The sequence below is a fragment of the Natator depressus genome, chromosome 5 (assembly GCF_965152275.1).
Source record: "Natator depressus isolate rNatDep1 chromosome 5, rNatDep2.hap1, whole genome shotgun sequence".
NCBI classification, from domain to species: Eukaryota; Metazoa; Chordata; order Testudines; family Cheloniidae; genus Natator; species Natator depressus.
Window position 1 is genome coordinate 21,423,426 of NC_134238.1, and position 144,179 is coordinate 21,567,604.

The following is a 144,179-nucleotide window of genomic DNA, read 5'->3' on the forward strand; positions in this document are numbered from 1 at the left end:
AGTTCCGCCAGCGACAGAAAAACGCCTTTCATTGCTGTAGGAAACTTCCACACTATGGTGCTACAGTGGCATAACTACAGCACTGTAATATCTGTAATGTAGACATGGTCTCACAGGTAGCCTGCAACTCTCCATGAATTGGGTACATACAAGGCCAATTTACAGGGGAAGAATAATGTTGCTGAAATGAGCTGCTATTTGCACTGTAAAAAACAAAAGAAATAGTATTTCAATTCACATAATAAGTACGGTAGTGCAATCTCTTACAAATGTAGAATTATGTACAAAAAAGTAACTGCATTCAAAAATAAAACAATGTAAAACTTTAGAGCCTACAAGTACACTCAGTCCTACTTCATCCAATCACTCAGACAAACAAGTTTGGTTACAATTTGCGGGAGATAATGCTGCCTGCTTCTTCTTTACAGTGTTTACAGTGCAGTTTGCACAGTATGCATCCGATGAAGTGAGCTGTAGCTCACGAAAGCTCATGCTCAAATAAATTGGTTAGTCTCTAAGGTGCCACAAGTACTCCTTTTCTTTTTGCGAATACAGACTAACACGGCTGTTACTCTGAAACCTGTCATTATGCAAGGCACTGCATTTAGCCGTATGGAGTGGAAATCTATCAACTGCATGAAAAAACTTGTACAGATACAGACAGACATCATCTTCCTTTCCAAATGCAAACAGATGGACATCATACCAAAAGGACTGAAGGTAAAAAAATCCATTACAATCTACATACCACACAGACTATGCTGACAGCTTGTGCCACACACTCTCAAAGAAACTGCGGAATCACCTGATCAACATCCTCTACAGCAAACAGGGAAAGATTAAGAATGAGCTCTCAAAAATGGATACTCTCATAAAAAACCAACCTTCCACACAAACTTCCTCGTGGCTGGATTTTACTAAAACTAGACAAGCCATTTACAACACACACTTTGCTTCTCTACAAAAGAAAAAGGACACTAAACTTTCTAAACTACTACATGCTACAAGGGGCCACAGCAATGGTTCCCTCAACCCACCCAGCAATATTGTTAACCTATCCAACTATACTCTCAGCCCAGCAGAAGCAGCTGTCCTATCTCGGGGCCTCTCCTTCTGCCCCTCCACCCCCACGAACATGATACAGTTCTGTGGTGACCTAGAATCCTATTTTCGACGTCTCCGACTCAAGGAATATTTCCAAAATACCTCTGAACAACATACTAATCCACAGAGGCCTGCCTACCAACATTACAAAAAGAAAGATTCTAGGTGGACTCCTCCTGAAGGTCGAAACAGCAGACTGGACTTCTACATAGAGTGCTTCCGCCGACGTGCACGGGCTGAAATTGTGGAAAAGCAGCATCACTTGCCCCATAACCTCAGCCGTGCAGAACACAATGCCATCCACAGCCTCAGAAACAACTCTGACATCATAATCAAAAAGGCTGACAAAGGAGGTGCTGTTGTCATCATGAATAGGTCGGAATATGAACAAGAGGCTGCTCGGCAGCTCTCCAACACCACTTTCTACAAGCCATTACCCTATGATCCCACTGAGAGTTACCAAAAGCAACTACAGCATTTGCTCAAGAAACTTCCTGAAAAAGCACAAGATCAAATCCGCACAGACACACCCCTGGAACCCCGACCTGGGATATTCTATCTACTACCCAAGATCCATAAACCTGGAAATCCTGGGCGCCCCATCATCTCAGGCATTGGCACCCTGACAGCAGGATTGTCTGGCTATGTAGACTCCCTCCTCAGGCCCTATGCTACCAGCACTCCCAGCTACCTTCGAGACACCACTGACTTCCTGAGGAAACTACAATCCATCGGTGATCTTCCTGATAACACCATCCTGGCCACTATGGATGTAGAAGCCCTCTACACCAACATTCCACACAAAGATGGACTACAAGCCGTCAAGAACACTATCCCTGATAATGTCACGGCTAACCTGGTGGCTGAACTTTGTGACTTTGTCCTTACCCATAACTATTTTACATTTGGGGACAATGTATACCTTCAGATCAGCGGCACTGCTATGGGTACCCGCATGGCCCCACAGTATGCCAACATTTTTATGGCTGATTTAGAACAACGCTTCCTCAGCTCTCGTCCCCTAACGCCCCTACTCTACTTGCGCTATATTGATGACATCTTCATCATCTGGACCCATGGAAAAGAAGCCCTTGAGGAATTCCACCATGATTTCAACAATTTCCATCCCACCATCAACCTCAGCCTGGTCCAGTCCACACAAGAGATCCACTTCCTGGACACTCCAGTGTTAATAAACAATGGTCACATAAACACCACCCTATACCGGAAACCTACTGACCGCTATTCCTACCTACATGCCTCCAGCTTTCATCCTGACCACACCACATGATCCATCGTCTACAGCCAAGCTCTGCGATACAACCGCATTTGCTCCAACCCCTCAGACAGAGACAAACACCTACAAGATCTCTATCAAGCATTCTTACAACTACAATATCCACCTGCGGAAGTGAAGAAACAGATTGATAGAGCCAGAAGAGTTCCCAGAAGTCACCTACTACAGGACAGGCCTAACAAAGAAAATAACAGAACGCCACTAGCCGTCACCTTCAGCCCCCAACTAAAACCCCTCCAACGCATTATTAAGGATCTACAACCTATCCTGAAGGATGACCCAACACTCTCACAAATCTTGGGAGACAGGCCAGTCCTTGCCTACAGACAGCCCCCCAACCTGAAGCAAATACTCACCAACAACCACATACCACACAACAGAACCACTAACCCAGGAACCTATCCTTGCAACAAAGCCCGTTGCCAACTGTGCCCACATATCTATTCAGGGGACACCATCACAGGGCCTAATAACATCAGCCACACTATCAGAGGCTCGTTCACCTGCACATCCACCAATGTGATATATGCCATCATGTGCCATGTACATTGGTCAAACTGGACAGTCTCTACGTAAAAGAATAAATGGACACAAATCAGATGTCAAGAATTATAACATTCATAAACCAGTCAGAGAACACGTCAATCTCTCTGGTCACGCAATCACAGACATGAAGGTCGCTATCTTACAACAAAAAAACTTCAAATCCAGACTCCAGCGAGAAACTGCTGAATTGGAATTCATTTGCAAATTGGATACTATTAATTTAGGCTTAAATAGAGACTGGGAGTGGCTAAGTCATTATGCAAGGTAGCCTATTTCCCCTTGTTTTTTCCTAACTCCCGCCCCCCCCCAAGACGTTCTGGTTAAACTTGGATTTATGCTGGAAATGGCCCACCTTGATTGTCATGCACATTGTGGGGAGAGTGGTCACTTTGGATGAACTATTACCAGCAGGAGAGTGAGTTTGTGTGTGTGTGGTTTTTTTTTTTGAAAAAAGGGGGGTGGGTGAGAAAACCTGTATTTGTGCTGGAAATGGCCCACCTTGATTTTCATGCACGTTGTAAGGAGAGTGGTCACTTTGGATAGGCTATTACCAGCAGGAGAGTGAGTTTGTGTGTGTATGGGAGTGGGGGGGTGAGAAAACCTGGATTTGTGCTGGAAATGACCCACCTTGATTTTCATGCACGTTGTAAGGAGAGTGGTCACTTTGGATAGGCTATTACCAGCAGGAGAGTGAGTTTGTGTGTGTGGTTTTTGGAGGGGGGTGAGGGGGTGAGAGAACCTGGATTTGTGCAGGAAATGGCCCACCTTGATTATCATACACATTGTGAAGAAAGTGGTCACTTTGGATGGGCTATTACCAGCAGGAGAGTGAGTTTGTGTGTAGGGGGGCGGAGGGTGAGAAAACCTGGATTTGTGCTGGAAATGGCCCAACTTGATGATCACTTTAGATAAGCTATTACCAGCAGGAGAGTGGGGTGGGAGGAGGTATTGTTTCATGGTCTCTGTGTATATAATGTCTTCTGCAGTTTCCACAGCATGCATCCGATGAAGTGAGCTGTAGCTCACAAAAGCTCATGCTAAAATAAATTGGTTAGTCTCTAAGGTGCCACAAGTACTCCTTTTCTTTTTGCGAATACAGACTAACACGGCTGTTACTCTGAAACTTGTTTACAATGTCACCTGAAAGTGAGAACAGGTGTTCGCATGGCACTGTTGTAGCTGGCGTTGCAAAATATTTACGTGCCAGATGCGCTAAAGATTCATATGTCCCTTCATGCTTCAAACACCATTCCAGAGGGCATGCATCCATGCTGATAACGGGTTCTGCTTGATAATTATCCAAAGCAGAGTGGACTGACGCATGTTCATTTTCATTATGTGAGTCAGATGCCACCAGCAGAAGGTTGATTTTCTTTTTTGGTGGTTGGGATTCTGTAATTTTCGGATCCGAGTATTGCTTTTTTAAGACTTCTGAGAGCATGCTCCACACCTCGTCTCTCTCAGATTTTGGAAGGCACTTCAGATTCTTAAACCTAGGGTCAAGTGCTATAGCTATGTTTAGAAATCTCACATTGGTACCTTCTTTGCGTTTTGTCAAATCTGCAGTGAAAGTGTTCTTAAAACGAACATGTGCTGGGTCATCATTCGAGACTGCTATATCATGAAATATATGGCGGAATGCAGGTAAAACAGAGCAGGAGACATACAATTCTCCCCCAAGGATTTCAGTCACAAATTTAATTAACACATTTTTTTTTTAACAAGCATCATCAGCATAGAAGCATGTCCTCTGGAATGGTGGCCAAAGCATGAAGGGGCACATGAATCTTTAGCATATCTGGCATGTAAAATACCTTGCAACACCGACTACAAAAGTGCAACATGAATGCCTGTTCTCATTTTCAGGTGACATTGTAAATAAGAAGCAGGCAGTAGTATCTCATGTAATTGTAAACAAACCTGTTTTTCTTAGCAATTGGCTGAACAAGAAGTAGGACTGAGTGGACTTGTAGGCTCTAAAGTTTTGCATTGTTCTGTTTTTGAGTGCAGTTATATAACACAAAAAATCTACATTTGTAAGTTACAGTTTCACGATAAAGAGATTGCAGTACAGTACTTGTATGAGGTGAATGGAAAAATACTATTTCTTTTATCATTTTTACAGTGCAAATATTTGTAATCAAAAATAATAATATAAAGTGAGCACTGTACACTTTGTATTAGGTGTTGTAATAGAAATCAATATATTTGAAAACGTAGGAAAACATCCAAAAATATTTAATAAATTTCAATTGGTATTCTATTATTTAACAGTGAGATTAATCACAATTAATTTTTTAAAGTTAATTGCATGGGTTAACTGCAATTAATCAACAGCCCTAGTTTATTCTTATTACTGTTTACCAAATTCATTCAAATACTTGCTCTAAAAAGTGCCAAACTCACTATGGATCAATATTGTGCCTGTATTTAATTTATTGTGCTAATCACTTATTATTTTGATTAAGATTATAAGCAAGTTAAGGTCTTGATCCTGCAAACTCACATATATGGGGGGATAATCTGTCCCAAGTGAATGAATCTGAAGAACTAGGGCCTTTGTAAACAAATCTTCTAATAAGAGCATTCTTCCATAAGATGATACTTTAATGTTAATTTGGTATCGCTTATTGCATCTATGCTGTTTTTGGCAGTCTTACGTGGAATGTTACTGTAGCATTCATGATTATCAAGTGTGTATATGACAAATTTCTATATACTTGCAAAAAATGCAGAAGTTCATGCCGAAGTATATAGAGTAAAATAGTAACACCTATTTCAAATGTAATAATGCTATTATTGTGATGTTATAATTAGTCATTCATATGTAAAGCTTCAAAGATGAATACTGTACACTTGTACAATATGCTGTCCCATTATCAGAGAAAAAGGATCAAACAATGAAATTAATGGCAGGCAGCTTTACAATGAACAAAAAGCTATTTCTACATGCAGCCTGTAGTCAGCTCATAGAACTCATGCCACAAGAGATCAGTCATACTATAGAGTAATTTTTTGAAAGAGGTGGGATAATTTTATGATCAATATTTGTAGTTAGGGAACACTGAAGTCAATATAGTCAAAAAAATTATATGTTTTGTTTAAAAAAAAAGAAGTCAAAAAGCCAAGGGGTTTATAACAGCTAAGATTCAAAACTCTGTTGAAAACTGTAAGCACCAGCTTCTATGAGCCAGTCCTTAACGTTGGATTTAAACATTCTCCTATAACGCAGAAAGTGAAACTGCCAAGAAACAAAAGTGAAACTGTTTTCATTGTCCAGTGTACACAGTGAGTGAAATGCAAATGATTTGCAATAATGTTAAAAAGCATGTGCAGATATTTTAAGTTTCCTGCTAGTGTATTAATCTACAATGATACTGATAAAAAATAACACATTTTATTTTACAATATGTAATTTCAACCGCCCACGTCCCTTTATGCGTGGCAAAATAAGTCTAATCAAATCTCATGTTTAGGGTGTAAATTAATTACGGCAGGAGTCAGAAAAAAATAACCCCTTTCTCCCACCTTACAGCAAATAATTATAATTCTTTATTCTTCCATAGCATCTTCCGTCCAGGGACGTCAAATAGCTTCACAAAGCTGTACAGTGTCCCTGTGAGGAAAGGAAATATTGTCCCCATTTTACAGGTGGTGATGAAACTGGTACAAACAAGTTTTTGCTTTGTTTGTGGTTACAGCAAGTCAGTGGAAGAGGTGAAAAAAAAACCCAGATCTGATTCCTGTCCTGTAACAACTAGAAGACCCCTCTCTGAGAGTAGAGGCTTTTTAACATAGGTAATGATAGAAGAAAACAGAAAAGATTGTAAGAGGAGGAAACATACTCCCCACCCCAATTTCCTAGTGAAGTCAGTGGGATTTTTCTGTTCTGAATGTCAAACGTCGAGTTCTCAGTTTCCAGCTGTAAAAACCTCTGTGAACATTAAGGAAAAAATCAGATCCTGCTTGTCTCACTGTTCATTTATTTTTAAAATGAGTATCTGTGTAATTGACATTTTAGCCAACACCATTTTCAGTCTTCAATTTGGAAAAACCAAAACCCATGAATCGCAGCTGGTAACCTATATATATATAAACTCTTTGTCTGGGCCTGCTCAATCTGGTTCCTAAAGAACAAGTTTTATTTATTTATTTTTTTAAAGCCCCGAAACTGCAGATCCCCCGTTAAGCCAGCAGTGCACATGAGCTCCCCTTGTCTGCGATTTAGCCATGTATGGTTGACTTTTAACTCCTTCGCCCTCTCTCTGTCTCTCCTCTGTCCCCCAAGGAGTCCCTGACTGTCAAAGGAAATGCTCCAAACACACCTATAAAAGCCCCTAACCGCCTTCCCAGCAAGGGAGAAGCTTAAAATCGGATCACACGGGAGATCTCTCCCATCTCTCGACAAGCCACAGAGGCACCCCCCCACCCCCACCTTTTCCTCCAGTCCCAGCCAGAGTGTCTCTCTCTCTCTGCCATTATGTTCAACCATCTTTTAACCAGGCCTCTCCGCAGGCTGCAGTGTCCGTGAGAGAGGCCTGAGCCCTGTCTGCCCGAGGCCCCCCGTGCAGGAGCTGCCCCCCACGGGTGCGGGTCGCTGACCCTGCAGGGCAGCAGCAGGTCTGTTTGCATGGGGGTGCGGCATGTGCATGCAGCGGGTTCGCTTTCTCCCCACGGCCTGGCTGCTGCTGCTGCTGCTCCCACACGCGCTAGGCCCCGCTGGGCTGTGGCAGAGCGGCCTGGAGAGCGGCAGCCGCGGCTCTCTCCCCGGGCCCGGCGCTCGCCGCCGCCGCGGTAGCAGCCGCCGCCGCCGCCCAGGGGGCTCCCAGGCCGCCGGGGCTGGGGGGCGGGAGGCGGGAGCGGGGAAGGAGGAAAGGGTGTCCCCTGTCTTCCACCGGCGGGACCCCTCCGTCACGGGGAGGCAGCCGGCGCCAGCGCGCAGGGCCGAGGTCACCCGAGCGCTACAGCTGCCAGGGCTTGAGGGCTGCAAAGTCCAGCACGGCAGGGGGGTGGTTAGCGGCTCCCAGCCGCGGGAGGGGTTAAGGTGAGCGCCCAGGGGAGCGCCCTCTCCTCCAGGCAAGGCCCCTGCGGCCCCCAGCACCCTCTGGGGTGGGGTCCCTGAACTGGCCCAGCCCCCACCCAGGCCTCAGCTACCCTCTGAACAGGAAGGGGCTTTAGCTTGGTGCTGGACACCATGTAGGGATTCTAGTTTGGGAACGGCCCCCCACCAGTGCGGAGGGGGATGGGGACCAGGAGTGCGGACAAGACTGTGGTTGGGAGCACCTCAGTGCAGGGAGAGGAGATGGGGACCAGGAGTGCGGAGGAGACTGTGGTTGGGAGCCCCCCAGTGCAGGGAGAGGAGATGGGGACCAGGAGTGCGGAGGAGACTGTGGTTGGGAGCCCCCCAGTGCAGGGAGAGGAGATGGGGACCAGGAGTGCGGAGGAGACTGTGGTTGGGAGCCCCCCAGTGCAGGGAGAGGAGATGGGGACCAGGAGTGCGGAGGAGACTGGTTGGGAGCCCCCCAGTGCAGGGAGAGGAGATGGGGACCAGGAGTGCGGAGGAGACTGTGGTTGGGAGCCCCCCAGTGCAGGGAGAGGAGATGGGGACCAGGAGTGGGGAGGAGACTGGTTGGGAGCCCCCCAATGCAGGGAGGAGATGGGGACCAGGAGTGCGGAGGAGACTGTGGTTGGGAGCCCCCCAGTGCAGGGAGAGGAGATGGGGACCAGGAGTGCGGAGGAGACTGGTCGGGAGCCCCCCAATGCAGGGAGAGGAGATGGGGACCAGGAGTGTGGAGGAGACTGTGGTTGGGAACCCCCCCAATGCAGGGAGAGGAGACTGTGGTTGGGAGCCCCCCAGTGCAGGGAGAGGAGATGGGGACCAGGAGTGCGGAGGAGATTGTGGTTGGGAGCCCCCCAGTGCAGGGAGAGGAGATGGGGACCAGGAATGCGGAGGAGACTGGTTGGGAGCCCCCCAATGCAGGGAGAAGTGATGGGGATCAGGAGTGCGGAGGAGATTGTGGTTGGGAGCCCCCCAGTGCAGGGAGAGGAGATGGGGACCAGGAGTGCGGAGGAGACTGGTTGGAGCCCCCCAATGCAGGGAGAGGAGATGGGGACCAGGAGTGCGGAGGAGATTGTGGTTGGCAGCCCCCCAGTGCAGGGAGAGGAGATGGGGACCAGGAGTGCGGAGGAGATTGTGGTTGGGACCCCCTAGTGCAGGGAGAGGAGATGGGGACCAGGAGTGCGGAGGAGACTGTGGTTGGGAGCCCCCCAGTGCAGGGAGAGGAGATGGGGACCAGGAGTGCGGAGGAGACTGTGGTTGGGAGCCCCCCAGTGCAGGGAGAGGAGATGGGGACCAGGAGTGCGGAGGAGACTGGTTGGGAGCCCCCCAATGCAGGGAGAGGAGATGGGGACCAGGAGTGTGGAGGAGACTGGTTGGGAGCCCCCCAATGCAGGGAGGAGATGGGGACCAGGAGTGCGGAGGAGACTGTGGTTGGGAGCCCCCCAGTGCAGGGAGAGGAGATGGGGACCAGGAGTGCGGAGGAGACTGGTTGGGAGCCCCCCAATGCAGGGAGGAGATGGGGACCAGGAGTGCGGAGGAGACTGTGGTTGGGAGCCCCCCAGTGCAGGGAGAGGAGATGGGGACCAGGAGTGCGGAGGAGACTGGTCGGGAGCCCCCCAATGCAGGGAGAGGAGATGGGGACCAGGAGTGTGGAGGAGACTGGTCGGGAGCCCCCCAATGCAGGGAGAAGTGATGGGGATCAGGAGTGCGGAGGAGATTGTGGTTGGGAGCACCCAAGTGCAGGGAGAGGAGATGGGGACCAGGAGTGCAGAGGAGATTGTGGTTGGGAGCACCTCAGTGCAAGGAGAGGAGACTGTGGTTGAGAGCCCCCCAATGCAGGGAGAGGAGATGGGGACCAGGAGTGTGGAGGAGACTGGTTGGAAGCCCCCCAATGCAGGGAGAGGAGATGGGGTCCAGGAGTGCGGAGGAAACTGGTTGGGAGCCCCCCAGTGCTAGGAGGAGATGGGGATCAGGAGTGCGGAGGAGATTGTGGTTGGGAACCCCCCAATGCAGGGAGAGGAGACTGTGGTTGAGAGCCCCCCAGTGCAGAGAGAGGAGATGGGGACCAGGAGTGCGGAGGAGACTGTGGTTGGGAGCCCCCCAATGCAGGGAGAGGAGATGGGGACCAGGAGTGTGGAGGAGACTGGTTGGAAGCCCCCCAATGCAGGGAGGAGATGGGGACCAGGAGTGCGGAGGAGACTGGTTGGGAGCCCCGCAGTGCAGGGAGAGGAGATGGGGACCAGGAGTGTGGAGGAGACTGGTTGGGAGCCCCCCAATGCAGGGAGAGGAGATGGGGACCAGGAGTGCGGAGGAGATTGTGGTTGGGAGTCCCCCAGTGCAAGGAAGAGATGGGGCCAGGAGTGCGGAGGAAACTGGTTGGGAGCCCCCCAGTGCAAGGAGATTAGGACCAGGAGTGCGGAGGAGACTGGTTGGGAGCCTGCCATTTCAGGGAGAAGATGGGGGTCAGGGATGCAGAAGGAACCATGAGTAGGAGCCCCCCAGTGAAGGGTGGGGATGGGGTGAAGGGTGTGGAGGAGACCAGGGTTAGGAGACCCCCCACTGTGGGAAGGGGTGGCTCTGAGGGATGTGGAGGAGACTGTGACCGTGGTTCCGAGCCCTCCAGTGCAGGCAAGGGATGAGGATGACCGGTGTGGAGGAGACTGAGGTTAGGAGCTGCCCCAGTGCATTGAGGAGATGGGGTGAGGGACACAGAGAAAACTGGGATTAGCAGCTGCCCCAGAGTTGGGAGGAGATGAGTGTAAGGCATGTGGAGAAGACTGTGGCTATGAACCACTTCTGTGTGGGGAGAAGGTGGCATGAGGATCAGAGACAAGACTTTTGTCAGGAGCTGCTTCTTTAAGAGGAAGGGTTGGAGGGAAGAAAGCGCCATTAGTTATACCTCTGGGGGGATTGGTTGGGGGTGGTGCAGAGAAAATCATGGTGAGGAGCCACCTCACTGAGGGCGTGGGAAAGGGCACAGAAAAGATCAGTGGTGGACAGGACAGCAATGGGGGCATAGAAGATCTTGATTTGGAGCCACCCTCAAGTGTGTGTTGAGGAAGCAAGGCCCTGGATTGGAAGATGGCAGAGGAAGCGGGGAACTTGGTTAGGAACTATCCCGGGGTCTGGGGGGGTGGGTGCAGAAAAGGCCTTGATGAGGAGCCATTCTAGACCTTTGGGGAGTTGAGTGGGTTGGGAAGACCTTGATCAGGACAGAGTCACATTTGGGGATGGGGGTTGTGGGAGATGAGAAGACTTTGGTTAGCAGCACCCACTCCCTGTGCTTTGTGAAGGTGTGGGGGAAGATCAGACCTTGGTTAACAACTCTTTTCCACCAGAGCCTAAAGAGGATTTAGAGGCAAAAGAAGCCACCACAGTGCTGTTGGGCGTGGGGAGAAGTGATTTCTTGTGGAAGTGGATTGTGGGGTGGGGAGAAAAATCATGTGTGGAGGGGAGAAAACACTTGTTAGCGTTGCCCCAAATACTGTGAAGAGATGGGAGGATGGGAAGGAGAGGACCTTGGTTAGCTGCCACCCCAGAGCTGCCGGCATGAGGGGGCAGGTATGACGTTAATCGGCAGCCACCCTGTACTGTAGGGAGTGGAGGCAGAGAGGACCTTGGTTAGCAGTCACCCCAGTGCTGCGGCCGAGTCTGCCTTGTGCAGCAAGAGAGATCCTATGAGGATTTTTATTGCAGTCTCTTTGTTAGCTACAGACACACACGCTCACAGCTTTCAGCCAGGTTGTGGGAGGTAAGTGGGGGAGGAGAGGAAGGGAACGTTTATGGGGTGGAGTTGGGGTGTAAGGATGTTTGTATGCAGTGGGGATATGATTGAAATAGGGGGACATGATTGAAATCACCCCCATATCCAAAGAAGAAAAGAGCCCCTGCAATTTTCAGGGACTTGTTGGCAACTCAGCGAGGGTTGCCATAGCTTTTTATGTAGGGTGACCAGAACCGGCTGAAACTGGTTTGAGGCAGATCAGCTCCTGAACACAATGCAGTCACTGAGCTACTACAGTGGGATAGCTTCCTCCCTTCATGGCAGCCAAAAGCAGAGGAGCTTGCAGAAAGATACCATCCCAAAACAGTATGTGAATGCACACTTTAGACACACTGCACTGGTATGTGGCTAATGTAGTCATAAAGGATTCTTTATATAAATTTACATATTTGCAGTAACTGAAATTACTTTAGCTTTTCATTCCTTTTTATGTTTAAAGAATGGGCAAGAGCTGAGATTTATGACCCTTATTCAAATATTTTTGCTTTGCAAGGGTGGGACACTGGTTAAACTAAATAAAAATGGATTGAATGATTTGTAATTGTCGTTATGCTTGTGACTGAAGAATGCTGCTTTGCATGCTGTTTTATTTACAGGGTGTTGTCTTACGGTTTTCTTCGTTATAAGATGTGAAGGGGGGTGCTGTGTCTTTCTTAAAGGCCAAAGGAAACAGTATTGTTGTAGGATTGTGCATAAAAGCATTGCAAAGATGCTGTAAGGCATACTCTTTTTTTTTTTCTTGTAGGCCTATTGATTGGGGCTGCCTTTAACCCTTTCATATTTGCAGAGGTAATGCATCTCTGACAATAACTGAGCATTGGCTAAAAAATCTTTCAAAGGTCAAGGTTCACAAGGTGAGATATGGTATTTTGAGTATGACTATAACAACAGTATGAAGCTACATGTATACAAAAACTAAATCTGACTTCTGATTGCACACCTGACACGTTAGTGAAGAAACAATGGTTTCAGTGTAGGTGAAGAAATACTATTAACCTCATCCAAGTTTAATGGGATTAAAGCTATTGTTTGTAAAGACTTACTGATACCCAGGCTAAATACAATATCTTCATTTATATATCTCATAGATGAGGATTTTTTCACTATTCAGTCATACAGAATAGGCCTCTGAGTGACAATCATAAATTGTGGACCACATGGCAGTGAACTATTCTGCATTGCAGTACAGCATTACACATTTTGAATGTTCCATCTAATTATTTATAAATTGATTGCATGGCCAACTCTAGGTAGCCTACTTATTATTTCTGAATTAACAACTTTAATGTAATACTGGTATTTTATATATGTTTTATGTATAGGTATATAATATATATAAAATATACTAAGTTGATTATGTTTCTTAAACTGTATTACACCGAGAGGATTTTGCAGCCAAGTGGAAGGATATATTTTAGAGCTTTGATAGCGTTCCAGTGGATTATTAGTGACATAAATTATAATATTGAGCAGTTATGAAATAAGAATAGGAAACCGAATGGGCAGTGCATCAGCTGCTAAGGGATGACTGCTTTTAACCAAAGCTTCACAGCAATGGATAATGGACAGGATTTTTTTGTCATCTAAAAAATAAATGTGTGCTTAGATTTGAGCTGGCATTTGCATCTTATACTGAAAGCTGGAGGCTTCAGAGAGAGGGAGAGGGGGAGAGAGAAGAAAGCAGTAATGATTATAGCAAAGGGAAGAACAAAGGCTGTTAGAGCTTACACACTGGAACACTAAACATTTTGCCTTGGGGATTCTTTTGCTAGAACTGTTACTTCCTAAAACAGGAAATCAGTAACTCTCGAATCTTATCCAGTATGATTTTCACAAAGCTAACCAGTCCTGGCTGTAAGCTGGTTTTATAAATCTACAGTCAAGAAAAATATGGAGGAAAAATATTGAAATATTCTAGTGTGAAATGAGTTTTTTTTCTTTGTGTTCAGCAGAGTAAAGTAGACAGTCTTAAAAGCCTTGAGAATTTTTGGATTGGGTAAGTTGTATGGTGGCTGTTGATAGGCAGGGTGTCTATATCAAAGAGTGACAAATATAAAGGAACCTTTTTATTTCTGACTGCAGTAGATTACATAACGTATTTGGAAATGAATTGTGATACAATGAAAGTGGCATGTTAAATGTTTAGCCAGAAAATATTTTATATAGTTTTATATGTAGGTATAATATAGTGTTTCTCAAATTTGATAGGGTAATGAATAGCTTGCATGGTGGAGTAAAATGCCTAACAAATCACTGTGCTATGATTTCTTTTAATAGTTTACATAATTTCTGAGTGCAGAGGTTCTATATTTGACTATAGACATCTGTAACAGAATTATGCTTGCAAACACGAATCCATGTTGCATAATAGGAATAGTATTTATTGCTGCTGATGATGCATGCTCTTTTCCAAGTGTCAGCTAAAATTCATATGGTTACATGGGAGCACCTTTCATTTCATTTTTTCCCACCAGTATAGTAAACTATTTTAAAACTGTAGGTACTTGAATTGAACAAAACTCAGTGTATCTGTTTTATTTGGTTTTTGGCACTAGTTCTGCGTTATCCATTTTTTATTTTTATTTTTTGCAACGGATGTCTTATTTACATTTGTGAGGAAGTTTATACTGTAACATGAGAAGCCGGAATAGATGCTCGTTTATATGGTACTTCTGGTGGCTTTGTTTTTTCCACGTAGGCCAGCCTTTTCAGTTGAAAATGCTGCTTAATGTTAGAAGTTTTGATCCTCTGTATCAGTAATCCTGAGCTCATCTTGGATTGAAGATTATCTTGGGTATTTGATCTTGAACAGAGGGATAATGATTTATCAGGTTCCAGGTCTCCTTTGAATGAAACAGCTAGGTGTCTGTTTCTTGGAAGTATGACTATAAGGTAGAACATACATATGCGTACTGATTCCTGGAACTGAATGTGAAAATATTGACCCTTATGTTTTCAGGGCCTGTTCTCTTTGCTGGTGTTGCGCAGACAGGCCTTGCCTGATTTGGAGTGCTCTCACTGAGATTCCCTGTAGCTGCTTCATGTTGCTTTTGAGCAAGAATTGCCATCCACTTTGCAGAAGAGTGTATTAGTCTGAGTGGAAGAAATAAATGGAAGAAAGAGTAATTAGAATATTATTCCTTTTTTTTCATTAGATTCAGGATATCCAGAGCTGTTAAGTTACCATTATAAATTCTTATGTTCAGGTTTCTGTAACTTACTGTTCCAGCCCATTTTACATACAAAAGATATCAGAGTAGGAGAGAGCTATTTTTGAAATAATCTTTCAAAACAGCATGCAAAAAAGAGAAGTTTTTGGGATTTAGATGGTTTTGGGGCTTGTCTTCAGTTTAAGGAGAAACTCTGGCGGCTGATAGACCCAAAACTTGATGTACCGTATTTAATCAAATTTGTTAGCAAAATGTAGGCAATTTTATGTCTGTCATCTTCCTCCACTGTTTTACTGTGGAGGTGGTCTGCTCAGCTTCAGAGGGTGGGCGGGAAAGCAGTGCTTTGTCATGGCTTAAACTAGAGCACCACTCCCCAAACTGTAGGGCAGGGGGTGCAGAGGACCGTTCGTGGGAGGGCATGGCGGGTCAAGGCTAGCCCTCATTGGGGGGCAGGGAGGGAGTGCAACCCAGCCCCGCCCCACCTCTGCTTCCTCTGCTCCCAGCCCTTTGCTGGCCCCCCAGCCTCAGCCCCCTGCAGCAGCTCCAGCCCTGTCCCCGTCCTCAGCCTTGGCCACCAGCCAGGGCTCCATTCCCAGCCCCAGCCCTGCCCCCAGCTGCAGCCCCATTCTCAGCCCCCTTACTCCTGTTCACGTCCCCCCCCCCCCCCGGGAGCCATGGCCCCGCTCCCGGCCCCAGCTCCTGGGGATGGTGGTGCAGACAGGGGTACCTTCCCCCAAAATTGGGGACCACTGGCCTAGAGAATAGAGCACTGGACCAGGAGTTAGGATGCCTGAGTTCTGTTCCTGGCTTTGCCGCAGACCTGCTGAGTCACTTTGGGCAAGTCACTTCCTGTCTCAGTTCCCCCATCTGTAAAATGGGGATAATGATACTGACTTCCTTTCTAAAGTGCTTTGAGATCTACTGGTAAATGCTGTGTATTATTATCATGTTAGTGAAAAATCTGCTCTCTTGCTGCCAACCAAAGACTGGCAATAACAAAGTTTGAAAAACCGCATTTGGTTCTTTTTGACTAGAAGAATGGGACATGGGCACACAAAGCATATACAGAAGAGAAGAACCAAATGAGGGATAGGTATTTAGAAATGTGGCACCCTTCCTAGTATACTCAGAGGAGGAGGGCTCACCAGCTGGGAAGCCAGTTGGTTAGGTTCTGTGAATATTAACCTGATCCTGAGTAAGTAATGTACAATGTACTATGTTACTGTTCTGTTGTAACTTTGCCTTAATAAACAGTACAAAAGACAATCCCAACAACAACAAAAACACAACCAAGAAGTAGGCCGTTAGGAGTGAGAACTCCAGATAAAACTCCAGAGAATTCCCCTTCTTCTCCTTTCACTTTCTTCCCCCTCTGTTTCCACCAAGAAGTTAATTCTACATTAACAGCCCACTTTGTAGACAATTGATGATTGGAGGTGGAAGAAGATTTTCAAGCTTCCAAAGAGTCATAAACCACCAGTGAGATTTTTTTAAAGTAGAAAATATCAGTGTGTGATTTGATTTTTTTTAAAAAAAAATATGGAGGCTTTGTTAGCGTAATTATAACAATTGTGAAAACAAAAACTAACCTTTCAACAAATCAGACATTAAAAAATTCCAAGATATAGTACCCATCATTTAAAAACAAAACAGCAGTTGCCAACAGTTAGCTATTATAAGCACAGGAAATTGTTGGCAAATGGCAAACTACTGAAGTTCTCTTAGAGATCCAAAACAAAACATCGTTTTGTGATAGTGGACCGTTGTTGGCTTGCCAGTGCTTGGTAGTCCATAGCTGTAAAACTCAGCTAAGGTGTATATGCAAATAGTGGTCTTGCCGTACCTTATAGTAAAGATTTCATAGCCGAACTCTGTACAAAACTTTTGTATTTTTAAGGCCCCAAACCTGAACCCATGAGCAAAGACTGATTGAAAGAGCTTTGACTCTAGGAACTACAGAAAGCTAGGGGAACATAATGCTGATTTCCAGCTCTCTGCTCAGCCTGTCTGGAGCTGCTGTTGCACCCTATGTGAAGAAAGGGATGCAGACCAATGCCTCTTGAGGCACCCAAATTAGTTGTGTGTCCCAGTGGACGCTATTATGCATAGACCTACATCCTTGGCTGTTCTCTCTGTTAAATTATAGAAATACACTATGGATATATTCTGTCTGGCATGGATACCTGTATGTGTGTGGGGTCTCCATAGCTTCACTGTCCCAACTATAGACTTCCGATGCTTTCATTCCTAAAATGTTTTCTTAAAATGGCACATTACTTGAGCTCAAGTCTTCATTATTTTTACAAAATATATCACAGTACACTATGAAGTATTATAAATAAATAAAACCAAACTACAATTGTCAAAATCAACAAAGTACATTTTGTGATGCATTGTCTTTGTTAATTGTTGGCTTACAGTACTTGCTAATTCACAAAATGTCAATAATTGACAATCAGTCTCCCAGGTATTAGTGTGGATTAGCAAGGTTCTGCTGTACTTCAGAAATAGGATAATACAGATATGAGTTAAAAAGAGAGAATATTAAATTTTTGTTAAAGCAATTTTTATCCCATCATATATATTTGATAGTTTGCTTTTAGTGTTGCCTTTAGTTTACAATGCCACACAATAATAATCTGGGAGTATAATGTAGTCAAATCTCATTCCAGGGGAAGGTTAGTGATAGAAAGATAAGAGAGGTGTCATTTGATTTGTAAACTCTACAGAAGCATAATTTCAGTGGTGTCACCCTCCGCAGCATGGCAGGAGAGATTTGCTGTCTCCCCTGGCTCTCAGCTCCATGTCTCTGGTTGGTGGAAATTTTGGTAATACAATGTCGTGAGAAGTGGGTCGAGTTTGGTATTATTCAAAAGCCATTTCTCCAGTGCAGTGGTTTTCAAGCAGGGGTCTGGGGCTCCCTAGGGGGTCACAAGCAGGTTTCAGGGGCATGGGCAGCATGTGACTCCTCTATTTGGGGAGGCTGTGGCCCCATCCCGAGGACCACTCTGCTCAGCCTCTTCCCCTGGAAGTCCTGCCCATGTTCCACCCCCAGCCCCGCTCAGCCCCCTCGCGTGCCTCTTGCGCCTGATCGCCCCCTCCCCAAGGCCTCCCCCTGCCACTCACATCTCTTTGCCCCCTCTCCCAGACATCCCCCCCGCCAGCCAGCCAGCCAGCTGAGCCAGTCGGCTGGCCACTCACGCAGGCTCCCCTCTCTCCCCCAGTCCCCCCTGCCCGCCAAAAGAGCCAGCTGGTTGCCTGTTCATTCGCCTCTTTTCCCCCTCCCCTAGGGGCTGCTCGCTGGTCGAGACAGCTGGCCAGCCACTCATGCACCTCTTTGCCCCCTTACTCAGAGCCCTCCCCCAGCCTGGCCACAGACATGCGCGTGTGTGCCTCTTTGCCCCATCTCCCCACCTGCCGGCCAGCCAGCTAGCTGGCCACTCATATGCGTGCGCCTCTTCTCTCCCCGGTGCCCTCCAGCCAGCTGTCCGCTTGTGCACTTCTTCGCCCCTGCTGGCCAGCTGAGCCAGCCATCCTCTTCACCACCTCCCGCAAGATTCCCATGCAGGTGGAGCTGAGATGGGAAGAGGACAAGTGGGACTGGGGCGTTGGGGGGGAAGCCCATGAGGGACTGCAGGCGGGGCGCCCACCCTTTCAGTGGCGGTGTGCTCCAAAGGTGGCGGGCAGGCTGTTTGGGGAGGCTTAGCCTCCCTTGGCCTTTTATATCTGCCGCCTATGTTCAAGGGTCCACCAAGCATGACTAACGTTAGACTTGCTAGGGCCCAGGGCAGACAGCCGAAGCCTGACTGAATGGGACTGCAGCCTGGGGCACCGAGCTCCACCAACAGGGATTGAAGCCAAAGCCTGAGCAATGTAGCATCACAGTGCCCCCTGTGGTGTGGGGCTCTGGGCAGTTCCCCTGCTTGCTACCCTCTAAAGCTGGTCTTGTCTTTTATATGCAGAAAAAAGGTTGATGGAAAGTGGTGAAACACTGGAATGCATTACCTAGGGAGGTGGTGGAATCTCCTTCCTTAGAAGTTTTTAAGGTCAGGCTTGACAAAGCCCTGGCTGGGATGATTTAGTTGGGGATTGGTCCTGCTTTGAGCAGGGGGTTGGACTAGATGACCTCCTGAGGTCCCTTCCAACCCTGATATTCTATGATTCTGTGTGGCACAGGTGGGCTGTGAAGTTTTTATAACATGTTGGGGAGAGTCTCAGAAAGAGGTTGAGAACCCCTGCTCTGGGGAACACAGTGGTCCCAAACATGACAAACCAAGAACAATGATGTAGTTATATATTTGAGAAAATGTTATGTTACATTTTAACACAGGGATGCATTGCTTACATAAAAAAGACACTGATGTTTGATGATCCTAGGGAAGTTAGCCTTGACATGTAGGACTGAACACATTTATTCATTAAAGTCAACTTCGGTATTGTCTCCATATAGGGCACCACTGCTAGACATGTTGTCACACTGATACTCGTCCGAGCCCCACTTGTACATCTCTGTACAAGGCAGGCTGCTGACCAAACATTAGCAGGGGTGGTGAGCATCTGGTGTTTGCACACAAACACTTGATTAGCTTAAGGATTGATTCGGAAGCACGTGGTATTTTGCACATAACTGGTGTGATCAGTCCATCCTCCAAGACACATCAATGGACAATAGGGGAGGGTAGTTTTGGATGCGCTTGATTATCCTGGAGCTATTCCATTACTTGATGATTTGCCTCCCCTTGTTGATGGCAATTTTTCTCTTTTTGTCTGCTTCTTGGAAAACATCCACCAATGTAGCTCCGCAAGTGTCATAATATTGGTCTTCAAATGGTAAACTCAGCAGATGAACATCTCCGTTGCGTTTATGACCTCATCAGTGACTGTCGTAGCCATTCCGAGCATGTTCGGAGTGAAGAGAGAATCTCTGGAGGCTGAATCAAATGCTTTCTAGTAAGATAATTCAGTCTTTCCAACAGCACTTGTAGTCATAGATTACGCACCTATGGCACCCAGTTGTCGTGGAAACCTCTTTTTCACTCAAGCACTGTACATGAGGTTCTGTGATAAAATGACAGCCTGGCTCCATTTGCTTGGTGTCATACTTGGTGGTGCTGAAGTCACTGCAGCTACTGGTGTACCACCTAAAGAAGAACTACAAGTCATGCAATATTATTTTTTTGAGGTTTGGCATCAGCTGTGGATCCCTGAAACTCATACGTACCGCAGGACAAAATGCTTTTCCATAAAAATTTAGCAGCTTCAAACAGAGTCTGCATATAACTGTTGACGTCAGCACTTTCTTCCGCTTTTCATAGCACCATGTCTTTTGTGGCTTTTAAGGATAAGCGCTGTGATTCATTTCTGTGGATAGGGTTGCTAAAAGCTATATCCATATCCCATAGTTCATCTTCAATAAGTGCTTTAAGAGCCTTTCTGCTAAGCATCTGTTCCTCTTCAATCCAGCTCAAACCACATATTTCTCTGTACTTAGCTTCTGCATCAGCTATTGCCACCACTTTTCCATCCATTAGAGACTCTGTGAGGCAATTTTTGAACTCCAGCTGAGTCGCACAGTTTGCAGTAGTAAAATCAGCAATTGTTTCTGTTGAATTTTGCCTTTTGACACATCACATTACATACATTCTTGATATCGTACTCGATGTGATGCGCACTGTCCTAGGCATGGACACCTTTTGGGTCAGTGCACTCACTTTACTTTCCATACAACATTCTCCCTAAGAGTGATTGATTCATTCAGTTTCTCACCAGTGTCACATGTTGAAACCATGTTTAATGGATGTCTTTGGGCTTTTGGTTTACTGCAAAAGAAACAGGTGTTCTTCTCAAAACACGTGCCCTGGGACGTAGAATAAGATGAGTCTCGCCCATAGCAGGCACTTTCTATGTCATCTTCAACTTTTTCCTGAAGCTCGATATATTGCCTCTCCAACCGTACCAAATTCAGTTTGTGTGCACTGCTTGTAGCATGTAAGGTGCCACCAAACAATGTGTTTAACCTGGTCTGCTGCAGTGGTATTCTCCAAAGATTCAGCTACTAGTCGGTATTCTCCAGCTCCCCATTGACTCCTAAAAATAGTCAAGGCCAAAGTAAAAACAAGAATTTTGTAATCAATTACTTTGGGATTGTAATTAATTATGTCAGATATGTTATGTAACTATGTGCATGCTATTTGTGGATGGATTCCCATAATTTATGGCTGGCTGCTGATGTCTTAACCAGTGCCTCATTACAACTCTTTTGGCATAATAAACAAAGCTGATAATCAGTACCACTGAACCATTTCTATTTTGCCCATGATGGCTGTGACCTGGCATGCCTGGGGCTGACCTCACTGAAAATGCCAAGGTCAGGGCAGGCTGCAGTAAATAGAGCAGATTCTCAATAAACTTGTGATTAACATTGCAGTTAAACTCACTAACTAGTCACAAACTGTACTCCTGATCTCCCACACGGGTTATCAAGAAGCTGAAAGAAATCACACAGTCCCCTTTATTGCATTCCAGTTCTCTGACTCCCAATCAGCACAAAGGTCCAGTACATTGAGAAGTTATTTAAAAACTTTGCTCACTATACAAAATGTTCTGACCGCAAAGGGTCAGCTGCGTTACCAGGTCAATATTAGTTCGGATCTTACCCAAAATACTACACTGCCAGCCAATCCTTTAGTGTTTAGAACTAAAGAAGAAGAAAAAGAACAAAAAGAGAGTTTTTAATCAGTAAAGCAATCAAAATACATACATAAGACTTCAAAGTCCATATATTAGGGTCTTAGCAGCATTGGTGAGTTTGCAGGCTTGAAAGTCCCTCTGGAATACATCCACAGCGTGGATGGGTCATTCAGTCCTCTGTTCAGAGCTTCAGTTTGTAGAAAAGTTACTCCAGAGGTAAGAAGCAGGAATGAAGACAAAATGGAGACGATCCAGCTGCCTTTTATAGTCCTTTGCCATGCGGCTTGTATGTCCTTTGTCCCAAACACAAGCTGCCCAGCAAATGGCATGGAAAAGCTTTAAACTTCTCTGTCCACAGGCATACCATATGCAGCAGACTGGATTAGATGAACTCTCAAAGTCCCTTCCAGTCCTACAATTCTATGTCTTACAGGATATTTATTCATAAAGAGTAACATATTTGGTATCTACAGAAAGCTTGTAACTTGTCAACATTCATAGTCATCGTGAGATGATTGTATGGGTAACATTTAAGGAATAATGTCTTTATACTGAAAGTATGTTTTATGGACTTGGAGTAGAAATTAGTCACCAGGAGATGTGTCTTGGTGGTGGCCCATACTGGCAAGGGAGAGGTGTCACCCCCTTCCATCTGGCCAGTGATCCAGTGCCAGACTCAATCGTTTAGCCTTGCAAAATACTAAGATTTTGAATAGGAAACCATCAGAGGAAACGACAAACAATCAAAATCACTTAAAGGTATAAGAGAAAAATTACAAGAAGACAGAGGTTCGCCCTGTTTGTGAATAGAAACAAAAGGCTGTTTTCAGTATAACAGGAGAAACACATTGTGAAGTGGGGGTTCTTTCATAAACATTTGGATCCTGGTTCTTGAGCAACCAGACAGCTCTGCAACACTGCCCCTTTGGGTGCACAGAATCTGGAATGTATATGCATAGCCACTGTCAAGGGCTGAACATCATAGGGGAATGATTGAAAGGGACTCAGGGATTTGGGTGTACCTATTGTTAATCTGCAAGGCGAAATTAGGGCTGGCATAGCCTAGAGGAGATGGCTTGAGAGGTTGAAAGGCAGATGGTGTCAGGGAGCTGACATCAAACTATTCCAAGAAAGACTCCCTCCAGCTAGAGAAAGGGCATAACAAGGCAATAGGTAACAAGGTGACACACACTCCTTGGTGCCCCAAGAACCACCATACCTCTTTCCCCATGAATCTAACCACGTTACACAGCAGGATGGATAAAAATCAATGATTTTTACTTTTTTTTTTTAATTTAAATCGGATTTTTTTGATAAAATACTTTTTGAGGAAAAAAAACTTATCTAAAGATAGTTTTAATTAAGATACATTATAGCTCAAGGATATCTCATCATGGAATAGGGATTATAAATTCTAATTCTATAGTATGAGACAATATATTAATGTAATGTTTAAGAAAAGTTTTGTAAATGAGTTCTAATAGTTCATGGACTAGCGACCCAATCTTATGGGGTTCCACAGGTTTCTGTATAGATTATTTAGGTTAATCTTTCTATCTACCCAATGGAACGCAGTGCTCAGTCTAGAAGATACCATCAGAGATGCTTAGTTTTGCAGTTCTCAAACTGTGGATTTGTGTCTCCAGCGGTAACATGCTTGTTAACAGCAAAAATGCTTTTAAATAAATAAATAATATATAGAGCTGAGAAATAACAGACCTCAACTCTATTGTCCCTCTGCAAATCTGTGTAGATAGAGTCAATCCCTTACCTCTCTCTAAAAGTGCAAAGTTTCAAAAAGTTCAATGAATAGAAGATTGTTGGGGGCGGAATAGATTTGGACAAGGAGAAGAAGTCAAGGTAAATGTGAGAAGCGAGGGACATGTGCTTGTTTTGTTAAAATATTATATGTTTACTGTTGAAGAAAAAAATCCAGAATATTTAACATTGTTGTTTTAGTTAAATAAAACAATTTAAATGTCTGTCTAGTGATGTTCTCCTCCTAATACAGCATGGCAAGAAAATCCTCCAAATATTAATGATTAACCTGTTGAATTGGAGATATTTATGAAGTCACTGGGAGGTGAACTATCTGCTTCAGTTACCTTTGGTAAATGAAATAACCAAACAATCATTCATTTTCTGATATTGCTGTAAAACTAATCTGAAAAGTTTTCAAAATAAATCACTGTTTAAAAATGTATAGTGTGTACCTTCTAAAAATTAAACCTATATCTATCTCTGAGTTGTGAAGAATATGTATTAAGGTTATAACAAACAACAAGAATGCACTTTTATATAGAAAACCATGATTAAATCGAGTCTTCCTGACTAGTGATTTAAATCAAATCCTCCCTGTTACAGTCTCTCAATCCTTCTTCTGGCTCCCTCTTTTCTGCTCCATGAAGTATATCTTGTCTTCACCTTCCATGCCCTACATAGCTCTGCCAATACCTACATTGTAACCCCACCTCCTTATTCAAATACCTCTTCAATCTGCATATCTTTTGCAGTTCCCACAAGAAGTGAGTCTACAATTGTTATGGTAGAGAAAACGGCTTGAGACATTCAAAATGTGCATATGCCTACACCAATTTTTTTTTTCAAATTTGTAACTCTTACCTTTATCCCCTTCCTCACCCGTTTCTCTCCTTAACAGTTGTTGTCCAAATTCATATTATGTCTAGAACTAGGCTGCTAATTATTTAGGGCAGAAACCACGTTTTTCTATTTGATCTGTAAAGCAACTCAGCACCAGTTTGAGTATTGTAAAAATAATAAATAGTAGTAGTGTGCAGAGAGCTTACCAGTGGCTAGCTTGAAGTGTTGTCAAATTGAGAAATTTCCCAGCATAGCTATGCCAAATTAGTTATTTCAGTGTAAGTATACAAGTATAAGTACCCATGTGGACATTCTACTCTGGAATAAATTCAGTTTTATCAAATGTCCCCACAAAGAGCTAGAACAATGTACCTTCAACAGAATAACTATTCCCATGTAGCTGTGTCGGGAAATTTCCCCACATAGACGTGCCCTATCTCCCAGTTAGATCATCAGTAATGGATATCAGTTCTTAACACCAGCCTAAACAAAAGCAAATATGTTACCAGTGACAGCTGATAAATAGTTCTGATGATTTGCTGTGAAAGCCAAGTACATTAAGGCAAACAAAAGCAGTACGCTAGTTTTCATGAGCTATCAGCTAGCATAACTTCTCCAGGAAATAGGAGTAACCACAACTCAAACTGTGATTCAGCGTGGTTTGAAATACTCAGAAGGCAACTAGGATATGGTAGAGGCCACTTTAACCTCAATCAGTAATGCCTCTCATCCCTGCATAACACACAAGCCCCTTCTGGCTTATCAAAAATCCCACAATTTGATACTGTGGGACAGCCAGAAGAAACAGGTTTCAGAGTAACAGCCGTGTTAGTCTGTATTCACAAAAAAAAAAGGAGTACTTGTGGCACCTTAGAGACTAACCAATTTATTTGAGCATAAGCTTTCGTGAGCTACAGCTCACTTCAGAAGAAACACTGCTTCAGAAATGCAGCTATTACAATAAGCAGGATTTTTGCTCTCTCTCCTAATAAAAGTTATTTACCCTACCCATAGTACCAATAAAGTGATGAAGTCAGTTTCCTTAATATCTTTGCTGAAGTGCTAGTGTGTCTCAGCTTCAGACGAATTTGCACCAAGCAACAGAACCTAATATAATTCAACATAATAAACAATTATTAAACTTAAAAAACAAAAAATCAAGTTTGTATGCATAAATTGCAATGAGTGGAAGAAACTTTAAAATCAGCCTCTCAATTTGCACACGTTTTTCAAAAACTTCTGTTTTTCTTTAGAAAACAGAAATCTCAGCAAGATACTTCTGGCAAAATCTTCCCAATATTAAAACTTTTAAATTAATGCTCACTGCAAAGAAAATCATGAATTACATTCATGAACTATAACTACCTAATAGTTGATTATTGCCTAAAACAGTTTAAAAATGTATCATGCCACTCAAAAAAATTTAAGGATATTCAGCTATATTTCCTGAATCACTAAAAATCAAAAACATTACCAGTTGTTTGTAAGTGTATTCTCTATGCCATTATCTAAATCACTGATGAAGATATTGGACAGAACTGGACCCAGAACTGATCCCTGCTGGACTCCACTTGATATGCCCTTTCAGTTTGACTGTGAACTAGTGATAACTACGCTCTGGGAATGGTTTTGTAACCAGTTATGCACCCACCTTATAGTAGCTCCATCTAGGTTGTATTTCCCTAGTTTGTTAATGAGAAGGTCATGTGAGACAGTATCTAAAGCCTTACTAAAGTCAAGATATACCACATCTACTGCTTTTCCCCAGTCGCAAGGCTTGTTACCCTGTCAAAGAAAGCTATTAGGTTGGCTTGGCACAATTTGTTCTTGACAAATCCATGCTGTTACTTATCACCTTATTATCTTCTAGATAGTCACAAACTGATTGCTTAATTATTTGTTGCATTATCTTTCCAGGTACTGAAGTTAAAATGACTGGTCTGTAATTCCCGGGTTGTCCTTATTCCCCTTTTTATAGATTGGCACTATATTTGCCCTTTCCCAGTCTTCTGGAATCTCTCCCGTCTTCTGTGACTTTTCGAAGATAATCGCTAATGGCTCAGATATTTCCTCAGTCAGCTCCTTGAGTATTCTAGGGTGTATTTAATCAGGCCCTGGTGACTTGAAGACATCTAAGTAATTTTTAACTTGTTCTTTACATATTTTAGCCTCTGATCCTACCTCATTTTCACTGGCATTCACTATGTTAGACATCCAATCGCTACTAACCTTTTTGGTGAAAACTAAACCAAGAGTCATTTAACGCTTCTGCTGTTTCCACATTTTCTGTTATTGCCCCCCTCCGCCCCCATTGAGTTACAGGGCTACCCTGTCATTCGTCTTCCTCTTGCTTCTAATGTATTTGTAGAATGTTTTCTTGTTCCCCTTTATGTCTTTAGCTAGTTTAATTTCGTTCTGTGCCTTGGCCTTTCTAATTTTGCCCCTACGTCCTTGTGTTATTTGTTTATATACAGCCTTTGTAATTTGACCTAGATTCCACTTTCTGAAATGTGTTTGGTCTTGTGGGTTTGTTGCGTCTGAGGTGAGAGACATTTGCAAAGAATAGGGGACCCTTTGCCAATGGTTTTTATGTCACAGGGGCTAGTTTTAGCAACTGTTTTAGATGGACAGGAAAGAGAGAAGATGACTTGAGTATGAAAGAGACTGGAGAGGAGGAAGTTGCAGTAGTTTAGATGGGAGCAGATCAGGGAATAAAGGTAATTTTAGCTGTTGGGATAGAGAGAGAAATGTTCAAAATGTGGAGGGGGAAATGCAAACTTCGTACACAGTTTGGATGAGAGGACAGAATGAAGGGCAGGAGATGAAGATCACACAGAGATTTCAAGTCTAAGTGACAGGGAGGATGGTGGTGATAATAAGGAAGGAAAATGGGGTAAGTGAAGAGGGTTTAGGAGAAAATGAGCTTTATTTTTGACCATGTTACACTTAAGTGGTTAGGAAAATATCTTGAAGGGAGGTTGCTGAGGCAGCCTAAAATTCGAAGTGGAAACACAACACAAGTCAGGAGTGGAAAAGGTAAATTTGCAAGTCATCTTCATAGAATGGTAACTGAAATTTGGTGAGCAAATAATGCTGCTCAACTATAAGGTTTAGAGGGAGAAGAAGGGGCCCTGAACCCATGTAGGTCCCACAAAGTGGAGAGGGGCGGAGGCACTGAAAAAGCAGTTGGTGGTAAGAAGAAAACTAAAGGACAGTTTTACAAAGGCTAGATAAAAGGACAGGATATCAAGGAGGGAAGAAGATGATCAGCTGTATCAACAATAGTGGAGGAATGAAGGAGAGTAGGGACTGCGCATATAGGGCCCAAGATGTAATCAAGAAGTGATTCTTAGAGACTATTCTTATTGAATAGTAATTTGAGAAACACTGAAAGAATTGGAAAAGAAAAAAGGTTGTTTAGCATAACCAGGTTCACAGAAGTTGCAATCAGTCGTGTCTGCTTGTAAATGAGAGGGCAGAACCAGACCTCTGAGCTACAAGTATAGAGCTAAACCCATCCACTGAGGAGGCTGCTAGGTTATTCTGTTTCCATACATTGGGCTGACAGATCTCCTACAAAGCACCAGGCTGTTTTATACCGATTGCTTCAGTTTTCCTCTTTACAGATCAAAACAAAACCAAAAAAACCTTTTCAGTTTCAACCTTAATTTATAGTAGCTTGGCCTCATTCCTGGAAGACTGTTTTCCCCCAATCTCCTGTCTGAGGCACTGCACTAGTACTGTCGCTCCAGCTCTAAGTGGAATCTCAGACAAATAAAAAAGCTAGGACACAACAATGCTTTTCTTGTTCCTTTCCCCTGCTCGAGTGTTTGAAAGGATAGTTTTGTTTGTTTTGCTCTTAGGACTAGAGTCCCTCCAACTCAAACCAGTCCAGCCACAGAGCTTAGGGAGGAGTGACGGAGAATCCCTTTAGTAAATTCAGAGTGCCTTCATTAACCCCTCAGTATGGAACCCCACACCAGGGAAAGAGCTACTGCTACTAAACCGCCTGAGGGTGTTTCAACATGGAATATGTGAACTTCCTCCACTTCAGATCCACAACAGCTGTGATAAATCAACATTTCAACACAGGTTCTAGGAAACCAGGGCAGTAGTGGTAAGGGCCCCCAGTCATAGATTTCCTGCTGCAGCAGCTTTCTTCCCATACCAAGAGTCAGCATGGTTTTCTGCCTTTCTATCTTAGCAGCCATGTAGGGGGGGGCCCAGAGGATCCAAAGAAATGGAGTGTTTCCAGTGGCAAACCACTGACTTCTTGCCCAAGTTCCCACTTTCCGTTTCTATAGATAGCAAGCCCCAGCGAGCTATCTTCTTTTGATGCTACACTCATACCAGAGATTTGCTTCAATGGAACTTGTGTGATGAACTGAGTTAAAATGATAAACAGGAAGAAAATAAAGAGGCAGTGAAACAGCAAGGCAGTATTTTCCCTTCAGCTCAGAAATTGACCCTTTTCATGCTGTTCTCTGGATGTAATTACTTCAGATCAGGCACTTTCAAAGAAACAATGTGAACAGTCATGAACATTTACTACATACATAGAAGCAAAGGAGATTTCCTTTTTCTCCCAGAACTTGATGCTGAAGATTAAACATTGGTAAAAGATATGAAGGCCCACAAAAGGGACTTTCTACCAAAGAGCCTATTGATAGGTGAGTGGACTCTTCCCTGAAAATAAAGAAGCAGTGAGAGGCAAAAAGGCATCCGTTAAAAAGTGGAAGTTAAATCCTAATGAGGAAAATAGAAAGGAGCATAAACCATGGCAAATGAAGTGTAAAAATATGATTAAGAACGCCAAAAAAAAAATTGAAGAACAGCTAGCCAAAGACTCAAAAAGTAATAGCAAAAAAATGTTTAAGTACATCAGAAGCAGGAAGCCTGCTAAACAACCAGTGGGGCCACTGGACGATCGAGATGATAAAGGAACAATCAAGGTTATAAGATCATTGCAGAGAAACTAAGTGAATTCTTTGCATTGGTCTTCACAGTTGAGGATGTGAGGGAGATTCCCAAACCTGAGCCATTCTTTTTAGGTGACAAATCGGAGGAACTGTCCCAGATTGAGGTGTCATTAGAGGAGGTTTTAGAACAAACTGATAAATTAACAGTAATAAGTCACCAGGACCAGATGGTATTCACCCAAGAGTTCTGAAGAAACTCAAATGTAAAATTGCAGGACTACGGACTGTCATCTGTAACCTATCATTTAAATCAGCTTCTCCCAAATAACTGGAGGATAGCTAATGTGATGCCAATTTTTCAATAGGGCTCCAGAGGTGACCCCAGCAATTCAGGCCGATAAGCCTGACTTCAGTACCAGGCAAACTGGTTGAAACTATAGCAAAGAACAAAATTGTCAGACACATAGATGAACATAATTTGTTGGGAAATAGTCAACATGGTTTTTGTAAAGGGAAATCATGCCTTACCAATCTACTAAAATTCTTTGAGGGAGGTCAACAAGCATGTGGACAAAGGGGATCCACTGGATATAGTGTATTTAGATTTTCAGAAAGCTTTTGACAAGGTCCCTCAGCAAAGACTCTTAAGAAAAGTAAGCAGTCATGGCATAAGAGAAAATTGGTTACGTGGATTGGTAACTGGTTAAAAGATAGGAAACAAAGGTTAGGAATAAATGGTTAGTTTTCAGAATGGAGAGAGTTAAATAGTGGTGTCCCCTGGGGTATGTACTGGGCCCAGTCCTTTTCAACATACTCATAAATGATCTGGAAAAATAGTGAGGTGGCAAAATTTGCAGAAGATCCAAAACTACTCAAGATAGTTAAGTCCCGGGCAGACTGCGAAGAGCTACAAAAGGATCTCTCAGAACTGGGTGACTGGGCAACAAAGTGGCAGATGAAATTCAGTGTTGATAAATGCAAAGTAATGCACAATGGAAAACATAATCCCAACTATACATATAAAATTATGGGGTCTAAATTAGCTGTTACCACTCAAGAAAGAGATCTTGGAGTTATTGTGGATAGTTCTCTGAAAACATCCACTTGATGTGCAGTAGCAGTCAACAAAGCGAACAGAATGTTGGGCATCATTAAGAAAGGGATAGATAATAAGACAGAAAATATCATATTGCCTCTCTATAAATCCATGGCATGCCCACATCTTGACTACTGTGTGCAGATGTGGTCGCCCCATCTCAAAAAAGATATATTGGACTTGGAAAAGGTTCAGAAAAAGGCAACAAAAATGATTAGGGGTATGGATTGGCTGCCATATGTTGAGAGATTAATAAGACTGGGCCTTTTCAGCTTGGAAAAGAGACAACTAAGGGGGGATATGTTAGAGGTCTATAAAATTATTACTGGTGTGAAGAAAGTAAATAAGGAAGTGTTATTTACTCCTCCTCATAACACAAGAACTAGGGGCCACCAAATGAAATTAATTGGCAGCAGGTTTAAAACAAACAAAAGGAAGTATTTTTTCACATAATGCACTTAAACTGTGGAACTCCTTGCCAAAGGTTATTGTGAAGGCATAGACTATAACAGGGTTCAAAAAAGAACTACATAAATTCATTGAGAAATAGGCCCATCAATGGCTAGTTAGCCAGGATGGGCAGGGGTGTTTTCCGTACCCTCTGTTTGCCAGAAGCTGGGAATGGTTGACAGGGGATGGATCACTTGATGATTATCTGTTCTGTTCATTCCCTCTGGGGCACCTGGCATTGCTCACTGTCGGAAGACAGGATACTGGGCTAGATGGACCTTTGGTCTGACCCAGTATGGCCGTTCTTATGTTCTTATATCCCCGGGGCCTTCAGCGTCTTCTACCTTTTTTTCCCTGAGATCCTAGAATGGGGAGATTCCGTGTGAGAGGTCTCACCACACACTGTCAGAAAAGCAAGCTTAATTCATATTATCCACTTCACTGGTGTTACTCTCTGTTATGCAGTGGTCTCTTGAAAGCATGCAGGCACTCTACTAGAAGATCAGTATCCAGGCTTAAAGAACTCCTCCATTCTTTGGAAAACTTCTGAGGGAAAATATTTGAGTGATCACTAGACAAAGTAGTGGCTGAATTTTGAGAAAGTGAGAAAATGCTTCTCATAATTCAAGTAGTATGAAAGGGACTTTAAGTCCTTTTACAAAAGCAGGAAGTCCTTTGCTGGGTAGTCAGAAAAGACAACCAGTACAAAAGAGGGAAATCAAACATGTCTAGAGGAGGTAGGACTAGGAGAGATCTCATTATGTATCACCCCCTCTGAAGTGAGAGAGTCCCTGATCTGAATACTAAATGGCCCGTCAGCACTTTGGACAGGTGGGTTCAATAAATAAACAAGAATGGATATGCTATAAAATTAAATCAGTATCTCCAAACACATGTTGTATTTATATACTGCACCCCAAAATCTGTGGAGAGCAGACATGAAGGAAGTTGCATTTCAGGGGAATAGTCCTCCATTCTAAGACTGGGCAGAAATGAGTGGTCTTGAACTTCAAACTTTTTCTCTTCTGTTAATCTGAGATACATATCAGTGTTTGCACACCACGCAGAATATATTGCAGATTTAAATATTTTAAAATATATTCAAATATTTTACGTTCTAGGTGCTTCCACTTGCTCTCTCAGGTGCACTACAAGTTTTTACCAAAGCACTTGTAGCCTTAGTGGCAGCCCTCAGGCAGAAGGGTTTTCACTTTTAGCTGTCTCCTAATTTGGGCTCCATTCATGGATAAAGTGAAGGCAGATATTCTGTGAATAATCCAGTTCTTGGGAGATCATGGTTTCCTGACAAATCAGGAAGTCACTTCATCCCTGTTGTAATGAACATTGCAAACTGCACATCAGGCCAGGGCAGAAGTAGAAGTCAGTGGTCTGGCCTGCAGGCAGATTGTTGTTGATTTTATCCTAGAACACCTACCAGAAATCATGCTTGGAGGTAGAGCTCTCCAGGATGAAGGAATCAGGAAGGGACCTTGAGATAAAAGGGAGGAATCAGGGTTCAAATGCCTGGCTGCCGTGATAGGGGCAAGATGTAATTTAAGCTGGAAAGGTATTGGTCCCAGATGCCTGAGAACAACAGTCTGCCTCAGAGAGGGAGGAGCAGGAGCAGTGCTTTTTTCCTGAGGTGAAGGGAAGCTACAAACTTTTCATCCACTCAGCAAGTGAGACTACTGGCCACTTGCATGTATGTGGGTTTTTCCCATCTGAGCTGAGTTCACAGATTGTTTGAAAGTCCAGTGAATGGGAAAGACCCATAGTAGGAAAGGGTGAGTCGGGATGTGAGATACAAAGTAAACTTTGTTTTACCTGATGTTTTTCACTAAGCATTCAGGCTCACCATTCCTTCCCACCTATACTGGGAATTGATCTACCTTCTTTTGATAGACATTTAGAACTATGCATTATGTACTCTTTTGGTGAAGTTTAAACATTTAACCTTAACCATGCCTAATGTTACAGCATACAAGTTCTTTTGAGCTATTTTTCAGCTTCAGAAGCAAACTTAACTGAGTTCTTAGTGAGGGAAGAACAAAATTCCTGTTTTGATCTGAGTCTTACACAGTATTTTATCTGAGAACTTTTAAATGGCTTTTACTTATTACGCTGTTATTGTCATATGTAAAAAGTTCAAAACGTATAATTAAAAGAAAATCATAAACTAAGCAGATTTTAACTTTGTAGTTTCTTTGACATGCATAAAAATTAAAATCTGACTTGGATACATTTACAAATACAGTGTAATTTACAGTAAATTGAGTTATGGAACACTCAAAGGTAAGGTTGATTTTTTTTCGTGATGCTGTATATGGGTGTTGTTATACACTGATTTCTGCAGCCTTTTATGTTAAATCTTTAAAAACAATGTTCTTAGTAAACTGATATTTTTCTACTGCACCTTGGATAACTAAATTCCCAAGGATATTAATAAAATGCCTTTACTCCATTGGACAGTATGTCTGCGTGGTATCTCAGAAGTACAGTATTTAGTTTTAATCCAGCTGGGCTGTACTTCTAATACATCATTCATTTTCTTTATCCTAAAATAAATCTCTATATATTGTGACAAAGTTCCTCCTCTACCTTGGTGGGGTCTTGCGCTTATTGGCGGATTTGCTCGCGTTGGAGCTTCATGGCAGCCCTCAGTTTGGCTGTTTTTGTGAACCTACAGTCCAGGTCAACTCCTCCTGTGTCTGACCAGGAGTTGGGAGGTTTGGGGGGAACGCAGGCCTGCCCTCTACTCCGGGTTCCAGCCCAGGGCCCTGTGGAATGCAGCTGTTTAGAGTGCCTCCTGGAACAGCTGTGCGACAGCTACAACTCCCTGGGCTACTTCCCCATGGCCTCCTCCCAACACCTTCTTTATCCTCACCATAGGACCTTCCTCCTGGTGTCTGATAATGCTTGTACTCCTCAGTCCTCCAACAGTCCGCGTTCTCACTCTCAGCTCCTAGCGCCTCTTGCTCCCAGCTCCTTACACGCGTGCCACAAACTGAAGTGACCTCCTTTTTAAACCCAGGTGCCCTGATTAGCCTGCCTTAATTGATTCTAGCAGCTTCTTGATTAGAACACCTGCAGCCAATTAGCCTGTCTGTCTTAATTGTCTCCAGAAGGTTCCTGATTATTCTGGAACCTTCCCTGTTACCTTACCCAGGGAAGAGGGACCTACTTAACCTGGGGCTAATATATCTGCCTTCTATTACTCTTCTGTAGCCATCCGGCCCGATCCTGTCATAATATTTTAACACTGAATTGTTATCCAAAACATTTTAAATGGTTCTCTTTGTAGAAGCAAAAAGGTCTGTGTTTGTGAAATTGTGCATAAGATATTTTGTGCCTATAGTCTTCTTACCAGTGGTTTTGATAATCTGCATCATAAAATCAAAAACAGGGGAGATGGAAAAAGAACTGCTGGATACCTAGCAGTGAAATTTTGTTGCTTATGATGTAGTCAATAGTACTTTCTTCATTTAAACCACATCTTCTGTTCCTAAAGTGGATTCTGTGTCTGGGGGTGAAAATCAGAGCAGTCACTCTTTTTAGTTTGGGGTGAGTATTACATCCTTGATTCCCTTGCCAGATTGTATCTCCAAAGCCAGAATCTTGTTGGTTCCTGACTTTTCATACTGCTTAACATTTTTACCTACCCTCTCCCCCTCCAACACTCCCCAAATCAGTTAAATGGATATTTTCTTAAATTTCTAAAAATTTTGAGGGGTTAGCTAGTAATTGGTGTCTCTCCTTACGTATTCTCTTTGAGGAACATCAGTATTGTCCTTCTGGTAAGGCAAGCTTGAATCATGGCTGACAATACATAGCACAAAGTTAAGGGGCCGAAGCAGCATGACAATTTCCTTCTAGTCATGTACTAAAAGCGAGTTCTCCATTAACATGTTGTCCCTCCCTTTGGTGGTGCCAGCCAGGGCAGACTCCATGCTAATTGGCAGTTCAGTAAAGACCTTGCAGATCAGAAATGTAACTGAGTGCCGGTCTACGAAGGGAGTTCACGGAGTTGAAGCGCACTAACAGATCCACTATACATAAGCAGAAGTAATAGCTTGCAGATATCTTTAGTTCTCAAAGTCTCAAGGATCTGCTATAGTGGATGTTTTAGTAGCTTTTTTGTCCCCTGCCTCCTTTATGGATGATGAAGAGAAGGTCTATATTTAGCATTAAGGAAAGGAAGCAGTGTAGCTGTTTGGGGCCATGGACTGTCTTTTTATTCTGTGTGTACAGCACCTTGCACAATGGGATCCTGGTCCTTGACAGGAGTTCCAAGGCACTATGATTATACTATTAATAAGTTACTCAAGGCTTCAGTTGTTCTCCTTTTGCTTCCTGCTGATGTATGGTAAATGATGATTCTAATTTATTATTTTCATCCATGGACATTTTACATATGGCTTTGTGTTCCAGAATTGTTAAACTGGCTGTGTTTGCCAAGGAAGAAGTAGATTTTTAAGGCCAGATGGGACTGTTTAACTATTCTGTTAATCTAGGCTGAACTCCTGCATGATGCTGGCCAGAGAACCTCACCCAATAATTACTATTTCAATCCAATAACTTCTGTTTGAGCTCTAGCATATCTTTAAAAAATATCCAGTCTTGATTTAAATAGGTAGGATTTGTGCTAATGAAGATTTCATTCCTCCCCTTCCCCTAATTCCTCCTCTCTAATCTCTGCAGTCCATTCTGCAATAGCTTTCTTGACCAAGCCTATACAGATATCAACTGCTGCCTCAAAGGTAGAATTGCTGCAGATGCAAATCTCCAACTCCCATCTCTGATTCTTAAAGAAACAGTCTAAGGCCAAGAAAACAGAAGACCAGATGAAAAACAAAAATGTCCTAAGTGATTTGGATGAACTTTTAAAATTGTCTATTATCATTTATAATTTAAGAGCCTATCCTTGGCTCTAGGCACTTTTAACTTTTAAATAGAACAATATGTAAAATTCACATTATCACATTCGACACAGTCAGTGCCTATGAACCTGTAATAACTCCCACATACATTGTGACTTCATTCTCTCCCTCAACTAGCTCCCTTCCCAAATGTCTGTGAGCATTTATGGACTTTTCAGCCTGGATAATCAACAATGTTGGGAGTGGAGCAAGTTCTTGAGTCTAGGATGCTTCAGGAAAAAAATTACCTGCTAGAAAGCCCCACCAATTTTTTTAAAACAAAGTGGGCTTGAGTATCTCCACTGATCTAAAATGCAGAGGTTTATTCTAGTCAGAGAAATTATCTCGGATAGGAGGTTCCCAAATTCTGTAGGGTTTTAAGTTTTTTAAAAAGTCCTTTAAAGTCCACTCTGAAATCAACACCCAGCCAGAACACATCTGGGAGCATTGATACTATGTGCTCTTAGTGAGAAACACAGCCAATAAGTGGGTTGCCACATTCTGCGCTAGCTTCAGTTTCTAGATCAGAGGTAGGTAAACTACAGCCCGTGGGCCACATCCGGCCTCCGGGACCCTCCTGCCCGGCCCCTGAGCTCCTGGCCGGGGAGGCTAGCTCCCGGCCCCTTCCCTGCTGTCCCTGCTCCCCCGCAGCCTCACCTCGCCACCGGCGCAATTCTCTGGGCAGCAGGGCTGTGAGCTCCGGGGGCAGTGCAGCTGCAGAGCTCGGCCTGACCCAGTGCTCTGTGCTGCATGGTGGCGGAGGTGGTGTGGCCGGTGCTCCAGGCAGCGCAGTAAGGGAGCAGGGGGGATTGGATAGAGGGCAGGGGAGGGTGGGGGTGTGGATATGGGTCAGGGCAGGAACAGGGGGTTGAATGGGGGCAGTCAGGAAGGAGGGGAGGGTTGGATGGGGTGGCGGGGGGCAGTTAGGTGCACGGGTCCAGGGGTGGTCAGGGGACAGGGAGAGGGGTGTGTGTGGATGCTGCAGGAGTCTCGGGGGGGCGGGGCGCACGACCCCCTCCCCTAACCAGCCCTCCATACAATTTCCAAAACCCGATGTGGCCCTTGGGCCAAAAAGTTTGCTCGCCCCTGTTCTAGATGGTCTCAAAATGTATCTCTGTGTAGAGCACAGCCTGTTAATATAGTCTTGAGGTGGCAAAGGCATGTATTGCGGTAGCAAGGTCCTCAAATGAAAGAAAGTCAGTCATCTTACCATAACAGATGGAAAATATGGCTACAGCTCCTATCTGAATAGCCAAGGATCTAGCAAGATCGTTACATTACAAATGTTCATGTAATCTTCAGGTTTTTATGGCTGTGTCTTGCATCTACCAGCGTTAGGTTTATCTGGATTGAACATCAGTCTGTTAGCTCTCCTCTAAGCCCCAATTTTATGCAAGCAGTAGGAAATGTATACAGAAAATTCTCTCTGGAACATCAATTGCTAGGAGTGAGAGACATGGTTAAGGTAGAGAAAAATTATTTTGGTGTCCATGATTGTTGGTCTTGGCCCAACTCTGCATTTCTGTTTGCAGTATTTTCATGGTAGTGTCTAAGTGTTATTCTTTCTGACTGTCATCATTTTTGTTCTGTGAACTTTTTTTGTATCTTCCTGGTAATGAGGGTCCAGTACTGAATTAATATTCGAGACATTGCTGTATCAAAGCAATATTGAGACTACTAACATTCCTGGTTTTTTACATGAAGCCTTTATGTCTATATCTGCAAGATAAGGGTGTGATTCCGTGGCTCGTGTACACATACTCACACTAGCTCTTACGAAGCTAGTACAAGTATAAATAGCAGCGTAGCTGCAGTAGGACTGGTAGCAGCAGTGGAGGCATGGTTGAGCCGTGCTGAATACATACCCACCGAGTGGGTATATACTTGGCACCGCTTAGCTGTGCCTTTGCTGTTGCTGCCAGTGCTACTGTGGCTACACTGCTATTTGTACTTGCGCTAGCTCAGTGAGAGGTAGGGTAAGTATCTGTACACGAGCAGGGAAATTACACTCCTATATTCCAAGGTAGACATAGCCTACAACATAAAGATGCATTGTCCTCTTTTGCTACCAAATCACATTGCAAAACCAGGATTATTTTGCAGTCCAGTGTTGACCCTCAGGGTACGTCTACACTGCAGTGTAAGCCCAGGGTTAGTCTATGAACCTTGGGTTTGCAAGCCCAGGCCTTGAGCATCCACACTACATATTGATTCTAGGTTTAGAATTTCTGGAGCTGGGCCTCAAACCTAGGGCTCCAGCTTCCAAAGTGCAGTACTGAATCAGACCTGAGTCAAACCACTCTATCCCAGGCTTCCTAGCACCCTCTCCACATGTGGCTGCTTTAGGCTTTGGTTTATTGCTCAGCATGGGAAAACCTGGCTGTCATAGAATCATAGAATATCAGGGTTGGAAGGGACCCCAGAAGGTCATCTAGTCCAACCCCCTGCTCGAAGCAGGACCAATTCCCAGTTAAATCATCCCAGCCAGGGCTTTGTCAAGCCTGACCTTAAAAACCTCTAAGGAAGGAGATTCTACCACCTCCCTAGGTAATGCATTCCAGTGTTTCACCACCCTCTTAGTGAAAAAGTTTTTCCTAATATCCAATCTAAACCTCCCCCATTGCAACTTGAGACCATTACTCCTCGTTCTGTCATCTGCTACCATTGAGAACAGTCTAGAGCCATCCTCTTTGGAACCCCCTTTCAGGTAGTTGAAAGCAGCTATCAAATCCCCCCTCATTCTTCTCTTCTGCAGACTAAACAATCCCAGCTCCCTCAGCCTCTCTTCATAAGTCATGTGCTCTAGACCCCTAATCATTTTTGTTGCCCTTCGCTGGACTCTCTCCAATTTATCCACATCCTTCTTGTAGTGTGGGGCCCAAAACTGGACACAGTACTCCAGATGAGGCCTCACCAGTGTCGAATAGAGGGGAACGATCACGTCCCTCGATCTGCTCGCTATGCCCCTACTTATACATCCCAAAATGCCATTGGCCTTCTTGGCAACAAGGGCACACTGTTGACTCATATCCAGCTTCTCGTCCACTGTCACCCCTAGGTCCTTTTCCGCAGAACTGCTGCCTAGCCATTCGGTCCCTAGTCTGTAGCGGTGCATTGGATTCTTCCATCCTAAGTGCAGGACCCTGCACTTATCCTTATTGAACCTCATCAGATTTCTTTTGGCCCAATCCTCCAATTTGTCTAGGTCCTTCTGTATCCTATCCCTCCCCTCCAGCGTATCTACCACTCCTCCCAGTTTAGTATCATCCGCAAATTTGCTGAGAGTGCAATCCACACCATCCTCCAGATCATTTATGAAGATATTGAACAAAACCGGCCCCAGGACCGACCCCTGGGGCACTCCACTTGACACCGGCTGCCAACTAGACATGGAGCCATTGATCACTACCCGTTGAGCCCGACAATCTAGCCAGCTTTCTACCCACCTTATAGTGCATTCATCCAGCCCATACTTCCTTAACTTGCTGACAAGAATACTGTGGGAGACCGTGCCAAAAGCTTTGCTAAAGTCAAGAAACAATACATCCACTGCTTTCCCTTCATCCACAGAACCAGTAATCTCATCATAAAAGGCGATTAGATTAGTCAGGCATGACCTTCCCTTGGTGAATCCATGCTGACTGTTCCTGATCACTTTCCTCTCATGTAAGTGCTTCAGGATTGATTCTTTGAGGACCTGCTCCATGATTTTTCCAGGGACTGAGGTGAGGCTGACTGGCCTGTAGTTCCCAGGATCCTCCTTCTTCCCTTTTTTAAAGATTGGCACTACATTAGCCTTTTTCCAGTCATCCGGGACTTCCCCCGTTCGCCACGAGTTTTCAAAGATAATGGCCAAGGGCTCTGCAATCACAGCACCATGATTGTCCACCATGAATGTACAAGAAATTCCCAACAGATCCTGCCAAGTTGTCTTTTGGGTCTGCATTCCCCGGCAACAGGGGCCAGTAACATTGGGAGGAGCCACCGTTTGAAGAACTTCTCTTGCTTACGCTTTCACTCCTGTTTCAGCAAATGGGCAGAGCATCCATTAGATGCCATTGGACGTTCTGGCAGCAGATTATGGTGGAGGAGGAGGATGACAGACATGGAAAAATGCAACTGGCTGATGCTGCTTGTGGCTCTTGGTGTAGCTGTTGATGCCTGTGTAGATAAGCATTCCTGGAGCCCAGCCACAAGCACAGATTAATGGGATCACATCATCATACAGACCTGGAATGACCAATAATGGGTCCAGAACTTCCTCATGAAGAAAGTTACATTTCTGGAGCTTTGTGAGCAGCTTGTCCTCCAGCATCACAACACATGCACGATGGCGGTCATACCAGTCAAGAAGCAGGTTTCTGTAACAGTCTGAAAGCTGGCTTGTACCTCAGACTACTACAGGTCCATCACTAACAAGTTTGGCTTTGGAAAGTTATCTATGGGTAAAGTGTTCATGGAGGTTTCAGAGCGAATCAGGTGTGTGATTTACGCAAACAGGCCAAAACAATATTCCTGAAGTAACTGGTGGTTTTGAGAGAATGGGGTTTCCAAACTGCACCAGGGCCATTGACTGGACTCGTGTGCTCATTGTTTGCCCTATTCAAGGAACACGTGAGTACATAAACTGCAGAGGGTTCTACGTTATGAACCAGGCCCTTGTGGACCACAGGCCAACTTATGGATGCCAGTGTGGGCTGCCCTGGAAAAGTTCATGATGCCAGCGTTTTCCGATGGTCAGGAGTCTACCTTAATGGACAGACTGGGATACTGTTCCCACCAAATGGCATTGTCATAAATGGAGTCACTGTTATCCTGGGGGACCCCACATATCCCCTTTTGCCTTGGCTATGAAACCATATCCTGATCTCAGAGAGACCAGCAAAGGAACATTCAGTTACATTCTTAGCAGATGCAGAATGGTGGTTAAATGTGCGTTTGGAAGACTGAAATCCCACTGGCACTGTTCACAGACACGTTTGGAAGCCTGTGTCATGAATGCTGTCCATATTATTGTGGCTTGCTGTACTCTTCAGAATACTTGTGAAGCCTTTTGAAGCCAAAGGTGAGCCATGTGCCCGTCAATGGAGCTATTACAGTAATGGATTGCTGAACTGGTACACTCAACCAGAAAGTTCACCTATCACAGCTAGGACAGGATGCATCTAGGCACACACATCAGGGATGTTCGGTGCTCACACATCATGGGCTCACGGGCTAATGGAAGAGGGAGTATAGTACGTTTATGAATGTGCTTGTACGGTCTTTACATCTTGCAATGAAATGTATGTGGGAGGTTGATTGCCGTGCATTGTAGTTATGAATATCATGACAGCTTATGAAGTGGCAAGAACTGGATTTTAGATTATGGCTTGATGTAGAGAAATTTATTGAGAAATAATGATTGCATACAACTTCCCAGTTGTGTCTTTTCATGTGATAAGCTTTTATTTGAAGTACACGTTACATGATACAATGCAGTGATGCCAATAACATTTCTTAATAAAATAAACTTTTTATTTTTTGAAGATTTATTAGAAACACACAATATTAAACCATTGCCAGACAGACCAGTTGATATTAACACACCAAAATACCAGCAGTAAATCAACAGCAAAACCTTAAACGTGAATAGTGCAAATTTTTTGGAACTGGTTCCACTATCAACTCTTACTGTTGAGTGTCCCTGGCCCCCTGTTCTCCTTTTGCCTTTCTTCCACGTGTAGTGTGCACTTGGCGCCACAGCAGGTGGGTGGAGCTGTTCACAGGGGCAGAGGTCAGCAAGTGGTTGTATGTATGCAAGGAGGAGGGGGCCAGCATGGGCTGGAGAGCTGCATGGCCCAGCCAACCATAGAAATGTCCAAAGTTCATCACAGAAACACTTCTGCTCGGACCAGTCTGTGACAGTTCTGCATCCCAGGGGCCTGCTAGAGTGGGCCCATGCTGCTGAGGTGGCAGGACCATCAGAGTTTGAAGGACCATCAGAGCCTGAAGGGTTTAAAAGCAGATATCAGACTGTGCATTATTGTTTGTGCTTCCTAGAGAGGTTCAGTGCCTCGTGAAACACCAAGCTAATACTTTTGTAAACTGAGCTTGTATAGATTCTGAGAGGAATGCCTCAGCTCCCAGAAGCTTCTTAGACAAAGTTCAGTTAATCACAGTGAAAAGACTGCGCAGACAATGGTAAGTTACAATTTACTATAATTTTGTTTTAAAATTACAGACCTGCTTGGCCTTTTGGGGATTGTTGAAGGGCTGGTGTAGCTTTCTACATAAACCTTCTCTATGCTTTCAGGCATTCCACATTCTTGAGGACATCAGCAATCCTAGAGGTCCCAGAATGGCGAAGGGGGATTTTATTCCAAGCTGCTGGTGGCAAGACAGCTGTGTATAAGACAGAGGTGTTCCTTGACAGAGGAGCATATGGATGAGTGGAGTGGGCTGATGACCTACAGAGGAGGGCCTAGGAAATATACCCTTCCCTGAAATTTGTCTGCCTATCTGGAGTCCCTACTACGGGGAAAAAATGCTGCTTCAGTGCCCAGGATTGGATCAGAATTCATGAGGGAATCAACGGGATGCTACGCAAGTGTCCACATGGATAATTGTCTCCCTACAGCTCTGTACAGCACTCGTAGGCTACTCTGAATGCATCTACTCAGGAACTACATGCAAACACACCTGATGATACGGATTCTCAGAGAACTACACAGTCATTCCCTCCTCCCCCATCTTCTTGGCACATTTCAGGACTACATACAACCTCCTGGTTGTACTCCAGACATTGATTTTTGTCACCCATGGACTACACTTAACCTCCCCCACAGCAGTCAATTTTTTGTTTACAGGTGGCTCGTTATGATGTGGCATGCCTGATTTGCACAGTGTGGTGTATTAAAAGGGAAAGCAGTATACAGTTCTTATTTTACACACCACGGCACATCTCTGTAAGCATGTGCGAGTTTCTAGTAAACATTTAGTTTTAAGTGCTTGTTTCACTGTTCTTTGCGCTTCCTTGAATTCCACGTGGTGTGTGTCTAGATGGGCTTATGCTGCTGCCTACGGCTTGCAATACATTTTGTACTGGGTTATAAATAGGAAATTCCTCCCATCCCTGTGTTAATAACAACAAACATGGAGCCAGAAACTTAACAGGCTCAGGGGCTATTTCTCCCTTTTGCATTTCTGATGCTGGTTCCATGGCAGGCAGCTCCTCCAGGGGACCATCAAAAAGCTTCTCCACATAGGGACCCAGAATGTGCTGCAGCTGCTCCGGCAGCAGAGCCTCCTTGGCGACCATTTTGCGCACAAATCACTTTGGCAGCCTCATCTGGCACTTGCCGGCTCCCCTCTGGTCCGATACTGGAGTTAGGGATTAGAAGGTTGCTGTCCTGGCTGACCAGGCTGTCTGAAGTGTTCATGTCTCAGTGCAATACCCACCACCTGGTGATCTGTGTCAAGCTCTAGTTGAATAGAAATTCAGATCAATTAAAAATGCACAACACCAGTATTTTAAGTATTTTTGTTAAATAAAACTACCTTAAATATGCTGCATACATAACAAAAAAATTATGAAAAATGTCTTTGCATTGTAAGCTAACTGATTTATTAAACAAAGGAGGTATTGTGTATAGTTAATGAATTGAACTGATTGTTTCTGGTCATCATGTCCTTCAAGATTTTAAAAAGAGTAGATCTCATCCTCTCACACCTTTTTTTTTCTTCCATAGATTGGAAGAGGAAAATAAATCCCAATTGGTTTCTTAACTTTGAATGAAATAATCATTGAATTGAACTATTTGAATAAACAAATTATTTTCTGTGCTCCTGCAGAAGAGGCTACTACTGTCAAAAGTTGATTTAGCACTTCAGCAATCTGATTCCAGGTGCTTAGCCAGTGACTTCCTCCAGTTCAGTGTTGAATGCTAATTTTTTGTATTTAATTTACACAATTTTAATATAAGAAGCTTAGGCCATAAATAGGTTGTCGGTTGCAAATTAATTTTAAATAAGTTTTTAAATTTAAAAAACATTTATTTTAAATAAAAATCCAGAATTGATTTTTTTTAAAAGCTTGATTTTTATCCACCCTGTTTTCACTCTAATTCCTGCTTTTTATTCATAGTAGCCCTAACAAGCGATTAAAAAAATTAATTGTGATTAATCGTGCGATTAAAAAATTAATCGTGTGATTAATCACACTGTTAATAATAAAATACCATTTATTTAAATATTTTTAGATGTTTTGTACATTTCCAAATATAGTGATTTCAATTATAACAGAATACAAAGTGCACAGTGCTCACTTTATATTTATTTAAATATATTTTGTTTTCATTACAAGTATGTTAAGCATATCTGGCATGTAAATACCTTGCAAGGCTGGCTACAAATGTCCCATGAGAATGCCTGTTCTCACTATCTAGTGACATTGTAAATAAGTGGGCAGCATTATCTCCCGTAAATGTAAACAAACTTGTTTGTCTTAGTGAATGGCTGAATGGGAAGTAGAGCCTACAGGTCCACTCAGTCCTAAAGTTTTGCATTGTTTTGTTTCTGAGTGCAGCTATGTAACAACAACAAAAAATACATTTGTAATGTTGTACTCACAATAAAGAGATTGCACTACAGTACTTGTAAGAGGTAAATTGAAAAATACTGTTTCTTTTATCATTTTTACAGTGCAAATATTTGTAATAAAAAGTAATATAAACGGAGCACTGTACACTTTGTATTCTGTGTTGTAACTGAAATCAATATATTTGAAAATGTAGAAAAACATCCAAAAATATTTAATACATTTCAATTGGCATTCTATTGTTTAACAATGCAATTAAAACTGCGATTAATCGCGATTAATTTTTTTTAGTTAATCGTATGAGTTAACTGTGATTAATTGACAGCTCTAATTCATAGGTATTTTTACAACCTTTTTATTATTCCCTAATTGTCCAAACTTTCTTTCTGTTAAAGACAGATGTTAAAACTGATTTCACATGCCTTGCCATTTTTAGTCGTCGTCATTGCATATGGTTGTTTTTTCTCATTAGAAGTATTCTCCCTCCTCTGCTATATTTGTGAAAACCCTTTTAATTCGTATCTCCTGTAGCTATTGGCAACTTGTTCTTCTTTCTCTGGTGCCACTGCCCTCATCACATGACATCTGTCCTACAAAGAGAATCATTTCTTCTCTCTACCCAGTTTTCTCTATTGTCACCTCTGTCATTCCCCATTCCTTTTTTTGAGGACACTGTTAATTCTGAAAATTAGAGCCATCATACCACTCTTGGCTAGAGCATCATACCACCCATCCCCAAGTTAACGATGTGTAACTTACTCTTTCTCAATACAGGACAGGAAATAGTGATCTTATCTCTTTAATGACGTCATTTCCTACCATCTCCTCAATCCAATATCTCCTGCCTCTTCCTAGCACTGAAACTACAATCCTTACTGCGGTCATCCACTGCCCCCCACTGTTCTGATCTTGGCTCCCTTACATTTCATTATTTTCCTGTTTGACCTCAGTGCAGTGTTTGACATTCTTTGTACATCCTCCTATGTTTTAAACATGATGCTGGTATCCAATATTCTTTTGTCTTTCTAATAGCTATTGGAACATGGATTATAGGTCCGCTAAAGGCTGTCCTTGAAAGTTCCAGCTATGTTCACTTCTTTGTGTACTGTTTCCAACATGGATGTCCAGAGTCTCTTCTGTCAGAGCACAAAGGATTTCTGAAATCCTATGCTGCTACTATGAAGAAAAGATTATTTACCTTCACAGTAGCACTTGCAAAGTTCATGGCAACTGAACTGATCTGAGGTGGCAGGCTAGTAAACGTAACGTGGTGATGGCTGAGCTTATTTAGTAGTGAGGAATTTCACTGTTACTCTTTTTAAAAAGAGTTTTGTCAGGGTTTGTGTACAAAACAAAAATTATTGCTTAGAGTAAATAATTGCAACATTTAACATGAAAATTCTACTTTATATTAAAACTTTCCTTTAAACCCCTTGGAAAGTCTCCAGCCTCTCTCATTTGTTTGTCTGCTGAGCAACCAATTCCACTGTCACAGATATCAGCCATTTCTTGCCATGGAATGGCTAGTTGTTGGCTCACCAAGAGTGATGTACAGTGAAAGTGCTGATGCTCCCTGGCTACCCAAACCCTTGCAGAGCCCTATTACAAGTAGACTTGCAGATGTGTTTCTCAGATGACTGTCTGCCACATGAGATCTAAATTCCTGGGCTGTACAAGGTTGTCTCCTGATTTTCATAGCACATAGGGTTTTCCATGTTAGATCAAACCAAAGATACCTCAGACCCTGTCTCCAGAAATGGCCTATGCTTGATGTTTCAGTGGAATGTAAATACCCAAGCATCAGTAAGATATCTGGACATAGGTGCAGTGTGGGTGGGCTGGTGGGTAGAAACTTCCTTCCTGATACTTGTAGCTATCAGCTGAATGGTAGAAATGTGGGTTTCCAAAAGTGGCAGGATTGGACCCTCAAGTCACTGTACAGACAAGATGGCAATTTTCCTGGTCTTTAGACTTTTATATTATATGCCTGCCTTTTGAAGGTGTCCTTCACTAGTGTATTGGGGCACCAAACCCAGCTATTAGATATGCATTATTTTGTTCCCAAACACTTGTACTTACTATAACAAGACCGTAGCCCATCTCAAGATGGATGGTCAGTTCATCTGTAAAAAATCACATCTCAACTCATCTTAAAAACTTTTAAGGGAGCCCAGTCATGTGGTGACATAAAATGAGTTACAGAAACTGAACACACATGTTTAAATGTCACAAGCAAATAATTCTGTTGCAACTCGGCCTTGATTATCTGAAATGTAGTCCTGTCCCCCACCCCCATCATCTTTTCTAACTGTGGTCTGGGGAGCCTTCTGTGTGATCCATGGAACATAATCTGTCATATTATTGAAGCCTCTGTCACTCTTCAAAGTAGTGATGATTTCTTCCAGATGTGGCCCAAGACAAGACTTGTAGGGCTGTTCTACATGGGGGACATTTTTCTAACATTCTACTCTCTGTTTCTAAAACTAGTTAAGCCAAACAGATTTTAATGGTGGCTGAAGCCTTAGTATAGATTCATTTTTAGATCCTGAACCATTTTTACTGGTGTCAAAAAGCAGATTTTGAATTAAGTGTCAAATTTAAGGTGAAGAGCAGAATTCTCAGCTTTTGCAGTTAAATAGCTCAAGAGAACTGTATAGCAGTGAGTAGCATCAGTACATCTAAAACAAGTATGGGGGCCTAAGGTCTCTGTTACAAACTTTTAAAAGTCTTGCCCTGTTTTATGTTTTTATTGCTGTACATATACCTAAGCGCTCTCTTGTGGTAAGTTTGAGAAAGATAGTGGAGGGTTGACTTCATTGGAGCTGCACTGATTTACATCACCTAAGGCTCAGACCTTTGAATCTTCCTTGTATACCAGTAATGGAAGGTATAGGCATGGGCTAGCTCAACTGGCTGATTATGTGGAGAATAAAGTACTGAGGATAAAGGCGTGAAACAACATGTTTTGGATATTTCAGTACAGATGGAAGCACCAGAGAGGCAGGAAGGCTACTGAATAGTCACAGAGCTGCATGCTGTAGTTCCTGTATGCAGAATTATTGTTTTAAAATAAGAAAAAAAAAAAAACCTATTCAAGCAGTCCTATCCCATTTTTCGCCTTCAAAAACAAACAAACAAAACAGTCCCCCAAACAAAAAGGAAAACCCCACCACCACCACCACAATAACCTGGTAAATTTGTTTTTATTTTATTTTTGTTTAATAACTTATTTATTTTACTTGTATCATGTCCTGAGTTGTGCTTTAGTAAACCTAATCTGAGCAGCTGGCTAGTGATATCTCTCCATGAGGGAATTAAGATATTTTAAATTCCACTGGAAACCAAAATCTGTGTATATGGTCTGTAGCAGATCCTGTGAATTTGTGGCCCAGCATCCTGTATTTCTCTGATTGGGTTGTCAGTGGAATAGTTGAGAACTACTGTGTCCTTCCCACAGAAACATCTTCCAGTTGGATTTTAGCCATCTGTGATGTAGTATTTTGTTCAGGGTGAACACTAACAAAGCTGGAGCCCCTGCAAAGCCATTTTATTGTTTCCCCTTGCATACAAGGCCCAGAAGTTAATAAGCCAGCTCTTTCCTCTTTCCACCTCATGCTGTGACCATGGCCTGATATGGGGTGGGGGAAGGGAAGTCTAGGTATTATGTTTAGACTAGGTATATGTATTTGTGGGAGGAGTTAAGTGAGTAGTGAGTGAAGATTTCTGGTTCATAGAAATAGAGGAATGTGTGATTTCCCCTAGTGATAAATGGATGATACTCCCTAATAGTGCCCTCGTTCAATAAGTAGCACCTTGTTCTTCACACCATGTACCCATCAAAGCGCTGACGCACAAGCAATAAACATGTCACTAGTACTTCATTCTGTCTCAGGTGGGAACCCATGCCCTGACCCCTCCTGCAGATGTGGCAGCATTGTCTGAACCATCCTTGGTCTTGTTAACTATATGTAACAGGACCGAGTACTCCCTTTTAATTGTATCCTGTCAAACAGCTGGTTTAATGGTAGCAAGCAGAGCCCTCTGCGTAGCTTGCACAGGAAGTTAGCATGCCACTAAGTTCAAGCTCCTGACCCTTTCTTATCAGGTTTTCAGGGAGTTAGGACTTGTGCGCATGGGGAAATTGACAGGCAGCTATAATGGAAAATCCCTGCATAGACTCACTGTTCTGAAATAAATATGACTTTATTCTGAAGTAACTACTCTGCTTTGGAAACAGAGTAGCTATTCCAGGCTAAAATCACTTTTATTCTGGAATCGAGTGTCTACATGGGTGAGTTATTCTAGAATAGTTAAATTATACTGGACTAGCAGTAGCAGAATAACTATTTCAGAATAGCCGTGCTGGTAATTTCTCCTGGATAGACAAGGCCTTTGCAAAGATTCTTCCCAGATGCTTATGAATTTGCACAAGGCAGATCTCCTATCTCAAGCACTAGGTATTCTAAAGGCTGTAGTTGAACTTTTGTCCATCTGAAGCTCCTAGGACAAACCCTGAGATTAGTTTTTGCTGCTTTGTTACAATCTGAGGGTCTGCTTCCTTATAGCCAAAAATGTTCCATTTTCATTAAAGAAAACTGGCTTGTCCGCCCAGTGTAGCCCAGATATCATTACTTTACAACTGAGGTCAATACAGTATTTTAGTCTAGGGTGTGTTTGTTTAAAGGCCATCTGAAAAATGTTTCTGCATTACATTCACTGGTCAGGCAAATAGTGTTGGTATACTATGTGTTTAAAAGCAGCTCCATTAACAGGATTTTAACCCTAGAGTAGAGGGGGGCAAAAGGACCTTTACAGGTACTCCTCATACTCTAACCTTGTGAAAATGTTCTGGGGGCAGTTAATTAACAATCCACCCTTTTGTAAACTCAAAGGAATTTCAATCTGCCTAGTTCTTGCAGAGAAAAAGGAAAGATTGCAGGGCAGTGTCACAGTTAACAAAGGGCAACCACCATAACAAAAGTACTTAACAGTCAATGGGACTACTCACAGTACATAAATTTAAGCATGTGTGTAAATCTTTGCAGGATCTGGGCCATAGTGGGTGACTGAAAGTAGTCTGGAAAATAGCTTACTGAGGTTAACTGTTTACTGTGAAGACAGTTCAAATGTCCAGTACTGCAAAGACCTCATGACCTTAATTGATTCAGTCACTAGATATGCTCTGTTGCTGTAGCCATGTTGGTCCCAAGGTATTAGAGGAACAAGGTGGGTGAGGTAATATCTTTTATTGGACCAGCTTCTGTTGGTGACGGAGACTAGCTTTCGAGCTACACAGAGCTCTTCCTCAGGTCTGGGAAAGGTACTCAAGAGGGTCACCAATAGTTTGATCTTGTATTTAGCTGTGACACAGTTGAGTACCATTCCCAGACCTGAAGAAGAGTGCTGTGTAGCTCAAAAGCTTGTTTCTCATTAACAGAAGTTGGTCCAGTAAAAGATACGACATCACCCATCTTGTCTCAGTCAGTAGATGTCAAATAATGGGCAACACTCCTCACTCTCTACTCCTTTGCCTATTTAATTGGAGTTGAATTTATCAACCTAAATATACTAAATTGGAATTAATCCTGATGGAACCTCTTTCATAGCTGTACTGAAAAGTGAGTATTCTGGACATTCACGTCATATAGAGGATAGTGTGATGGAACAATGCCATTTTTTAAGAGTGCATTTGATCTACAGTCTTTGGGTATGTTCAGTGGTTTGACTAACAGTGAAAAGTACAAATGTGCAAGAGATCTAGGTTTTTAAGTTCCATAATGTAGAGGTGTCTGGCTTTAAGCACAGGAGTAGGGTGCTTTTGAAAGGAAAGTGTAAATCTAAAATAAAAGGGAAAATTATAATCCCCAAAGGCTTCTTTTGTGCTGGTCTCACAGTGTAATCATTTGGCATGTTCGCTTCGACCTGGACAGCTACTGGATAATTTCTAACCTCTGAAAAGAAATTGTGATTTATAACATTTCTATACATTCATGGGTGAAATAAGTGTGGTAACACTTCGCAAAAACATTTACAAACTACGTATAGGGGCATTATTTTTATTTATATATATATATATATAGTATTAAAATATGGTTTTGATGTTTAAGGTACTGATATAAAGATTCTCTGCTCTTTTTACAGATTTGCTTCCAGACAAATACATGACCATGGGGGATATGAAGACCCCCGACTTCGACGACCTTCTTGCAGCCTTTGACATCCCAGACATGGTCGATCCTAAAGCAGCTATTGAGTCTGGACATGATGATCATGAAAACCACATAAAACAGAATGCTCATACAGATGAAGATTCTCATGTGCCATCATCATCAGATGTTGGTGTGAGCGTCATTGTGAAAAATGTACGTAATATTGAGTCTTCTGAAGGAGTGGATAAGGATGGCCACCATTCCACAGGCAATGGCTTACATAATGGTTTTCTAACAGCATCTGCTCTTGAAAGTTATGGTAAAGATGAAGGGAAGTGTCTGAAAGAGGAGGGGTCAGCTTCTGAGGCTACTCTGAAAGAGTCAGCTTTCAACCAGTTTAGCCCAATCTCAAGTGCTGAAGAATTTGATGATGATGAAAAAATAGAGGTGGATGATCCTCCAGATAAAGAAGAGATGCGTGCAAATTTCAGAGCAAATGTGTTAACAGGATCAGTTTCCCAGCAGGAATATGACAAACTAAAGATGCTTGGAGGGGAAAACTTGATTAAACCTGGAATTCCAGCTTCAAGTAATGTAGATAAAAACAAAGGTGTTAAAAGAGAAACAGAAACAAACTCTGTGAATGTAAGTGTCTATGAACCATTCAAAGCCCGAAAAATAGAGGACAAATTGATGAAAGACAATTCTGAAAAGCTGCTTGAAAACAGGGTACTTGATGGAAAACTAGGTACTGAAAAAGGTGAAACAAATCTTGCCAGCATTTCACAGTCCAAAGCAAAGTCATCAGCAAAGCTTTCTTCATGCATTGCTGCAATTGCAGCACTGAGTGCTAAAAAGGCAGCTACAGATACCAGTAACGAATTACAGTCTACTTCAAGAGAATCTTCTCCATTACCAAAAGACATGAATGAAAGTCCCCGGGCTATTGAGAAATCACCTGAATCTCAAAGTCTTATTGATGGTGCTAAAAAACCATCTATAAAACAACCCGATAGTCCCAGAAGTGTATCAAGTGAAAACAGCAGCAAAGGGTCTCCATCTTCTCCTGCAGGGTCAACGCCAGCCATTCCAAAAGTTCGCATAAAAACCATCAAGACTTCTTCTGGGGAAATCAAGAGAACAGTTACAAGGGTGTTGCCAGAAGTTGATTTGGACTCTGGTAAAAAGCCAGAGCAAACTGCTTCCATGGTAGCTTCCATGACATCTCTCCTATCCTCTCCAACTTCTGCTGCTGTTCTTTCTTCTCCTCCTAGGACACCTCTCCAGTCAGCAGTTGTCACCAATGCTGTTGCATCTGCAGAACTTGCACCAAAACAGGTCACTATTAAACCTGTGGCTACTGCTTTTCTCCCAGTTTCAGCAGTTAAAACAGCAGGATCGCAAGTGATTAATCTGAAGCTTGCTAACAATACTACGGTGAAAGCCACTGTAATATCTGCTGCTTCTGTGCAAAGTGCCAGTAGTGCCATTATTAAAGCTGCAAATGCTATACAGCAGCAGACTGTTGTGGTGCCAGCATCAAGCCTTGCCAGCGCTAAACTTGTGCCAAAGACAGTCCATCTTGCCAACCTTAATCTTCTGCCTCAAGGTGCTCAAACCACCTCTGAACTCCGCCAAGTGCTAACAAAACCTCAGCAACAAATAAAGCAGGCAATAATTTCTGCAGCAGCCTCACAGCCTTCTAAAAAAGTGTCACGTGTCCAGGTGGTATCATCTCTGCAGAGTTCTGTAGTGGAAGCATTCAATAAGGTGCTGAGTAGTGTTAATCCTGTCCCAGTTTACGTCCCAAACCTCAGTCCTCCTGCCAATGCAGGTATAACATTACCAACACGTGGTTACAAGTGTTTGGAATGTGGTGATTCGTTTGCTCTCGAAAAGAGTCTGACACAGCATTATGATAGGAGGAGTGTGCGAATTGAAGTGACATGTAACCATTGTACAAAAAATTTAGTTTTCTACAATAAATGCAGTCTTCTTTCTCATGCGCGTGGACATAAGGAAAAAGGAGTTGTAATGCAGTGCTCACATTTGATTTTAAAACCAGTCCCAGCAGATCAAATGATAGCGTCTCCTTCAAGCAATACTGCTGCATCTTCTGCTCTTCAAAGCCCAATGGGAGTTGGCACACATACTGTAACCAAGATACAGTCTGGCATAACTGGAACAGTAATATCAGCCCCAGCAAGTACACCTATCATTCCAGCTATGCCTCTAGATGAAGACCCATCAAAACTCTGTAGACATAGTCTAAAGTGTTTGGAGTGCAATGAAGTTTTCCAAGATGAGACATCTCTTGCTACACATTTCCAACAGGCTGCAGACACAAGTGGACAAGTAGAGTATCTTATGTTTAAATTCCAGTGTTTCAGCAATAAGAATAGGAGATTTGAACGTGTTTTTTGCTTTCACTTAAACATTCATACCTCATTTGAGAGAAATAATAAATGCTTGAAAAAATATTTTAAAAATAGGAAAAAAACCTGCAAGCACAAAATAGTGAATGTCATTGTTTTCAGAATTAGAGTGTACTTTGTTGGAAAAATTTGATTTGATCCAGGTCGTAAGTTTACATCTGTAAGGGTGGTGGAGGTTTTTAAAATTAAGATTTAGCGAAGTTTCCAGGGCTTTGGAGTGGAGCCCACGAAGCAGCTCCGGAGCAGTGGAGCTGCAGGTTTTTGTCTGGAGCTGGAGTGGAGCCGGAGCACAGCTCCAAAGCCCTGGAAGTTTCTGAGAACTGTGCCCTGAGATACTGAAATTGGTAATGATATTCACTGAGAATTTGTAGTGATCCTTTTTTATGCTTTGGAATTTAAATATACAATGGAATCCACTTAATTGGCACCCTCCTTAAGAGTACACGCACTTAATGGGAACGATTGTCTTATGGTTGATTGTGTCTTTGATTTGATTTCAATTTCTATTACTTATAGTGCCGTAAGTGTGCTAGGCACTTATTTGGGTGCTACAGTGACTCTAGGCAATGAATAAATGGCACACTAACTCTATTTAAATGATGTGCCTGCTGTGCAGGCCTTCTGAAAATAGGAGTGCAAAGTGGTGTTTGCTAGCATATATTTCCAGCTGTGTGCCCATTTGTTTTCTTGTTACTGCTTTCTTTCTCTCTTATGATTGCTAAAATGAGTCAAATTTATCTTAATATAGTATTTTTAAAATGTTGTGTACATTGCATAATTTACATAAACTTATTAAATAAAAGTGAAATAAACCAATGCACAGTGTAGTCTATAAGCCTCTGATAATTGAGACCATTGCTTAATTGGCATATTTGGATTTTCCCTGGGGTGTGCCAATTAAAAAGGATTCTACTGTATTTCAAAGCATGTGGCTGGCTTTCGTGTTGCAATTTCGTGTTGCAACTTCCTGTTATGTGTGAATGGAAAGCCAGTAAATACACTCAGATCGTCAGAGACAGGAGTGTGGGTATAACATTCTTCCTCTTATAGGCAATGGCAGGGATAGACTTGCTGAGCTTTTGCACTTAGTAAGAAATCCTCTGATACAGTACAGAGTACAGTACAGACACTGGTGGCTTTTACAAGGGCCTCCATATTACTTAAGACACATTGTGGGACTGTGCTGGTAGGATGTCTGTGAAGCAACACTTTGTACACATCACCTGAAGTAGCCCTGCATATAAAGGTAGATGAGTGTGGAAACACTGAATCCAGGATTGCGTGGATTATATGACACGGTAGCAGATGCTATTCCAGCTATTAGCTGGAATAATAGTTACAAAGGGCCTGCAGTGAAATCTCATGCCCTTACTGTGGCTTGATATGTGTGGATTCCCACCCTTGGAATGCTATAGAGATCCCTGCATAAAGTCTGATTATTTAGGCTTTGGGCGAAGAAGATGGAATAGTGAATTTTCACCCTTTGGTCCCACTATAATTTTGAACCAAGTGTTTAACCAGTTATTGGCATGGTTGACTCTAAATATATTTTGTGCCCATGCACAACATAATTAAAACTCCATAACTGGTCAGCTAACCCTGTCAGAGGCCTAGGCTGGCGTACAGTTGGCTTTTTTGTAACTAATCCATTACTATTATTTATATTATGGTAGTGCCTAGGAACCCCAACCAAGGCCCTATTGGGCTTGGCACTGTAAAAGCAAGTAAGAAAGAAGACATTCCCTGCCCCAGAGATCTCAGAAGCTACATATCAGACAGGACATGTGGAGTGCGGGTGGGCTGGGAGGATGAGGTAAGGATAAAATGAACAGAGTTGAGCAGAAAAGCATGAAAAAAATGTTGGTCCATCATGCCGGGTTTTTGTTGGTGGTTTTTGCCAGGGTGGGCAAAGCAACCTAATCATGTTTGTATAATCGGCGTGGCTTGTGCTGTTTCCTCCCAGTTGTCCCTAAACTAGGATGTTCTTGCCTAGTGTGCTGCTATTCTGTGCTGTGTGCATGTCTTTTGGACACATTTTCCTCTGCTGAGGCCTATGGGACAGCTGCCCAGATTTCCCCAGAATGTATTAATATAAACATGAGTAGGCAGAATCAGAGGTGCGGAAATTCAAATACAGTTGTGAAGACAGAAAAGCTGCTCGGGGACACAAACTAGACTGTATTGCATATAACCTGTGAACAACTTGGCTGTCTCTAACTGGTAACAAAACCTCTAAAAGTTTAAGTGTTGACAAGGCCTTAGTGTCTGGCCATGTGATATTCTGTTTTCAAAGAAAAAAAATCCAAGCATTTTAGCTACATCAGTCTCCATTATTTCAGTAAGCCACTGCAAGGGCAGAAAGTTTTAATTTTAATTCTTTTTTTTTTAAAGGACACTGATAATAAATAGGTTTTAAATATTATAAATCTCTGTTGTTTGCAAAATCCTCTTTAAAAAAAAAAGAATTATTTTTCCTATTTATTGTGGTCTTTTTCCTTTGTCAGACATGGTTTCAACCTCTGTGACCACTTTTTTATATGTGTGCATTATTACATTCAGTAGTATTACAACTGAGATGGAATGCCCAACATGAAAGCAGCTTAAATGAACACTACCACTTCAGTAACAACAGTATATCACATTTTTCTAACAAGATATGTTTTTGTGCTCTATCATCAATCAGTGTAAGCATTGTTGTGGGAATAGTGTTTGTTGCAGAAGGACATTGTCTAGGTATTTATTAATAATTTTTGAATTTTTCTCTCTGATTATAATATCTCTTTAGAAACTTGAAAGAGAAATATTATTTCTTTATTGACTTTTGATCTTCCTTTTACCTAGCACTGGCTTGTTATTGTAAAGTTGCTCAAGAATGTGGGTTGCTAGACTGATTTGTTTCTTGGGGCAGTGGGGGGTGGAGAGGAGGTCAGAAAAGGTGGATTGATTTGGGGGGAGCCGGGAAGAACATGTGGAATTATTTGGATTTTGCAAACAAATAGAAAGCACAGTAACTCCTATTTGGGGGTTACCAATCTTCACAGTGTCCTTTTAACTGTTCTTGCAGTGCAGTTAGCACAAATGTTGTGTTTTGGTTTAGTCTAGATAACAATTCTTTCTTTTTAAAAATATTTCTCGGAAACAGGTTAGAAGGTTTCTTTTAAAAACTATCCAAAAAAATCCACCGGTCTAACGGTTTGAACATGGAGGTCCTTCTCCACATATTATAGGAACTCTTTCTTATTATTTTGTGAAGGATCCACCCAAACCACCACGGAAACGGACTATGTGTCTAATACTGTAGATGAATATGTGAATAAGGGCTTATCTACATGGCAGTCTAGCACTACGTCAGTTTGAAGTAGGTACCGTTTAGAGCATGCCAGCAGGGCCTATGTGGAGCATTTAGAGTGCTTCACAAATTACACCCGCTTAGAGTTATTTGCCACAGTGTGTAGACAAGCCCTAACTTTACTCATGTAAGTAGTCCCATTGAATTCAATGGGCCCACTCATGTGTAAGTGCAGGATTGAGTCAGTGGGCTATATGGAGAAGACAGTGAACCTGAAGTAATAAAATGTTCAGGTAAGATAGGCTTAGAGGTATAACTGCATAGTGCTCATGGAAGCTGTGTAGCCAATACCCCTAAATATGACTTAACTGGTCTTGTGGGTTTTTATTTCTCCTCACTACCATTTTCCCCCAAGCCTCTTCCTCCTTACTCCTAGATCCGAATGCTTGTAATGCTTGTCACACTAAGAAAAACATGATTTGCTCTTATGTGGGTTGGAATGATAGATGTGGAAATTCAGGCTCACCTTAAGCCCAACGTAAAGTGTTAAGCAGAAGTGTTGGCTTGTAGAATTCCCGGGTAGTGTCTTCTTGTAAGCAGCTACAATTACACATATTTTCTACGCTTGTTAAAGTAGTAAACTGCCTACTTTGACAACTAGTATTGCTGGAGTTTTGTGACATTCTGGAGTGTTAGTGTTGTAGACTAATTATGCAAACTGCTTGCTGGCACTTCTGAAATTGAGGAATACTTAGTGGGATTGGTAATGGTGTATGGCTTTTCTGTGGCGTAACATCCGGGTTTTCTTTTGTAGTGCTGCAAACAAAGATACTTTGGAAGGAATATGAAAAATCCATATATTTCTATTATTGGAATAAGAAGTTTTGTTTTGCCATTTTCTTATGTAATCAAAGAATACTCCAGATTCTCCACTATTGTATTACTGCTTGTTAATACGTAGATGGCAAAAGATAAATTGTGGCAGTGGTACTGAAGCTCATTAAATGTGGTAAGAACATTTTAAATAGAGTTATGGTTAGTCAGGCTTTTTCCCTTAAGCCTGTGATGAACACAAAATTAAAACCCCACGTTAGTTCTATTAGTAATGGAAGTCATAATTCAGTGTTTCAGGAATTATTACTGGGACAATTAAGAACAAATATTTGGCTTTTTAAAGTGTGTGTGTGTATGTGTGTAAAATGAGGACATTTTGTGGCACATGCTTAGAACAAGGCCATGTTCCAACATATAGGGCCATCAGGATTATAAAGTAAAGTTTAAGAGTGAGCTGCATAAAATTAAACTCCCTAATTCAGTGTAGAGTTCAAGATACTTCATATTAACATTCTTCTTTAAAATAAAACTATATATAATTTTTTTCTGGGTTTGCATAGGTCCTCAAAAGCATTTAGACTGAGATCCTGCATTATGAAAGGAATAAAAATGAACCTTGTCTCTTGTCAGGTTTCTAAAATTAGAGAGTAGTACAAAATAGCATCTTTAAAAAAGAATTCCTTTACAGGTGAAATACTGGCCTCATTGAAGTCAAAGGCAAAATTCCCATTAGCGTCAATGAAACCAGGATTTCATCTTATATATTTAGGGTCTGATCCTGCAATCCTACTCAGATAAGCAATCCTTATTGGAACATGCCTGTGACCCTGGTGGAGAATCACCATAATATTAATAAAAAGTATATTCCATGTTAGAATAAGCATAACATTCTCAAACTGTTAAATTGTTTGAGGGATTACTTTGGTTCATGGTATTTACTAATATTCTTTTAAAAAACAAATAAACCCTTTAATGTTATCTTTCACAGTAACTATTAAGGGCCTGTTCTTGTAGTTAGTATCAAAACTCTGACTTAAGTGGGAGCAGGTTTAGGCCCTAACTTTACATGGGTGCATAGACTCAATTGCCAATAATGATGAGTCAGCACCACATTGAAGCTACTTATAACTAGGGCCCTACCAAATTCAGGGTCCATTTTGGTCAATTTCACGGTCATAGGATTTTAAAAATTGTAAATTTCATGATTTCATGTATTTAAATCTGAAATTTCACAGTGTTTTAATTGTAGGGGTCCTGACCCAAAAAGAAGTTGTTGGAGGGTCACAAGGTTATTGTAGAGGGGGTTGCGGTACGGCCACCGTTACTTCTGCGCTGCTGCTGGCAGCGGCCCTGTCTCCAGAGCTGGGTGGCCGGAGAGCGGCATCTGCGGCCCAGGAGCCCAGCTCTGAAGGCAGCGCCACCGCCAGCAGCAGCACAGAAGTAAAGATGGCCTGGTGTGGTATTGCCACCCTTCCTTCAGAGCTGGGCCCTCGGTCAGCAGCCGCCACTTTCCAGCCACCCACCTCTGAAGGCAACAGCGCAGCGTGGTATGATATGGCCACCCTTACTTCTGTGCTGCTGCTGGCATGGCACTGCCTTCAGAGTTGGGCACCCTGCCAACAACTGCCACTCTCTGGCCGCCCAGCTCTGAAGGCAGCGCAGAAGTAAGTGTGGCAACACCTCAACCCCCCTAAAATAACCTTGCAACCCCCCACAACCCCCTTTTGGGTCAGGAACCCCAGTTTAGAAACGCTGGTCTTCCCCCGTGAAATCTGTACACAAAAGACCCTGATGTGTTTTTCATGGCTGTGAATTTGGTAAGGTCCTACTTATAACATTCTACTACTGTGCTTACAATTGCAAGTTTGATTCTGCTGTTATGACTATAATTGCAACATACCGTGAGGGAGCAGCTTTGGACTTTACTATGAAACACAAAATTATTCAAAGGAAAATGGTCCAGAATTAGAGGAGATGGTCATTTTCATATTATGCCTACCATTTGCGGGGGACAGACTCTTTTACAGCAAGAATAAACACACTGTGTTGTATTATTTCATAATTACAATTTTGTTTAATCAGTAGTTCAATAAGTCTGTTTGTAATACAAATTGATAGAGGATTTTTTGTTTTGCGTTTTAGTTCATTACTTTAAGGGTAAAGTTTTCAAAAGTCTTATTTTCAAAAGTGCCTACATCACTTAGGAGACTCGATTTTATTTTCAGAAGTGCCTAAGTCCCTCAAGAGTATAAGTCCCACTGAAAGTCAAGGGGCACTTTTGACAATTTGACCCTAAAATCCATTAGAGTAGAAATTGAACATTTTAAAAGTTGTACTTTCTCACGGACGATGACCTCCTTACTCTAATTTTTTTTTGTGAAGAAAAAATAGAAATACCAAAAAGCACCAGAAGCCCTGTACATTAGCTATCCATTATTTATGTATATTATAGCTTGGTTTAAAGTATAGGACCTAAGAGATTTGCTGGTTTTGGTTTTTAGTTTAATTTCAGGCTTCAGCTTGGGGCTTGTAGCTTTCTGCCTTGGGTCAATCACTTATTATTAATTACTTTTTATTATTTTATTATAACCAGCTTGTTATTAAAAAACAAACAAACAAAGTATTAAAAAGAAGAATTAGGGATCCTGTTCTGCAAAGACTTAACATCCAGTACTTAATTTTAAGCATGTGAATAGTTCAGTTGAAGTCATTGGAACTATTCGTGTGCTTAAAGTCAAGCACAGAGCATAAATCTGTCCAGGATTGTAGCCTAGCTATTTAGAGATGCTTTTTTGCATTTATGTAACTAAAACCTATATGGGCCAGATTTACAGGTTCCCTTCAGCCTCTTTGTGCCTCTTCAGTGATGGAAAGGAGCTGTAAACCCAATTTAAATCTGTGTTTACATCCGATTTACATCATTTGCATTCCATCACTGGAATGGCACAAAGCAGCCAAAAAGTGCTCGTGATTCTGACTTGACAAGTGATCATCATGTACTAAAGGATTTTAGTTAATTAGTTAGTTTGAAAACCAAAAATAATTGCTTGAGATTGGGAAAGTGGCTACTGCACTTACAGAGACTCCTTTTCAAAAAAAAGCTTTAGAAATGTTTTACATAAATTTAATTCTTATTTACATGTGCAATATTTACAATGCATACACAATACTCTGGTCTTGTGGGTAAATATATTTAAAACCACCTTTTTAAAAAAAAATTAACCTCCCCCCATTAAGTGGTACTCTGAATGTTACAATTAAAAAACAACATAAGCAAGGAGATCTAAAAGTAAAGATAACACACCATATTTAAGTTTATTTTGGTGGCGTAGATTTTTCTGTGGTGCTCTGAGTTAAGAGCATAAATATAGTTCACATGGACCTTTAGGCTCCTTCACAGTGCCAGAGTGGTGTGTAAAGGGGACTTTATATCAGCCCCAGAATGTCCAATTTAGAGGCCTCTGTTTTACAAAGGGATCCAGGACTAGGGCCTACATCTGAATTTGCCTGCTCTTATTGGTTTATATCACAACCATAACACAGGGGTTTTTTAAAAATGTGCTGTAATGTTTGACAGAAGAAAGCATATCGTTGAACCAAACCATTTGTTTTATCTATTTTGGTTTATCATTTAGAAGACTTGCAATATCTGCCAGATGCTGCTTCCTAACCAGTGCAGTTTTGCATCACACCAGAGAATTCATCAGCATAAATCTCCATATACGTGTCCTGAATGTGGAGCAATCTGCAGATCGGTCCATTTCCAGACCCACGTCACTAAGAACTGCCTACATTACACACGAAGAGTTGGTTTTCGGTCAGTATGATTACACACGTGTAACTAAAATATGTTGTCAGTTTATATATAATATATATATGTAATGGGTTTCTTTTATGTTTTTCAAACTTAAACTGAAATAGTTTCTCTTTATTGTGACAGTTGCTTGCAAGATGCTGCTTTATTATTTTAAAGTTGTCATGGCTACAGTACTATTTGTATTACACATTTTGGGATAAAAATTCTTGCTGGGTGTCAGCTATGAATTTGGGCTTGTGCTTATGTATGGTACTCAATTAGAATACTACTAATTTCATGCAGACATGAGATGTCATATTAAGGCATACAGTTTCTAAGCTAATGAATTCAGACGTTTTACTAATTTAGTTTCTTTAAAAAAAGACGTAAGCTGACTTTTAGGTAGTCTTGGTAAAATAATGATAATCTTTTCTGTATTTACTGCTAGACTGTATCTTTAAAGCACTGATGGGTGTACTCCACCTGTCTATCAGATACAGAAGGCAACTTTATTGAAGTCTTTCTCCCTCTCTTGTTCTCACTCTTTTTCCCCAGTTGGGGAAGTCCAGGTTCCCACTGCTGGATTTACCATTACATTATACTTTAAACCAGTTCACATTGTCCATCAGAGAGTGCAACAGTCTGCTACTTTGGCTCTTTGTTGAGTCTTTAATTCTGTTTCAGAGTGGTAGCCGTGTTAGTCTGTATCAGCAAAAAGAACAAGGAGTACTTGTTTCTAAGGTGCCACAAGTACTTCTCGTTCTTTTTAATTCCTGTGTTTCCCCTACATTTTCTGCTGGGAAGCAACTGTCAGTGGAGTAACAAGAATTGGAGGAGTATCAAGGAAACCTCTAGCCTTGCACTGAGCAGCCTTGAAACTCTGTCAGTCCCTAGATTTCCACCAACACTCAGAGCAGCACCAAGCCAACAGCTCACAATAGCCTCTCTTTTCCCAACTCCTACAGCAGGCCTCTGCATAGCACTTCAATATAGTCTTGCAGTCAGTCTTAACTGGCTTCCTAAAGATAGAGTGGTGTGATTTAGAATCCCACCAGCCGATAGTATATCTTCCCCTCAAGGAAACACAGTTCAATTATCAGGATGGCTGAAAAGTTTTCTGTTAAGGTTACTCTGAGGGGAGGATGAAGTCCTTTTACTGCATCTAGGCAGATGTTGTGGCAGGATCTTTCTGGTTTTGGTGACCTGGGTAGGTCAGGCCAAAGATTCAACTCTCATCTGCCCCAAAGTCTCTTTGGATTATTCTCTCTCTCCTTCTTCCCCGTCTCCTGAATAATCAGGAGGTGTTCGGAAGAAGGGGAAGGTTTTTGACGTGTCTTCCATCCCCAGCCCATTCCCTTCCTATACCTCAGTCACCTGTGGGACTCAGATGCAACGTCTTCCTCAGAGACACCTGGCCTCTACCCATATGGTCGTTGCAACCAGAAGACCCCCTCATAGTCAAAATCTACTTTCCACAATGAATCAGGACAATGGTGCTAGATTATCCAGGATTTCTCTTCAAAACCCTATGAGAAACTGTGTGAACCCCTCACCATAATCTGCGTCAAAGTTCCTTTTCTCCTCTCCATCCAATGATCCTAAAACAAAAAAATCTAAGACAATCAAGAATCCATCTTCTTCCTCATTAGAACCCTCAGAATCAACACCAAACTTGCTCTTGAGGAAGGATGTATTTCCTCCTGCCTTTCCAAACAGTGTCCAATAATTTAAGGAAGCTGTTTGATGCCAGTGATCTAGACTAGCTGAGTGAGCTAATTAAATTGAGGAAATTCAGCTCACTTGACTCAAGCTGGATTCTCTCAAACTGAGGGGAAAAAAGCTGCTGCAACAGTGAGTCCAGGAGGGGGGACCTGGACCTGAGGGGGACCCAGATCTTCAGCAGAGCTACTTCTGTATTCAGGCAGACATGCAGACTATAGTCAGAGGTGGATGCTTATAGTTGTGGATTAATTTTATTTATAAGGAAAAAAACTCATGGAAAGAAAAAAAAACCCTCTTGAATGTGATATCACTAGCACATTAGAAGTAGAACTAATATGGAGTTAAATGTAAAAAGATGATGATACTTAAAACTTAGTGTTGTGGAGAGTTGTGTGTCTGTAGTTAAGGGAAGGTCGTTTTCATTTATAAGTTTCGTTTAAGCCCCTCCCATCTTTAACAGATTTAAGCCAAATCACCTGAAATTTCACATATATGCTGTTATGCTGAAGTAGAGGTTTTTTAGAAATTTGGAGGTATCTCAGAGACAATGTGTTTGTGAGATAAGAGGGCTCAAAAATTGTGCTTTCACTTTTCAAAAAGTTTCCTAATTCTTTTGGCTTGCCATATCTGAAAAATGGCATATGTTTCCTATATCATCATGCTATCTCTCTTCCATAAGATCACCGTATCTCTAAAAGGATATAACAGACATAGAAGGAGTTCAGAGATGGGTAACGAAAATAATTAGAGGCATGGAAAATCTTCTATAAGAAGAGAGATTTAAAAGGTAGGAACTGTTTAGTTTAGAGAAGATACGAACAGGTAGATACATGATAGATACAAAATAATAAATGATATAGTGAAGGTAAATTGAGTGAATTTACCCTTTCTCTCTTAATATGAAAAGAAAGGGACGGTTAATGAAATTGGAAGCGAATTTAAAACCAATAGAAGGATTTTTTTAAATGCAATGCATAATTGGCCTGTGGAACTCATTGCCAACAGATTAGTGGGTGTCAAAAGGATTGGACATTTATATGGCTAACGAGAAGTTCCATAATTGTATTAGATAGAAATAAAGTTTGGAAGGGATATAAACCTTCATTCTTCAAGTGAACTTCCAAAAGATTGGGGTTAGTAAGAAACTTTCCCTATAAGCAAGTTATTCCATAATTGTCCACTACAGGGTATTTTTGGAACTTCTTGGAAGCAGCTAATACTGGAGAGAGGACACTGAACTAAATGGGCCACTGACTTGATCTAGTATGGAAATTCCTGTGTTCTTATATTAACTCAATTTATGTTACTTGCTTTGCTGTAGATTGAATTGTGGGAAGGTGTCAGAGACACTAAGACTTCAAAGGCATATTTTAGAAAAATATTTTCAGAATTCCAACCTGATGTTTAGAAAAGATTATAAAGCTCCTGCGTAGTCACCCTGAATTTAAGTTTACTCTTCTCTGTCCAAATATTGATTTGACTATGTACAGAGAAAAATCACTCAGTTAAGAAAACATTTTCATTAAAATTAAACCTGAATAAATATAGTAAAGTTGTTATTCTTGTTGTATTTCATTTTTGGTAGCTTCTAGATTGCAATATGGTTCTTCATACAATCTGCTACTCCTGATAAAAATGTGTTTTCTAGGACCCATAGGGTCTAAAAAGTTCTTATTTATAATCAGCAGATGGAATAGATTCCATTGGCCATTCTGTCTATTGTTGGCATAACGCTATTATCAAATCTTGTCCTCTGGCTTTAGATCTTGCAAATTAATTATTGTTATCTTTTTTTCTTTTTTAGGTCTATAACCACTTTGTTTCTGTTGGATCTTAATGTGTGATTTGTACTTTCCAGTATTACTGTAGCCGTGTCGGTCCCAGGATAGTAGAGAGACAAGGTGGCTGAGGTAATATCTTTTATTGGAACAATTGTCTCTCTCACCAACAGAAGTTGGTCCAGTAAAAGCTATTACCTCACCCACCTTGTCTCTCTGATTTGTACTTTGTTAACCAATCAAATCATATTATTGTATCAGATTGAATACATAATCCTCCCTCCTCCACCTGCCTAAAACCCAGTTTTGATTCCACTTATTTTAGTACACTTTTGTGTTATGTTAGATTGACTCTTTTCCTCTTCTCTTACAGCTGTGTACATTGCAATGTTGTGTACTCTGATGTGGCTGCACTCAAGTCTCACATTCAAGGTTCCCACTGTGAAGTCTTCTACAAGTGTCCTATCTGTCCCATGGCATTTAAATCTGCACCCAGCACACATTCCCATGCCTATACACAACACCCTGGTATCAAGATAGGAGAACCAAAGTAAGCAATATTAATCTTTTGCTCTTACTCTAATGCTATATTTTAATAACCAGTACAATTACATTCTGTATTGTATTTATAATGTTAAAAGTCACATACTGCATAACCAGCAATTTATCATACTATTGATAATGTGTGGAGTACGTCACATTTTCTAGTCATTTATTTGGTAAAGATAAGATTTCCATGAACATAACAATAAGATTTTTTTAACCATAGCACAGAAAACTTGATACACTGCAGCCAAGAAACTACCTGTATTCAGTCTTGCTCAGTGGTTTTTTTCATTGTTAAACTAAATGATTTTAAATCAGCTGCATTTTTTATCATGAACTAGAGTAACAGTAGTGACAGTCGAAACGATTAACGTATTTGCTGTTTTTGAAGTGTGTTGAGACATTTATAATTCTAACAGAGTACTGTTTCCGTCTAATGTTCTATTTGCAGGCATAAACCTACAATCTGGGGAAAACATGGTGGTCACTGACATTTATTTCACAACATAACACAAGAACTAGGGATCACCAAATTAAATTAATAGGCAGCAGGCTTAAAACAAATAAAAGGAAGCATTTCTTCATGCAACGCACAGTCAACCTGTGGAACTCCTTGCCAGAGGATGTTGTGAAGGCCAAGACCATAACAGGGTTCAAAAAAGAGCTAGATAAATTCATGGAGGATAGGTCCATCAATGGCTATTAGCAAGGATGGGCAGGAATGGTGTCCTTAGCCTCTGTTTGCCAGAAGCTGGGAATGAGCAACAAGGGATGGATCAGTTGATGATTACCTGTTCTGTCCATTTCCTCTGAGGCACCTGGCGCTGGCCACTGTCAGAAGACAGGATACTGGGCTAGATGGACCTTTGGTCTGACCCAGTAGGGCCATTCTTATATTCTTATACTATTATTCATTAATTAGTAAAATAATTGCAGGTTTATGCTGTGATATAATAAAGGTATTTTCATAACTTTTTACAGTACAATAATATTATTGATAAATTGACATAACAATCATCAGTATCTGACTTGATTCTGATGTAAAACTTAGAATACAATGTACAGGTGAATCAGCAAGTATTTTGCTTACAGTGCTAAGTCATCCATATTACAATTGCTTTGCAGGACAAAAGTGTAATATTATGGTTTTGTGGAAATGGTCTCTAATTTAGGATGCAAACACCACAAGCCTTAAACAAATTAGAAACTAGTATAACATCTCTCTGATTATGTTAAATTTGGTCCACACTTTCTCGACTGTCAACCATGTCGACCAGCATTCAGAGGTACCAAAGAAATTGGAGTAATTTTTTACATACATCTAGTCCCCCAGTTCTTCTCTCCCAAGCTCCTCTATATAGCTCTGCCTTTCAAACTGAACAGAAAAAGCCCTTGCTTTCCACACCTTCTAGAATGCACTCTAGTTAATATAGCTTTTCCATTTAGTGTAGCTTAATAATCATTAATATTCCTCAGCACTGTTATTGCACTTTTCTCCTTCATAATGCTTGCCTGACAAACCAGAAAAGATAAGGATAGTGTTTGGTAAATGCTTAACGTATTGCAGAGCAGTTGATTCCAGAGAGCTTGTTTCTTTCAGTCACTTTTGCTCGCCGGGCTGTCAATAGTCACTTTTGGCAGTCTCAGAAATACTAGGTAGTCTCAGTTCATTGGTCTCATGCTGTTCTGTCAGGGAAGAATTGTCTATGGCCTAAAGTTCTCCCAGGTAGGCCATTTCATGACAAGATGTGTTTTTTCTCCAGGAGATGTTGTCCCCCATCAGTCTTTTCTACCTGGCTTGTCTTCACTACTAGCCACAACCTTTGGGAGTGCTGAGCTAGGCTTGCACCTTCACAAGACCCACATGTCATCAAGAAAAAGAGAATTCCAACTGCAGTTAAGTGAGAGAGGCCCACCATTAAACATTCTCCAACCTTGCCTGCCAAGGTCAAGGCAGATGCACCTTGGTCTGTCTCTGCACGTGCCTTTTTTGATGCATAACAACTCCTCTGTTAAATGGGGAAGCATTATTTCCAGTTTACTACAGAGGGGCTTAGAGAGAGATTAAGTGATTTACCCAAGGTCTGTGGGAGAGTTAGGATTTGAGCCTCAGGATCCTGTTTTTAGAAATATGAGAGTAAGCTCCAGCTGAACTCAGTGGAATCTACGTACCTCCTAACTCCCAACCCAGTGCCTTTGCCACAAAGCTGTCATTCCTCTCCCTGCTTTCTCCATTGTTAGGTACAGGTAGGGTATTAAAATATTCAAGAATTCTGCTCTATCTTACCGCTCTGAAACACAGAGAGCATGACTCTATATTTCAATATCTTGCATGCTCAAAAAAACCTCAAGGCAGCAGAGTAAAAGAACAGTGCAGCATCCATCGTTATGTTTAATTTTAAGCCTTTTAAACTTGACACTGTCCTGTTTAATATTCCAAAGTATATTTTTATTCTTCAGATTGTTCAAACCCATATTGAAGCAGAATTTAAACTAATGTGTGGGCTCTGACCCTGAATTCCCATGTTTCCGTTGCTGCGAATTATGTTCCTTTTTAGCAAGATGGCATCTCTGACAGTAGGCTCAGAAATGCCAACATTTAATTCAGAAACTTTTAGATTGCTGTGCTGAACAGTAAGGAAACAGTTTTTAGTTATGTGATGATTTTCTTTTTTTTTTTTTTTAGTAGTAGTAAAAGCCAGTGTGACAGAGTGCTAAGCAAGAACAGCTGATCCAGCACTCTGGTCATAGCAGCTCCAATCAAATAATGCAGAATGGGGCTGGTTAAACAGAGCTGTGCCTAATTTGTGGTGGAGGAAAGCTGGAAGGCTAATTAAGGTATTAGGCACAGGAAGGAAGTAGAGGGGAGAAAGCAGGTAACAGGGAGAAGAGAGAGATTTCCCTTCCCTGCTTGGTATAGCAGTTGTGGGCTCCATAGGACTGTTGAAGCAGAGCTGTATATCGTATGAAGGTATTGGGAATCCACATTGTAAATAAACTACACAAGATGTTTGACTAGCACAAGGGTCTCTGAGCAGTTTGTAAGCTGGAGCAGAGGCTGGAGCCAGAGGGCCCTCTCACAGCCAGCAAAAAAACCCCTAAGATCAAAAATTACAAATGACTGTTTCACATTGAAAGAGTTCAAAAGATTTATTGAATTAATCCTGACCGTATTGAGCTGTATCAGGTCATGTTCACAGGTTAATTCTTTTGAGCTGGCTCCCCTATTTGTGGATATGAAATGTCATGCTTCTTCTGAGTATGAACTGGTGTATCATTAGAGCCATATGCAGAAGGAAGAACATGCATTTTTGTGGAATACATTTGTGGAGCCCTGTACAGATACAAAATTTGTATCTGCATTCGATATCCAATCTGCAAACATCGTTCGTGGCTATAAAGTGGGTCTCCACAGATTTGCAAAGCTCTAGATATAAAATTTGGATCCGTGTCTATCCGTGATCCGTAAACATGGTTCGCGGATATAAAGCAGGTATCCGCGGATTTGCAGGGCTCTATACATTTTTGTATTATAGCAAATTATTTTAAGAATTAACAGTTGGATTTTCATAAAGTGCTAAGCTTTTTCCCCTCTAAACGGACCCTTCACAAACACCTGCAGATGATATATTATCACTAAGGCTATGTTTTAATCACGGGTATTTTTAGTAAAAGTCATGGATGGGTCATGGGCAGTAAACAAAAATTCACGGCCTGTGACCTGTCCATGACTTGTACTATACACCCCTGACTAACTCTTGGGGGGAGGGGTCGGCCCAGGCCTGCCGCGGGTGCTGGAGGGGGGCAGCCCGGGGGCACGCAGCCTGGGAGCCCCGCTGGTGCTGGGGTGGGGGGGGGAACTGGCAAGGCTGGCAGGCTCCCTACCTGGCTCCGCACCTCCCCGGTAGTGGCGACATCCCCTTCCCTCAGTTCCTAGGTGGAAGGGCAGCCAACCGGCTCTGCCACTCCCGTTGGTTGGGAACTGTGGCCTGCAATTCCTCTGGGAGTTGTGTGTGCTCAGCGCCGCAGAAAATAAGGTGTGATGGATGGACTGGGTCAGGAAGGATTTATAGATCTGTCCTGAAGACAAGGGCTGGAGCCACCCCTGAAACACCTATCCAGGAATGAATGAAGGACCCTCCTCTGGCTGAAGGGGAAAACAGGCTTCAGGCCTGGGCTCTCCTGACACAGGGTTTTTGTGTGTCAGAGGGAAAGTCTGATAGGCAAGGGCCTGTCCAAACTGAACTAGGAACACTGGGAGCAGCCCAGCTGGACAGAAGGCTTGAAGTGGACTTACAGTTAGTTGCCTTATTGCTCCTCCGTTTGTTACAAAAGTGAAACCCTAGGATGGAGGTGAGTTTAGAACCTACGCAGGGATGTGCACCATGTTTGCAGCTGTGGCAGTCACCTGCTTATACAGTCTGTTTTGTTTGCAGGAACTAATGGAGATAGAGCATTAAGTAAGACACTGTATGCCCTTGGCATTTAGTGGAATTGCATGATTTATAATTGTATTACTAATGTCTGTTTATCAGAACAGATGCAGCAAATAAGATATGATTTCACTTCTTAAATTAATTTTAACCTGTTTTATGAAAAACCACATTAGGTAGAATGGCTTTCAATAGGTACAAATGAGATTATTTTAATATGGGGAGAAGGAAGGCTTTTTCAATTTTAATTCTCCACACACACACACCAGTCTCATCAGGGATAGCTTAATTTATTTTATGGGCTAAAGAAGCTCCTCTGTGACTTTTTCTTTCTAGCTAGTATGAGCTCTTAGGAGTAGCAATAAGATTTTTTTTTATTGGTAATCTCCTTTTAAAGCTTGGAGAAATTAATATGTATGGAACCAATTTATTAATAACATTAGACTGTTGGTACACAATATAGGACATTATTGCACAATTATCATGTATATAGACTTATAAATTATTGGAAGGAGAAATGCCATATCCTAGTAGAGACACCTTTAAAATTACTAATTGTCTTTTAATGTGATGTTCAGGTATCTACCTATAGATTCCATGTTTATGTGTTCTAAGGAAAATTTTAAAATTTCTATTGGCCAGATTTTCACAGATTGAAGTAAGTGCATTTCCCACATACAGTTGTTGGTGCATAATATTTGTGAGGAAATATTTAGCATGTGCATGCATATTGACTGACCTCAACTAGACTACTCATGAGCTTTAACTAAGGCATGTGTTTCAGTATTTTGTTGAATTGGGGCTACAGTAATTTAAGTCATGATCGAGCATAGCCCTTAAACACATGCTTTAGTACTTTGTTTGATCAGGGCCTTAGCTAACACATTTGGTATTGACTCACATTATTTGTTTGATTCACAAATGTATGTGCTCAGTTGCATATACCTAACTTTGAAAATGCGGCTGAAAGAAATATTTTGTAATGAATTGGATCCATGTGTCTACCATGATACAGCATACCATACAGAATATCTGTATCAATTTAAATTAGTAGAGTTTATTCTGAAAATAGATGACTTGGGAATTTGGACTCCTATCAAGAAGATTTTGAACTTCTGCGAAAGCGGAGCAACTTTAACTTAACTTAAATGTTTATTTAAAATGTGAATATTAAGAATCTGATATTTTTAAAGAGGTGTAATAGTCTCTCTCAGTAGCAGATTTATTTTCTCCTATCAATATTAGCTGGTTTTGGTAATGAGCACTGTGTTGCTCCATTACACATGAAGTGATTACTCAAGGATTAATTTACTTTAAATACAATGAAAAGATCAGAAAGCAAAGCAAATTAAAAAGTACTAACATAATATGCCACCATTTGACAATATATATAATCCTGTTGTCACAAATGTATAGATTAGGGGCCTGAAACAGACTTCCACTCAAGTCACTGGCTACGGAACTGTACCCTAGATCAGTGGTTCTCAAAGCCGGTCCGCCGCTTGGTCAGGGAAAGCCCCTGGCGGGCCGGACCGGTTTGTTTACCTGCCGCGTCCGCAGGTTCGGCCGATCGCGGCTCCCACTGGCCGCGGTTCGCTGCTCCAGGCCAATGGGGGCTGTGGGAAGCGGCGCCGGCCAAGGGAGTTAGTGATGGGTATCAGGAGTCAGGATTCTAATGTTCCGTCTAGTGTACTGCCATGGGTGACAATCATTTGGAGGGTCAGTGCCGTGGTGTATAACCTTGTTCAAGTCTCTTAACCTTCCTGTGCCTCAGTTTCCAAACCTGGTTATAATTATTAATTAGCTTTGTAAAACCACTTCATCAGAGATGGGTCACATCACAAAATATGGATATCTGATACATGCCATCTATTATTGATGGAAATACACATCTTCTTTACAAAATGTATGAATAAATGAAAATTACAAATGCTCTTGCTAGTGAGTTGCTCTTTATATTCTCACATTAAAATGAAGAATGCTGTGAATAAAATATTAAACTGCTTTTCGCTGTTGCATTTCTGCTGAGCGAGGCCATCACCGGGAATGTGCACCCCCTATAAAGTATAGAGCTACACAGTAGCTCCCAGTGTGCCAAACGGTGGAGGGTGAACACACTGCCATGTGAATCCTTGGGTTCTCCCCATTCCCTATGGATGCATTATGGGCACAGGTGCTACTGCATCCTGAAGACTTAAGTGATGCACATGGAACATGTCCAAAATAGCTCTGTGGCCGGGGAAAGATTCCTTTGCTCTGCATCTCTCCAGCATTCTGCTGAGGTGCTCTGACTGGGCACTGAGTTGAGATTTCACTTTAACAGAGTTAGCTCTTCCAGTAGTTTAGGGACAAAATACAACCAGTACCAGTAAGATTCAACTGAATATTTATTAACATTGGAAAATTATTATTAACATTTTAAAAGTAAATTTTAGAAGCGCTGATGATGAAAAAATGTCAGGGGACTCTAGATACTTACACTTTTCTGTAAAGTGGCTACTACTGCCACTGTCAGTGGATACTAGATTAGTTGGACCACTGGTCTGATTAAATATGGCAATTCCTATGCTTGTTTGTTATTTTTCCCTTTCAAATGCCATTTTCTTTCTATTCTTTTTCTAAAGAAAAATTACAACAGTTCTGAAGAAATAAAGGGTATTACATGGGCTTTATAAACAGATATATGAAAAAGAGGATAAATTTTGGACCTACTAATCTTGACAGTGTTTTTTTATTTAAAAATTAAAATAATTTCTTATAGAGCCAAACATGTAAAACAAACAAACAAAAAATCATGAAAAGAAAACCAGTGCATAACATTCCATGTTGTTTGAAGAATCATTGGCAAAATGCAACCAGCCTCAAACCATTATTATGTAGTATTAGTTCTTTCACTTAGACCAGAGGGTTACCCTCTCAGTGAACTGACTTGATCTCTCCATTTCATTAGCACATCCTAGTTTCATTCTGGTTTATTAATTATTGGTAGGGAGCTTGACAGAGTCAGAATTCTGCTGAAATGATACCCATTTCAAGATCAATTCATAATTTTTCCTTCATTTTAGGAAGCATTTTTATGCTGTCATTTTAACTCACTTTCAGAGACTGCTGTTACAGTGTCCTTTACTAATTCAGCCTGTTTTGGTCCTTATTAATTACTATCTTAGATTCTTCACCATTCTTTTTATAAAGTCTGGATGAATTTATGCATTACTTAATCATCAGCTGACTCATCATAACGTGCTTTTGTTGCTAGTTAACATTTTTATGAGAATATTGTAATACAGGAAGGAAGTTGATTCACTTGCTATTAAAATTACACAATTGGCTTTTCCTGTTTCCAGCAGTCCTGCATCAGCAGTGCTAGAAGCTGTGCTTTGGTCATTTCTGTACAATGCTTTGAAATAGGTAGCCGATGAAAAATTTTAAATTGCCAAATAGAAAGGCTGCCTTCCAGTGAAATTTCAGCTTCAGCGAGACACTGGGGGGATTGGACTAATAGTTTAAGAAGTTGAGAAGACTCATCTAAGCCAAAAGTGAACCCTACTTTAAACATGTTAACATTTTTGATCAAATCAGTAACCCCTTCAAATTTGTGCCTTTGAATTCCAAAGTCAGGTAGATCAACAGCCCTTTTGTTTTAAGTGTGAATTAGAGATCTAAAGATATATACATTGGGAAAATCTTGTCAGAAGCATTTACTGGTTTTATATATAACGGTTATAAATAGGTGTAAATGTGCCGTTGGTTTTGGATTTTAATACTGTTTTTCTTGAGTGCTGCTTTACTTTCCATTTTGAGGATTATTCTTGAATTAGTTGTATCATTTTCATTTTTGATTTTCCACAACAGACCTATATGTTCATGTATACATACATTTGGTCTCACCTGTGATGAGAAGAAATTTAACAGTGATTCCTGCTGATAAATGATCAGGATGGCTGACTTTTATTTACTGAACTTCTTCTGTTTTTAGAATAATATATAAATGTTCCATGTGTGACACTGTGTTTACCCTGCAACCCTTGCTGTATCGCCACTTTGATCAACACATTGAAAACCAGAAGGTGTCTGTTTTCAAGTGTCCGGACTGTTCTCTTTTATATGCACAGAAGCAACTTATGATGGATCATATCAAGGTGTGTGGGCATCTCCTTTCATTTGAATTCTTGTACAGCATTTGTCACGTTTAAAGCATTATACATAATCATCTCAGAAAAGCACAAAATTATGAGAAAACTACAGAAAGTAATAGGTGGTAGTTATTCCTAAAGAGTAATTTGCAGTTAATATCTCTACGCAGTTAAAATATAGAGTCTATATGTTCTAGTCACAACTAGATTTCTCTGTGTGAATGTTAGTATTTTATATATTGCCTGTGAGTGTGTGTACTGCATGCAAGATGATATATTATAAAAATACTGGTTACAGTGAGATTTATGGACCCAATCCTGCTAAGTGTTGGCATCTCCTACAGTGTGAGCTAAGTATCATCAGCTCTTGTTGAAGTCCATTGGGAGTTGATGGTGCTCAGCTCATTACAGAATCAAGCTTTCTGTATTCAGAACTCACTGATAAGAGAAGCATTGTGCTACTTGTATGGATGCAGAAATATATATACCTTTAGAAGGTAAAATAAAACAGAATATCTCATAACTGTATTTTCATAATAAGATGATTTATTGGAGAACTCTGGCTATTATCCTTCCAACCTGTGTTATTAAGAGACAATAACTCCCCCCCCACACACACACCCGGCTGCAACTTGTTAGCCATTTAGTTTAAATATATTGCTTTACCTTATTTTTAAAGTACTGGAGGCCTTAGCGACTCTTAGATTCCTTAAACCACAAGGGTGTGATTCATCATTGCCCTGTACCTTGTGTCATCGTTTATGCCATTGTAAAGTGGTGTGAACCAGAACAGTGGCATTTGACATCCACTTTGCATTTCCTTTACACTAACATAAATGACTTAACAAGGTGCAGGGCAATGGAGAATCAGACTCATAGTCTTTGCTGAAATCAGCACGGTGAATGTCAGCCTGAGCTATGGCACTTACTACCTGGGAAGTGGCTGAGATTTGCGCTGAAGGCGAGAACAGCAATTCTGAGAAACCAACTCTTTTAAAAATACACAATATACCCTGAAGTTCTTTCTCGTCTACACCCAAGTAGGGGAGGAGACTAGAAATTATTTTTTCTTTAAATTCCTGTTTTTTCTGCTGAGAATATGGTGCCATAAGCAACTGGATCCCAGTGTGACAATTGTATTCCAGAAGAACTGTTTTCAAATATTGTACCAGACAGGGCCTTGTGGTGCATGGTTACCTGCTGACCATTGCATGCACTCTCATCATCTGTCTTCGAGTTATGTATCTGCTCTTAATTCAGGGTGACTTTATCCTATAGTTGAAAATGAGGGAAAATAGCATGTTTGTCAAATGTATGGGATGACAAAAGATGTTCTGAGAAGTGAGGACAAGGTATTTTCAGTGTTCTTAACCTCTGTTAGCTCTCATTGTAAGACCTGTGACACATTTTCTGTGAGAATTTATTTCATAATCTTGTTGCATTTTGCCAGATACTTTAATTATTATTATTCTGCAGTGATGTTTGTTAAGCGAGCCCTTTACTTGCCTTCTTATCTAACTTTTGCATCATTTTTTTGCTCAACCATCAAGCAAGGGGATATACTTCCTGTAGCAACTCACTGAAAGCATCCCCTTTGTGATGTGTACAGCTTCTTCAGTTCTATACAGGAATAAATAGTGGCATATACACACATATGCATATATAGTTATATATGTATTGTTGCTATAATATATATGTATTGTTTCAGTATTTGAAAACAATTGATTTTAAAGCAAAGGTGGAGTTGACAGCTACACCTATAGTTAAGATTGCTTAACTCTTTCCATTATAAGGCCCTGTTTTTAGTTGCTTATCACTTTGCTATGTTTTTACTGTTTGGGCTGAAATTTGTATGCCTCCGGCTGATTTTTAATTTAATTGAAAACGATTTAGCCATTCTTGAGAACAACATTGGGGAATAATATGTTGTTTTGTTCACATAAAAAATTCTTACAGCCATTTCATTGAGGGTGGGGTTCTCTGGAAAAAATAAGGTGTGATCATGTAATTAAAGACTATATCATAATGGATACAAACAAGAAGGCTGAATTAAGGTTGCCTGGGCAGCCTTTTAAGTGCTTGACTTTGCAATTTTAATGTTCTTTTAATGTAATTTTTTTTTGGTACATAAAGAATATGGTATGTAAAGAATAAAACGTTTGACAGCTAACATTGTCTTAAGTTAAAAATGTGCAGAATACTTCAAAATGAGCAACCATTTTTACACCTTTCCTCCACACCCCAGAAATTCTTTTTTTTCATTACCTTTCATAGAGTTTTTGTCAACCTGTAGTGGGAATAGATTTCATTATATTAGCTAGTACTTTATTTAGACATGCTAAAAAGAGTTAACCTTTCTTCTTTTTGGATGTCAAATGGGTGAAGTGAAAGCACCGTATCTTTTTAGTCACAGTTTTTTAATGAAACGTTTTGGTTTTGAAAGTAAATGGTATTAATTTCTGTAGAGACCACTTAAACAGAAAGACAGTTCTGTTCCACAGCACAGCTGAGTATGACATTTGCGAAGTACCTGGCAAACAGTCCATGGGAATCATCTGATTATCCTACAAAGAAGAGCCTGATACTGAGATAGTTTGACTTTGCTAAAGTATCAGATTTATATCCAGTATCAGTTTCCTCTGGTTCAACAACGTATTGAATGGTTTTGGCTGCTGGGACTACTTGTTCAGCCCAGCTATAAGATAGGATGATTATATTTGGAGTGGCTGGACATGCAGACCAGCAAGGCAAAGGTAATGGACAGCGTAAGAGACCATGAGAACACTGGCAACTGGAAGGCAAGGCTTTCATATGTGAAGGTAATCTCCTGATTGGCAAATTCACGGTTCAAAGGGATTATTAACTGGGTTATCTAATCTTTCAAAAGCCGTCTTTACTTATATCTTTTTCCCAATATTGCTGTCCAAACTCTGTCAATGCAAACACGTTTTGAATTGTTTACAGGAAACAATAAGCTAGGCTATATATCAGGTGGTCCACATTAGGGAAGACTGACCCACTTTACTGTGCAAGTAAAATGAAAATTAGAGTTAATCAGGATAAAGAAGGCCTTTTTAGAAAGCTCCCCCCCCCCCAAAAAAAGCAAGCTAAACCTCTCACTCACACAGCTTCACTTAATGTAACTGTATGCAGCCATTGAACATAACTACACTTTGTCTATGGATTTTTATGTTGCTTGTTTGTATTACAACCTTGTTTTTATTTAAACATTGTTTTGAGTGTCCTTATATTACAAGTGATCTAATAAATAGATTTCTATCATGAGGGGTAGAATGAGGTAAAGCCTTTAGTCAGATCATTTTTTACATTTTAGCCACACCAACAGCAAACTTGTGTAACATTTTTATTTTTTATATTTTAGTCTATGCATGGAACATTGAAAAGTGTTGAGGGGCCACCAAACTTGGGTATAAATTTGCTCCTGAGCACTAAACCCACAACTCAAAACTCAGCCAGTCACAACAAAGAGGATTCAAAATCCATCAACGGAACAGAAAAGCTGGAGAAGAAATCTCCCTCTCCTGTAAAGAAAGCAGAGCCCAAAAAAGTAACCAACCCTGGCTGGACGTGCTGGGAATGCGATCGACTCTTCACTCAGAGAGATGTGTACATATCCCACATGAGGAAAGAGCATGGAAAGGTAAATTACTGTAGCTTCCAAATTAAATGAATTAATGCTAAAATAGCAACAATTACTTTTTTTCAAATTCAATAGACCTATATAAGTAGAGGGATAATGTTTCGGATTATTTCATTTTTGTGCTCCATTTTTTTTCTTCCCTGTTCTCATATCCAGTTCCTTTTATGTTGCTTAGCTTTTTAAATTTCTACTGAAAGACTCTTATCGCCCTCAGTTAATTGTAGGGTTATTTAGTCAATACCAAAGGTTGTTCAAGAACAGATGGAATAACTGAAAAAAGTTCCTATGAAATTTTTCTGAGTCAGCTAAACTAATTTCTGATTCTCTTTCCATTCCCCTCACAATTCTTTAACAGTTTGGTTCCAGAGGACATAATTTTTTTTGTTTTTGTTTGGCCAGATGAGTGTGGTTGTTATAAATTACAGACTTACGTTACATGTTGCATTCCTCATGCATCTTTGACTGCCTCTTCTAGATCTAATAACCTTTAGAGCTAGTGAAAAAAACAGGAAAAAATCCACCAAAAACCCCCCATTTTTCTTCTTCGAGTAGCGTCCCTATGGGTGCTCCTCTTCAGGTGCCCATGCACCTCTTGAGCCTTTGATCAGAGATTTTCCGTTAGCAGTGTCCATTTGGCCTGAACATTCTCCGAATGCTTCCTCATGCCAGACACCGAGAATATACAGGGATGCGTGGTTGAACCCCTGTCAGTTATTTCTCAGCCACCTTGGCCTGAGATAGAGCCTCAGAGGGTCCGCCTTGAACACGCCTCTGTTATCTTGTATGCAGTTTTTTCCTGTCGTTGTTTGTTTAGTTAGTACAGGTTAGTTATTAGTGATAGTTTTAGTTAGAGATATGTAATGGAAGGATTATTTTGTTCCTCTCCTTCCCCTCGGGGAGCCTTATTCTCCAGGCAGGGCATGCCTGGCTCACCAAGTTTTATACTCCGCAGAGAGGCTCTACCTGTTAGCGACAGCCACTCTAAGTGTGTCCATTGCTTGGGTGAGTGCCATATCTCCCAGAAGTGAAGCTTCTGCCTGGCTCTCAAATCCAGGTTAAGGAAGGAAAGGGAGATTAAACTCAGACTGTTGAGGATGGAACGCTCCCTTTGACAGCTTTTGAATCAGACTAGAAAAACCTCCGGTACATCTGTCTCTGGACAGATCCAGCTCTCCTTCAATCTCCGCAAACACTTCCCCTTGGAAAAGGGAAGATTTTGGAGGCTTCAGCTAAGGTTTCTAAAAAGAGGAGTGCAGACTCTCATCTTAAAAAGCCAGCTCCAAAAAAGCCCAGGTCTCCTTCGACATCTACGGTCTCCAAAGCCTCAACCTCTTGGCTTAGTACTGTTGAGTTGAAGAACTCCTCCTCCAGTACTGGTGGAGCTGGAAAGTCCCAGAGCTTGAAGGAGAGACATGGCTCCGACAGGGCCACAGCACAAGGAGAGCATGCATAAGCATTCCGAATTGACACCATTGGGCTCAGCCCTCCATCAGTACCTACCCATTCAGCACCCTCAGAACCAAGCAAGCAATGGCTCCAAACACCATTGATGCCTACGTTGTTAGGGCCCTCCTCCACCATAAGCTTTGGCTACTGCATCCTCAGTACCGTGTCGGTACCATTCCCCTACTTGGTACCACAAGAGTTCAGAGTCCCCGCTTTCTACAATCCTAAATTAATCTCTAAATCTAGTGCTTTATGTAATCCCATTATGGAAATGTAACTAATACTAAGTGTAAACAAAGCAGTTTTTTAAATAGAAAATCTTGCAAAGTGGTACTAACTGTTTTTTCCAGGGGCAGTAAAAAACATGATTTACCTGGTAAAAACTACTTCTGGTAAAAACCATGCCATTCCTGCCACCCCAACCTGAGACCTCAACCTGGTACTCAGTTACCTTATGAGACCTCCATTTGAACCAATGGCAACCTGTTCACTGCTCCATTTATCTGTGAAGGAAGCCTTTTTAATAGCCATCATGTCAGCCTGTAGGATCAGAGAGATTGGAGCCTTGATGGCAGATCACCCCTTTATGGTGTTCAAGCATAAAGTATATTTATGTCCACACCCTAAATTTTTACCTAAGGATACTGTTGGAATTCCACCTTAACTAATCATAGAATCATAGAATATCAGGGTTGGAAGGGACCTCAGGAGATCATCTAGTCCAACCCCCTGCTCAAAGCAGGACCAGTCCCCAACTAAATCATCCCAGCCAGGGCTTTGTCAAGCCTGACCTTAAAAATATCTAAGGAAGGAGATTCCACCACCTCCCTAGGTAACGCATGCCAGTGTTTCACCACCCTCCTAGTGAAAAAGTTTTTCCTAATATCCAACCTAAACCTCCCCCACTGCAACTTGAGACCATTACTCCTTGTTCTGTCATCAGCTACCACTGAGAACAGTCTAGATCCATCCTCTTTGGAACCCCCTTTCAGGTAGTTGAAAGCAGCTATCAAATCCCCCCTCATTCTTCATTCTTCTCCTCCACAGACTAAACAATCCCAGTTCCCTCAGCCTCTCCTCATAAGTCATGTGTTCCAGTCCCCTAATCATTTTTGTTCCCCTCCGCTGGACTCTTTCCAATTTTTCCACCATCCTTCTTATAGTGTGGGTCCCAAAACTGGACACAGTACTCCAGATGAGGCCTCACCAATGTCGAATAGAGGGGAACGATCACATCCCTCGATCTGCTGGCAATGCCCCTACTTATACATCCCAAAATGCCATTGGCCTTCTTGGCAACAAGGGCACACTGTTGACTCATATCCAGCTTCTCGTCCACTGTAACCCCTAGGTCCTTTTCTGCAGAACTGCTGCCGAGCCATTTGGTCCCTAGTCCGTAGCGATGCATGGGATTCTTCCATCCTAAGTGCAGGACTCTGCACTTGTCCTTGTTGAACCTCATCAGATTTCTTTTGGCCCAATCCTCCAATTTGTCTACGTCCCTCTGTATCCTATCCCTACCCTTCAGCGTATCTACCTCTCCTCCCAGTTTAGTGTCATCTGCAAACTTGCTGAGGGTGCAATCCACTCCATCCTCCAGATCATTTATGAAGATATTGAACAAAACCGGCCCCAGGACTGACCCTTGGGGCACTCCACTTGATACCGGCTGCCAACTAGACATGGAGCCATTGATCACTACCCTTTGAGCCCGACAATCTAACCAACTTTCTATCCACCTTATAGACCATTCATCCAGCCCATACTTCTTTAACTTGCTGGCAAGAATACTGTGGGAGACCGTGTCAAAAGCTTTGCTAAAGTCAAGGAACAACATGTCCACTGCTTTCCCCTCATCCACTGAGCCAGTTATCTCGTCATAGAAGGCAATTAGATTAGTCAGGCATGACTTGCCCTTGGTGAATCCATGCTGACTGTTCCTGATCACTTTCCTCTCCTCTAAGTGCTTCAGAATTGATTCCTTGAGGACCTGCTCCATAATCCGTTCATCTACCAGTGTTTATTCCAAAACTGCATAACTCTTTGCAGATGACCTGTTCTCATGTCTTGGATGTTAGGAGGGGGTTGGGTTTGTATTTAGATAGGACCAAACAATTTAGAAATGTCACCTAGATTGTTCATCTCCTTCACAGATAGTCTCTGTGCACAGATCATGGATCTATCAAGATGGATATCTGGGTGTATTATCACTAGTTTTGGTACTGCGGACATTCAACCCCTGCAAAGGGTGATAACGCATTCTACCAGATCACAAGCAACATCCACAACATTACTTAAGAATGTGTCAGTATCTGAGGTATGAGGGCTGCAACATGGGCTTCATTATATACATTTTCTAAACATTACATTTTGATCCATGCCGCTAGATCCGATGTGGCACTTGGTAATGAAGTACTGTCTTCAGTTCTGGACTCAATTCCAAAACTTCCTCTTCCCTCTGGGAGTACTGCTCGGAAGTCACCTGAAGTGAACACCCATAGGGGCACTACTTAAGGAAAAACAGATTACTCATCTTGTGCGGTAACTACCGTTTTTCAAGATGTTTCCTCCTTGGGTGCTCCACTACCCGCCCTCCTTCCCCTTTGCTTTGGACTGTTCTCTATGGAACGTGTGGGTGGAGAAGGAACTGGGGGCAGTTTGCCTGCACGTCCCTATATAGCCTTGGTGTCCAACACAATGAGATATAGGGAGCATGCGCGGGCTGAACAGACACAGTTAATGGAAAATCTCTGATCAAGGGCTCGAGAGATGCATACACACATGAAGTGGATCATCCATAAGGACATACTTTTCGAAGATCCACAATTACTGCACAAGTGCACAATCTCTTCTTCTTCTTCAAAGTTACCAACATTTTCTGACTTGTTCTACTGACATTTCAAACACTGGAACAGCTTGTAACAGACATTTACAAAAGAAACAAAATATGCTAGAGAAATGTTTCTTTTCTCCCTAGTTGTGGAAATTCCTGAAAATTATAATGGCCTGCAGTGCAGGTGGACATTACTCTATGTTGCACTAGTCTCAGGTTCATATCTCATGACCAAAGAGGGCTAGATATAGGACCTTTTTGTGGAAATATATATATATATGGAATTTTCTATCTGTATATTTGGAAAAGGAAAGAATTCTAGCTTCCCAACAAGACATGTCCCTTCCTTCTAAGTCTAGCATTCCTAAGATATAAAATCATGACATTATTATGTATAGAAAACTACTTTAGGTAGTTTTTACAGATTTCTAAAATCTGTAGGACTTGTTGAAAAATTCCAAAATTCAAAATTTTAATGACTTTTTTTTTCCAAAATGTCAGCACAGAAAAAAGACTAAATTTTTGTGGAACAATGAAAATGAATTTCCCATTTTTCAAAAATGTATTTGTTGTTTTTCTCTCCCAGGGAGGCCTGTATAGTTGGATTCATGGTACTAATGAAGCCTGGCTTTACAGGTGGAGGGTATGAAAAATAGTACCAATAAAAACAATTAAATTCTCCAAAAAAAGCTTTTTTTCCTCTGAAATAGGCTGAGTAAAGAGAATACATGGGGGTGTAATGTGGTGTAACGTTTTGGATGGCCTCTATAACACGCTTATGGCTTCATCATGAGAAGCAGTCATCCATAGCTCTTGCCAAACTTTAAAGCATACCACCAGGCATTTATATATTGTAAAAATGTGGTTTCAGACTGTCTTCAGCTCATGTCCCTCCAGATGTCTTTTCTTTTAGAAACATGTACAAGGGATTTATACCTGAAGAAGCATGGTACTTAAGAAACATAAGAACGACCATACTGGGTCTGACCAATGGTCCATCTAGCCTAGTATCCTGTCTTCCAACAGTGGCCAGTGCCAGCTGCTTCAGGTGGAAAAAACAGAACAGGGCAATTATGGAGTGCTTAACTGTAAGCTTGTGAGTAGTCCCATAAGCTTCAGTGGGGCTCCTTACATGCTTACATGGTTTCATTTTTTTTTCAACTGGCCTAAGGAGTCACTATTTTAACGATTAAATATAAAATGGAGGTTGGGGTCAGAGAGGACTGTGTCTGTAAAAACTTCTAATTTAGGATTAACCCCATTTGATATATTTTCCCCATTATCTGTGAGAGGTCCTGCAGCCATTCCTAAGCAGTGTAACCATTAAGGAGGATGTGCACACCAACTAACAATCTGGCATTCAAAACTATAGAGATGAAATAACTGTCCCTAAAATCGTCTTCAGTTCCTCTTAATTCTGTCAGCACAAACAATCTGGAAACATTCCCTTTTGTCTTCAGCCTGTTGTATGGTTAGGTTGGGCAAATCTGGAGAGGTGCTCTGCATTCAAGACATGTACCTCCTGTGATATTGAAATGCCTGAGATCAACATATGGGCTTAAGAGTTGTTTAAAAATTGGCATTTATGTAGGGGCTATTTGGCTTCAAGGGATAGGAATGAATGGAGCCAGAAATTGAATGTCATCCTCCTGGAAAAGTCCTTGCTGCTCATTCCTTTGAATCTGTTGGCTAGGAATAGATGGATTCACCTCTGGAGTCTCATTCCCAAGCATTGATCCAAGAACTCGGCTCAGAAGTCCCAAATGGAATACTGGGAGACTCTGATTTACCTGGCCAGTGCCCATGAAAAAAAGAGGAAGGAGATGAAGTTTGAGTCACTTTGGAGGAAAGGTGTGTTCTCTATCAGAAAAGGAAGAAATGATCCTAGATATCAGATATTTCTTCTTCTAGGCACCAGGCAGACTCTGGATCAGACTATGTCTCTTTGCCATCCTCTCACTTGAACCTGAATGGCAAGTATAAGCCATCCTCAAATCAAAGCACTTCAGCTCAGTGTCTGAGTGATCTGGATTTCCTTCTATGGGCCCAGCGCTCCTAGCTAGGGTCCATCCCAGTTCTTGCAGATCTGTTGCATATTCAGACCCAAAGAGTCCTTGGATCTGACAGTCTCCTAGTTGGGAGGGGATAGTTTGAGTGAACCAGGAGCCTGGTTCTAATTAACTCAGTTGAAGGATCATCTAAGTCAAAGTGATCTACGTTAGATCAGTCAGCTTTCTTTTGTCTTTTTCTTTCAATCCTCTGTTCCAGGTCTTTATCGAAGTGGCCTAAGGAGTCACTGTTTTGAAGCAGAAAGATATAGTTCAGGGTTTAGAAAATCCACTTGCCTGGAAGCAAGAAAGCTTTAACTGGTGACTGTGGGGGACTGACTTATCAATTTCTGAAGTGTTTAAGCTGTCAATACGATTAAATTATGGCTGCGACGATAAACTTCTAATTGTAAACCTTCTAGTCTCCTGAGTGTGCAATGAGTGTGCAGTGTCTTTGCTGCAAGCTCAAGGTGATAGACCTGCTGTTTAAGGGACTGACTTGCTGAGTTCTTGGATTGGTGATATGCTAAATCAGTTATAGGGGACATTAACAATGGCTTGTTCTTTGAGCTTTTGCAGCTGGGAAGAAGTGCTCTTCAGATACTAGAGACCTTCTGGCCATTCTCGTTAGGAGTACCATCCCTAGAGATGATTCCATTAATCTTTCTCTTTTAGAGAAACTCAACACAATAGAGGGCTTCTATGCTGGCACCTGCAGCTGCGTCTATTTCAAGCAAGTACAATTTTGAAAAAAATCTCCTGAGAGCTCAGAATGAATGACATAAATTGTTCTGCTTCTTTCCTTCCTTTTTGGGATTGTTTTTCCCACCTCCTTCCACATGGTCATCTATAATATAAAACCATTAGATCCTCGAAATTATGAAGAAGGCTTATGTCCTGCAATGGAATGCCATGCTATACCCCATCTTTCTGCATGCCTTTTCAGCGATCTTTCCTATGAGTCAAAGTTGTGAGATGAAATCACCATCCTTCACATTTGGCAAAGCAGTGCTTCAGTCTATTTTCAATTAGGTATCCCTCACCCTTCCTCCTGCAGTTGTCTGCTCCTTGCTAATCTATCAGAGTGAAGATCTGAAGAGGCAATTTGGCAATGGAGAAAGGGTTATTTAATAGTAACTGGAGTTATCCGAAAACATTGCCTATGTAAATTCAAACTGATCCTCCCTTTTTCCCCCTCCATCTTTGGTGGCAGAGAAGAACTGAAAAGAGGGCAAGGGCATCTCTTTTTTTCACTACAATTTACAATGCTGGTAGGCGTGTGCATGCCTCTTAATGGTCACACAGTTTAGAAACTGTTCTGGGACCAGTGACTCCTACAGTGTTGTCTTAGAGAGGCAGTGTCCTCGAAGAATAAAAGATCTGGGTAAGTAACCTTACTTTGTTATTTTTAAAAGATTGAGAATATATACTGCCTTTGATTACCTTGCTAGTTAATATTTTCTTCTTTTTCCCTTCTTTAAAGCAAATGAAGAAACATCCTTGTCGACAATGTGACAAATCTTTCAGTTCATCCCATAGTCTATGTCGCCACAATCGTATCAAACACAAAGGCATTAGGAAAGTTTATACCTGCTCGTAAGTTCTACTTTTAATGTTCTTTAAGATCAATGGAGACAAAGGTAAAGAGAAAAGTAGAGGCTGTTGTCAGTTTATCTGCACTTCTTGTTTATGCAAAACCAAACATCTAATTAATTCAGTTAGATCAGTTAATTTATTATATGAATGCATGGATCAACTCTGAATTTGAATGACAACCAGAGTATCTGGGCTGTCCCACTTATGTATAATATAGCACAGTGGTTCTCAACCAGAGGTCTTCCAGTGGGTACATCAACTCATCTAGATATTTGCCTAGTTTTACCACAGGCTACATAAAAACCACTAGCGAAGTCAGGTACAAACTAAAATTTCATACAGACAATGACTTGTTTATACTGCTCTATATACTGTACACAGAAATGTAGGTACAATATTTATATTCCAATAATTATATGGTAAAAATGAGAAAGTCAGCAATTTTTCAGTAATAGTGTGCTGTGACACTTTTGTATTTTTTATGTCTGATTTTATAAGCAAGTAGTTTTTAAGTGAGGTGAAACTTGGGACATGCAAGACATATCAGACTTCTGAAAGGGGTACAGTAGTCTGGAAAGGTTGAGAACCACTGATCTAGCATATTGCTTTATGGACTTAAAATAATGAGCATAGTAATGGGTATGTCACCTCTTTGGTTATTGGGCAGTATCTAAACCCATTTCAGGCTGATTTCAACTGATCTGTTAAGTAGTATCCAGTTGCATTAATCACTCATTATGTGATCTGGTTGGCCACTGTTCCATTTGTTCCATTCATCATCTGATGAGCATCAAGAGCTCCTATTTTGACTTGCATCGCCTTTAAAAGAAAACATACACCTCTGGAGCGATCAATCCAGCGGGGGTCAATTTATCGCATCTAGTGAAGTTGCGATAAATCGACCGCCGAGCGCTCTCCCATCAACTCCAGTACTTCACCAGAGCAAGAAGCGTAGGCGGAGTCGATGGGGGAGCGTCAGCAGTCGACCTATCACAGTGAAGACACTGCGGTAAGTAGCTCTAAGTACGTCGACTTCAGCTATGCTATTTTCATAGCTGAAGTTCCGTAACTTAGACTGACTTCACTTACTCCCCCTCCCTCCCCAGTGTAGACCAGGCCTAAGTGTGTATGTTCATTTTAATGTCAGAATCATCTCTTTGTATCATAAAAAATATTGTCCTTTTTGAATTAGCAATGTAATTATCCTAGAAAATGTTAGTTCCCGAAAAGCGATATATTTTGAAAGAGAATATTGGCGTATATCTCTTTCTCCTGTTCTCTTCTGGGAACACCCCTTCCAGGAACCATCGAAAACACCCCCATCCCCAAACGAAACATCAGTTGGGGTATGTTATATAATATCCAAGGTCACCTGGGAGGCTTTCAAGCCTCACAACCACCTCCAGCTGAGGGTGCAAGCCAGATGGGGAGATAAGACTGCTCTCTTGACCAACCTCGATGCATGCCAAGTGAAGTGGAACGGGAGCTAAGAAGGGATGCTTGGTTCAAAGTGGGAGGTGAATCAGGCCCAGAGACTTAGAAGAATCCAGGGGTGAGGTCAGACTGAGAAGTTTCTGCAGTGCCTAGCTCAATAGGTCTATAAATAAGACTCCTAGGCACTAGCAAAACAAATAATAATAATAATGATATTTGGAATCCAAATTCAGACTGTAGGGGAGATGTTTGCTGCCCAGGTGAAGCTTGGATTGGGGAGGGGAGATGTAGAATGGATGTGTCTAATTTTACCCATCGGTGATGTGGACAAAAGAGTAGAGGGGGAAGGAGCTCAGATACTTCAGTTTTCACTTTGTTTCCCAGTATGTCAGCTTCTAGGATGTTACATCCAAGATATCCACAGCAAGAGAGAGAGAGGTTAATTTGCTCAAATATTTTTAACTAATAGTGTATTTGGTAATTTTGTTTACTTTTTAATTCTTTTGTATACAAACTTTGTTAGAAAAATATTGGTGTTTTCTTTAACAAATTGCACTGGTGCCTGGATATAATGCACTAGTGAAGTTGCGACAAGTTAAAGTAGTATGGGCTGGATGAATGGACTATAAGGTGGATAGAAGGCTGGCTAGATTGTCGGGCTCAACGGGTAGTGATCAATGGCTCCATGTCTACTTGGCAGCCGGTATCAAGTGGAGTGCCCCAAGGGTCGGTCCTGGGGCCGGTTTTGTTCAATATCTTCATAAATGATCTGGAGGATGGTGTGGATTGCACCCTCAGCAAGTTTGCAGATGACACTAAACTGGGAGGAGAGGTAGATACGCTGGAGGGTAGGGATAGGATACAGAGGGACCTAGACAAATTAGAGGATTGGGCCAAAAGAAATCTGATGAGGTTCAACAAGGACAAGTGCAGAGTCCTGCACTTAGGACGGAAGAATCCCATGCATCACTACAGACTAGGGACCGAATGGCTCGGCAGCAGTTCTGCAGAAAAGGACCTAGGGGTTACAGTGGACGAGAAGCTGGATATGAGTCAACAGTGTGCCCTTGTTGCCAAGAAGGCCAATGGCATTTTGGGATGTATAAGTAGGGGCATTGCCAGCAGATCGAGGGACGTGATCGTTCCCCTCTATTCGACACTGGTGAGGCCTCATCTGGAGTACTGTGTCCAGTTTTGGGCCCCACACTACAAGAAGGATGTGGAAAAATTGGAAAGAGTCCAGCGGAGGGGAACAAAAATGATTGGGGGACTGGAACACATGAGTTATGAGGAGAGGCTGAGGGAACTGGGGTGTTTAGTCTACGGAAGAGAAGAATGAGGGGGGATTTGATAGCTGCTTTCAACTACCTGAAACTACCTAGAGGATGGCTCTAGACTGTTCTCAGTGGTAGCAGATGACAGAACAAGGAATAATGGTCTCAAGTTGCAGTGGGGGAGATTTAGGTTGGATATTAGGAAAAACTTTTTCACTAGGAGGGTGGTGAAACACTGGAATGCGTTACCTAGGGAGGTGGTGGAATCTCCTTCCTTAAAAGTTTTTAAGGTCAGGCTTGACAAAGCCCTGGCTGGGATGATTTAATTGGGGATCGCTCCTGCTTTGAGCAGGGGGTTGGACTAGATGACCTCCTGAGATCCCTTCCAACCCTGATATTCTATGATTCTATGACTACTTCATATCTGTCTTTTTTTTTTAAAGATTGTTTATAAAAAAGGTAAACATTTGACCATATGTATGTCTGCTTTGCACTTATACAGGCACTGCCCGGATTCAAGACGCACTTTTACTAAACGGCTGATGTTAGAAAAACATATTCAGTTGATGCATGGCATTAAAGACCCTGATGTGAAAGAAATGACAGAATCAACCAATATAGAAGAAAGTGAAGTAAAAGAAGACACAAAGGTAAACACTTTAGGAGAACCTCTTTCAACAGTGAATTTTTTGGTCCCTTCTTGTTTGTGTGAAGTTAGACCTTTTTATATATGCATAGATTTTAGCGCCAGAAGGGACCGTGATGATTGTCTAATCTGATCTCCTATAAAACATAGGCCTGCATCAGGTCGATAGCTTATGGTTGAACTAAGACATGTTTATTAGAAAGACATCTAGTCTTGACTTAAAGACTTCAAGTGAGAGAGAATTCAGCCTATGTCTTGATGAGTTGTTTCCATAGCACCTCTTTAAAGGAGCTCTGTTGGAAGCTTTGCAAACCAAAATCCTTTATCAACCAAACAGCTACAGCTTAGATAGAAGCTATGTTTGTTGGCAAACTGGCACCACCAAACTCATTTCACATAGGACGCTGAACAACCATCACATAGTAATAATACCAATTTAGGCTTAGTTTAAAGTTGTAACTTAAAGTAATCCATAGAATAAGGCAGTCCTCCTGCAGTGCCGGATGAGTGAGTGGTGTTGACTAACACTGAACAATCCTCCTTGGCCAGAGGAACACTGATCCAAAAACAGAGCTTGGAATGTTCATGGTATATATTAAGTATCTTGGTTTTATTGAGACAGGCCTCGTTTTCCATTCGATGCTGTTAGGGGGCTTATTCCTTCACCCACTTACTTCCCTGGTCCTTTTCGCATGAACAGAGAGCAACAATACCCGAAGTCCAAAAGTGCAAACAATTCGATGTTTATTGGGGTGAACTTCCAGCAAGCATGATTCCAGTTTCCTTCCTTAGTATCCTCCTTCCCAGCTCTGACACCACAGAGCCTTACACCTGTGTCCCTGTTCCCATTCCTGCCCTTAGCCAAACATGATTCCAATTTCCTTACTCCCATTCCCTGTTCCCATTTCCCCCTTTAGCAAAACATGATTCCAATTTCCTTACTCCCATTCCCTGTTCCCATCTCCCCCACACACACACACACCCTCCCACCCACACCCACTCACTTCCTCATTGACTACAGATTATATAGTAAAATTTGAGTTCTGCTTAGCTATACCTTAACCAATCATTTTCCTGAAATTTAACTAACCAATCCTAACATATTGTAACATGATTATGTAACCAATTATATCCCACCACCTTAATTAGTTTACACCCAGCAAAATTAATTATACAGCAGACAGGAACAAGCACAGAACCAGACAGAGATTATACAGACAAACAATAGCAAAGTGGGAACTATAATGACAAAACAATACAGAAGTGAGGATTTCACATCCCAGTATTGATAAGTGAGTTCTTGCCAGACAGGATGCTATCAAACTAAGTTTCCTTTTACATTTTCTAGGCACTTCCCTTTCTCTGGAGGTGATAGGAATTATCAGGACAGGATTGTATTCCTAACAGCCCAATAGCACCTTCTTTCAATGTGACTAGTTTGGAATGTGAGGATGTGACCGGTCGCTTCCCAGCTTATGGCTGCCTCTGCTGCTTAGCCAAAGGCCTTAGCCTAAGAACAGGGCCTCAGACTGTCGCAGTAAGAAAAGGCCCTTACACCAGAAGACAGTGATTTTGATTCTTTCTTTTATACCTCTAGAACTAGCCAAGTGATAAGAATACACCTAAATTCTTAGAGTCTAGGCCTTTACAGACAGGCCTGAATATCTATATCCTAACAGATGCCTGGGAATTTCTTTCAGGACACCCGGAATATTCCCATTTTTTTTCCCATTACATCAATCAAATATTTGAATTTTTTTATCAAAATTTATTTCCATACTAAGTAAAATGTTGTCTGTGTTTACCAGAAATAAATGGTAGAGTGGAATTAGTGTTCAGTGTGATGAAGAATGGTAGGAGTGAAGAGAAAACTAAAATGGCTACAGGGTGCTATCAGAGTTGTTGAGTTGCCCAGGGTGAATGTTAATGACACTTGTTCAGTGTTTTATGATCAACTCATTCTGTACACTAAGAAATATACACGTCTTTGAGTCAGAGGCTGATAGTGGTGACACCAGCACACATTTTTTAAAAAGGGAATTTATGTGTGACTGTTTCACTACCCTAAAAAATGTTGCCATGAAATTGTCCCCGCTTTCTAAAAACATTTTTGAAAATAGGGTCATGTTAGGTATATAGTCTTGAAATATAACGTGGATTCTCTGAGCCAAACAGGTAAGTGAAGGATTTTTGAAAAATATGCCTCTTGCGCAATAAAATGAAGAAACAGATTGGTAGAAGATTACTAATCAAAAATTGTACTCAGTGATTCATCTTTCTCCAGTATCTCCTTTTGGCCACAAACAGTCAGGAGGTGATCTAAAGTCATCATCGTCATGCATGGAATAAAATCAAATCCAGTTAAGATTGAGATTTCTGAGTAAGCACTAAAGTGCTGATGGACATATTTAGGATATCTTTCTATCATTACTGTATCATTGAATATTATATTTTAAAACAGTAATACTGGAAAACATTTATTAATGTTTGTACAATGCACCAAATGCTGTTACTTAGCTAGCAAAATCAATCTCTTGTACAATATATTAAGGAACTGATTCTTGTTAACATAGATGGTTGTTTTTACTATTTCAGAGATTGGATTTAGCAGGGGGTTATTGGAACATACCCATGGAAGGTTTTTAAGTCCACAAGTGGTGAATATTCATGAGAACTGTGTATTTATAACTGCATAAATACACTTTTGTTGTTTTTTAGGTTCCCAGTCCAAAGCGTAAGTTGGAAGAACCTGTACTGGAATTCAGGCCTCCCAGAGGAGCAATCACACAGCCATTGAAGAAGTTGAAGATAAATGTTTTTAAAGTCCACAAATGTGCTGTGTGTGGCTTTACAACAGAAAATCTTCTTCAATTTCATGAACATATCCCTCAGCACAAATCTGATGGCTCTTCGTATCAGTGCAGGGAATGTGGCCTCTGCTATACCTCTCATGTATCTCTCTCCAGGCATCTCTTCATTGTACATAAGCTGAAGGAGCCTCAGCCAGTATCGAAACAGAATGGGTCTGGGGAGGATAATCAACAAGAAAATAAACCCAATCATGAAGATGAATCATCTGACAACATGGTATCAGACCGAAAATGCAAAGTGTGTGCAAAGACATTTGAAACTGAAGCGGCCTTAAATACTCATATGAGAACACATGGCATGGCCTTCATTAAATCTAAAAGATTGAGTTCAGCTGAAAAGTGATCAGATATTTGAGAAGCAAAAATCCGTCTCCACATTGGAATATAAATGACATTTTTGTTACAGAAAGTTCTCCGTATAATAGTGTTAACAGTACAGTTCAGGCTGTTGCAATATATTCTACATAAATGTATCCTCTTCACCTCATTGTCTATATGCTCAATAAGCATTAAAACAGTATTTGAGTTGAAAAGAGTTTGTATATATTTAAACTAACAATTTTTATACTCTTTGTTACGTGTTTGTATTGCTATTTAGTGGAAAATCAGTTTTTTGTTTTGTTTGTTTTGTAGTAAGTTTCTTTAAAACAGAGTTCTTAACACAGGGGTAGCTCCTTCGGTTCCGTTAAACTGTTTTATATATGAAATGCTTCTGAAAGAAAGTTTAGTTAATGAAACTGCACCAGAAAGCAGTGCTTTTATGTATAGGGAAGATTTTGAAAATCAATGGGACTCGTGCTTCTAAATCTTTCAGGTGGTTTTGAAAATCTTTCCCTCAGGAATAGTCACTGCATCTATAAAGAATACAGTGTTTAGGCAGTAACACCAGAAATACCAGGTGTTTACTATTCAGAGTGCATACTCCTTAGAACGTCATTGCACTTTTGAAAAAATGTTACTGCACAACTGGGCATCACTACATCATTTGTTTAGGCCCTGCAAGGAGGTCTTTAAGGTCACAAAAAGTTAAAATTGTTACAGAAAGGCTGGGCTGCTGTGGATTAAACAAATAAGATGTAATTAGATAAATACGTTTTATAATTATGGTGGGGTTTGTCATATAATTTATTTAACATTATATAGAAGCGAGTACACAGCATTGTGTATTTTCCTTTCTTCTGGCTCTTGAAAGAAAATAGTTTAATTCCTTGGCTGTGAGAGTTGGTATTTCCCAGCTCTGTATGCTAATGCCAAGTGTCCTGGTGCTCAGTGTTCTGTCCAACCACAACTGTCAAGAAGGTAATACACCAGCCTATTTCAGTAAAAGTTGGCCTTTCAACATTAGCACAGACCATCTGAAACTAGTTCAGTCATTTCAAAAAGTATACCTAATATTACTGGTTATGCATTCTTGAAGTACAGAAAAGGTACCATACTGTCCCTTTCATATATAGTTCTCTGTGAGAGTTATATTTTTGTTTGTTTGCTTTTGCATTTTATACCTTGTATGGATCCCTAAACAAATTTTGTACCTTTTTTAAAAAAAATTGTGTATATATAGATATCCGCATGATATACTGTAGTAACTGTTCGGTTCTTTAAAAGTCTTGCTGCTCTCAAATGTTACTATACACTATGTCCATTATAACTGTATTAAGTACATTTCATATGTAAATAAATGTGGCACATTTTGCCCCTAAAGATTTGTGAGATTCTGTTATTTATCATTAAATTCTAACAGCGTTAGAAACCTGAGCTTCTATGTAAAAATTCTTCTTGCCATTCTGTGTTGTATATCAGAAACTTTAGCTCTACCTTTTCTCTCCATCCATGTTCCTAATTTGGTTGATTAGTAGATGCTTGTTATCCCCTTTATACACTACTCAAGTATTAGGTGGTTATGCAGTACTTCTGTATGCTAAAGCTTATAGCTGAAGTTGCAGGTTCCTGGTATGTTTTTGTCAGTTATGTGCACTGGCTATCATTGCCCTTTTGTTAAGTGTATACCTCTTTAACACTTGTTTGTTGATGAGCACTGTCAACTGTACAGCAAATAAGTTATCACTATGCAGCAATGGTGTTTTGTATACAGTGAACAGATAATAAAGGTTAAATTTGCACAGGCATTATTAATACTTTTTGTTGTCTGTTCCCTTTCCATTATTGTACACCTACAAAGGAGAAACCCTGAACTAATGGTTTTATGTCACTACATACAGGGCTAAAAACTGCCAAGTTAGCAGAGACGCCAAGATTTTAGGTAGGCTATGTGAAATGAGTTTGGTGGTCACAGTCCAGTTTCCAAGTGCGCATGTGTCAAAGAATCTGCCACAAATTGTCCTATTAGGGATTTCATTTGCCAATCTATTAAGTGGGTGGAACTCAGATATTTGGTAATGGGCATTAGTCAAAACCCCAGGTTGGCAGAATTGTCATTCCTTGGTAGTAATTTCAGCAGAGGTTTAATGGGAGGCAGGGATTGAACAAGCTCCTAATTCCTAGAAGCATTTCTTCTAGATTTGGGTTTATAGGCATTGCTAGGACAGGATATGGAAATACAACCTGTCACTGTCGGTAACAGACCTGCTATTTAAATAAATAGGACTTTGATTTTCCATAAGCCCTGAATATACACACATACACCCCTTTTAAGAAGAGAGAGAGAGAATACCATAATAGCTGCCCCACCATCCCATCTCTATGTGTCATCCTACTCCTCAAAACAGTTCTCTAGCTCTCTCTCTCTCTTTTTTTTTTTTTTCTTTTCCCTTCCATCACCAAGAAGAAGGCTAGAAAAGTGGCCAGCCTTTTTCAGGTGGAAATATGCTAGACGACATTCTATTAAGAGCATTCTTAGCACAAGCTAAGTGTGGCGGGGGGCTCACTGACAGGAAAATACCTCCATCTCAGGATGGTTACCTACACCAAAGCAGAGAAAGCTTTCATATCTCAGGACATACAGCCCCCGTGGGTAGCGCTCCAGGATGTTGTGTTCCTCAAGTGCAGTTTCATGGAGGTGTTTCCTGTTGTGATCATGGCCACCTTCTGCAGTCTTGATCCACCAAGCCAGGCTATTCTTAAGTCTTCTAGTCACTTATCCTGAGAAAATGGCATCAGCTCTCTTCTCTGTCAGATATATTTCCTTCCCCAGTCAAACATGCACTCCTACAATAGGCCTATGATGCAAAAGCACTCGCTGGCACACTGGAAAGTTGGCGCCTGTAGCTCCAGCCCTGGAGTCGGTGCCTATACAAGAGGCCGCAGATTAACTTCTGAAGAGCCACAGGTTGGCCACCCCAGTCTAATGCATAAATGTGCTGGAGAGAAATATCCAGAACGCTTCCATTATTGTTGTTATTACTATTAGCTATACCAGATATAAGCATGGTCTGAATGAGCTCTCCCTTGACATCTAGTGATGAGCTAGGGGACAAGACTTCAGGAACCGACCTGGGTGGGGAGAACACCAGGCCAGGGTGGGGGGCTCCAGGGACTACTCAGGGGCGGGGGCATGAGGCCAGGGTGAGGGAGAGATTGGGACCACTCGGGTGGGGGGCATGGGGCTGGTGTGTGGTGGTTGGGGGCGGGGAGGGGGAAGGGCTGTGCCACTCTCACTGCCCCAGCACGAGGGGCTGCTGCAGGACTCCATCAGGCACTTACTAGCAGGGTTGCCTGGTCAGGCCTGGGGCCCACAAGTCACAACTCCATGGCCCAGCTATCTCCACGGCAAGTAGAAGAGAATTTGAATTAGGGCCCCTACAGCGCTGCCCTCTTATTGGTCTGCAGAGTGAGCACATGACATGTCATCACTCCCTGATTGGAGGGGCAGGTTGTAGTGGAGACACATTAGGCTCCCCGTGGGGTGGAGACGTCCCCCTCAAACATCGCTGCTACCACCCCACATCCCTGCACTGCTGCCAATGGAGCTGCAGCTGCACAAGCCACTGCCTGGGGACATGACATGGCGTTGGCAGTGGGGCCAAGAAAGAGATTCTTTAAATAGGCCATATGGACGTTGGGTACAGCAAACTGCCATTCCTGAAAAGTGTTTTAGTCTTGTTTGTCACCAGTGTCTGAATGCACTTCTTCAGTGTGATGTCACATCCGTGGTGATTATATGCATATTTGTTAAAATATAAGCTGCTAAAAAAATTTGCCTCGCTACACTCCACAACTTACATTTTCAGTCTTGGCTACTTTGCTGTGGTCCCATCCCTGTGCGCCCCTGGATTTGGTTCCCAAAATATGGTCACCTTACTGTAAACATACATTTTAAAAGAGTCCAAAGGCCCTTGAGCTCAGGGCTTTTGTCTCTGTTTACCTTCCTTGTCCCTCCAAGGAGGTTAATAGTCTTTCAGAGGCAGTCTGCTGCTAATTCCTCTGGCTGGGAGAAAATTACTGCTTCTTAGCAGTCCCAAGCTCTTTCCTGTTCCTTCCTCTGCATAGTTGGGCTTTTCCCCATTAGTCACGACAGCTGTGAGTGTGGATCCATAATTGGCATTTCTCACAGCTGAGCTGGGGTGTGGCTAGTTTTGGTGTCTGCAGACAAGTAGGGTTCTTAACTGCCTGTATTTTGTGGGGGGTTTGTAGTCCTCATCACATACACCTACTGGAGGTCAGAGATATTCAACCAGCATTTGCGGGGTTGGAAGCCTCCCTGAGATGCCATCGTGTCCTGGCAGATTCTTAGATTCCAACCAGAAGGGACCATTGTGATCATCCAGGCTAACCTCATGTATAACACAGACCATATAGAATTTCCCCAAAATAATTTCTAGAGCGTAGCTTAAAATAGCCAATCTGAATTTTAAAATTGCCAGTGATGGATAATCCATCCATTCCAATGGTTAATTACCTTCATTGTTAAAAATTTACAGCTTATTTCCAGTCTGAATTTCTCTAATTTCACTTCCAACTATTGGATTGCATTGTATTCTGCTAGATTGAAGAGCCCATTATCAAATAATTGTTCTCCATGTAGGGATGTATAGACTGTAACCAAGTCACCCTTTAACCTTCTTCTTCTTAGGCTAAATAGCTTGAGCTCCGGATTGGGCCACAGCCCCTATTTAACCCAGAGGAGGAAACAAGAAGTTGTCTGTACAACTGGGCTTCACCTTGCCATGAATTGCATTTATCTGTTCCTGTCTTCCGAGCCTGACCTGGTATCCTGACTCCTGGTAACTGCCTCCTGGTTCCTGCCCTCTGGTTCCATCATCTGAACCTGATCTCCTGGTATCCTGACTTGGCCTGACTCTTGGTAACTGACTCCTGATCCCTGCGCTTTGGTTCATTCCATCCCAGCCTGATTCCTGGTAATTGGCTCCTGGACCCTTGGCCTGTGCCTGATACTAACCCCTAGGCCAGACCACACATGCCCCGGCCCTGACACCGCCTGCCCCAACTTACCAACCAGCACTGCTGCACTCTCTCACAAAAACTCAGTCACTGATGCTGACTCGACCACTGGTACCGACTCAACTACCAGTAAGTGATACCCTTAGCCCCTTCATTGAACACAGGATGACACATCCTCGGAATCACACATCTCTGCCCAAGATTGCACCACCTTCCCATTCCAACCTCCCTCCCCAGTGATGTACCCAGAGGACAAGTTGCAAGGAACTAGTTGATGCCTAACTTGTAAACCATGTCTGGAACGCCCTTGGGGTCCTTCTTTTCCCAATGCCTCACCTCACTGGGCTTTCTGGGACCCTTGGGTCCCCTACAGTGACCAATTTTATAGCATGCCCTCAAGTAAGAGGACCAGCCACTGGTTCCATGGAACCTCCTCCCCGGGAAGTCCCTGTTCCTCACAGATATCTTTCAGAGGATCAAGCGCTAAGAGATGAGGAGGAAGCACCTCCTTCCAATAAATCCTCTTTCTCTCCAGACAAGGCAGTTATTCCCCTTTCCCCATTCTATGCAGATGATTTCAAAGTCTTTCAAGAACTGATGAGGAAGGGTGTCTGAGACTTTGCAAATTCCCCTAGAGAAGATATAGGAGCTTCAGCTCTTTCTGGTGGATATCCTGCATAATACGTCTCAAGGAATGATAGCCTGCCTATAAATGATGCCCTCTTGTCATCAGTCCATACTACATGGCAGACATCTGCTACCGTCTCCCCCCCCACATACAAGAGGGCTGACAAAAAGTATTATGTGTCAGCCAAAGGCTCAGAATATCTTTTTTCCCACCCCGTAACTCCCTGGTGGTCAACGCAGCTAATGAAAGAAATGGACAACAAAAGTCAATATCTATTCCTCATCATAAAGAGCTCAAGTGCCTGGCCCTCCTGAGCCACAAGAGCTACTCTTTGGCTGAGCTACAAATCAGGGTCACCAACTATCATGCCTTGCTGGTGAAGTATAACTTATGCCAGTAACATCAAGTTCTCCCAATTTATTGACCAGCCCCACAGGACCACAAGGACAATGTTCAAGCCCCCATTTTATACATCAGGCGATTGCCAAAGCGTATTTGCAAGCTGTGATGCTTCCCGGGGGTGCCCGGGTTTGTGAGGTGTTAGGATATAGATATTCAGGCCTGTCTGCAAAGGCCTATATTCTAATTTAGGTGTATTCTTATCACTTAGCTAGTTATAGAGGTATAAAAAGAATCAAAATCACTGTCTGCCGGTGTAAGGGCCTTCTCCTACTGTGACAGTCTGAGGCCTTGTTCTTAGGCTAAGATCTTTGGCTAAGCAGCAGAGGCAGCCATAAGGTGGGAAGCAACCGGTCACATCCTGACATTCCAAACCAGTCACATTGAAAGAAGGTGCTATTGGGCTGTTAGGAATACAATCCTGTCCTGATAATGCCTGTCACCTCCAGAGAAAGGGAAGTGCCTAGAAGATGTAAAAGGAAACTTAGTTTGATAGCATCCTGTCTGGCAAGAGCTCACTTGTCAATAGCTGGGATGTGAAATCCTCATTTCTTTGTTGTTCTATCACTGTAGTCCCCATTTCCCTATTGTTTGTCTGTATAATCTCTGTCTGGTTGTAGAGTAGCAGCGGTGTTAGTCTGTCTTCGCAAAAAGAAAAGGAGTACTTGTGGCACCTTAGAGACTAACCAATTTATTTGAGCATAAGCTTTCGAGAGCTACAGCTCACTTTATCGGATGCGTTCAGTGGTTCTGTGATTGTTTCTGTCTGCTGTATAATTAATTTTATTCTCAGGTAATACCTGAAGCACAGCTTCAGATTTTAGCACTGTACACACACACACACACACACACACACACACACAACTTAGGGTTAACCTGTTCCCCTTATTTTCAAGCTTCCATCCAATGTGACTGCACAGAGTTGCACTTACAGTTACATTTATGTAACTGGGTTTTATCATTAAACAAAAACTTCCTTCTTGTAACACCACAACTGTTACTCTTTTAACATCTTCACAACAGTTACCTTTTACCATTTCCACAACTCCCAAATGTTTACTTTCCTCCAAACCCTGTATTATCAATTTTTGCAAAAGCTATTGGTAACTTTTCACTCACTCCTTTAAATCACTTACAGACAAATTGCACTACCTTAAAGAACTAACTATAGGAGTAACAACTTAGCCACCAAGTACAATTATTGCCACACAGCTGCCTTAACCTGTGCTGTCTTTACCTTGAGACTGTTCAAAGAGACAGTAAAACATTTGTCTCCATGGATCTTTTACTCCAAAAAATATTCCAGTGGAATACAGCAGACCTCCCTCATACTTTGTCCAAAAAAAGCAAAAACATTTCACATAAATATCCAAAATATCCTCCATTAAAACTTCAGAAAAACAAAAAAGTGTGGAAAGGCAGGGGGAGGAGGTGGAAAGAAACCCATTAAGCCTGTCAGGTCAGTTTAAAGTATAGGCTACCAGCAGCAAATTAAGTAAACCGAGAAAAAGAAGAAGGAAAAGAAGAAAAGGACATAACTAGCTCTGAGCCAAGAGTAGGCTCCCTGGGTTGAAACAGTTGGGAACCCTTATCCCCAGGTTCTCATTCTGGCTCTGGGAGAAGAGTGGGGTTGTTACCTGCTCCTGCAAACCCTACCATTTTGCACTTTGAAACCTTTTTTTTTCCCCTCTCCACTTCCCCAGGACCAACTCCCAGCTCCAGTCTCTAAAGGTAGTCTGTTAACTCTACTTTTGATTCTAAACCCTGTTGTGCCAAATCATCTTTAACCACCCCTAACTAATTTACAACCCTTCAGCAGCCCTTGCTGAAGCAGCACCAAACTTGAAAGATTACTGGCAGCTTCCCATAATGCTGCCCTTACTTCAAACCTCTCACAAGCGGATTGAAGTGCCTCCTTTCCCTGGAAGGCATTCAGTCCCCATGGGCAGGGACCTTCTTCCACTACCCATATACCAAGGAGGGTGGGCTCCTCAGCCACTCCCCCATCCCCCTGGGTCCCCTAACACTTCCTCCATTTCCTTTTTAATCTCATCCCAGGTTGACCCCTGTACCTGATATGGGTCCTGGTTCTTCCTTATCCATTTATCCAAAAAATCCTTTACCCTGGCTTGCCAGAACCCACAACTACCATCACGAGAGTTTGCGATACCCCCTCCAAGCAGCTGCGCAGACTGTTGGGGAGGGGGATTTACAGGCTGCCACTCACCTATCCAATGCAATGCATCCAAGTCACAGCACCAAGATGTTAGGGGGCTTATTCCTTCACCCACTTACTTCCCTGGTCCTTCTCGCATGAACAGAGAGCAACAATACCCAAAGTCCAAAGGTGCAAACAATTCAATGTTTATTGGGGTGAACTTCCAGCAAGCATGATTCCAGTTTCCTTCCTTTGTGTCCCCCTTCCCAGCTCTGACACCACAGAGCCTTACACCTGTATCCCTGTTCCCATTCCTGCCCTAACCAAACATGATTCCAATTTCCCCACCCCCATTCCTTGTTCCCATTCCCCCTTAGCAAAACATGATTCTCATTCCCTGTTCCCATTTCCCCCCTTACTTCCTGATTGACTGCAGACTATATAGTAAAACTTGAGTTCTGCTTAGCTCTACCTTAACCAATCATTTTCCTGAAATTTAACTAGCCAATCCTAACGTATTGTAACGTGATTATTTAACCAATTATATCCCACCACCTTAATTAGTTTACACCCAGCAAAATTAACTATACAGCAGACAGAAACAATCACAGAACCAAACAGAGATTATACAGACAAACAATAGGGAAATGGGGACTACAGTGATAGAACAACAAAGAAATGAGGATTTCACATCCCAGCTATTGATAAGTGAGTTCTTGCCAGACAGGATGCTATCAAACTAAGTTTCTTTTTACATTTTCTAGGCACGTCCCTTTCTCTGGAGGCGATAGGCACTATCAGGACAGGTTTGTATTCCTAACAGCCCAATAGCACCTTCTTTCAATGTGACTGGTTTGGAATGTGAGGAGGTGACCGGTCGCTTCCTAGCTTATGGCTGCCTCTGCTGCTTAGCCAAAGATCTTAGCCTAAGAACAGGCCCTCAGACTGTCATAGTAAGAGAAGGATCTTACACCGGCAGACAGTGATTTTGATTCTTTTTATACCTCTATAACTAGCTAAGTGATAAGAGTACACCTAAATTAGAATATAGGCCTTTACAGACAGGCCTGAATATCTATAACCTAACATGAGGCATCACACAACGACCTGCCCTTAGCATGAGGGTGCCTTGTTTGTCCCATATGCAACTTTTGTTGCTTCATGAGCAAACATCTCAATTCCTCAATGCTTTTCCCTTCAATATCTAATTTCTGAGCTGTGCACGGCTGCTCCAACTGCTGCTTATCTAGTGTGGCGTACGTTTCTTGTTTACGCACTCGTTTTATTTCCTTTAACCGAACTAAACAAGCTGAAAATAACAAACCATAAGCTTTTTCTTTTTCTGTTTCCAACCTCCTCACTTTTGAATCTCTTAGTATCTGGTATATAAGTGCCTGGAGAGAGCCTTTAGTTAACCAGCAGCTGTGACACTTCCTGGTAATACCCAGGGTTGTGAGGCCCCCTCGCCCTGAGCGTGCGGGAGCCTTATCTGTGCCTATCGGGGGTCAGTTCCCTGACTCCACTAGTCATGGGCAACACACGCACGCTCCTCAATCAACCCAGGCTCCTCTCTCCTGCAGATTAGCTATAGGAAAGCTCCAATCCCAAGTCCTCTGGGCATCCCCCTGTTGTGCTCAACCCCTGTTCCACTAGAAATTCACCGTATTTACAGATGCTCTGTTCCCAAAGGAACACTACACCCAGTTTACCAGTTTCACCTCAGGATTACCACTCTGCTTAACTTACAACACTTGGATTTGTTGAAAGTGAAAATAAGTATAGATATATTTAACAAAGAACAGAGCTTCAATAATAGCAAGCAGGTAGAAATATTGGAAACAATTGACTACATCTAAAACAAAGTCATAATACGCCTTCTAGAGTCTAGACATAATGAACAAGATGCTCTCCTGTTCCATAAAGGTTATCTTACCCAACGTGTTTCTCCCAGTGATTAACAACCAGGTCAGCTTGTCCCCTAGCTGAAGCACTGGCAGCTAGTCCCCTAGCTGAAGGATACTGGGTGTCTCTCTGCAGTCTCCTGATATACCAGAGTAATTCTTTGAGCTTAGTCATAATCAGGACGCCCTCCCCACCCTTACTGTGTGCTGCTTCCTTTAGATTTTGTGATCTCTTGTCGACTTCGCAATCTTGATTAGCTGGTGGCGCCATATACAAATATACTTGCCTTGTAAGACTAAATGGTCAGCTCGAGAGCAATAAGTGTCTCCAACAGCCTGTCTGAACAGAACATGTTTATCTCCTTCAGGTGACCCGTCTTAACTTAAGACCATAGTTTTCATTATAGAGACATAACTCCTTAAATGTCATCTGTACATACATCTCACAATGATTAGGACAACCAGTACATTACTGGCTGTTGGTAGTGACCTCACATGCCACCCTTTGGCACACTATTATGTAGGAATAAACTCCTAGGCACTGCCCCCTTATGCCCTCTGCCAATTGGCACCAAGGGGTCTCTGGGTCACCCAAGCCTCCCCTGATGCTGCTGACACAGTCTCTTGCTCTATGGCTACAGCCATACTTATATGCTGAGCTTCCTGGCTGCAGTTCTCTGGTCTCCTTAGAGAAGTGCAGAATATGGTGGAAGGGGCCAAGTTTTTCAGTGGTCCCAAGTTTTTCAATGATGCAGGGGATAAGTCCCTGCACTGTTTCAAGGACTCCAGGGCAACCCTGAAATCCTTGAATATTTACATCCCTGCAACAAAAAGGAAATTTAGCAAGTCCTAGAAAGCCCATCGTCTTGCCCAGTGCAGTACTTCACCTCCCACGGACCGACCAAATCACCCAAGAGCAGATCTAGATTCCACAAGAAGGAACCATCTTCTACTGTTACCTCCGAGTCAGCGACCTCTTCCCAATGGCCATTTTGACCTGTTGGTCAAGGGTCACAAATCACCCACCCCACTGTGTGAATCCTATGACGGACCATACTGTCTTCCACCCATCATATGGGGACCATCGCTCCCATTTTCTACCCTCCTCGGAGCTCATTATGTCAGACAGATGGACACCGTAAATAGTTTTATCAGGCTACACCACACCTTTCAACTCATCCCCCCACTGACCCTCCTCCCCACCTTTCTTCAGGGCCACTTCTCATGAGGGCTGCTTAAGGCAGGAGGTTCAATCTCTCTGGCTAATGGTGGTGATTGAACGTCCAGAATTCACTACAAGGGGGTTCTACTTCAGGTGTTTCCTGGCTCCCAGGAAGAAAAAGGAATGGAGACCAATCCTGGACCCCAGGGCTCTGAACACTTTCAGAGATTCAGGATGATAACCCTAGCAGTGACAGTACCATCATAAGCTCTAGGGGACTGGTGTGTGTCCCTCAACCTCCATGATGCATACTGCCATATATTCCATGCACAGATGTTTCCTACAGTTTATTGTTGGTGACAACCACTACCAGTTCCAGGTTCTTCTCTTGCTATTTCAATTGCCCCGAGAGACTTCACAAAGTTCCTCTCAGTGGTCACCGTCATCTCTGACAGATGGAAATAGTTGTCTTCCCCTACCTTTTTTGACTGGCTCCTCAAGAGTTGTTCCATTCTCTGAGCTTTAGTCTGCCACCAACCAGGCCTAGCTCTCTTCCACCCCCTGGGCCTTCAGCTCAGTATAGAGAACTCCACTTTAACATCTGTCCAACACACAGACTTCATTGGAGCCATCCTGGATTCCACAATCAGCAGGGCATACCTACCTACAGCCAGGTTTGTCACAATGTCCAGTCTCATTTCTAATCTTCAGCAGAGAACTCAGACCACACCAAGGTCTTGTCTGCAACTTCTAGGTCATATGGCAGCCCCACACCAGGCTTCACTCTCAATGTCTCCAAACCTGGTTCTGAATCATCTATATTCCCAGCAAGCACAGCCTGTCCAAACATGTGGCTGGTTCCCAGAGTCCTTGACTGCCTCAAGTGATGTAAGGACCCACACAGCTGGAGATAGAGAGAGTGAGAGAGATTTACTCAGTTAGCCCATGGTTATGGTACTCACCTGGGATGTGGGACACTTTGGGTCAAGTCCCTACTCTGAATCGGACAAAGCAGGGATTTGAACTTGGGTCTTTGACATACAAGGTGAGTGCCCTGACCACCAAGCTATAAACTATTCTGGGGTGGGTTTTTTGTGAATTTTTTTGAAAGATCTCACTGTCATGCTGTAACAGAACAAAAACAAATGTTGAAACCTTCATATTTTTGCAAAATGGAATTGTTTTCCAACCAGCCCTACTCCTCTCCCTTCCAGAAGCTGTGGGCATGAGGTGGGAGGCTTCAAACATCAGAGGCATCTGCTACCAGAGGCTGGTGTGAAAGGTGGAGCACTCCCCCCCAGGGTCTAGAGAAGTCACCTGGTAGGAATCCAACACATGCTAGAACATGTGGGAAATTTTTGGTATATTTTCCCAGTGTACACAAGTCCCAAGGGTCTGTTCCTGTATGCTCACTTACTACTGCATTGTGTTTCATAAGAAACAGAATTGTGAGGGGTGAGGGACTCATTTTGTCCAAATGGAAAATTAAACTGGTAGAAAAGAGCGTATTTTCAAGATCTTAATATGATATTATAAATGGTAGCAATTTTAAACAGGATTTTGACAGTGTCCCTTCACTTTGCTATGCTCTTCTCCACCAATCATGATTGGTATGCAAATTGTATCATTTTACCCTGTTTCTAAAGAAAATCTGCAAGCATCAAAATACTGTGTCATCCCTAATTTTCCTATGACAGCTACAATCCAGGGTACAAAGGGTACAAAGGGTACAATCCAGCAGACAAGTTTCCCTTCCTGCCTTGGGCAGTTCCCCTTCTATTTTTTCAATTGCATGTGTGAAGAATGTTCATACTGCTATAAGGAACACAGTGGGATCAGAGTATATTGTACCTTCCCACCACCCTTCTATTTCATCCTGGAAATTAAAACACAACCACTAAAATCCTTTGGCTTAACCTCATTGTATAGTTTGAGGACATGATGACCAGACAAGCAACTAAGTTCAGATGATCTGAATTTCTTTTTTAGTCTCCTTAAAGGCCAGTTCCTGCACCCATTGCAATCAATGGCAAAACACTCAGGGACTCCAGGAGGATCAGGATCAAAACTGAAGGGTTTATACTTGGCGCTACTGCTGTGTAGTACATATAGACAGACTCAATAAAATGTGTTATCCACAGAACAAGTACTGTATGTGTGGTGACCGCGTAAGTAATCAAACACTGCCTGGACAATGTTCTCTGACCTGCAGGGAGCACCCTTAGTTTGAAGGAAAATTTCAGTCTTCGTGTTCATTTGGACCCTGGCATCTCTGGGTATGTCTACATTGCATACTAAGGCCAGGTTCTGACTCAGGTTTGAGTCCAACACCCCTTCTGTCCACACACAAATCAGTCTGAATCAGGTCAGCAAGCACTCAGAACCCGGGTCCTAGGACCCTGCAAGGCTGGTGGGTCAGAGTCCCAGTCCTGCTGACTTGGGTCTAATCCTCATCATTCTGCAGTGGGGCTGCAGCTCAAGTGGCAGACCTGAGACAGACGGTCTGAGTAGTGCAGTATGGATGTGTTAGCATGGCTGGGCGATCCAGGCCCAGCAATTGGATGTCCAAAAGCAGGCTTGGAAACACCAAGTCAGCAGACCCACAATGCAGTATAGACATACCCTCTGAAGCTGTGTTAAGGTTGTCAATCAATGTTAGTTTGTTGTGGTGGTTCTGTGATGTAGACACTTGTCCACTAGGAATTAGGCTGGGATTCCCAAACACATTACCCACATTGTACTCCATCCAGCAACAACTTTAGCTCACTACAGCTTGGGTCCAGTTTAAGCCAGTGAAAAAAGCTCTCTGTGTAAGACCCCCACAGGTCTGGAAACCAGGCCTGCAAAGCCACCAGGCTGCTGACAGCACCATACTGCCACCTAGTGACAGCTATACCTACCTTGTGTTCCATGGCGCGCTCTGGACACAGACCATGGGAAGTCCCACCTCAAGGGGTCTGACTAGGGTTACCATACGTCTGTATTTTCCCAGACATGTCCGGCTTTTGGGTTCTTAAATCGCCGTCAGGGAGGAATTTTTAAATATCTAAAAACGTCCGGGATTTTGCCATTACTATTTTTCCCCAAAGAAGAGTTGATCATTCAAGAAAGAGAGTGAATGCTGATCTCTCAAGAGCGTGCCCGCTTTTTCCCCCTAGCTCCCAGCGCTTGCGCTGTGAAACAGCTGTTTTGCGTGGCTGGGAGGGAGGGGGGAAGAGGGGGAACGCAGCGCGCTCAGGGGAGGAGGCGAGGTCGGCGCGGGGATTTGGGGAAGGAGTCCAGTGGGGCAGTGAGGGGGTGGGGACTTTGGGGAAGGGGTTGGAATAGGGGTGGGGAAGGGGTGGGGGGCACGAGCAAATCCCCCCCCGGTGGAGTGTCCTCTTTTTTGAATGTTCACATATGGTAACTCTAGGCCTGACAGGCAGCAGCCTCATGTCTTTTCATTGGCTTCCCACCCTATATAACCTCCTGGGGCATTCTGGGAAGTGTCTAGGCAACAGTGTGGGTCTTCTGTAGCTGCCATGACCATCTTTGTTCCTGAACTCCTGGCTTTGACCTTGGCTTGACTTGGACTTTGCCTCCTGATCGGGATCCTGAAATCTGACTCAGACTCTGAACTGTGGTATTGACCCTGGCCTGACTATGAACTCCTCCACTACTCCCAGCCTCTGGTTTGCCCCTGCTCTGACTCTTGGTCCTGACTGGCCTTGTTGGGATCTTGATAGTATGTCCAATTATCAAGCTCCTAATCAATCCAATCCCTTACACTTTCCTCACTATAGATTTTATGTACCTAACACAGTTTTACTGGTAATATTTATTCTATGCTTATGTGACAACAATAACTCTAACCATAAAAGGTAAAAAAGAGAATAAAGCGATCCTCAATGAGCAGTTATGGATTTTACATTTCATGAGGAAACACTTTGGAGTTCATCATGCCTGTCACTGTGACTTTTTTTATTATGGCCATGATGCATGGGCTTTATAACCTTTGGGAGCAATATGTTCTGAAATTAAGGCCCCTTTTACTTGTTACGCTTATTTATACACAATAGATATAGTATGAAAATGCTCTGTAGATATCAGAACATTTTTCAAGCTTTCTACTGCTATACAGGTCCCTGGACCATTGCCCCATGGCCTGGGGAAGCAGGAACTGTGGGATTTAATGAAGTCTCAGAGCCGTACTAGCAGTAATGGAGATGTAGTACCATTGCTGCTTTCTGGCCTGGTAGGAGATTTCCCCCACAGAAACCCATAGACCAAGACCACCATATACTGTGGTTAAGAACATAAGAATGGCCATACTGGGTCAGACCAATGGTCCATCTACCCCAGTATCCTGTTTTCTGGCAGTTAGAGTCTTAGGGACACCCAGAGCAATGGGTTGCATCCCTTCACCATCCTGGCTAATAGCCACTGATGGATCTATCCTCCATGAATTTATCTAATTCTATTTTGAACCCAGATATTATTTTGGCCTTCGCAACATCCCCTGGCCATCAGTTCCACAGGTTGACTGTGCTTTGTGTGAAGAAGTACTTTCTTACATTGGTTTTAAACCTTGTGCCTATTAATTTCATTGGGTGTACCATGGTTCTTGTGTTATGTGAAGGGGTAAATAACATTTCCTTATTCACTTTCTCCACATCATTTATGATTTTATAGACCTCTGTTATCCCCCTCTTTAGTCATCTCTTTTTCTAAAATGAACAGTCTGTCTTTTTAATTTCTCCCCATATGGAAGTTGTTCCATACCACTATTAATTATTTTTTTGCCCTTCTCCGTACTTTTTCCAAGTCTGATGTTTCTTTTTTTTTTTTTAGATAGGATGACCAGAACTGCATGTAGTATCCCAGGAGTGTTTACCATGGATTTATATAGAGGCATTATGATATTTACTGTATTATCTATCCCTTTCCTTATGGTTCCTAAAATTCTGTTAACATTGTTGATTGCCACTACACATTGAGTAGACGTTTTCAGAGAACTATCCATCATGACTCCAAGATCTCTTTCTTGCATAGTAACAGCTACTTTAGATCACATCATTTCATGTGCGTGGTTGGCATTATGTTTTCCAATGTGCATTACTTTGCACTTATCAACACTGAATTTCATCTGCCATTTTCTTGCCCAGTCACCCAGCTTTGTGAGATCCCATTGTAACTCTTCACAGTCTGCTTGGGTCTTAACTATCTTGAGTAATTTTGTATCATCTCCAAACTTTGCCACTTAACTGTTTACCCCCTTTTCCAGATTGTGAGAATGAAACTGACTAGTTAATTTACATTGTTCAATAAGTGAAATGCAAAATGAAAGCAAAGAATATAAGCGGTTGAAAGCAAATTCAATTTGAAATATAATTTTTCAGTTTCAGTGAGTTAATCTACGTTGTGAGTAACCAAGGTAAGAACATTTTGTTTGGTTTCTAAATGTGTCTGTTGTAAAAATGACTAGTGATGATATGTAGCATCTTGAAGGAGCTTGATTTTTCAAAAAGTGCTCACCCACCCTCTGAAAACCAGATCTTTCTAAGGGGTCAGAAGTGGGGCACCCACAAATTGAAGCACCCAAAAATCACAGAGACCAAGGGACTTTTGAATTCCAGTCCCACCTGACACCAGCTCCCTCTCTAGCTTTACTCAAGTCACTTACCCATCTTATGCTCATTTGGTTCCCCCATCTGTAAAATGGGGCTAATATTACTTACCTACCACAACAGAGTTGTTGAAACTATTAAGTAAAGTTTGTAAAGATTTATGTAAGTGCTAATGCACACAATTCTCCAGAAACTGGGGAGAGCCTCAGATGCTGTACCTGATTTGCATAATGGCCTGTTGCAAAACTTTTTTATTTCATGTATTTATTTAGATTTAAACTACCATAAATGCCTGTACATAAAGCTTTAGCTGCTCTAACAATTAAACTTACAGTTGCAGAATGATAACCCCACCTAGTAGGACTAACTAATCACATGAGATAACATGCTAACTCAGCCAACAACATTAAATCTTCATATGCAAGTAACACAGTTTTGGATGTTTTCATTTATGTATGGTCCCCTGTGTATAGATGCAGGTTTCTACTTGTCCTTTAGCAGCAGATTCAGGGTACTGTGTGTTCGTACTTCTACAAACTCACCTGGCCAACACATTTCACACAAATTGCTGATGTGAAGCCTGACTCCTAAAATGATGTCGAAATGCTAATTTCAGTTAATTAGCCACATCTTTTGGGTTAGGAAATGAGAGCATTGCAATCTGATCATAACTCGTGCAAAGCATTAAAACCAAGCTAAATACAAAGATGAAGGATGGTTTAGTTAGGGCACTAGCCTGAAATTCGGATTCAAGCCCTAGCTCTGTCACAGGTTTCTTGTGTGACTTGGGCAAGTCACTTAGTCTCTCTCTATGCTTTAGTCCTTCATCTGTAAATATGGGGATATTTCCCTACCTCAAATGGAGATGTTGTGAGGATAAATACATTACAGTCTATGAGGAGCTCAGATACTATGGTAATGGGGGACATATAAGTTCCCTAGATAGAGACAGGCCCAGATTCTCACAGGTGTGTAGGCATCTGACTCCTATCTTTGAAGATCTGGGCCAAATTCTCGAGCACTGTCACTTCAGCACAGTGTAAGCACAGTCTGAATGAGCTCTCCCCTGACATCTAGTGGCACACTGGGGAAAAAGACCATGTTTGCATAGACACCGCCTGGGTGTGCAGCATGATGGAGCTGCTTTGCCAAAATGATCAATTCTGGCTGGTTTTGAGTTACAAATCACTCTAGTATTTGAATGCAGGGGTAATGAAATGTTGTTATCCTTATTGTACAAGTAAAGGGTAGCAGAACAGTGCTTAGCATGTCCTGACTGAGGGGGTCACCCTCAGCTGAACCTCTCTTACTAAGCAGACGGTAGGGATGCCAAATATCAGGGAAGAAGAGAGTGGGTGAGAATAGGTGTTTTTACCTGGTGGTGTGGCTGAAGAGTCACTTTAGATTTTAGTTACTATTTGACCTGTCCCTTTCCAACATTTAATGACAGAGCTGATTAGGCTTGATTAAGAGTTCTTGTTTCCAGTTAGTGGTTGCTAGCACTCTTCTCGCTGCTGAACAAGTCTAGGGGCTAAGCCTTTGACCTTGTGTGAGAAGGACAACACGAACTGCACTGGCACTGGGGTTCCCTGCTATCTGCTGAAATCACCGAGAGCTGGGTTATGTGGTGGAACCTCAGAACGTGATTTCACAGCAGCAGCTAGTGATGGCAGCAGCAGAGAGTGGTGCCAACGAGACAGTAGCAAGCCGTGGCAGAGAGAGGGCGGTGGCAGGGAGACAGTGGCAGCCATGAGCCAGTTGTACAAGCAGCAGCAGCAGCAGAGGCATTGCTCAATGCCGCTTCCTTCTCCCCCCAGGGTGGGAGGTGAACCCTGGGAATGCATCTCTGGACTCTGGGTCTTCACTAATTAAGGACCACCAGCTGCAAGTGGGGTGCAGCAGAGGGAGAGGGGAGTGATGTGTTAAAGGGACATCGTTCATTGGACTTTCCCACTGCCAAATGGGAAACTGAGGCAAAGGATGCTGATCAATGCACTATGAGGTTGGGTTTGCTTATGGTCACATGCTTTCAAATGGGGTTGTGGTTTTTGCCCAAATTAATGCTGGGTCCCCTTTTAATAAAAGCTCTTTTTTGTTATACACTAGTCTCAGTGAGTGTGAGTGGGGAAGTATGGCCTTTTAGAGGCACCCAAAGGTGGTGATGGTAAATTTTCCCGGATTACCGGATGGGGGCTCGAGCTGCTTCTGTTTCTTATTGTTAAGAGGAACCGCTAGATATTGAACCCAGCACTTTCTGCTGCCGACCCTACCTCATAGGAGGGTTACATTAGTGAGCACTAAATTGGCACCATTAAAGTGTGTGTGTGTGCAAAAAAAAGATACACACACATACAAAGAACATGATTAAAAGCAGTATCCAGGCTGAACATCCGTTTTGATCCGCATAGCTAATGGATGGCAGGTGGCTGGAAAGTCACAGGAAACTGGAGAGCTGTTTTATTCAACAAAAAGTAGGTGCATAAATAGTTTTTCACGCTTGTACATTTCTGTCGCTATGCAGCTGTTTTGGAAAGCATGTCGTGTCTATGCATATTAAGAAGAAGGAAGTATCACATTTTCCTCTGACCTATGTGAAATTACTAGTGTCCCTTACACATACCGTGTGAAATATTTAAGGGACACAAGTGAAGAGCCTAGGGAAAACAGAGGTAGAGAAATGTCGGTCTCCTTGTTAATGCTCCTTCTGATGCCTCTAATACATTATGCTTCTCCTGTAAGAAATGTTTCTTTAAGGTGTTTGGAAGACACAAATCAATTTCTTTCTGATCTGAATGCAGTGGAACCAAAAGCGTATGCAATAATGAGTAAGTACATTTTTCTACCTCTGGTATGTTTACAAGGGTGAAATTGGGCTATGCCACCTAGTGACCACACTACAAAACTTAGGAGCAGAGGTGAAATGGCTGATCTTTCTCTGTATGTAGAACCCACAGATGCAATTTTGGTTTCAGATATAAATGGTGAGGCATATAGAATCCAAGAGGTAGGAATTTAACTGTGATCTGTCTACCTATGGTAATTATGTGGCCCCTATTACCATACTATTTGAGCATCTCACAACCATAAAGGTACCTATCCTCACAACACTCCTGTGAGGTAGAGATGTATCTCCCATTTTCCCAAAGCTATTCCCATTTTACAGACAGGGGCACTGAAGAACAGAGAGACTAAGTCACACAGGAACTCTGTGGTGGAGCAGGGAATTCGGTTCTCCTAAGTCTCAGGCTAGTGCCCCCACGGTTGGACCATTCTTTCCTCAGGGATTAGTAGTACTATAGCAAGGAATGTCTTTAATGGGAAACTCTGCTTTCAACCTTCCTTTAAACAGTTCAGTTTAGGATCAAATCTTGTTTGCTATCCTCAGATGGGCATCCTAGTGAAGTCACTTGTCTCGCTAAAGCTTTAATCCTGCAGTTCGATGTATTAGCACAGACTCTAACATTCAGTTTCACAGAGCTCCGGGGCGGAGGAGTGGGGGGGGGGGGAGAGGAGTCTGTAGTAGCATATTCAATTATAGGAGCAAGCTCTAAGAAGGTAACATGATGGCAGATGAAATACATTATTTTGCAGTTGTCTATGATGTATGTTAGAAGCACCTTGCAAACTTGCAGAGGGCATTTCTCCTCATTTCAATGGATTAATCCTAGCTTCTCAGTGGTGGAGATGCATGGAAATTTCTTTTAGCCCTGAAATGTTCTGTGATATTGGGCTTTAAAGATGTAATTTTATTTTAAGCTATTTTAGGTTGGGCTTCTGCTAACTGACCCCCCCCCCCCGGCTTTATGGACAGAGAGATACAACAGTTCAGACTGGGGCGTGGACATGATCTTTCCCCCCCGATAACGCTGTTTGAGAAACAAAATTCTGGTTGCTACAGAGTTTATTTCATAACTTTAATGAAACTGGGTCAAGACTAAATTTTAGTTCAAGTGCAAGACAGTGGTCAGGTTGGTACTATACTTTGTATTATCGAAGAGTTCTCTGATTGGACAGCCTGACTTTTAAAGAAGTGTCAATTTCCTATGGGATGCATGGCAGGCAACATACCTCTTAAACTGGCTTGAGCTTCCAGCTTCGTCTAAGGACCTTTATTTACTCAGTATATTTGTTTTGAAATTTCAGTGTATGATTCTTTGGGAAAACTTGGTAGCAATATCCTTGGTGGAAATATAGACAGACTGGGATCCTACACTGAATGTCTGTCTGCCAAGGTGCCTTCAGGTAAATTCCAAGGACAATACTGCAAATTGCAAGTGCAGCAGGTATACTCTTTTCAAGTATTATATTATTTTGATTGATGTTATACTGGTGTGCTACAGTTGACTAAAACTTGCGTAAATGCTTAGGTGCCGATCCTGCAGTCAGTTATGAAACCAAACCCCTGCTAACATCAACTGAGTATGCAAGGAATATAGAATCAGGCCCTTCAGTATGCAAAAATAATGACTGGAATTGAATTTCAGGAAATTATTATTTATTATTTGAATTGTGGTGGTACCCAGGAGCCCCAGTCATGAATCAGGACCTCATATCCTAAGCTCAAGACCTACACAGAACAAAAAAGACAGTTCCTGTCTCACAGAGTTTACAATATGAACTATAAAACCATAAATTCTGCCAAAATAGATTTTGTCTGAGAATTCACGATCACAGTAATTTTAAGTCAACTGCCCCCTCAGCCTTCATCTGATAGTTTATTGACATAAAATAATTGACTAAATTTTCATAATAACTCATCTTCATTCCTACGCTTCTTTTGAAAATTGCTACGTTTCTGATTAGGAATCCTGGACTTGCAAAGGATTGATACAGTGGATTCTACATGCAAAAAAAGGCTTCCAAATTTAAGTTCATTTTCAACCAAGCTAAAATGTAAAAGATTTATGCAATGTGATGCATTATGTGATGTATGATGATGTCTTTGTTTGCCATTATTTACGTATTACAGTAGTGAGCAGGAATCCCAATGAAGACAGAATGCCTTATTGTGCTAAGCACTGTACAAACAAGTTAGAAAGAGGACAGTCCCTACTCCAGAGAGTCACAGTATAGGTGTTAGACAGGTTTACCAAATAGACAAATGGAGATGGGGTAGCAGAAAGGATGAAGTAACAGTAAAATGAACAATGTGGAATTCCTCTTGGCTTCAATGGGAGTTCATGAGCAGTATCAGACCTTACATTTGAAAATATCTCACTTCCAAGAACACTATAGGCACTGAAATCTCATCCTTAACAGTCACAAATACTTTTAGGGATTGCTATAAGGTAAATTAGCCTCCACTCTGTTACTTGCATGTAGAGATATTCCACCAGCACTGTTTGTCAACATGATAAGTTTCAAATGTGTTACATTAGGTAACTAACTAACTAAAAATACTTTTTCTGATCAACATAAGAAACACAGTAAAGATAAGAAAATTCTATCTCTTTTCAATATTTTCTAAGTTCAAATATGACCCAAAATGAACGGCCATACTGGGTCAGACCAAAGGTCCATCTAGCCCAGTATCCTGTCTTCCTACAGTGGCCAATGCCAGGTGCCCCAGAGGTAATGAACAGAACAGGTAATCATCAAGTGATCCATTTCCTGTAACTCATTCCCAGCTTCTGGCAAACAGAGGCTAGGGACACCATCCTTGCCCCTCCTGGCTAGTGGCCATTGATGGACTTATCCTCCATGAATTTATCTAGTTCTTTTTTTAACCCTGTTATAGTCGGATTCATAAATTTTAAATGCAGGAGAAAGCAAATTTATCATCAAAGCCTCAGCAGTTGATGGAGACCCATTGAATTATTCTTTTTTAATAAGAAACAAATACACTATTAATATCTGATGTCTTCAATCAGATAAGTGGTTTTTGAAGGAAAACAAAATGTCAGGGTTAAATACTAGCCAAACTCCATGTTTAATAGAAATATCCCTCAATTTGCATGGACAAGAGAGTTATTTTATTTATTCTTATTGTCATAAATGGTTAAGAAAATATTTGAATACAATTGTGCTCTTTGTCTGACATTTGCATGGTTTGTTTTTAATTATTATTGTGAACCTGGTAGTGCATTATAATGATTGTGTTAATACTTTGCTTTTCTACAGCACTTTTCCTCAGAGGAGCTAACATTAGTTAGCTAAGCCTCACAAAAATCCATTTGAGGCAGGCAAGGGATCACTGACCCATCCCTGAGATGCAGTCACTGCTTTGGTAGCGTCCAGCACATCAAGTCTACACAACAGTTTAGAACAGGAAATACTAACTAAACTGGCAGGAAGAATTTAGTTTGGCCAAATGTAGCCACCTACTTTGGAATCTGGCTATCACAGTGGAGTTAACATTAGGCCAGTGAAGAGTGTTTGGCAAGAACATTGAACTCACCCACAACCAACGATGGGATCAGATTTTAGTAAATCTGAACATCAGGCCAGGTCCATAGCAAGAACAGGAGAAAAATCAGCCAGCTTGAGCTGTGGCAGTTCCCTTCCACGCTATGGGACTGTCTGCTCCAAAACTTTACTTTTGCTATACTCTGTTCTTGGTGAATGGGCAATTGTCTAGTGAGTCCCCTCCTGCTACCTGCTGAACCCCAGTGCCTCACACCCAGGCCCTTCTGGGGAGGTGAGATGGCTGTAGGGTGACCAGATGTCCCAATTTTATAGGGACCGTCCCAATATTTGGGGCTTTGTCTTGTACAGGGGCTTATTACTCCCCTTTCCCCACCCCCCCAGCCCCGACCTGATTTTTCACCCTTGCTATCTGGTCATCCTAGATGGCTGCTGCCTCATTTTGCTTTTTATTCTGGGGAGCATCACCAGCTACAAAGACTCCCACTCAATCCCTTTGGCTCTTCACAGGGATAGGAAGTCACCTCACCCTTTCCCCTTAGGGCAGATACACTAACACCTCCTGGAGTGTCACAGTGCTCAGGGAAGCATTACCCCTTCCCCACCTTTTCCTGGGTACCACATGCATTCCCCTCCATTGCTGGCCAGCACCACTAGCCAGTTACAGTGAGGGACAGGGCTATCGTTATGCCTTTTCCTTGGCCCCTTTGGGGTGGCTGGTACTCTGGGTGGTGCTGGCCTGGAATGCATTTGGACCAGGCCCCTGAACAGTGGTGTGTATGGAGGCTCCTTGTGCCCTTTTCATGTGCATACCAAAGCAAGGACTAAACACAATCATATGAGGAACTAACTCTCCACAGACATCTTGTAAATATTGACTAGGGCTAGGATTTTCAAAGGAGCACTCAAATTCCATTGAAACTCTATGGGTTTAGAGAATCTAACTCCCTTAGGGTCCATCTTCTGCCTAGGCCTCTACCTCTCAGCCTAGGTTGTTTGTAAACATTTTGGGCAAAGAGTGCTAAGGAGAGTTATGTCTTCCAGGAAGGGTTTGATTACAGTATTGGTATATGTGTTCCTGACTCCTGCCACGAGGAAGACATTACAACATTCGCAATATTAGGTAAGAAAAGCATGTTTTTATCAACCTTTAAAAAGCAAAAAGTTGAGGTTAAGAGTTTGTTTTGGTGGAGTCCAGCCGGCATGCAGAAACAATATTCTTCTTTCTTTACAAAAAATTACAAAAATCCCAAATGTTAAATTCAGAGATTTTCAAAACTACCTATGTGATTTTGACACTCAGTTTGCATTAATTTTAATGGGGATTTTGTGTCCAGATCTCATAGGCAGCTTTGCAAATCTCATCCAGCGGCCTCTGAGAACAAAGAGTGAAAGGATCCAGACAGATCCCTACTGCCATATGATCCCTCCTCACTCACTATAACCCTAACCAGCTTTAACTGCCTATCTAACTTTAATCTCGCCCCTACAGTTTGTAATGTTGTCATATGCAGCAGGCAAAATAATGAATTACTAATGAGTATCATCTCCCCATGCTGTTTAACACTTCTTCCAGTTTGCCTACCAAACACTGACAGTGGCTAGATAGCTGGTGTGCTGTGACCACTAGATAGCTGGTGTGCTGTGATCATAATGATCTCATTGTAACCCTGTTCCATTCCCCACCATTCACTCTTGTCATCTGGTTAGGTTGTAATCTCTTTGAGTTATTGCCCATCTTTGTGTTACGTATGTACAGTGCCTAACGTAGAAGGGCCTCAATAATGATGGGGCCTCCAGGCACTATCATACTACAAATAATTATTAGCAAATGTTACCAACTCCTATTTTCTAGTCAAGACATCTCTTGCCAGTATACTGCCACACTACCATGCTATAACAATACTCTGCAAAGAGTTTGAGCCAGATCCTCAGCTGGTATAAATTGGTATGGACAATGGAGTTATGTGATTTATACCAGCTGAGGACCTGGCCCTACACATGTTATCTGCTACTTAGTCTATGTAAGCGGGGGAATAGTCCCGCTATTGTGGGGAACTTTCCCGGTGAAGTGGGCTAGCGAAAGGATCCGAGTCCTCGCTCCCACTTCCTTTACCCAGTGGTCTCCCTGCCCTTGAGGACTCCCCTTCCACTCTCCTGTCTGGCAGAGTCCTCGTAACCCCAACAAGGCGAGGCCAGGATTCCTGGGGGGGCTCGACCCCCAACCCTGCTGTGGTCACCTAGGACAGGGGCTAGGGTGTCCCCACTCCAGGGTACTCTCTCTGCACTGGGCACTTCTCTGACCCACTGACCATTACAATTTAAAGCAAATGCAAGTTTTTTAATCAACAATTAATTTAAAAAAGAATAAGGAAAAATGGGAAAGGTTAAAAGAAATACATCACCCCGCTCTGTGGCAGGGAACATCACAAACAGTGCCTCTGGAACGTCAGGGCAGTTCACAGTCTGTTCCTTGTAAGTCCCAGGCCTTCTTCTCAGGCCCTGGCTGTGCTGTAGGGATGCTGTGGGTTGGACACTTGCTCTGGTGGTGGCCACACGCTCTCAGGCTCTAAGTGGTAGGACCCTTCTTCCCAGTGTCGCCCCTGCCCTGTCGGGGTTACGATCCAAGCCTGGCCTGCAGAGCCTCTTTGCTGAGGCGTCTCCCTGTGCTGGGCCCGCTGCCCAGGGTCCCCCTCGTGCTCCCCAGCTGCTCACTGCTCCAGCCCCAGCTCCACCACTCTGTGTCAGCGTTGCTGCTGCTCTGCCTCCAGGTCCCTGGGCTGCTTCTCTGGCCCCTCTGGCTCTGGTTGCTACAGCTCTGCTCCCAGGACAGGTCTGCTATGCAGGCTGCTTCTGTGACTCTGCTCCCAGCACTGACCTGCTTCCTGGGCTGCTTTTGTGGCCCCTTTGGCTCTGGTTGCTGCAGCTCTGCTCCCAGGGCAAATCTGCTCTCTCTGGGCTGTGCCTCTGGCTTTGGGGCTGCAGCTCTGCTCCCAGGACAGGGTCTGCTCTCTCTGGCCCGCTTCTCTGGCCCCTCTGGCTCTGGGTTGCTACAGCTCTGCTCCCAGGACAGGTCTGCTCTGCAGGCTGCTTCTGTGACTCTGCTCCCAGCACTGACCTGCTTCCTGGGCTGCTTTTCTGGCCCCTCTGGCTCTGGTTGCTGCAGCTCTGCTCCCAGGACAAGTCTGCTCTCTCTGGGCTGTGCCTCTGGCTTTGGGGCTGCAGCTCTGCTCCCAGGACAGGGTCTGCTCTCTCTGGGCTGCTTTTCTGGTCCCTCTGGATCTGGCCCAGCTCTGCTCCCCAGCTCAGCTTGGGCCCCTGCTTTCTCCTTAGCTCGGCCCCACTCTGTCTGACCCAGGCAAATCCAGCTCACACAGAGGACAGGACCTCCCTGGCCTCCTGACTCCCTGATTAGCCTGCCCGCCTAGTCATTCAGGCTGACCAGGAGCATTGGCCTCTCCCCATTGTTCCTGGGGGCGGTCAGTCTCAGGGTCCTGATTCCCCATTGACCCTTCCCCCTTTTTAGTACTGGGAGCTAGCATCTAAAACACCCCCACTGAATGTTAGTAAGGGGGCAACAGTCCCCTTACATCTAGTTAAAAATACAAACTTTCTGGAGCTAAATACACTGGCTACAGCACCCTATAATCTACACGTTTCATGCCAAACAGATTACCTATTCAGCTTCTGCCAGAAGAGGATGGGCTAGATAACCTAATAGGCCTTTCTTGTGTTTAATTGTACTTTTCTACTGATAGTTACTGAATTTCCATATTCATAGAAAATGAACACTTTATACATATCAAGCTGTGCTGCCATTCTGTACACTTGGGCCACTTTTCTATCATTATGGAGAATTATCACTGGAACATGCTGTTAAAAGATTTAAAGAGAAACTATACAGAGAAGGTGGGGGAGGTCATATCTTTTATTGTACCAGCTTCTGCTGGTGAGAGAGGCAAGCTTTCAAGCTACACAGAGATCTTCTTCTGGGCAGACACGACTACAACAACACTGCATTTAAAGAAGAACTAGACATTTATTTTGATAACAAGAATATCCAGGGTTATAAAAGTAAAAATTAAACCAAAGCCAACACAAGCTTTTGGAAGGAATGCAAACCCTCCTGACATAATCCACCCTTTAGCTACTGGGGATAGAAGGGAATTTTTCCGGGGGCAGTAGGGCAGATTATTTCATTATTGCTTATTGCTCTGAAGCAGCTGATACTGACCACTGTCAGAGACAGCACTAGATGGGTCCACTGGTCTGATCCAGTCTGACAATTCCTTTCTTCTTAAAAAATTATTAATAATAGTACTTTTTTTGGAGGAAAACAACCTTCTGGAGGTAAAGGCCTGCTCTGGCCTCCACCGGGGCCACCTGGCAGTACAGCGTGTTGAAAATGTTTTGATTTTCCAAAAATTTCATTGACATTTAAAAAAAAACAACCCAACCTTCTAATAACACTATTGAAAATATTTGCTTTTTTTTTGTTCCTGTTTTTTCTAGCTGTATTTTCACTGGCTTGCCTGCTGTGCTGTGACTGCCACCCCAGCTTAACCAGGCCCAGGAAATACCCCTGCTGGCCGGTGTTCCAGACAGTAATGGAGTAGGCCTCTGCTGTGAGGGACAGAGAAGTTGGGGGCGAATGGAAGGGGTGTGGCTCAGCCACAGAGCATTCAGATTATTTTGAGCCAGCAGACCAGCGATGGGAGGCCACCAGAAATTACCGCAGTCTCCACCAACTCCTTCTGAGCTGTATCTCCTGAATTGGGGCCAATATTGCTAACTCAGAGTTTAAATGTATATTCTTCCCACAGCTAAAATTTCCTGTGTTCCTCCAATGGGGAGGCCATGTCTACGCATGCTGGATGAATGATAATTCCCTAATAAATTTCCTGACCCTCTGTGGTACTCTGGGAGAGTACTATGCAGTAGGATCAAATCACATGGCAGGAAGTGGGCGCGGGGGGTCTTACACTTGTTTTATTTTTTTCATAAACATAGTCTCTTATTTACTAGGGATCTGATTTTCCTCCCATTGAAGCCAATGGGAATTTTGCCAGTGACTTCAGTGGTAGCAGGGTTGGACCTTTAGAGCATGTCTACACTGCAATAAAATGCTGGCTCGAGCTCCTGGGGCTCAGGCTGTGGGGCTATAAAATTGCAGTGTAGACACTGGGGCTTGGGTTGGAGCCTGGGCTCTGGGACCCTTCCCCCTTGTGGGGTCTCAGAGCCCAGGCTCCAGCCCTAGTCTGAATATCTACACTGCAATTTTATAGCTCCTCAGCCTGAGCCTCACAAGCCCGAGTTAGCTGACCCAGGCCAGCCGCGAGTGTTTTATTGCAGTGTAGACATACCCTAAGAGTCCAAAACTGAGATTTTCTAAGTAGTTTAAGAGAGTCAGGCACCCAGCTCATGCTGAATTTCATTGGGGGTACTCCCTTAGGTGCCTTAAAAAATCTGAGCCAAATGTGTTATATATAGTATCAGAAGTAACACAAATAATAACAATATTAAATAATAAAATCAGATTCAACCCCACACGTTTTGGGGGCAGGGGAAAAAATGACAGTGCTTGGAATGCAGTGAAGGCCTATAAAAATTCAATGCCTAGGATCTTGTCATACTCAAGAATCCAAGCTAAGGGTCCAAACTCTACAAGCCAAAACACAAGTAGGCCAAAAAACGTGACCATGCTCCTCTGAAAGGACAGCTCTATGAGTGGGAACTAATAAGTAAAGATGGAGTATCATTTTCAGCTTTCACTCACCTCCTTCAGAGAACCCCTCAAAAAGGGCCAGACACTCATCTTGAACCCTGCCTGCCTGCCCCAGACCTTTGTCTATGATAAGTATCAGTAAATAATTGCTGAAAGTTTAATATTCTTGGAAGAGAAAATTTGTTTACAGCTTGGACTTACAGATGAACAGTTGTTTAATAAAACTGTACTAAACAGAAATACAGTCTGGGCCTTAAGGAACAAATCTTTCCATTTACTTTCTTGAACAAGCTGCTAAGATTTATAATCAAAAAAGCTGCCTTATCTGGGATTGTAATATTAATTCATTCTTTCTTGACAGATATATTTAAATTCAAGACCATCTCTTTTGTATCACCTTTCCCATCTCTCTTCACTTTGAATTCTACAGTCTCATCTGTGAGTGTAGCCAGATGTGCTAAAGGCCTTTTTTCTATTGATGCGTTTGCTGCTATTTGTTTGTGAGTATGGGAGGGTTTGGGATATCAGTTTTAAAAGCGTGTCCTATAAAAGTGATTGTCACTCTGCAGTAATGAACTTTATTTCCTCCAGGTTTGTTAGCATTTTGTTTATTGTCTTACCAATCACTGGAACTGTTTATGCTGCCGCTGTGAGGTGGGAAGTGAAATTTGATGAATCACCATCAGATAGTTTACCTTCTGCAAATTACGGGAGCACATCTTCAAATGAGAAAGATAAGAGTGAATCAAAGGGAGATATCAGACGGAATCATTATAAAATGAATTCGGTGCTGCCAGTTGTTTCTGATGATGTCTGCTACACAAAGAAAAGTAAGTATTTTCTCTGTGTGAAGACCACAAACATGTCAAGTCATACTTTACATAGTACACATTTGGGAAATAATAGATTCAATGCTCTACTATAACAAAATACAAGATTGGTTTTAGATATCGCCTGGAGATATCTCTTTTAAAGAGCACATCAAACATGTATCATAAATGTACCAGTGCTTCAATATTGGTTTCCATATTTTATATTTTATATTACAAGAAATGACTGTGGCTTAAAACAATCCTGTGCAAGGTTTGGATACATAGCAAAAAAATCCTGTTGGACCTTAGAATGTGGATCCCTAAACGCTATTATATTTTAACTATTAGTCATTTTATTGCCATAGTCGAATCAAATGTTTTGGTGATGTCAAAGGCAAAGGTACGTACATAAATCTGAGCCAAATGTGTTATATATAGTATCAGGAGTAACACAAATAATAACAATATTAAATAATAAAATCAGATTCAACCCCACACATTTTGGGGGCAGGGGAAAAAATGACAATGCTTGGAATGCAGTGAAGGCCTATAAAAATTCAATGCCTAGGATCTTGTCATACTCAAGAATCCAAGCTAAAGGTCCAAACTCTACAAGCCAAAACACAAGTAGGCCAAAAAACGTGACCATGCTCCTCTGAAAGGACAGCTCTATGAGTGGGAACTAATAAGTAAAGATGGAGTATCATTTTCAGCTTTCACTCACCTCCTTCAGAGAACCCCTGATATAATAGATATTAGTTTGAAAAGAAGTTCAATGTCCAAATATTAAAAAGAAATGAAAAGCAGAAGAGGCCTGATCCAAAGTCCATTGAAGTCAATAGAAAAACTCCCAGTCTTTTCAGTGGGCTTTGGATTGGGCCCACGTTATAAAAATCAAGGAAAATAAATGAGGACCCAATCCTCCAAACTTTGCTCAAATGATGAATCCTTATTCACATGGGTTGTCCCAATGGAGTAAATGGAACTGCTTAGGTGACTAAAGTGATTAATTCTGGTGAATAGTGGCTGCAGAATCAGGCTCCGAGTTAGGTGGTCCAAGTGTGGTTCTGGTGGACATGTGATTACATCTCAAAAACCATACTAGACACAGGAATATATAACTTGAAAGCCATGTGCTGTGTGTATCAGAGCTAAAGCCGTTCGTGAAATATGTAGGGTTTTTTCCCCCCTGGGAATATTATTGTTCACTGAATGTACATAGTATATGGCTAGTGGAATATTTGTATAAATCAACTGGTCACTTGCATAATTTTTAATACTTAACAGTTTTTTGTTTAATTGTTATATAATTTGTATAAGGGCATGTTAATCCCTGGATTAGTCTTGACTATAAATTATCTACGTTGGAATACCACATATAAAGGGTGTATGGGGAAAAATACTGATTATGATCTATATAAATTGAGAGTGAAACAAGATCTCACTGAAACTGCTCATTGACAATATTGAAACTGTTCAATTATTATTATAATTTGCAATATTTGGGGCTAAATCTATCTTTAAGGAAAAGCGTATCCAATTTTCTTTGATCATTTGAAAAATAGATTCCGTATTTGAAAGGTTTTCTATAAATTCTTTCTTTGTTGTTTTTGATTATTCCTATGTTGGATTTTACAATCCCAAATTAAATTATTTACATGATTTATGTGTTACCAAACTATTACAACTTGAACTGTCACTAAATATCACCTCCCTGATGTTGTGGGGCCCAATCCTCCACTCGCTAAGGAGTGTGATCCAAATCCCTTCTGAGTCTTTCTATTGATTTTAATGGTTTTGGGATCAGGATCAAAGACAATGGCAAAACACTCATTAATTCTGTGGAAATAAGATGGAGCCCTTGGAAAAAAAGAAAAGCCATTTTTACGTTAATGATACGAAATTCATTGGTTAAAAATTCCAGGGTGAATTCATCTTTGATGTTCTAGCTTTTTTAGGTGCCTTGGACAGCACTCTAAAATGCTTTTCCCTGCAAAAGAATCTTCCAACTATATGGACAATGAAATCCTCTAAAGTTGTCTGCTCTGCACTAAATGGTATCCGAGTTTTGAGTCTTGTATGGATAATTTCTGGACACACCAGTCAGATGGCAGCCTGGCAGAATTTAGGTATGGGGGATGTGACAAATTAGCATACATTATTGGGTTTAAAGAAAGACCAGTGTTTATTTTTTGTGTTCACAATCAAATTGCAGTTTTGTAACATACTTGGAAGTCAGGTACATACTCCATAGACCAGAGGTGGGCAAAGTACAGCCCACGGGCCACATCCAGTCTGCAGGATCATCCAGCACTCTGGGCAGTGGGGTTGCGCGCTCATGCAGGGCAGCGTGTCTGGCTCCAGCCGGGCAGTGCAGCTGCCAGACACGCTGCTCTGAGCGGCATGGTAAGGGGGCTGGGGGCGGAGGCCGGGGGGTTGGATAAGGGGCAGGGAGTCCCGGGGAGCAGTCGGGGGACAGGGAGCAGGGGGCAGTTGGATGGGGCGGGAGGAGGTTCTGGGTGGTCAGGGGATGGGGAACAAGGGGTGGTTGGATAGGGCAGAGGTTCTGGGGGGGGCAAGGGATGGGGAACAGGAGTGGAGGGCTTAGATAGGGGATGGGGTCCTGGGGGGCAGTTAGGGTGGGGGTCCTGGGACGGGGTGGTCAGGGGACAAGGAGCGGGGTGGGGCGGTTGGATGGGTGGGAGTCCTGAGGGGGGCAGGCAGGGGGCAGGAAGTGGGAGGGGTCGGATGGGGGCAGGGGCCAGGATGTTTGAGGAGGCACAGCCTTCCCTACCCGGCCCTCCATGCAGTTTCACACCCTGATGTAGCCCTTGGGCCAAAAAATTTGCCCACCCCTGCCATAGACTGTAAACATCCCCAAGGGGAAGAAGCAGGGTAACTTGTTGCCAGCAGATTATGTTTCTGTTTTTAGGGGTCCTAAATAATTATGAGGAAGTAGTATGAGCAAGAGGGATCACTATGAGGTTATACACTCTGCAGTAAAAAAGTAAAGAGTTTGTTTAAAGGAAGTCATAAGGATGATGCCCAAAAGAAAATCTACAGATCTTCTAGACTAGCGGGGTGCAAAGAGGTCCATCAAAGAGATCATAGAGAAACTGAAGTTTCTTTTCCACATTTGTCTCCATGACAGAGGATTATGGAGAAAGCCTTATATTCTTGTTAGGAGTAATTCAGGTAGAAAACTGTCACGGATAAACTTATCCAAAAGGGAAAAAGGAAAAAAAAGAGAGAGAGAGAAAAGAGATGGAGAAACTTGAGAAATGTAATTGAAATTGGTTATGTAGGACTGGATGGTATTAAACCAAGAATTCCTAGGGAAATAAACAGTAATTTGTTAGAAGTAATTTGGTATTTAGACACTATGGTGATGGAGGCATAGACAAACCTAAGAGGAGGATGATAATAAGGCTTAGCACTTACATAGTGCTTTTTGTCCTTGGCTTTCAAAGTTTTTTACAGAAGACGATAAGCATTATTGTTCCCATTTCATCTATGGGAAAACGGAGGCCCAGGGTGGTTACTTGTCCAACATCACACAGCATGTCAATAACAGAGCAGGGGATAAGACCCCGGAATCCTAACTCCTACCCTCGTGCTTTCTCTATCTACTAGACGACATTGCCTTCCCTGTGTGACGTTATATGTTATCAAAACACATCATTTTATGTTTCTTTCTTTTTTACTATATATTTTATATTTCACTACAGATAATGTATTGGAATGGAAAGCACGAGTGCTAAAAAATCCCATATATGTTTATTCTCGGAGTGGACCTTTTTATTTAGGTGTTGATACATTTTTTCTGATCAGGTAATAAGATTAAATTATCTGGGTTTATTTAAACTCTGACTGTTTGCATTCTATTGGGTTGATAAAGGTTGCTTTGACATTTAAACTACTGGCAACTATGGTTTATTGCTCTGTAAACATTGTGGGCCCAATTCTTCACTGCCTTGCACCCTCAGTAGTCAGTTACTTCTGTGCAAAGTGAATGCAGATGGCACCACTGGTGTAAGTGAGTGACAAAGTCTGATTTGGTAGAAATTCAGATCCACTCTGCACAATGCAGATAACTACACAAGGCAATGGTGAATCAGGCCCTGTGTTTCCATATCCCTTGCTTTTGTATTAGTGAACGGTCTCATCTATTTACACCGCTTTCTTTAACTGGATGGTCTCAGAATTGCTCAACTGTATGTCAGAGGCCTATGCTGCTAAAAGCTGAGAGAGAGTCTGGTTTCATTTAGGTGCTAGGGCCATGTGGTTTGGAGCTAACAGATCTGAGTTCTATCATTTTCACCATAAAGCTCTGAGTCACCAACATAACTTAGTCAAATATAGCCCAGGCATAAGATTTCAATTAATTTTAACTGCATGAAAAATTTGAAGTGCCTGTGTTATTCCATTGTTAAGATCATTTGGGACCAAAAAAAAAAAAAAGACTGACACACATGGAAAATTTCTGAAAGGATCCAGGCCCAGATTCTCAAAGGTGTTTAGGCTCTTAACTTTCATTAAAATCAATGGAAGCTGGGGGGAGACAAATTGCCTTGAGGATCTGGGTCCAAGTTTTTAATTAATTGCAAGTCATAAACTAATAAACAGATTTACTTGTAAATTCTCAGCAAATTCATTCTGTACTCTCAGAATAAGTGCTGTAATTTTGGGGAGGATATTCTGTTTTTCACACAAAAGAGGTTGATTCCCTGCTCTAAGTGCCAAACAGAACTCAGCCTTAAGTATGGAGTTGTATCCAATGCCTCCATAATAATCTCTATCTAAAAGAAAACATATTTGAATTTTATTTTTTAAAAACACCTACTGGCTGTTTGGTGGCCTATATACAATGGATTGGTGTTCTCGGTCTAATTCCTGGTGGGCAGGTGTCCAAATCTGACACACACAAAGACACTACTTTAATTGACAGAAGCCTAGGATCGGGTGGGCATGGAGAATCTGGTCATGACTGTACCACACTGGTGGGGCAAACTTGTACCTACTTGTACCTATGGACACAGGACGTCCTATTCTGGTGCTATCAACCTAACACTTTCACAAGAAACCTATTCATAGGGACAGTCTCCAAAGTTGGGGAAATATTAAACATTATATTAATTTGTTTCCAGTGGCTGGTTGAGTTCCAGGTCACTTCTAAACATGGTTCATCACTCAGAAAAAGGAATCACCCTGAAAGTCACACTGAAGTATTTTTGTAATCGACTAGCCAGGTATGTTTAACAATATTTTCTCTTACAATTGTTGGTAGAAAGGTTCACAGTTTAGAAATTAAAAGCAAGAAAAGACGTGTAAAACCAAAAGGAAAAAAAAAGTGATGTTAGAGTCTTATAGAGAGGATGTTTTGCTTCCTTTCTTAAAAATTATTTAAGGGTTTATCTGCAGCATGAGATATTAATGGTAACAACAGAAATAAGTGTTAACAGCTGGATTTTGCAAGGTACTGTGTCCCTTTAATTCTTCATGAAGTCAGCTGGTCTGATTCTTATTTACACTGAGGCCTCTTTGCCCTGAAAGTGGGTGTAAATGCCTGAAATGCCTGAGTAGTGTAAATGGGCCTGAATGTGAATGCACATCAGGCTCAATGAGTATTGAGGGTGTTGAGCACCTCACAGGATCAAGCCCCACTCCCGCACCCCCACCCCCCGTGGTTGTGTAGCCTGAACATTCTGGTAGGGCTGTTTTGTTCAACATGGCCTTAACCCAGCCAGAGATTCCCAGGTGTGGATCCTTCTGTGCTGGTGTAGAGATGGTGCAGACAGCATGGCCACCTTGTACATCGGCCACCTTGTACATCAGCCACCAGTCCCCCTAACATAAGATAAAGGAAGCGGGCATGTGGGACTGGGGCAAGAGGCTATGCCCAGATCTCCAATGGTGTAAGGGATTTTATACAATCAGCATCAGATGTGTAAATCAGAACAGGTCCCCACAGCTCTGAATCGGAGAGCCACATCTGGCTCCGTGAGGCCATCCTTCTCCACTATGTCCAAGCACAGCTTGGATGTAGTAGAGACTTAGGGTCTCTAAGTCTTTTGAAGATGCTATCTAGATTCAACTGTAATTTTCCTTGTGGGTCTGTACAATGTTGGTGGAGCTTGGGAAGTGCCCCTCTTGCTTCCTTGCCCCATATCACCGGAGAGACTTATTGCAGTATGTTGGTCTCTGCACACTTTTTTAACTTTCTTGCAGATCTAGTAAAACCGCATTTTAGGGATTCATCATTGGAGCTGGGTGGGTTGTGTTCCCAGTCAACTCATGGTTAAAGTTGGGACCAAACATCTGTAGATCACGCTCCCCACGAATAACTGCTCCTTAGTGCCTATGCCAAGGCCTAAACACAGCTGAGGACCCAATTCCATACTCCTTGTGAAAGAAAATCTCCCACTGAAGTTCATGGCAAGTCTGTTACCCCCTCACCCCCCATGTTCATTTATACATAAAGTTAACAGCACCCATGGTAATGAGATAGAGACAGGAAAGTTCTTGGAGTCACCGTATAAATGCAAAAAACCCTGGGGACTACAGAGTTATTCCAAGCAAGTTCATCCACCATGTATACATTTTAATGAATCTCTTTTGATTGTATTATATTTACAAACATACAATAATATAATTATATAGCAGAGTCTGCCTTGAAAATGAAAGCACTTTAAAACTGTGGAAACTCCTACCTAAATCATGGATATAGAACCTTTATAAAACCTAATCAACTCTCTTCTTGCTGTGTTTTCAGACTTCAGCCACTCCATATGTATTCCATATGTCTTTTAGTTGGGCTTTACTCTGTTATTCCCTGGGGATCGGTATGGGAGATCTCCAAATTTCATCTGGATAACTGTAGAAGGGTTTGGTGGTCCAATCTTTTTCTCCTAAACAACTTCATTTCTGTAACAGAATCAGTAAGTCTAAACAAAGAAATATTTTTTCACACATCATTTATTTAACCAAATTAATTCACTAGCACAAGAAGTCGAATGCTGTAGCTGGATAATTTTATGATGAATAACTGCAACTGTAGTCATATATGCTAAGATAGTGGTAACCAAATCTCCTCTTTTGGTCTAATGGATGATCTCTACACAGTAAAGAAGAAATAAACCCATTTTACTACTGGCTAGGAGAATTATGGAATTGTTGTTAGTTACCTCTGAAGCATCGAGTATTCACAATTGTTAAAGGATATCAAACTTGATGGTATGATTTACTATAACAAATCACACATGGTCAAATCTGATGTCCTTTCTTAGGCAAAACTCCCATTGATGTCTTTGGGTGGTGTCACGCTGTCTGGAGTGGCTCACTAATGTGAGTGTCTACCTTTTCCTTCCCCAGTCGGGGCATTATTCTGAGCTGCAACCCTCTCTTGGTTCAGAGATGGGTCAGCTTGCTGAGCCTTTACAAACTCCTTTGAGTTTCACTTAAATTCAGAGCAGACTCTGAAGGATTTTCAGATTCCCCCTCAGAAGCTAAACTGCAACTGTCAACAGACTGAGGGCACTTCCCTCCCCTTTGCCACCTTCCCTGCTGTCCATGGACAAAACAGGTAGATTAGATCCACACTCTCTTCGGGACAGTGTCATAACATTAGCCTGCTTAGATATGGCTAAAATGTTATTTCCTATTAATAGCAAATTTCTGATGCCTACGATAACATCACCCTTAAATCTTCCTCCTCAAGGTGGACTTTAGCCAGGGCACAGTCACAGAAATTTCAGCCAAAGCTAAAATATTTAGACTTTTTTGCCAGGAAGTCTGTCCCCTTACCAAACTTTCCTTAAGCAAAATGATTTGTGATGCCTCATCTCTCCACTCAGCACATTCAATGCCATTCATTCTAGCACTCTTAACAAATTCTTCATTACCTTCCCAAGACTCAGTCCTAATATACTTAATGAGGTCATTGTCTTCCCCTACAATTTCCTCTGAGATCAAGGTGGTAGCATTGGCACGTCCAGTGGGGGAAGTGGGTGCAGATTGGGGGTGACCTTAAGTTTTGGGCAATTTAGTTTTATGTGGCCAGGCACCCCACAGTGATGGCAGACTACCTGCCTTCTCTTAGGATAAGAGGTTTTAAAATCTGGGCTCCCTTGAGGTTTTTTTAACAAAGTTGGTCTTAGGTTTATTCCTAGACCCCCTCATCCCTCTTAGCCTGGGGAACAGGAGGATTTCCCTTCCCCTGGAGTTTGAACCCCTCATGAGCCCTTCACTCAGTGTATTCACCAGCAATTTCTGCTGTCTCCAAAAATGCAGAAGGCTTTTTGTCACAGATGGCCACTTTTACCTCATCAGCGACTGTCCCCAGTAATTGCTCTTTTGCCACCAGATCAAACAGTTCTTCATAGCTACCTTCAGCCCCTGCTCCTACCACCCATTTTTCATATAGTTAAATATCTCCTGCATATATTCCACATGAGTGACATTGTCAGACATTTTAAGATTTCTATACTTCGATCAATAGGGGTAATCTTAAACCTTTTCAATGCATATTTATTAAATTTCTTATACACCTTAGTATCAGCCTCCTCCGTATTATTAAAAACTTGTCGGGGGAGGGGGGGGGACAAAGAGAAGAGGGGGAGGATGGTTCCCATGCCTGGGTTCACAAGTTCAGAGCAAACATTTTCAAAGTTATGAAGCAAATCTTACATATTTTCTTATAGCATGGAATATGGACATTACAAGTGAGATTAATGCAGGCAGCAAGTTAAATAACATTTCATAGAGTCTAAACACTAATTACATTCTTAAAGAGTAATGCCTACTTTGAGAAAATTAACATACAGGTAAACTGGTCTGGTTTGTTAGTTCTGAGTTTGTTAGTTCTTAGCTAATGCCTGCAGCCTGGGCAAGAGTGGGCACTTGGCCTGCCAGCGTCACAGAAGAATTATAGATTAAGACATCAAAGGGAATTTTACTTAAGTAAAGAGTAAAAATTCAGTAAGGACTTCAAGCTTTGGCTCATATTTGCAGTTAGTGAACATAACTTTGCACTATAAGAGCACTGTCAGCTACCAAGGGGTGAAAAGGAGATTGGCGTTTGTGTGTAATTCAGACAGGCAACCAAAACTTTGGATGCCTCTCCAAAGTTTATCCAAACCTCTTGAATCAGCAAACCTAGCCTGGAAATCTCTTAAGAACAGTCAGTCGCTCGCGCTCGATTTCTGACATTGCCTCTTTTCATGTACCAAAGGGCCTTTCTCTCCTCAAAAGCTCTTCTCCAAACTCTTTTTTTCCTGGCTTTTTACCCCAATCGCACTCCCATGTTATCTACTCCCACTCTGACACCCCTCCATATTAGAACTAATGGAAAAAACTGTACCTTGAAATGTATTATTAATTATTATTAATTACAGTAGCCCCTAGGAGCCTCAGTTATGGATCAGGACCCCATTGTGCTAGGCACTGTACAAACACAGGTCCTTGCCCCCAAAGAAATATATATGAGCTACTTTCCTTGGAAAACAATCGCCTAACAACTGAATTTTCTTCCCATTATTTACTATTCTCTCGCCACTGCGTCCTTCTCTTCATGGTTTCTTGTCATTTTGTTATCTGCCCATCATAGATGGTAAATTTAAGACCTCATGTTCTTATTTGTCTGTCATGGGTCATGTTCACATATGATACTATTGCATCAAAAAAACCCAACCCCTCAGTTAAAAGAATGTTACGATTGCAAATCAAGCCCCCACAAGTTAGGAAATGCCAGATTTAAGGTTATGATAAAGTCCTCGATTACATGATCATATGCCATGTTTTCCTTTCTCTTCCTCCTTTCCTTTCAACCTCATTCTTCAATGTCTTTTACTGTTCCACATCTGTAAAAAGGGGGTTTTGCACTCGGTTCTGAAAACAGGCTGAGCATGTAGGGTGACCAGATGTCCCCATTTTATAGGGACAGTCCTGATATTCGGGACTTTTTCTTATTTAAGCACCTATTATCCCCCACCCCGTCCCAATTTTTCATACTTGCTATCTGATCACCCTACGAGCATGTCTCATTTTGAGCTCTTCCAACAGGGAGTTTGAGTACCCAGAACCCTTCAATCCTGCAGCTTGACTTGCACCCAGACTGCAAAATTACAAGGCTTGGGCCTGGACCACAACTACAGCAAGACTCCGGCTCTGACTCACTCCCCTACCAGGGTTCTAGGACCCAAGTCCCAGGCTTGCTGACCTGAGCCAGACTGATTTGTGTGTGGACTGAAGGGGGTGTTGGGTGCAAATCTGAGTCAGAGCCCAGGCTGAGTGTGTAGTATAGACATACCCTGAGTGTTTTCATGTCCTCAAGGAATGCAAAGGTTTTGACGGATTGTAGATGGAAAGGTGATCTTCAAGGTATCCTGGTCAGAGGACAGTGAGAAGGCCTTGCATATCAGTATTGAAACCTTGCAGGACTTGAACTCCCTGTGGGCCTGGAGCAGGGTGCAAGACACCAGCTTTAGATGCTTTGGGGGTCTAGCCTCTCGCCAAAGGAGAGACTATAAACTCATTGTAATCCCACTCTGCATGCATGCACAAGTTACTCCCTTTAAAAGTTATTTTCTTTGTAGGCCTAAACAAAGCTGTACATGTGATCTCTCTGGAATGACCAATCTCATCCCTTTATTAGGGAGTCTAAAAGAGGAGGCTGAACCTCTTGAAGAGCTAAGCAAACCCAAGAATCATGCCCTGCATGAAACATGGCTTCATGTCTAAGTCAGTGGAAACTAATGACAAAACTAAGTCAGAAAGCTGTTTGGTGGGAAATCATTTTTGTAAAAACCCAGAGTGTGATAAAAGCTTGAACATTTTTATTTTCAGTGCAATGGATGGACGTGGTATCTTGCTAATGATTTCCAGTTCTATCTCACAACACCTTTGGTGATCTTTTTATACACTAAGTGAGTATTCTTTGAAAGGGAGATTGTTTACCGTAAAAATGGCACATTAGACTTGGCATATTTTTCCAGTAGAGAGCCTCAGTTCATTAAAAGGCACTTCGCAAGTACTGTGTACAGGGGAAAGTTATATGCCTTTCTTTTCTTTTAACACACTGGATATAGTTTAGGCTTTGAATATTTTTCAAGGGTATTTTTTTCAGTCAGCTGGTTGCATGAGGTATGCAAGTTGTATGTACAGAGAATTGATACTGAAAAAATATAGAAAGGGGTTTTATACAGACATACATAGTCTGTGAACATTTTTATTAATAGCAAAAATAATAGTATTTTGCACTTACATAACATATAGATAGGTTCTGAAGTCAAATGCGCTTCATATGGCACAGCAGTCTGCTCAAGTCCTGTCTTTGCAGGAGTGGCCCATACATTACTCTTGCTGCCAGATAATCTGTTATTCCAGGATATGCCACTACAACTGCTAGGAACTGAAGGTTTGACTGTTACTGGCCAAGTATTTTCTGCAGATGTTCTGTGTCAACGGCTGTCATGTGTAGTTGTAGCCATGTTGGTCCCAGGATATTAGAGAGACAAGATGGGTGAAGTAATATCTTTTATTCATCAGGTCAAGAAGAAGAGCTCTGTGTGGCTCAAAAGCTTGTTTCTCTCACCAACAGAAGTTGGTCCAGTAAAAGATATTACCTCACCCACCACGTCTCTCTAATGGCTATGTCACACAGGCCAGGTCCTTAAAGATGATTTCTAATGGAATTTTTAAAAAATTGGACTGATGCCCTTTTTTGATTCATGATGATGCATAAAAAGTCCAGAAAGGTATTGTAAACATTTTGTCTGCTTTTGCTTTTTTAATCTTAACATCAGGAATACCCAAGAGATAGCCTCCCTAAGCTCTGTCTAGGCTGCATTCAGACAAATCTGGCCTGTTGTCTGCAGATCAGGAGTGGCTAGAATAAATATCACCCAATTCCCCCTAAGTATATATACTGCTCTAGAAATTTAGGATAAAATCCTGGCCCCACTGAAGGCAAAGCCATTGAGTTTAATGGGGCCAGTATTTCAGCCTGACTTTGTATTTTTGTGTGTGTTCAAAAACACCTCCTGTTGTTTGTTGAGAAATCAATACCTTGAGATCAAATATGCTAATTCTAAAATACCAGCGGCCTTGTGTCTCCTGTAAAATTTCAAATTCTGTATGCTTTGAACAATGCTTCAGATACTACACATTTCTCTTCCTCTTAATTTTTTGGCCTCTGTATTTCCCCCAAAGAACACAATATAATAAGCTTCAGTCGTATATGGTTTCTGAAAAGTCTTAAGGAATATGATGAAAGACCTGATTTAAGATTGCTGTGAACATCTCACAGAAGGGTCCATCTCAAGAGAACTGAGTAAAAGGTAGATGCTTTCCATTATCGCTTTGCTGAAGTGCAAGCAATGATCACATCCCCCAGGTGAGACTCACACCTTGCCATTATCTATTCTACTAGGCCTTGTAGCATGTGATAGGCCTGCAGCAAAATTTTCATAAGTGGTTTTGGGTACACATCTTGAAAAACTTTTCGCCTGATCTGCAGACTCTCTGGAGCTGTTTCAGTCTACTAGCCTCTCAGTTCAGCTTTGGATTTACATGCTAACAATAAATATTAAGTATCTGTCTGTTCAAGCATCATATAGCTATAACCCCCCAATTTTTTATCATTGGTACCATGTTCTGAAGATGTTTTAAATCAAGTAAATAAATTGAACAGCGACAAAATATATGACCCTAAATCAATGACAGAGAAAAGCATGTCCCTTTAAAGCACATGGTTAAGTATTGTAATGCATCAGGGTCTTATAACTGCACATTTGCGGTATTAATAATCAGATCTCATGACATTTACAATGAGATGCCCCAAGATTTTACAATGGATCTCTGAAACGATTGTGTGACACAATTAGAGGAAATGATTTTGATACTTCAGAAAAGGAATAAATGGGATTAAATTACAGGATGAAAGAAATGTTTGCAATGAGATCAGAAAATTGGATGTTAAAAATGTTTTTCTTTACATTTTACTTGTAGAAGCAAATGTGGGTTGATTATCTTAGGAACCACTCTGTTCCTGGCATCTTTCACTGTTACAGCCTTGCTGTCGTCATTTTTCAGACTTCCTGTTGCATCTCCTTCAGATACAAGGTAAGGTTCCACAAATACTCTTCATCTCTTACTACTAGGTTTATATGGAAATTAGTTTTTGAATAGCTATTCAGCCAAAATGTTGATACTCAGGATGAATAGCTATTCAAAGGATGACTTCTGCAAAGTCATAACAATAAGAGAGAAATTTTCAGTATATACAAGTCTTCAGTTTTGTCTTAATACATTTTTTCAAATACCTGGTTAAAGCCTGGCATGGCCAACTCAACAGCAGCTTCTCCCCTCTTCTTCCTAACACAGAAAGTTCAATCACCATCAAGTCAGTGTAGTCATTCCTATTATCTTAACTTTCTAGGCCAGTATTATAGCACTACATAATTTATTAACTACATTGTTAATGGGGTGTCAGAGCATTTAAAGCTTGGATAGGCATCTTTTTAGTTAGTATTTAAATCTGAATAAACAAAATACATTATTTTAATAAAAAAGGAATATTCACCCAAAGCAGTCTGAGCCAAAGAGCATTCAGACTAAGGTATTTAACCTCTCTAGACTCTATTTGTCCTCTTTAAGTTTTAGAAACAAAACTTATTGACATTTTGTAGGAAAAATCATTCTTTTCAGGTATCCATTCATTCTGAAAGTCTTGATAATATATCAAATTATAAGAAAGACAAGTGCAAAGTACTGGACTTTGGAAGGAAAAATCAAACGTACAAATACAAAATGGGAAATAATCAGCTAGGCAGCGGTACGGCAGAAAAGAAGTTAGGGCAGTGGTCCCCAACCTTTCTGTGGGAATAGCATATTTCCATTCCCAGAAGACTGTGGCGGGCGCCAGACACCCCGCCGCTGAAATGCCACTGAGAAACGACAACACTTCTCTGCGGTATTTCGGCGGGCGGTTCTCCGGTGGCCGTGCTCGGCAGTGGCATTTTGGCGGCGCGGTGTCCTGCGGGCGCACACAGCTGCCCCGGTGGGCGCCATTGCACCCGCGGGCAGCACGTTGGGGACCCCTGAGTTAGGGGTCATAGCAATCACGGATTGAATGAGTCGACACTGGGATGCAATTGTGAAAAAAGTAAATGTCATTCTGGATTGTTGTCATGGGAGCAGGAAGGATTAGGGCCTAACTGGCCCACGAGGTCCCTTTGGGGAAGACCTGGGAGTAATGCTGGTGCTCCAGGTGCTTACCATTTAGCTAATTAGAAATGGAGCAGCTGAGTTGGAAGGGTAGAACCATACAAAGAGGACGAGATAGAGATGCCCTGTGGCTCTTGCAGGCTGGAGGAACTCACAAGAGGTGGACTAGGCCTCTGTGAGGACCAGCCATTAATGAGGGCTTAGAGTTTACAGTAAAAGCTCCAAGAAAACTGTCAGAGTCCCTGGGGAAGTGAGACAGTGGGGAGCCTCTGTCAGTAAGCTTCAGGAGGATAGCTGGTGTCTGCCTCTCAATCAGAGAGGCCTAGTGTGAGCCTGACTCCTGGGAAGGAAATAGGAAGATCAAGAGTGCTGTCAAAGAGACAGGTCCATGAACAAGGGGCTATTGTAGAGTAAGTCTGACTTGGGACTGATTTATATAGCCAAAAGCGGAAACTGAGGCACAGCCTCAGCTTGGGACAGTTATACTAACAGAGTGTTGTATGTAAGACACAGTAGTTGTTCTGCTCTGCTCAGAACTGGTGAGGCCTCAGCTGAAGTACTGTGGCTTAGTTTGCAAAAAGGGAGGTTTGGTTAGATATTAGGAAAATCTTTCTAACTATAAGGAAGGTTAAGCACTGGAACCGATCTCCTAGGGAGGTTGTGGAATGCCAGTCATTGGAGGCTTTGAAGAATAGCATGGACAAACACCTGTCAGGGATGATCTAGGTATACTTAATTCTGACTCAGCATGGGTGAAGGACTAGATAACATCTTGAGGTACCTTCTAGCCCTACATTTCTATGATTCTTTAACTTGAAAAAGAAACAGTATTGCCAACCATAAGCATTCAAAAATCATGACTCAGCCTCTCCTTCCCCCCCTCCAAAAAAAAAAAAAAGGATCAGATTTCCTTAAAAACCATAAGGTGTGGTGGGGTTTTTGTAAACAAATTTGGGATTCTTTTCTTTTGCCTTCTGGTTGTTGAGGGTTTTTTTAGGGTTCACTTGGGTCACATGTTCAAGCTCTACTCTGCAACCATGAGGGCTAGAAACTTACGTTTTTGTTAATGAAAGCTGAGAAGGGGCGGGGCCTCGGGCAGAAGGGGTGGGGCTGGGGTCAGCCACCCCCAGCCAGCCCATCTGCGCTGCCTGGCCTGCACCACCCGGGGCTCCAGTGGCAATTTAAAGGAGATTTCAATCACGGCCCCGGGGCAGCTACTTCTTTTGCCCTCGCCCGCCGTTGGCGGCCGGGGGAAGGGGCAAAAGGGGCCGTGGCAGTGCTTTACGCAGGGCTGGCTCTCGGCACCAGCAAACCAAGCACATGGTTGGAGCGGCACTTTTCAAGGGGCGGCATTCCGCGCCCTCCCCCCTTTTTTTTCTTCAGCAGCATTCCGCTTTTGGGGCCTTTTGGGGGGCAGCAAAAAACCTAGAGCGGGCCCTGGCTTTAAGCAGGGTCCTTTGCCGTGGCAATGCTTTAACATCGCTGCCCCTTTTGCGCCCGCCCCCCCCATCGGCGGTCCAGCTGGCACGGACCTGGCAGGGCTGCTGATAGGGGGTGCAAAAAGGGCAGTAAAGCGTGGCAGTGCTTTAAACAGGATCCTTAAAGTGCTGCCGTGGCAGTGCTTTAAAGTCAGTTGTACGGGCCGGTACCGGCGTTTACTTTTTACCGGTACGTCATACCGGCCCGTACCGCCTTACTTTCACCCCTGGATGGTGCCATTGTTGCAGCAGTTATGGTTGGAGAACCACGGTTTAAGAATAGATGCACTAAGGTTGGCCTCTTTATGAACAATAGTTAACTATCTTACCATTCACTCAGCACTTCAGCATAATCCTTTCCTATTTACTTTTAGGGAAATGTCCACAGTGATGTATTTCACAGAATATTATACAAAACCTTACTGTCGATATGGTCCATTTCTGGTTGGTGTCCTTCTGGAGCTTTTCATGTATCACCAACAAGCACAAATCCTCAGAAACAAGGTACATGGATGCGGTTTCTACATAGGTGCTGACTTGTGCTTTTGCTAGGGGGTGCTTTCGAAGAGGTGTGTGTGTTGGGGGGGGACACTCTGCCAGTTTTGGGCGGAGGCTGTTTTCAGCATATTTATACACTTCTTTCATATTCTAGTTACTGAAGGTGTCTGTCATTCGTATCTTTAATATTTTAATAATCATTCAATTGCTATGAGCTACATAATTACATTGTCATGAATTACGGTATATTAAAATCATTGCAGTCACCTACAAGCTGTCTTCACTAACATCCCAGTTTAAAGACATTATGCCTCACTGTAGCTTTCTGAATGAAACTATTAGCAATCATATTTACATCTAGTTCCATGGTATGGTCTTGATGCACAGTAAGGACAGCTACATTATTCAGTTGCGTCTGTCCCATTGATGACTGGAGATAATTTTTAAGTCTTCTGAAGCTGGAGAATGAGTTCAGGATGATACAGGCACAGTGAGAAGGAGTACTGCAAATGACTCCAAGATCTCTTTCTTGATGGGTTTCAGAGTAACAGCCGTGTTAGTCTGGATTCGCGAAAAGAAAAGGAGTACTTGTGGCACCTTACAGACTAACCAATTTATTTGAGCATAAGCTTTCGTGAGCTACAGCATGAAGTGAGCTGTAGCTCACGAAAGCTTATGCTCAAATAAATCTGTTAGTCTCTAAGGTGCCACAAGTACTCCTTTTCTTTTTTCTTGATGGGTAACAGCTAATTTAGGCACCATCATTCTATATTTTCCCATGTGCATTACTTTGCATTTAACATTGAATTTCATCTGCCATTTTGTGGCACACTAACCCAGTTTTGTGAGATTCCTTTGTGTAATTCTTTGCAGTTTGTTTTGGACTTAACTATCTTCAGTAATTTTGTATCATCTGCAAACTTCGCCACCTCACTGTTTACCCCTTTTTGCGGATCATTTATGAATATGTTCAACAGTACAAGCCACTCGGGGACACCACTATTTACTTCTCTCCATTCTGAAAATGGACCATTTATTCCTACCCTTTGTTTCCTATCTTTTCACGGGAGTGCCTGAGAATGCTTTCAGGATCATCTAACTTGACCCTGATCCTTAATTTAATATAATGACAAGCCTTTTGATATCTTAATAACCCTGCCTCTGTTTATAAATAAACTCCCTGCCCCAAGGGCAGACCTTGCTAGCTGCACAGAACTCATCACATTCCACATTCAGTCTCTGGCTTCCTGGGTGCTAATCACCCATTATTTCCCCCCCGCCACCCGCACCCCGTGGCTGAGCACCCACAGAGTTGACGCCTTTGGGTATCTAAAAAGAATGTAAAGCCTGATGTTGATACGAGTTTTCTTCTGGTTTAATCATCAACTCCCTCTGGGACATAGGTATAATGAGCTGCATGCAAAGTGCACTGCTAGACAAGTCCCCGATTCAGCAAGGTACTTAAACGTGTTCCTAATGTTTTACTTCAGTGACACTACTCGTGAACTAATGTTAGGTGAGCGCTTAAGTACCTTGCTGAGTTGAGGCTAAAATAAGTGGCTGCATTCTCCAGTAATCGTCTGGATCCCTCCCCACCAGAAAATGCTAGGCTTTCTGAATCTAACCATGTACTAGTAACAGCTAACACAAAGTTACTTTCTGAATCATCATCATCTATCATCCTTCCCACACAATGAGGCAGAAGTCAAACAGGGCCAGTCATCCCTGTCCTGGGCTCATTTGCACAGATCTTTTATATTCAGATGTAATAATGCCACTTCAGCCATTATTGTACTATGGTTGTCCTCTCTGTCTTTTGCCCAGGAAAGAAATGGTTGTTTAGACCAGTGGTTCTCAACCAGGGATGTGCAGAGATCTTCCAAGGGGTACCTGGAACTAATCTAGATATTTGCCTAGTTTTACAACAGGCTACATAAAAATCACATAGCAAACTAAAAATTTCAGGCTACATAGCAAAATCAATACAAACTAAAAATTTCATATAGACAATGACTTATTTATACTGCTCTATATATTATACACTGAAATGTAAGTACAATATTTATATTCCAATTGATTTATTTTATAATTATATGGTAAAAATGAAAAAGTAAGCAATTTTTCAGTAACAGTGTGCTGTGACACTTTTGTATTTTTATGTCTGGTTTTGTACGCCAGTAGTTTTTAAGTGAGGTTAAACTTGGAGGTACGCAAGACAAATCAGACTCCTGAAAGAGGTACAGTAGTCTGGAAAGGTTGGGAGCCACTGGTTTAGACATCCTGTTATCGGGCATTCTTAAGATCTGGTGAAGAACTTTGTGAATAATGGTTTTATTTACTTACTGCCATTTTGCTCAATAGGAATAGCCTCATGAGATGCACATCTTGATTGTGTGGAGGACCCCAGTTAGAATAAGACTGTGTCATGCTGCAGTGCAATACAAATGACCCAGTGCAGGAAAGACATTTAAAATAGCAGGCACCACTGAGTAGGCACCATTTCCGTCCTTTTTGCACTGGCAAGGCATCTTGAGATGATTCATCAAAAGTGCCTTCAAATCAAACCCAGGCCACACTGTGTCTATTTCAAAGAAGCCAGGTACAGTTGCTTATTCCGGCTGCTTGGAACTACTGTAAATTCCCCAAATTGACCTCCAGTATGTTTGTATGTTTTGGCTCCAGGTGTTTTTTTAAAACAATAGACCAGACTGTGCAATGGAAGGGATTTACTATTTCTCTTGGAGAAAAGTGATTATAAATATACTGGTGCCATGTGATGAACAAATTAGCTCAGTGAGGTAAACTAGCATCATTATTGTAAAAGGACTGAACTTACCAACTCACTTTATTTGACTGAGCTGCCAAATCCTGCAGTCCTCACTCAAGACCCACTCTGGCAGAAAGTCCTAGTGAAGAATGAAGGTTTTGCTCTGACATTGTAAGGAAACAATGAACCAGCAGTGAATTGCATTTCCATCAAATGGAAAAGGATTAGATGTTCCAGGGTGAGGACAAAGGATAATGAAACAAGCAGGGAATGAGTCAGACAACACTCCGTAAAGAAGAGGAGGAAGACAAAGTAATAAGCAAGGCTGATCAGGAAATTGCAATAATAAACAAGTCTTTTGGGCTGAACCAATGACTACGTGTCTCTTGCTGAGGCAGTCTTTTTGTGCCAGGGAGTGCTTGGCACACATGGGACTTGAGACAATCTCCTTGATTGTCAATATTCTGTGGTTGTTGGGGTTTCTTTTAGAACAATGTGAAAATGTCATTGTCTGTGCTTGGGTGAAGCTCCCACTTCGACACCAAGAAGAGCCATGGCCGTGATCTGACAAGAGAGGCTGATGCACTCTAATGCATGTGAAGAGGAAGCTTATGACCGAGAATGAAGGAGCCAGGCCACTAAATGGGAAGGCAGCAGGGAAGAGGTAGAAAGAGAGAGCAGGGTCCCAAGAGACCCTGACAAGGTTGAAACTTGTCGGCTGGGAAGTAAAGGGTAGAAAGGTAACACAGTGCATCAGGATAAAGCACTGAACTGCAGCTGGGGTGAGGCAGTTAGATGGAAAGGAAGAGCGCATTCAGAGCTATTGAAAGAGTTCACTACGAATATTTGTTTTAAAGTATGTTGTTCTTCATCTCTACAGGTGCAGGCTTCTCTGGGGTGGCTTTGTGCCATGCTTGCCATGCTAGCAGTAGTCTGTCTGGCATATACCATAGAAGACTCTGTGAACTCCTATTCCCCTGCCGCTGTAATTTATCAAGCACTTCACCGGACTCTATGGGCTGCAGCAATTGGTTGGATCATTTTTGCATGTCAAGAAGGCTATGGAGGTACCTCACAGTTAGTGAACAGATTTGGCTGTAAATCCATTCTTTAAAACTGACTGGCTTAAACAATGGTCCTGCTCACATGCATGTGCTCTTACTGCTGATGTGTTTTGTCAGTGTATTACACAGCCCAGATCCTCTGCTATGGAGGAGGAGGAGTACATAGCAAAACTCAGGAAGAGGAATTAGTGCAGGGGAGAATATGGGCAAAGCTCACGCTGGTACAGCTGAAGGGGAAGGGGGAAAGTTGGCTTTCTACCATGTATCCATTTCCCTGATCCTGGGGCTACCAGGTGTCATTTTGTCTTCAGGTATAACTTAGGGCAGCCTAAGATTTGCTACATTACTCTGACTGGAGAAGTCCATAGCAATCAATCTGCTGGTCAAGGATTGGGTGGAGCAGTGTGTATATCAGCCCTGCCCACAAACCTTCTTCTGCCTCCTGTGCTGAGAGAGAGAAAGTGGGAGGCATAAACCAGCTTGATCACATTTATGTCATCCAAGGATTCCCCTCCACTGAAAGAATCCTGAGCTGCCTGTTTGAGTCAACTCTGCATAGCCTTTGTGCTTCTGAAGTGGCACAAAGGGCCCTTAACCTGGGTCCAGATTTGGTCCTATGCCCCTAGTCATAAAATTGCATGTACTCTTACACCATTTCTACCATCCCAATACTACAGTGGTATCAGATGGGATCAGCTCTGGACATTCCCAAGTGTTGAACTTAGTTCAAAGGGTGGCGCTATTTCTTCATGCATCATGCTTGTCTCTTCGCTTCGCTGATGTGGGCCCTGGAGATGTGGGGGCTGTGGTGGGGCTCCCACTCTTCAGATTTCACTGTCCTTTCTTCCGGCACACTGTCCCACTAAGCAGAGGCAGCTCACCTGGATTCAGCAAGGAGCAGAAGCACATCCATGCAGAACAGGTGGTAAGGCATCTAGTTCGGCTGCTCTGGTGGCACTAGCAGTCAGAGGGAGAGGTGAGAGGAAAGACGGGGGCCAGAGGATGCACAAAGAGAGAGACAAGGTAAGGGAGAGAGAGAAGTGGAAGAAGAGTGGACACGGGGATGGCATGATGGAGAGTAAAGAGAGAAACAATGGGAATGATGTAGATAGAAGAAACAATAGACGACTACACACTGTATTTGCTTGATCCTCTGCTAATATAAATCAGCCCGGGTCCACTGGGCTCAATAGAGATCTACTGATTTACACCAGCTGAGGCTGTGCCCCCATGTGTTATGGGATTTGTCTTCCAGCCTCAGTGGAACACTTTTTAGTTGTATAACCAAAGTGCAGGAATTGTCAGTCTCTGAGTAAACAGGGTTCGAAATGTTGACGTAGCAGTGGAGCTAGAGAAGAACAGTCCCAGACTATGGTTTGCTGTAGTGTAGAGAAACTGCACTGAAACAAATTCATTTATCCAAGAGCTTACTGTTCACAGCAATGGGGAAAGTGAAATTCCTATAGTTTTTTAAATGAAGAGGTAGAATCTGCAGAAGGTTGCAGAATGTAGGAAAACTGAGACACCGTAAAATTATGAGTGCCACACGATTTTTTTCACACCTATGATTTCTCCTTTCACTGATAAATATACCTGGAGGATTTTCCTGTGTGTGTTTCATCCCTCTCATGCAAACTGTCCCACCAACAGGCTCTGTTCCTGCCGAGCACCCTGCTCAGGCCAGATATGGAGAAAGTGATGTCACAAACAGCAGGGAGCTTTATAAAGCTCTGGTAAATATTGTAGCACATGCCCACTGCATACAAGTTCAGTTTTTAAACTCCCACCCTCAAACAACAGCCCTTGAGAGGAACCAGTCCTCAGTGGGAAGCCAGAGTTAAGTTTTAACTGCTTCGGCTATGTCTGTGTCTAAAAAAGTGTAGCTAGAATTTTTAAATGGTGCTAAGGTGGTGCATTGGTCTTGTGCCATGGCGTGAATGCCATTCATAGGCTCCAATTCAGCGAAGTACTTCAGCCCTTGCTAAAGTACATCCCTATTCTGCAAAGCACATGAGCATATGCTCCAACCCCATTCAAGTCCATTGGTCTTAAGAACATGCATAAGTGTGTGTTTAAATGCTTTGCTGAATCAGGGAATGATTGGATATGTCCTTTCACACAAGTATGGACAAACACCCAACATACAAAAGAGGGCTGTGATGAATTTAAATAAAAGCCTGAATTTGCTGCTGAAGTATATCTGGGAAATCCAGTGAAGCTATCTGGCTGTAAATCTGTAGAATATGGCCTCCCAAAAGTCTAAGAAGACCTTCAAAAATATATGCATTCAAATAAATAGAAAATGAGGTTAAACATTTCTTATTTTCTGATGAAACAATCCAGGAAATAGCATAAAATTTAAATCCAACTATGTGTAAGCGGGGGAATAGTCCCGCTATTGTGGGGAACTTCCCTGGCTTCTGTACTACCCCGGTGAAGTGGGCTAGCGAAAGGATCCGAGTCCTCGCTCCCACTTCCTTTACCCAGTGGCCTCCCTGCCCTTGAGGACTCCCCTTCCACTCTCCTGTCTGGCAGAGTCCTCGTAACCCCAACAAGGCGAGGCCCAGCATTCCTGAGGGGCTCGGCCCCCAACCCTGCTGTGGTCACCTAGGACAGGGGCTAGGGTGTCCCCACTCCGGGGTACTCTCTCTGCACTGGGCGCTTCTCTGACCCACTGACCATTACAATTTAAAGCAAATGCAAGTTATTTAATCAACAATTAATTTTAAAAAGAATAAGGAAAAATGGGAAAGGTTAAAGGAAACACATCACCCCGCTCTGTGGCAGGGAACATCACAAACAGTGTCTCTGGAATGTCAGGGCAGTTCACAGTCTGTTCCTTGTAAGTCCCAGGCCTTCTTCTCAGGCCCTGGCTGTGCTGTAGGGATGCTGTGGGTCGGACAC

The 144,179-nt window shown here is 42.2% G+C and overlaps 1 protein-coding gene across 4 annotated transcripts; it reads left to right on the forward strand.

Moving 5' to 3' along the window:
* The first annotated feature begins 7,427 nt into the window (after nucleotides 1–7,427).
* Nucleotides 7,428–93,277, forward strand: ZNF532 (zinc finger protein 532). Of its 4 annotated transcripts, none has more exons than XM_074952411.1 (9): nucleotides 7,428–7,567; nucleotides 50,352–52,714; nucleotides 60,553–60,734; nucleotides 64,587–64,763; nucleotides 73,169–73,331; nucleotides 76,708–76,986; nucleotides 84,797–84,909; nucleotides 88,120–88,267; nucleotides 90,982–93,276. In XM_074952411.1, exons 2-9 carry the CDS (start codon nucleotides 50,372–50,374, stop codon nucleotides 91,474–91,476), a joined length of 3,900 nt encoding a protein of 1,299 aa, XP_074808512.1. In that variant the 5' UTR covers nucleotides 7,428–7,567; nucleotides 50,352–50,371; the 3' UTR covers nucleotides 91,477–93,276. The 4 variants fall into 4 exon arrangements, with proteins under 4 accessions (XP_074808512.1, XP_074808511.1, XP_074808513.1 ...); XM_074952410.1 differs by lacking the exon at nucleotides 7,428–7,567 and adding an exon at nucleotides 11,998–12,130; XM_074952412.1 differs by lacking the exon at nucleotides 7,428–7,567 and adding an exon at nucleotides 12,536–12,644 and having other exon boundaries at nucleotides 50,352–52,129; nucleotides 90,982–93,277.
* Nucleotides 93,278–144,179: the final 50,902 nt, after the last annotated feature.

Coding starts and splice junctions, on each gene's coding strand:
- ZNF532 (XM_074952411.1), top strand. CDS start 50,372: ATGACCATGGGGGATATGAAGACCCCCGACTTCGACGACCTTCTTGCA. Junction 60,735..64,586: donor ACACGAAGAGTTGGTTTTCG/GTCAGTATGATT, acceptor CTTCTCTTACAG/CTGTGTACATTGCAATGTTG. Junction 88,268..90,981: donor AAGTAAAAGAAGACACAAAG/GTAAACACTTTA, acceptor GTTGTTTTTTAG/GTTCCCAGTCCAAAGCGTAA.